Source organism: Eubalaena glacialis, chromosome 5, assembly GCF_028564815.1.
Source record: "Eubalaena glacialis isolate mEubGla1 chromosome 5, mEubGla1.1.hap2.+ XY, whole genome shotgun sequence".
NCBI lineage: Eukaryota > Metazoa > Chordata > Mammalia > Artiodactyla > Balaenidae > Eubalaena > Eubalaena glacialis.
This window is the reverse complement of record NC_083720.1, coordinates 41,757,874-41,902,052: the sequence shown is the minus strand read 5'-3', so window position 1 is coordinate 41,902,052 and position 144,179 is coordinate 41,757,874. Positions and strand designations below refer to the sequence as shown.

Here is a 144,179-nt window from a genome sequence, read left to right as displayed (position 1 = left end):
GGTGCCATCAAATATATTTCTTACTTATTTTTCGCCATATTTTGTGGCATAAACACACTTATAAGATGAACATCATCTTTTTGTTCCACATATGGGGAAACTGAGGCTTAGGGAAAAACCATCCTGATTCTTTGCATTCACCACCAGCTTGATACTTGGATATCCTGTGAATGATAGGATTTTAGGTACAAGAGGAAAAGGCTTCTGGATTCCTCTAACTGGAAAGTGTATTCCTTCACTATGCCTAAAGTTTCTTAAAGAAAGAAAGCTTCTTTTATTTTCATTGAAGAATGAGATTTAAACTATAAGTGGTGTTTTTACAATACCCTTCCTTATACTTATTCAGAGGAGCACACAAATGACAGTTTTTTCCATGATAAGAGCAGTGAAGCATTTGAAGACCAAAAGATAACTTTAGCATAAGAAAGGTGAATTTGGTCCACTCAAAGTTACACCTAATACAAAAGCTATTTACATTATATGAAACTTAACAAGCTCTGTGATCTCATGAAGTCATTTCACTTCTCTGAACCTCTGTCTCTTCATCTTCCAAAGCAAGATGTTGAATTAGATGATCTCTAGGCTCCCTTCCAGCTCTACTATTTTATCACAAATGAAAAGAAGCCCTTGAAAATTTCATTTGTCAATGTTTGTTAAACGTTCTCCTTTCTCCCCAAATCTTCCTGGGATCCACATATAAAAATACTTTCTACAAAAGTTAAAAGAAAAGAGACTTCTTACTTTCTGGCATCACAACTCTGAATTCTTTATACTGCTTTGGCCTTGGCAACACAGGAAAATTTTAAGCTCTAGATTTCCAAGGCAAAAATGATTGGCAGTGAATAAGACAATCAGTGATGAGTGAGATGAGGTTAGAGGGAGACAGGCAAAGGTCAGATCATGTAGAACCTTACAGATTGTCATAAAAATGTTGGATATCCTAGTAAGCACCATTGGAAGCCCCATTAAAGGATTTTAATTGGAGAATGGCATAAAAACTTTGCTTTTTTGGAATATCATTTTTTTTTTAATATCTCCACTCATTGCTGTGTGAAGAATAGAATCAAGGACAACAGAAAAAGTGGGGAAAACTGTGTGGAAATCAGCACCCTAGTGCAGGTGAGAAACGACGGTGACTTGAACTAGAGTGACATCAGTAGGCCAACACAAAAGTGTTTTGAAAGATGAATTAACAGGACTAGGTATTGAATTTAATGTGAGCAGTGAAGGAGAGGAGGTATCAAGAATAACTCCCAGGTTTCAGACATGAGCAACTGGTCATTTATGGAGCTGGAGAAGCTTGAGAGAAAAGTATATCTGGAAGAAAACCACAGGTTCCACTTTGAACATGTTCATTTTAAGATGTCTGGGTGATATTCAAGTAGAATTGCTGAGATGGCATGGAAATGTGATCCTGGATGAGAGAGAGGCTGGAAGAGGGATGAACTGGAAAGCGTTTGGTACATAGAAGGTTTCTGATGCCTGGAGGGGAGTGTGGACAGAGAAGAGTCCCAGCACTGTTACCAAAGATATTCCAACATACAGAGTTTGGGAGGAAGAGAATAAGCCATAAAAGGAGCTTCTAGAGAGCTAGCAAAAACACCTGGAGAGTTTGAAATCACAGAAGCCCCAACAAAAGAGTATTTCAAGAAGGAAGGGGTGACCAATAGTGTGGAATGCAAAAAAGTCACGTTAGATGACATCAAAAACTGTCCATTGGACTCTGACCTATGGAGATCATTTGGCGAACTTGGGAAAGACAATTTTTAGGGGGGTGGTAGAGGAGTGGGAAGTGGTAGTAGCCATGTTAGAATTGGTTGAGAAGAGTTTTAGAGGTGAATACATGAAGGCAGTTTGTGTATATGTATTTTTCAAGCATCCTACATATGGAATGGTGCCCAGAGACAACTAGAAGATCAAAGGATATTTAAAGTCTCCTAAAAAGGATCTAAAAATGAACAACCAATTGAAAGCATAGAGAAGAGCAGAAATAAACAATAGAGTGAAAATCAACAGAAGGAGATGGAATCTAGGCATGAGATCTAGAGCAACGTGGAAAGATTTGCCTGTGGTCAGAGGAGCAACACAGGCCAATTAAGGGAAAGGACGGGTAACAAGCAGATAAGGATTGTGCGTCACGATTAGGGCAGTAGGGGTTAACAATCTTCACATTTGCTTCACCCTTTACAGCTTCAGAATTGTTCACATTCACCACCTTAATTAATCCTACCCTGTGAGAATTCAGGAATCCTTATTCCTGTTATACATATGAGGAAACTGAGGTTCAGACTGGTTCAAGTGATCTGCTAGAAATTTTATAAGATGTTAATAGCAGAACCAGAATTCAAACCCAAGTCTTTAATTTTTAAATACAGCCCTCACTCCCCTCTACCCCTCTCCTCTCCTCTTTTCCCTCCCTCTCTCTCCCTCCTTCTCTCTCTCCCTCCCTTCCTTCATCTCTGTAACTCTCTCAATCTCTATCCTTCTGACTCTCTCTCTCTCTCTCTCTCTCTCTCTCGCTCATTCTCCCTCCTGCCTTACTTTTCGTCTTTGAATGCCAGTCAGTTCCTTTAGCAAAATCAGTCTTGGAATTAGTGCCCTGAAACCCTTAGGCACACTTTTCTCAGCCTGGGTTTTACATACTATCAGAAGATAGATTCATCAGCAGAGTAAAGCTGTTTGAAGCCTTCTTGAGTTTTATGCCTCAGTTGTTTAGAGCTATGGATCTCTCAAGTTCTGGATTTTAAGATACACTTTCTTTTTTTTCTTTTCAATTTTGTTGACAACTTCCATTAGAGCTGTGTTATCCCTCTGGATTGCTCCAATATAACTGCTTTAGAGGTTAAAGAATGCATTTGCCAAGGTTGGAAGCCGACTAGAGCCTCCCGAGTTCAATGCTTCACCCTAAATTCCAAACTTCTTTATGGTTCAAATTCATTTACACTTGGCATCAAAATCAACACATTCTGTTTTAAAAAGACAATTCAAATGGCCTTTAAAGAAGAACATAAGCAGTGGACATTAAATAATTCATCCAGACAGCTTTTATGAGAGCAAATGTGTAAATGAATAAGAATCATATAGGTTACATTTTATTTGAAACCCACCAGAAAATAAATAAAATGTTTGGAAGCTCGTCTGAAATTTCATAAACCTTAAATACATCGAGTTCCAACCACCTCATTAGTATAAAATAATACATTAGCCCAAGTCACTTCATGTGCTCAAGTGGAAAACTTTGGTACAAATAAATTATTTGTATGAAAAGATATCTGCTTCATTGTGCTAAATGGTACTCTTGTGGCCCAAAGTGTTAATGATGCTTCCAGTTGCCTCTAATGACATGCACTAAAATCACACTGTTGTTTAAATAAAGATAGAGGGCTATTACCAGTGCTGGGAATCACACAGCAGAAGGGAAAGAGAGTGCATAAATTTAGAGTTAGATGTGGGCTCCAATCCTGGATCTGCCATATTTTAGCTGTGTGTTTTGTGCACATTGTTTGACCTCAATGAATCCCTGTTTCCTTGTTTTATAAATAAGGATGGCAAAAATAGTTTAAAACTCTCTCTTAGGCTTGTTGTAAGCATTACTTACGTGAAAGTGGCCAGCATGGTGATTGGCATCTGGTAAGCACAAGATGTTATTTTCTGAAACCCTTAACTTCTCAGCACCCCTATGTCGCTACTCAGTCAACATTGGACTCCTAACTGGTTTTCAGAGTGAAGCAGCTGGCTCAGTAAGGCAGCTATTCCATTGTCAACCCTTTGCCAGTTCCCCATTTCCTTCTCCAAGTACCTACATCCTACATCTGAAGTAAGAGTCTTATACTGCATGGATAGAAATCAGAGATAACACTGTCTTCCCTCTTTTCTTTACAGATGAGCAAACTTGTTTCCAAATAAAGGAAGTAACTAGCGCCATGTCCCATGGCTAATTAACATAATTTCTTAACACTATATTTCCCTGACCAAATATGAGGTGAAGGGGACATGTGAAATGCATAGGACGTCCTCTCCAATTTAGACAAGTTCTCAGGGACAGACCAGGGAATGGTTAGAGAGCTCATTTTGTGGAAATCAACCAATACCTGATCATCATTCAATGCTTATTAAATTTCCCTCCAGCACAAACCACTGCTGGAGTTGCTGAACAGAGGGGCTTAAAATAAACACAGGCATATAGTCTGGGAGATCTGACAAATATCTAATTACTAAAATGCCAACGATGATATATGACACAGCAAAGTCAACATGACCTACCTGAAGAACAAAATTAGAATGTTACTATAAATTGCATGTACTTGTTTTCTCCTAAAAAGGGAGAAGTCATTTTAATAATCAGCAAAACAAGTATTTATGTATACCTAATTGTATATGGGGTATTGTAGGAAAATAAAAGAAAAATATAGTTATATAACACTACAGGTGACTTCAGGGACTTTATGACTAACTGAAAAGATAAAACGCAGGCTTGAAATCTGGTTAACAATACGAAGTAGATTACTGAAGCGAACTGAAGGGGATGCTGCATGGGTTATTCCGTCAACAAAAAATATATTTTTTAGCAGCTATAGTATGCAAGTAACTGTATTAAGCCCTGGAAAAATAAAGAATTAAAAAGCATTACCTTTGTCTTTAAGATGATCATACTTTGTTTGGGAGATGGCAAATAAATGGACAATTGTAATAGAACACAGGGCTACAAATAGGACTGTTGGCAAGGCATTGTGAGAGTACAGAAGAAGAGAGATAAGCGAAGGCTTCATGGTAGAGGTGACATACTAAATGCTGAGCATTAATATTTTGAGAGATGTCGGCCAGGAGCAAAAGTCTTCTATATTGCATGAGCCTCATGGGGAGGGGACAGAGCTGAAAACACAGAGTCAAATTCTTAGATTTGAAAAGTCACCCTTCCAGGGAGAAAACTTTGAGGATTTGGTTGGCTGATTGTGTTCGAGGGAATTTCAAAAACTTGCCTGTTCATTTCTAGAGAATAACTGAATGATGCAAAGCAGACATTATACCATAATCCAGAGAGCAGGAAAGAACGAATAATGACAGGACAGCTTTTCACCCCAAAGAAGATAAAAGTCTAACCAGCTGGGGAGAGAGGAAAGGTGTGTCATGTGTAGACCCTGGAATCAAGAACAGGATCACAGACAGCAACAGATGCAGCCTCAAAAGAAGGAAGCAGCCACCAAAAGAAATGAGGCACAGGGTCCAGCAAATGCTCTCCTATGATGCCGAGGAGATACATCATCCCCTTGGCAACTCCAATCACCCTGGAGGACAGGGCATGAGGAAGAGTCTTAAACTGACCACACTGGCATTCTGAGTTAACCATGTTTAAATCCAGAAATGACTGAGTTGCTATAAAGTGGCAGGAGAAATTTTTCCACCATGAGCAGAAATGGCAATTTCTGAGTAAACTAGAAATAAGGAACCGGGGTTCATAAAGAACATAGAAAAAGGAGGAGAGTTGCATCCTTGCACATCTGAGTGGTGCAAGTTGAAATCACACCCCAATCAGAGTTATCCAGGTGATTAAGAACCCAGGGCATGAGTACGATGTATGCCAAAAGCACTTTGGTGTTACTAGGACAGCAGGTCTTAGTTGAGGAGAATCAAGGAGGGCAGTCAGAGCTTGCAAGCTTTACTGTGTTGGGTGAGAAGCTCAGATTTTATCTTACAGATAATGGGAAGCTGCTGGAGAGTGCCAATCAGGGAAAGTCATGTCAGACTTGCTTTTGGAACACCTCTTAGCTTGCTGCGTATGGCGGGTGGAGTTCAGGGGGATTAAAACCAGGCAGAGAGGTCCTTTGGGGAGGAAGTGAAACGTGCAAGGGGTATGAGAAAGGAGCATAGGCAATGATGAAGGTGACTGGGAGAACGTAAGTAAAGGCACAGAGTGGGACTTCACACACAATATCCCAGAGGGAAGGCAGACAGAGGATGACCACAGTTATGAACTCAAAGAAGGAAGTAAAGGACTCAGGGATGCAGTGTTTGCCACAGGTTTCCCTTTCCCCAGAACCCTGAACGCCAGAAAATTCAAATACCGTATCTTCAGAGTCTTGCTTTGTTAAGATTCAGAACTGGAAAACTTCTGTTTCTGTAAATGAAGTTTTGTTAACAGAGCCACGTTCATCCTTTTCTGTGCCATCTGTGGCTGATCTCTCTACAGGGGCAGAGTTGAGCAGCTACAACAGAGACTCAATAGCCTGCAAAGCTGAAAATACTTACAATCCATCCCTTTATAGAAAAAGTTGGCAAACTCCTGCTTTAGATCCGCAATTTTGATTATCACATGTCAACTTTGTTACCAGATCATCAGGTCGCTAAAGCATGTGGTATCTTTCAACCATGAAATGGAAACCCAGCATTGGGAGACTAGAATCCTGGGAACCTACGTATACAGGTGAGCAGATTTGGGCTAGAGTTCCACATCACTTATTAGCTGTGTGATATTGGGCACCTCTCTGAACCTCAGTCTTCTCATCTGTACAATGGGTAAAATAATAGTATTTACCATATAGGCTGTTGTGAGGAGGAAATGAGGTAACATATGAGGTTACATAACCTCTTTAGCGAAGTGTGTGACACATGGTGATTGTTCTTCTTCTCTCTATCTATCTCTATCTGGACATGATCATGGAAGAATGTAATGACCTTAAAGGGAGCCAGCTATGAAAAAAACAAAAAAGAAACAAATGAAAAACACCATCACACACAAGGAGGGAAAATCTAAGAGAATCACAGAGAAGAGACAGATGCCTCACATTCCATACCCAGGACCCACCTTAACCCTGACCTTCCTGTCTAAATGATATAATCTTTTGTTGTTTAAGCCATGTTGAGTTGGAGTTTCTGTAATAAGAGCCATCAGCACTCAACTTGGCACACAGATTTCCAATACACCTCTGTCATGTAAACAAATGTCATTAGATGTTGCTAAAATCTGTCCTCAGACAGAGATCTTCTGAGGATCCCCTGGGACAGAGGTTCATATGGAATGTGCTTTCATCATAACCAATTCCTCATTCCTGTCCAGAGCTCATTTGAACCATTTTCTGAAGTTCTAAGAGGAGCTATGTTGGTAGATTAAGTGCATACTTGGTATGAGCCAAAAGGAGCCAAAATCATCTTTTCTCCCAACTGAAAATACCTCCTTTATTGACCTGGATGTGGTGCTAAAAATTCCCACATGACACACACTCTTCAATCAAACTAAAGAATGTTTCTGTGAAAAGAGCAATGCAAGCACTCACCAGTCAGTGAAGAGGCACCACGACCTGGGGTATTTCCAACCCCCTCATAGAGGGTTGGGCTGACCTGCTACTGTTCCCCACCTCAATCCACACTAGCTCCAAGATGAAGTGAGAGCCAGGATGCCAGGAGACGGGGTGGGCCTTGTGGACTAAAATGATAGAGGAAAGGGGCAAAAATCCAGACTACTTCCATTTGAAAGATAATCCATGTTTCAGGGTCAGAGTGGCAGTGTGGCAAAATCTGTGCTCACACAACCAGACAGACCTTTTTGTCCTGGGTCTCAGCTGGGGGCTTTGCATTGGCTGGATCTCTGCTGAGGGAGGAAAAGGAGGAGAAAAGCAAGTCTAGAGGAGCCACTCTGACAAGGAGCCTTTGGAAGTCTTGGGAATGGAGTCCCCCAAATCAGGGGCAAAGACCCAGGAAAGGAGAGAATTACCATAAAAGGCAGCCCTGTTGTAGGGGGAAGAGAACTGTCCTTAGGTTCAGAATATTTAACTCTAAATTCTGGACCTGCCATTTAGTAGCCTTGTGATCTTGGACAAGTGTCCTTAACCACTTCTCTAAGCCTCAGTTTCCTCATCTGTAAAAACCATAGGGTTATTCTTGGGATTTAATGATGCATGTGATCTTTCTTAGTGATTTAAGGCATGCTATGTAAATATTGCAGATTCAATGCAAAACCAGCCATCTGCCCAATCTTTCCTGGGCCTGAGGGCAGACAGGTAAAATGTAACACCTGGGATCTTTATTTTTTTCAAGTTTTAAAGGCCCTTCTCCAGCTTTCAGATGAGATATAGAGCTAGGAAACACTGCTTTCCAAGAAGCACTGCACCTATTCCAGCAGGCCCCGAGCCCCATGAATTGTCTGAACCAATAAATACAGCAGGTGTCCTCTCTAGTGTGTAGGTCAGGTAGTAAATTCACTTCCTTGTACTAGAGACACTTGGCTGCATGGTAAAATAATGCAATGCTGTGATTCCCACACCTGCACATGAGGTTGGTCCAGTAAATTCTGCTCAATTCCAGGTGGCTTGTGCTCAGTGGTAGTGCTGTCTGTTCAGGCTCCCCAGCTGACTGTTTGGATGGCTGGAGCCACCTAGATCTGGACAGAAGGAGGTGTAATGGTGAGGGGCATGGACTCTGGAGCCAAATTCTGCCCTGATCTAGGTGAGTCTAGGCAATGCATTTTAAGTTGTCTGTGCTTCTGTCCCTGTATTACTTTCCTACAACTCCCATAAACTGGGTGATTTAAAACAAAAATAATAATAATTTTCTCACAGTTCTAGAAGCTAGAGGTCTGAAATCAAGGTGTCAGAGAGGCTGCCTTCCCTCCCAAGACTGGTAATGAATCCTTACTTGCCCCTTCCAGCTTCTAGTAGCTCCTGGTGTTCCTTGGCTGCATAGCTATAATCTTGGCTTCCATATTTTCACACAGCCTTTTTCCTGTGTGTCTCTCTGTGTCTTCTCTTCTTTTCATAAGGATACCAGTCATTGGATTTAGGGTCTACCCAAAATCAAGTATGATTTCATCTCCAGATCCTTAACTAAATACATCTACAAAAACCCCTATTTTCAAGTAAAGTCACATTCTGAAGTCCTGGATGGACATGAATTTAGAGAGCCCACTATGATCCCCTCATTTGTAAAATGGAAAAAAACTCTAGGCACCTACCTTACCAGATGTTGTAATACATGAGACAATACACATAAGAGAGTGTTTACTGTAGTGCCCAGCATACAGAAAGCACTCAATCAACATGACCTATTGACAGTATTAGGGCTAGATCCTCCAATAACTGACTTTCTCACCTTGGTTAAGTCATGTCACCTCTCATTTTTCCATTTCCTCATTAGTTAAAAGGGAATGCTGATGCTTCAACATTCCTGGGGTCCAGAGTTCTAGTCCAAGACTTAGACAACATTTTTTGTAGATGGCCAAGTAGTAAATATTTTAGGTTTCATGGACCATATATGGTCTTGAAGGCAACTGTCAACCAAGTCCAAGCTCGCTCTGCTCGCCACACGACAGGCCAGTGAATCGGAGACAAGGTGTTGAGGCAAGAAATACGACTTTATTCGGAAAGCCGGCAAACCGAGAAGATGGCAGACTGAAGTCTCAAAATAACCATCTTATCGGGATTTGGATGCCAGTTTCTTTTATAGCATAGAGAGGGGGAGGAGATGAGAAGTAAAGTACAAAGGCCATAATTTTTGCAAATATCCCCTGGAATAGCCAGACTCGGGGAGGGGATGTGTTAATTACTTCTTTCTTGCAGCCATCCACAGGTGGAACAGAGTCCGGATGTGTCCCTGAACGAATGCACTTCGGTTTAACATTCAGGCAGAGGGGCAGGGTTCCCCAAGGCAGGCCTTTATGTATAGACAGTATCCTTTTAGTGAACAAAAGCAGCAGAAAGCAACAGTTAAAGTAAAAGAAACAGATCCAACATGTAGTCGGATTTGGCTCTTCCCTGTTACACAACCACTTAATTCTTCCATCACAGTGAGAAAGCAGCCATGGACAATACATAAGCAAAAGGGCATGACAGTAACATTTTATTTACAAAAACAAATGGTGAGCTGGATTTGGCCCCTCTTCCAGTCTCTCTCCCCTCCAGCTAGCCCTCCCAGACCTTCACAGAACATCATCTCTCAGTGTTTTTTGCCTCTCCTTTGCATCTGAACTTGTCACACTTAAGTTAGCCCCTTTATTAGGACACCAACCACTTTCTAACTTACTATTTATGAATACATGTTATCTCCTATCCTAGACTGTGAGCTCCCTGAGGGAGGCCCATGTGTGATCTGCCCTGCATCATCCACATGCTTTGCACACAGTGGGTTCTTGTTAATGAACTTGGACAATGGTAAGGCTCCAAGGGCTGCCTTTCCTCTGTTGGCTTCCAGAACTTACCCTGAGAGAATATTGAACTTCAACTTTATTTAAGGAGTTTGACTATTATTCCAGGAGCAATAAGGAGCAATGGCAGGTATCAGAAATGAGAAGAACTCATCCATGTTGGGAGTCCTAATGAGTAAATACCCAGAAGATTAAACTTAGCCTAAGGAAACTCAGAGTTGCTTTAGTTACCAAATGGTCATATTTCCAGCAATCAATAACTGTCCAAAAAGTCACTGTTTTATTTCCCACTGAGATGAAAAAGTCTTAGGGAAGCAGTTAATCAAGTGGTTTGGGTTCTAATATCAGAGCTGATCTAATATCTAATATCTAATATCTAATATCCATGTCAGGTAGTATCATTATTAGCAGTATCACTTCTATAACTATTAATAATGCCAGGCAGCAGGCTTTCTACAGAGCCTTTAATGTTTAATTAGCAGTTTTACCTTTCTCCCCCAGTTTCCTACCTGCAGGATAATCCCAGGAATCACTGTGTGCGCATCATCACCTCTGCTAATGATACTGAATCTACACATACTTTCCCAGCCTCCTAGAACACTGAGGTCAGCTGTGGAATTCATTAATGTCTCAGGCAGACGTTTTCTCCTCAACCCATAGTAACTTCCTGAATCAAAATTTGAATAAGCCTGAGGTCTTCTGACCCAGAGTTGATGGCCACTGCCCCCTTTTCAGATTTCATTTTATTAGGGTCAGTTCTGCATAGTTTTTGCTTTTTTTATCAAATTATGAGCACAAGGACAATAACACTCACCCAACATCTTTATCCCAAAGCGATGTAAAGGCCTTCAAGTCCATCTGCCTATTCAGTGAATTTTCCATCCTTAATAAAAACAAGTTTCAGGCGCCAACTTCAAACCCTGATGCAGGTGAACCTGCCTCTCGGGGAGCAGGTGCCCTACATGCATATTAATGTGCAAAAATCAGAACGGGGAGGCAGGGCGGAAACTTCAAAGGCACGGGATGTGGAGTAGGAAGATAAGGATTCTCTTTAGAGATTTCCGACTTTGGGCAAGTCATTTAACCTCAGAGTCTCAGTTGCCTTGTACGTAAAAATGGGGATAATACTTATGCCTCACCCATATCACGGTTTGTTGCAAGAAATATGTGAGACTATCACCGCGGAAATGATGGGTGGATGGTATGCTTTCATCATTACTTCTCAAAGGGGTCATTCTATCCAAATGTTGGGCCCCTCTAAATAAAGCTAGACGTTTGCCTCAAAATGTTTCAAAGGTCCCTTCTACTCTAACGAAAAAGCAGAAGGAAAAACTGTTTGTTGTATTCACTAGGGAGTAATATTAACTGACATTGAGTACTTGCTAAGTTCCACATGTTATTCTAAGAGAACTTATATAACCTCAGAGCAGTCCTATGAAATAGGCAGTATTATTAACTTTATTTTACAGATAACATAACTGAGGCACAAACTCCTCAGTTAATACCTTTGCCCATGTTTACTCAGGAGAGGAAAAGCCTATTTTCCTTTTTTTTTTTTATATTTTTATTGGAGTATAGTTGATTTACAATGTTATGTTAGTTTCAGGTGACAACAAAGTGAATCAGATATATATATATATATTTCTCTATTCTTTTTCAGACTATTTTCCCATACAGATTATTACAGAATTTTGAGTAGAGTTCCCTGTGCTCTACAGTAAATCCTTGTTAGTTATCCATTTTATATATAGTAGTGTGTATATGTTAATCCCAATCTCCTATTTTATCACTTCCCCCCCTAGATTGCCCTTTGATCAATAGTTTTCAATATTTGTCCAGTGACCACCCCCCAGAGATACTTTCAAGGGAGTCTGTGAGATCAAAACTATTTTCATAATAATACTAAAACATTATTTGACATTTTCACTCTCATTCTCTCACAAGTGTAAAATGGAGTTTTCCACCAGACCCTACATGTCACGTGATATGACAACAGATTGAATGAAGAAATGAATAGGAAAATTCTGTTGTCTTCTAGTAAACCAGATTTGCAAAAATGTAATACAATGTCAGTCTTTTCACTTTTATTTTAGTTTTGGAAAATATAGTTATTTTTCATTTAAAATGTTATTTATTTTAACATGCAATGCATTTTATTGTTATGTTTAATGAATTAATAAATGCATATTTTTAAGTTCTGTTTTAATTTTTAATGTGGTAAAGATCAATAGCTATAACAAATATAAACAAAAGCTCTTTGAAGTCCTCAATAGTTTTTAAGGGTGTAAATTGGCCCTGACACCTAAGTCTTTGAGAACTGCTACTTTTAGCTAGATAAGTATCTCTCCTAATCCCCCACAAAAGCTGTATTTCTAGTTTTTGATGAAGAAATTGAAACATAGAGAGGTTAAGTTATTCAATAAAATAAATAACAGCTCACAATAAAAACTTTCGAGAAACAGGATTTTGCCAGTCTCATTTTGTTTTTCAGTTTACTGTGACTCTCCATACCCTGTGTGCCACCAGACACTTCAGCTAGTACACAACTCTGCCATTCAATTGCCTCTATGTGCATAAAAGACCCCAGAATCTAAACAGTTCCAAAAAGTCTTATAATTTCCTTCTGAATCTCTACTTGTTTGAATCTTGATAACATTAGAGACTACACACATTACTCTTGCCTCTCTTCTCTCCCACCAAATTTCCTACCAGATCAGATCAAATGCCATTCTGATAGTGAACTTGACATTTTGCCACCACAGAGCATGGGCAACACTGTCTTTTCCCCACATTTCATCTCCCTGCTATCAGAGCCTCAATTAGTTTAGTCCAATTAGTTAGGAGTCCAAGAAGAAGATTTATCATTGGCTTGAACCAGTTGTGGTAATTTTGTTTGAGTTGACAAGTGGTTAGTCTAGAAGAGGTCATGTGACTCAGTCCTGGCCAATAATGTGGAAAATCACTTGGTTGAATTTCTAGAAAACCACTACTTTCAGGAAAAAAATATAGATTTGAAGCATGATGTTTTTCCTACTTGGAATACAACTGTGATGTCTGGAGGTTTTTAGTTTTCTTGGAACAATGAGATTACCAACATAAGTAAAACAACTAAAAGAATAACAATAATCCTTACATTATTGAGCTGTTGAATTAGTACCAGATATCTTATGAGACAAATAAGCCTCTATTTATTTAAGTTGCACTTAGTCCATTTTTCAGTTACTTGAAGCTAAATGCATTTCTAACTGATACAAAGAGCAAACTGCAGAGATATTTCTATGCACAAGAATTTCTTTGCCAATAAAATTAGATCCAGAAATGACATAGATAATGAAGGCATTTTAAAGTTATATTTATATATGAGAATTTACAAGAAAACATGAAAATGATGAGAAGAGAAATAGGAGAAATATAAAAGAACCAGTGGGGCCTTCTAGACCTGAAAAAATACAATATCTGAAATGGAAAACTCACTTCATGGTATTAACAACTGATTAGACATCAACAGGGGAAAAAAATCAGTATGATCTGAAAACATAGCGATAGGAACTATTCAAACTTAAGCACAAAGAGAAAAAAAAGGCAGAAAATATTAACAGAGCCCCAATAACAATAAGGGGTGATATAAAGAAGTCTAATATAAATGCACCTGTAGTCTGAAAAAAAAGAAAAAGGAAAAAAAAATATTTACAAAAATAATGGCTGGAATTTTATGCAAATTTGATGAAAACTATAAACACACACAGCTGAAAAGTTCAACAAGCTCCAAGCAAAATAAAAACAAAGAAATCCACACCAAGGTTCCTCATAATCAAATTGCTATACACCAGTGATAAAGAAAAAAATCTTCAAAGAATCCATAAGTAAGAATGACACATTACATTCAGAAAAACAAAGATAAGAATGACTACAGATTTCATAGCACAAACAATAAAAGACAGAGGACAATAAAACATTTTTAATGTGCTGAAAGGGAGAAAAATGTCATTCTAAATCCAGTGAAACATCTTTCAAAAGTGAAGAGTGATTTTAAATATTTTCAGATAAGTTAAAACTAGAAGAATTTACTGAGGACATCTCCACTACAAGTAATGTTAAAGAAATTTCTTGGGGCAAAAAGAAAATCATACCATATAGAAATGTGGATCTATTCAAAGGAATTCAGAACAGTTTAAATGATAACTATCTGTATAAAATAAAAATTTCCCTCATGTTTTAATTCTTTAAAAGGAAATTGCTTAAAGAAAAAAGTAAAAACAATGCATATCATAGAATTTATAACATGTAGAAGTAAATTGTATCATAATAATAGTAGAGTACCTGGGGAGAACAGAAGTAGACTGTTACAAGGGTCTTATATTATAAAATTAAAAGGATACAAAATGATATACACTGGAAACACTGATAATAAGAAAACTGTCTATGTTAACATCAGACAAAGTAGGCTTTAGGACAAAAAACAGTGATAAAGAGGGGCAATTCAATATAATGAAAAGTTTAATTTATCAAGAAGACTTCACAATCCTAAATGTGTGGGTACGTAAGTAACACAGTTTCAAAATACATGAAGTAAAAACTGATATAACCAAAGGAGAAATGAATAGATTTCAATTATATTTTGAGATTTCAACACTCTTCTTCCAGTAGTTGATAGATAAATTAAATTGAATAGCCTCTAATAGAAGACAAACAACATTTACCTCCAACTTGATCTAATTGACATTTATAGCACAAGTAACCAAACAACAGATTACAGATACTTTTCAAGTGTGCATGGAAAATTCACTGAGATTATATCACATGCAGGGCCATTAAAAAGTCTCAATACATTTTAAAGGATGGAAATCATAAAATCTATCTTCTCTGACTACAGGAGAATTAAACTAAAATTTAAAAATGAAAAAATATCAGGAAAATCCCAAATATCTGGGAAAACAATCACTTCAAAATAAACAATTTTTCAAAGAAAAACTGAAGCAAGGAATATTAGAAAATATTACAAAATGAATGAAACATACTATATCAAAATTTGTGAGATGGGGACTTCTCTGGTGGCACAGTGGTTAAGAATCCCCCTGCCAATCAAGGGACACAGGTTCGAGCCCTGGTCTGGGAAGATCCCACATGCCACGAAGCAACTAAGCCTGTGCGCCACAACTACTGAGCCTGCGCTCTAGAGCCCACGAGCCACAACTACTGAGCCCGCATGCCACAACTACTGAAGCCCACACGCCAAGAGCCCGTGCTCCGCAACAAGAGAAGCCACTGCAATGAGAAGCCCATGCACCGCAACAAAGAGTAGCACCTGCTCTCCACAACTAGAGAAAGCTTGCACACAGCAACAAAGACCCAATGCAGCCAAAAATAAATAAATAAATATATTTATTAAAAAAATTTTTGTGAGATGCAAACAAAGCAGCGCTTACACAAAAGTGTATAGCTTCAAATTCTTATATTGTCAAATTTTTTACATGTCCAAGATCAGTTATCTTAACTAATAAATAAAAAATAAGAACTGAAATCCAAAGTACAAGAAAGGAAGTAATAAAAAGTTTAAATCAATGAAACTAAAAAACAAAAAATAGAGAAAAATCAAGGAAACCATGGGTTGCTTGTTTAAAAAGATCAATATAAATGATAAACCTCTAGCTAAACTGATCAAGAAAAAAAGACAAAAACATTTATATCAAAAATATAATAGGCTGTCAACATCCTATTGACATTCCAAGAGCATTCTCTCGAAATTAAACAAACGATAATAGAATGTTACGAGCAACTCTATGCCAACAAATTTGACAACTTGAGTGAAATGGACAAATTTATTGAAAGACACAAATTACCAAACCTGACACAAGAAGAAGAGAAAATTAAAACAGCTGTATAGCTCTTAAAGGCATTAAATTTTTAATTAAAAACCTTTACAGGAAAGAAAAATCTCCAAATTCAGATGACTGCTTTCACAAATAGAGATGCAACAGTCCTTTATAAAACAGGAACATATTAAGTCTAACAATAATCAGAAAGGATAATTCAACATGAACAAGTGGGATTTATCTTATGAATGAAAGATTGGTATAACACTCAAAAATCAATAAGTGTAATTCCCCATATACACAGAATAAAGACAGAAAATGATCAACTCAATACCTATAGAAAACATACAAATATGTTGAATGTTTAAAAAGTGGGGGAAAAAAGATATACCATGAATGCAGTAACCAAAAGAGCATTGTAGTGACTATGCTGAGATCACACAAAATAGACCATAAGACAAATATTTTTATTAGAGATAAAAAAGAACATAAAAGAACATTTTATAATAATAAAAATGGTCAACTCATAAGGAAGCCAAACAATTTGTCATCATATATGCACCTAACAAGAGAATTACAAAACTAATGAAGGAAAACTGACAGAATTAAGTAGAGAATAGACCATTCAAAAACAATAGGTAATGGTGGCATAGTGGTTAAGAATCCGCCTGCCAATGCAGGGGACACTGTTTCGAGCCTTGGTCCGGGAAGATCCCACATGCCGTGGAGCAACTAAGCCCGTGCACCACAACTACTGAGCCTGCATTCCAGAGCCCATGAGCCACAACTACTGAGCCCACGTGCCACAACTACTGAAACCCGTGTGCCTACAGCCCATGCTCCACAACAAGAGAAGCCACCACAATGAGAAGCCCACGCACCGCAACGAAGAGTAGCCCCTGCTCACCGCAACTAGAGAAAGCCCACATGCAGCAACAAAGACCCAAGGCAGCCAAAAATAAATGAATAAATTAATTAATTAAAAAAAAAACAAACAGGTAAGGCCTTTAATACCTCAGTTTCAATAATGGATAGAACAAATAGGCAGAAGATCAGGGAAATAGAAAACTTGAACAGCTCTAACTACACCTAACAGACATCTAAAGAGTGCTCCACCCAACAATATCAGAATACACATTCTTGTCAAGCATACAGTGAAACATTTTCCAGAATAGACCATAAGCCAATCTACAAAACAAGCCTCAATAAATTTGAAATTATAAATAGTATGATTCCTGAACACAATGAAGTGAAACTAGAAATCAATCACAAAAACACTCCTGATGAATTCACAAATATGTGGAAATTAATCAACACATTCCAAATAACCAATGGGTCAAAGAAGAAATCACAAGGGATACTAGAAAGTACTTTAAGATGAAAGTAAACAAAAACACAACATATCAAAATTTATTTTTCTAAATGCTTAGAGAAAGATTAATAGCTGTGAATACCTATACTTTTAAAAAATATATATTTCAAATAGGTAAACCAACTTTCCATCATAAGAAACAAAAAAGAAGAGCAAACTGAAACCAAAGCAAACAGGGGAAGGAAATAATAAAGACTAGAGAGAAAATAAAGGAAATAGAGAATGGGAAAACAGTAGAGAAAATCAACAAAAGCAAAAATTGTTTCTTTAAAAAGACCAACAAAATTGACAAACCTTTAGTTAGACTGACAAAAAGAGACAGGGGAGACTCAAATTACTAATATCAGGAATGGAAGATGGGACATCACTACCTACCTTACAAAAATAAAAAAGATCATAAGGGAATATACTATGAACAACTATGCCAACAAAGTAGAAAATCAAGAAGAATTGGACAAAATCCTAAAAATATACAAACTACTAAAGCTGATTCAAGAAGAAAATAGAAAATAATAATAGATTTATAACAAATTAAGAGATTAAATTAGTTATTTTAAACCTTCCTACAAAAAAAATTCTGCACCCAGAAGTCTTCTTGATCAATTTGACAAATGCTTAAATATGAATTAATATCAACCCTCAATCTTTCACAAACTCTTTCAAAACATAGAAGATAAAACATTCCCCAACTTACTCTGTGAAGCCAATTTTATCCTATATTAGGATAAAATAACACACAAAACCAAAGGTATATCACAAGGTTATATCATAAAACTATGGACCAATGTCTCTTATGGATATAGATGCAAAAATACTCAACAAAGTACTAGCAAACTGAATCCAGCAACATATAAAAAGGATTATACATCATGACTTATCCCAGAAATGCAAAGTTTGTTCAATATAACACACCATATTAACAGAATAAGGACATAACCACATGACCAGCTCAAAAGATAGGAAAAAATTATGACAAAATTTAAATATTTTCATGATTTTAAAAAACTCAACAAACTAGAAATAGAAGGAAATGTCCTCAACCTGATAAAGGCATCTATAAAAAACCTACAGCTAACATGACACTTAATGGTGAAAGACAAAGCTTTTTCCCTAAAAGGAGGAACAACACAAGGATGTCCACTCTTGCCACTTACATTTCAATATTGTACCAAAGGTTCTAGCCAGAGCAGTTGGGCAAAGAAAAGAAATAAAGGCATCCAGATTGGAAAAGAAGTAGTAAATCTATGTCTACTCACAAATAATTTAGTTGTGTGTATAGAAAATCCTAAGGAATCCACTAAAAACTATTTGAACTAATAAATGAGTTCCGCAACATTGCATGACATAAAGACATTCATTAACAAGGCCTATGATACATAGAAATATCATCTAACCTTAGTTAAATTATCCAATGTAAATTATCCTCATGGTGCCTTTGCATCTTCATAGCAAAGTGGAAATAACCTTACCCACTTCCCTGATTTAGATGGATTCAACAATGCATCTATGGATTGCATAGTCCCTAATATATACAGTGCCTGATACGATATATGCAGAAGTCCCTGATACTTAATACATGCTCAGAAATGCGAGTTTCTTGTTTCCTTCATCATTTAACTCACTATTTTGCCAGTTAAAGATGGTGGTTAATAGCAATACTTTTTTAACATCCTAGCGTAGTTGCATTACCTGACATTTATACATCAGAATAAAATAAGCTAACTCTAAAAGAGTTTGCCTCCTCATATCTAGCTGAGCTCAGCCAGGATTGGCATGGATATTATATTACCAGTTCTATCTTCTTTCCCCTACTCCTTCCTCCATGTGGTCCTTGTCACATTCTATTTCCAGAATCAATCATACCTGAGGACTAAACACCCTCAGTCCCTCCAGTTGAGGAGAACAAGGTGAAAGAAAAGGGATAAACATTAGAGTAAGAAGGAAAATTTAGACTTCTCTCCTGCTCCCCATTAAATTACACTCACCACACTCTATTCCCTAAGAGAAGAATATGACTTCTTCCTTCCACTATACCTCCTCTTCCCCCACCAAAAAACAAAAAGAAAGAAGGAAGGAAGGAAAGGAGGGAGGGAGGAAGGAAGGAAGGAAGGAAGGAAAGAAAGAAGAGAGAGGGAGGGAGGGAGGGAAGGAGGAAGGAGGGAAAGACCTAATTTTTAAAGAGAAAGCGCTATGATATGGACCAAAAAGAATAAGGAGTTTCAAGCTCACACAAAGGGGACAGAAGACTAGAAGACGACATTGATGAGGAAAGATAGAAAAATTATACATAAAACTATCTCTGATCTTTTCCCTATGTTTTCTCCCAGTGCTGCCAGATCCTAGTGGTCTTATGTTTTTTTCACTCACTAATACCCAAAGGGTAACACAGGACAAGAGGAAGGGACAAAGGGAACTGTTCAAGCTAGCCTCCCAAGTCTTACATTCAAGGGATACAGCAACCCATTGATCTCACATGGTCCAGCCCAACCTACAAAGGAGTTTGGGACCAAAGGCCCAGCTAATAATGATTTTGTCTTTTGCTGGGATGCCCCCTGTGAATGTGACCTTATGTGGAAATAGGGTTTTGCAGATGATAAGGATAAAATGAGGTCATTAGGTTAGGCCTTAATCCAAAATGCTTGGTGTCCTTATAAAAAGGGAAAATTTGAACACAGAGACAGACATGCCCAAAGGGAGACCATCATGTGAAGATGAAGTCGGAGATCAGGGTTATTACATAAGCCAAAGGACACCTAAGATTGCCAGCAAAGCACCAGTAGCTAGGGGAAAGGCCTGGAACAGGTTCTCTCTTCTGACACTTTGATCTTGAACTTCCAGCCTCTACAACTGTGAAACAATAAATTTCTGCTGTTTAAGTCACCCAGTGTATGGTACTTTGTTACAGCAGCCGTAGCAAACTAATACACCCTATGCTGTAGGAAATGGGACAGGATTCAGGGACTCAGGATCTTAGCCATGTCTTCCTTGGAAGGTATATAAACCAGAAATCCCTTGCTCAGCTTCAGCATATGTAACCAAAGACCTCTTCCTCTCCTTTCTGGCTCCACCCCTGGGAGAATGAGTAATTTTCTGATTCACTTTGTCCTGGTCTTTTAATATAGGCCAGCCCTCCCAGATCCCAACCCCAGAAGCATGTTCTGTTCCAACAGAAGTACAGACCTCAGCAGTTCGTATCTGAGCTCTGCGGTCAGACAGACTGAGTTCTCATCCTTGCTCTTCTGCATTCAAGCTGTGTGACTTTGAACAAGTACCTCAACCACTCTCTGCCTCCATTTCTGGGATGGTAGAGCGTGCCACCTGGGGTTGTTCTGAGAAGCACAGTGTCTGGTACATACCTAATGCCCATTAAATGTAGTTTTACAAATAATACCTCAAAGGACAGCTACTGTTATGCACAATCACCCCGAGATTCCTCCCCCTATCCAAGAGTATAGCTCAACATCTCAGTTTTGGAAAAACCTTTGGCCTGCTCTTCTGATTTTGAGTTCTGGCCGTCCACACTATTCCTCCCTGAGGAATTGCTCCTATTCCTCCTGTTGCTTCTTCTGAGGTTTTGGTTTCTCCTATAGTCCAGACCCAACTTCAAAACTCCTCCTCCTGGGTCCTGCTTCAAAGGGAGAGATACTGATAATATAGATAAACCACCAAAACCTACTCTGGAAAGCCCTAGTCACCATGCAAAATGCCTTGAAGAGGGTTATATAAGTAAGTGTTGTCTGTGGAGGTGGGACCAGGAACTAAAAAGATGAATAGACGTATATGCTGGTAGGCTTGTAGCAAATGGAATATGTAATCAATTTTACTATTCAGTCTAGGGTTCAGAACTTGTGATGCTGGTCAGAGCAAAACAGGCCTTGGATCAAAGTGTTCCAATTGTTATGCTTTGGCAAGCACAACGCAGAGATGTAATTGTGCATCAGGGAGGCTTTGATGAGTCTGATGCCACACCTCCCTCAAACACAGGAAGGGCCTCGTCAGAACATATGACCAACTAACTCCCACAGACAGGGGCTGTGCGAGTCACCCTGGGGAAATCAAGAACTCAGCTGCTGAGATGAACAATTTCAAAGCTGAGAGTTTGCCAGAGACAATTTTGTGCAGAGCAGAAGAATTTCTGCTGGCTTCCGCTCTGCTTGTTCTGAGCAGCAAACCAGTGCCTTGTGTGAGCTTGCTTACAACAGTGGTCCCCACCTAGAGGAGATTTTGCCTCTCTGGGGATGTTTAGAAACGTCAGGAGGCATTTTTGGTTTTCACAACTGGAGGAGAGAGTACCACTAGCATCTAGTACATAGAGACTAGTGATGCTTCTGAATGTCCCATAGTGCACAGGATAGCCCTACACAATGAAGAATTATTCAGGCTAAAATATCAATAGTGCCTCTCAGTTGAGAAGCTCTGTCCTACAAGGAAGGACCAGGATTATTTCCATGACTTTCACAGAGCATTGTGCCATAATCAGGCCCTGATCTGGTTGACCAGCCTTATGATGGCCATTGGTGAAGAGCATAAACATCTGAGTTCAAATTCAAACTACCACACTTACCAGCTTGAGCAAGATACTTCACTCTAAGTGTTCTGTTTCCTCATCTATAAAATAGGGATTTAAGTAAAATTTGTCTCACAGGGTTGTTTAAGGACTAAATAAACTCTGTGAAATAATTCATGTAAAGTGCTTCATTAAGTACATAGCACTGAAGAAGCAGTATTAACTATGATTTTTCTTTACTACTGCTTTATTTTACTTATTGTTATTTTTGAGGACACTATGTTTTTGCCATGCCACCAGCTGAGAAGCACTTTGTCCTTCTACCATCCCACCTGTGATCATTCTTGTCCTTCCTCAAAGATAAGTTCAAATGTTTCCTCCCAGAAACCTTCTCAGACCTGCACTAGGGATCAATCAGTTCCTGCTCTGAGCTCCCTGGCATGTTGTTTACTCCTGTGTCCACCCTGATTACCTACCATTTGCCAGCTCCTAAATGGCAGGGAACACATGTCACCACCCTGTGTATCCTGGTTCAGGCTACAATAAATATCCATTAAATTGAACCTCAATTTTCCTTTATCACAGTTGTCCGCATTTCTTTTGACCCTTACCATCCTGAAAGTGCTTCCTTACTCATTTTGCTGCATGAATAATGATATCTCCAGTCTCCACTGTCTCTTGGGAGCTGACTATGGGTCTGAGGATTTGCAAGACTTTCTCTGAGATGTGATTGGGGGCAGAGAGGGTAGAGCTCTAACATAGACATTGATGGGGGGGAATGAAGGTGGAATGAAGACTCTCTCCCCTCTTAGTAACCAGGGGACAGAAATAGTAGTCATTGCTCATGGTCAAGGATCTCTATTGGTTAAGCATTGTGTGAGTCTTTTCTATGAACTATCTTCTTAATAGTTCCCATGAGGGAGATATCAAAATTATCCTTATTGTTATAATTACTTGACCAATGTCACATGGCAAGGATGACTCCCAGGTAGGTCTAGGTGACCCAATGTTTGTGTTTCTAATCACTCTGATTTACTTATTTTTTTAATTGGAGTATAATTGCTTTACAATGTTGTGTTAGTTTCTGCTGAAGCTAATTAATGAAGTGAATCAGCTATATGTATACATATATCCCCTCCCTCTTGGACCTCCCTCCCACCCCACCCCCATCACACCCATCTAGGTCATCACAGAGCACTGAGCTGAGCTCCGTGTGCTATACAGCAGGCTCCCACTAGCTATCTATTTTACACATGGTAGTGTACTTATGTGAATCCTAATCTCCCGATTCATCCCACTCTTCCCTTCCCGCACTGTGTCCACAAGTCCACTCTCTATGTCTGTATCTCTATTCCTGCCCTGGAAATAGGTTCATCTGTACCATTAACTCAATTGGCATCATTCCAAGGAGAGTACAAAAATCTGGTGACAAATTCATAAAACTCTTTAGACCCACAACAGCAGTTATAAATGACAGTTGGATGGTTTTTCAATCTTTTGTTTCCCTAATAGCAGAAAACATTCTTCAAAAGAAAACCTAAAAACAAGTCTGTTTTGACTCACAGATATAGAAAACAAACTTGTGGTTACCAAAGGGGACAGGAAAGGGGGAAGGAACAAATTAGAGATATGGGATTAACAGATACAAACTACCCTATATAAAATAGATAAGCAACAATGATATACTGTATAGCACAGGGAATTATACCAATTATCTTGTAATAACCTATAATGGAATATAATCTGCAAAAATACTGAATCACTGTGTTGAACACCTGAAATTAACACAATATATTAAATCAACTATACCTCAATTTTTTAAAAACAAATGAAAAAACAAGTCTGTTGTGTAGAAGATAAAACACTGAACTGTTCTCGGTTGAAGGAGGTGGGGAGACCTCTCAAGCCACAACCACCTGTCACCCCCTCCCAGTTTAGGCGCTCTTAAAGGGGTTCTAAGGAACCAACTGATCTCACCTTTATATTTTGAATTTGAGTTTATATATCGAGAGAATGTTTGGTTTTCTGAATTTTGATAGAAGACACGTCTATCAGTTTCTCCTTTTGTCCTTCAACACTCTACTTTCTAAGATACTAGTTCTAATCTGTTTTTTGGATTAAAGTCTCTTTGGAATCTGATTAAAGTTACAGAAACTCTAGCTAGAAAAATGTGCATATGCACTGGCACAGTTTGAGACACAGTGTGATGGTCCCCTGAAGTCATTGCATGGAAACCATACATTTTACTCTGTATTAATAACTCCCATTTCTGGACCTCATATATTCCCTATTTATTCTGTCCCTATGGAAAGGAAGAAGGAGTCTGCTATCCAATCTTACAAACACAGAATTAGCTTCTGTGCCAAAGGATGGGAGTTTTTTTTAACAGATTTACTGAGGTATAATTTATATTAAAAAAACAGTGTAGGGAATTCCCTGGCGGTCCAGTGGTTAGGACTTCGTGCTCTCACTGCCGAGGGTGCAGGATCAATCCCTGTTTGGGGAACTAAGATCCTGCAAGCCGCGTGGCACGGCCAAAATAAATTATTTTTAATTAAAAAGAAACTGTGCATAATTAATGTATATAATTTGATGAGTTTGGACATAGGCAACCATCCATGAAACCATCACCACAACCAAGGTAACAGACATATCCATCACCTCCAAAAGTTTATGTGTATCTTTTTGTGTTTGTTTTGGTAGTAAGAACATTTAACATGAGATCTGCCCTCTTAATAAACTTTAAGTGTACAATACAGTATTATTTACGATACAGTATTATTATCTATAAACACAATGTTGTACAGCAGATCTGCAGCACTTATTCATCTTGAATAACTGAATTGTTATCCCTGTTAATTAGCAACTCCTCATTTTCCTCTCCCCCCAGTCCCTAGTAAACACTATTCTATTCTTTGCTTCTATTTGTTTGACTACTTTAAATACCTCATATGAGTGGAATCATGCAATATTTATCCTCTGGATATTTCACTTCTCATTATACCTTCAAATTCCATCCATGTTGTCACAAATGGCAGGATTTCTGTCCTTTTTAAGGATGAATAATATTATATTGTATGTATATACCACATTTTCATTATCCATTTATCTGTTGATGGACATTGTGTTGTTTCCATATCTCGGCTATTGTAAATAGTGCTGCAATGAAAGTGAGAGTAGAGATATCTCTTAAAGATCCTGATTTCAATTCTTTTGGAGAATTGAAATATATAAATCTATATAGATATAGATACAAATAAATAAATATCTCTAGAAGTGGAATTGCTGGATCATGTGGTATTTCTTTTTTTAACTTTTTGAGGTACTTCCATATTCTTTTCCATAGTGGCTGCACCATTTTTTATTCCCACTAAAGGATGGCACCTTTGGATGGAGGGGCAAAGGAATCAAAGTTCCATTCTGGCCAAGCTAACTGTTTCCCAGCCACCATTGTCATAACTAAACGTTCTTAAATTTAAAAAATGAGAAATCCTAAAAATCAAAAAGCAAAATAAAGCAAGTAAAGCTAATTATGCTTAGAGTTAGTGGTTTAACCACTCAGAAAATAATTTCAACTGACTTTTAGAATACAGTAATTTGTACATCCATCTAAAGACAAAAACAACTATAAAGGAATATTAAACTCTTTTCAGTAATTATATTGTTAGTGGTAATACTGATATTGTTATTTTGAAACTGTAAGACCTCAGTCAAGTTATTGGAGATTTTATTTGCCTGGGTTTCTGTTAGTTTTAAAGTAGAAAACCATAGAAGATGGTCTCATGAGTTGGAAACACAGTGGGGAAAGACAGTGGGTATTCTGAATCTAGGCCAATCTTCCCATCAGCTTTGGCTCTGGCAAACATATTATCACTGCAACAATTATTAATTTTCTCCTGAAGAAAACAGACATCTCCAATGATAAAAAAAAATTTCTCCACCCACATGACTTGACCTGTACTCCTTTTAAGAAATGAAATCTGGATCTTACTATCAGTTGACTAACTTGTCCTGATTTGTCTGATATTTTCCTGTTTTTAGCTGGAAATTCAGTGTCCTGGGAGACCCCTCAGTCCTGGGCAAACTGGGACAGTCTGTCACCCTACTGTACAAATGATTCATTCACCTTTTCACTGGGCTGGCTTTCTTTTTAAAGCCCTCTGTATCAGCTGAGAATGATTCTGGCCAACCCCCCTAGAAAAGATGACACCATGCCAAATACCTCTTTTCCAACCCCCATATTTCTCTTTTGACAGAAGAGGGGACAGAGAGTTGGGGATGGGGTAGGATGGAGATGCTACCCCATGTGTGTATTATTCCCCCATGTGTTTCTTCCCTAGCACCTTATGTTCTTCACTGCTCTTAAAAGTTCTACTTGCCTTCCCAAACATGTCATACCTCCACAGCTCCATTTTACTGGCTACATGGAAGGGAAGGAAAGGAAAGAAACAATTTCCAAACCCAGCTGAGTGGATACCTGGGGCAAAGGAGACAGTTGGGAACATGTTACTGGAAGTGTGGGATCTATATGTGTGTGAATGTATTTTGAGGCAAGGCAAGGCCTGGGATGAGGGTGGAGGCTGGCTTCCAAAAAAGACAGAGAGACACCTTTCAGTGGCAAAAGGGAAATTAAAGTCAGCTTGTCCAATAGATAACTAATAAGAACCTACTGTATAGCACAGGGAACTCTACTCAATACTCTGTAATGACCTATATGGGAAAACAATCTAAAAAAGAGTGGCTATAAGTACACGTATAATTGATTCACTTTGCTGTATAGCAGAAAGTAACACAACATTGTAAATCAACTATACTTCAATACAAATTAATTGTTTTAAAAAAGTCAGTTTGTCCAAGTCATCTACCTTTAGGGCATGAATAGAGAGGACATGACCAGTAAATGGCAGGAAGGAGTAAAAGGGTTTAAGGAGGAGCTTGGGAAGCAGACTGTGGAGAAATTCAATGAAAAGAGAATATGCTCACCACTGCTTTTTTGTCTGGTTTTAAAATATTTATTAGGAAAAATTACAAACATACAAGAGTAGAGAGAAGAATATAATGACACCCCATGTATCCATTTCAAGCTTTCAACATTTATCAATTCATGGTAAATCTTATTTCATTTATATCTACCCCACTCTCTAACACCTGATAATTTCAAAGCATTTTTCAGATAGTGTATTATTTCATCTAGAAATATTTTAGTATGTATCTCTCAAAAACAAGGCCTCTTTTTCAATGTATGTTCACAATTCCATTATCATGTCTAAAAAATTAACACTAATGCCATAGTATCATCAGATTTCCAATCTGTTCACAATTCCTCCATTTCCTGATTACATTGATTAATATGTACCTATGGGCTGTTTCTACCTCTTTTTTTTTTGCTTACAATTTATTTGTTGAAGTAAGGTATAATTTTGCCAGTAGAGTTTCCCACATTCTAGATTTTGTCAAGTGCATGCCTGTGGTGGTGCTTAATATGTTCCCCTATCCCCTGTTTTTCCTGAAAACTATCAGTTACATTTAGAGGTTTGACCGCATTCAGGTTCAATTTTATCACTTTTTATGGCATGATGAGGCTCCATCAGGGGGCATCTAACGTCTCATTACCTCTTTTCACATGATGTTAAGATTGATCAGTGGGTTTCAGTGTTATCCTCCTGATCCATCTTCCATAATGTTTTACCTAATGATTTTAGTAGCCATTGATAATCATTATCTGTATTTATTATTTCATTAGGAGTTGCAAAATAGTGATGCTCTAATTCTAATTTTCCTTCTTAATTTATTAACAGGAATAGTTTTATAAAGAATAATCTTTCCCATACCAACTATTTAATTACATTGAGGTAAAGGAAATACAGAATAAATACTTCATATTTTCCTTCACTTTCCCTTATTTACCAATTTTCTCAATAGTTATTTGGGTCCCTAGAATCCTCCAAAAGTAACCAGTGACTTTTTTGTGTTTGTTTAAAATATCATTATAAGTTCACAGATTTCTAACATATTTGATGTATTTCAATATATTGCAGCTATTATTCTTTTCAATGTTTAAAGTTTCCATCTTTAGCCATTGGAACTACTTAGGAGCAACCTCACATTTCTCCTAAGTCATTTTAACATGGCCTCAAGGGCCTTTGATTGCTTCCATGCTTTCTGTCATGACAAGATATTCCAGACTCATCTAATGCATTTCCTGTCTCAAACCTGTAATCATCCATTTCTCCAAGAATTCCCAGTTCTTTAGTGATAAATCTTATTTGGAGACCTCAATTTGGATGTGAAGGATCCTTATTGCTACTGGGTTGATCATTCTTTCTAGACTTTTTCAGTAGACAGATCTAACAATTTTTTTAATAGAAAATATATCAGGATTCATTTTACTTATATCTTTTCTCTCTAATGAGGAGACCAGTTCCTAATGACACTGGAATTATTACTTATAGTACATAATTGTGTATGTGTGTGTCTATGTCTTTATATGACAAAGAAGGGATCTGAGCAGAGTCTCCATTCTCACAACAGAGGGAGTGTGGTGGGACACCAGCAGGAGGGGTACTTAAAGTGGAGCTGCTGGAAGAGGATGAGGAAAGATGGAGAAAGAAAGAGCATCAAGGAGTGAGGGAGCCTTCATACAGAATATTCTCTGAAGGCAAAATTGCAAGGTCTTATGCATCAGGTAAAGATGTTTATATATCAGCAGACAACCCCTAAGAGTAAGACACTATGAAATCACATTCCTTGACCACCCCTACAATAATACCAAAACTTACATAGCATACCATGTGCTAAACACTGTTCTAAGTAATCACTATATAAACTCATTGAATCCCACAACAACATCAAGAGGTAGACATCATTGATATTATTACCATCTTATAAAAGAGTAAATTGAAGTACAGAGAGGTTAAACCACTTGTCGTAGGTAAAATTACTAGTGAGTAGCAGAGCCAAGATCCAACCCAGGCATTTTGACCTTAAGTACCATCATGATGCTATATGCCTCTCAAGATAGGGTATTAAGGACAAACATACAAACACATGCTAATACTCACAGACACATACACACATATATACATGACTTTGGAAGAGGAACACTAGCAAACCCAAGTTATAAACGTCTCATTGTAAAATAGGATTTGGAAAACCGTGAGAGTTCTACACAATTCCGCACCACTTACAGGGGTAGGAGACCATAAGGGGATTGGAATTAAAATTCTCGATAGATAATAAACAGATTTATTCATCCATTTATTCATTCATTCTTCATTCACTAAATGAGGACACTAAGATTTAGGGAGATTAAATAAGAAACTTCCCAAAGTCCCTCATCTAGAACTCTATGAATTCAGAATCATGTATTCCAAAGATTTTGTAATGCCTCTAGCTTTGAGAAACCCAGTGTGACAGAGGTGATGGGTGAATGGTCTTAAATACAGGACCTAGCCTGCCTCCTCTCAAGATACAGCACTAACAGCATCCATAAGGCTTCCCTTCTGAAGAGAATTCAATCCAACTCTTCCTTGCAATGAGCTAGAAATAGCCCATTTGTACCAAGTTGTCTCAACCTAATGGATGAGAGGGGAAAATCCCTAATGAAAGCCAGAGCAGATGCAGGAAGACATCCACCTCCTCTCTACATCCCAGAGGGCCAATCATCACAGCCTCACTGCCAAGGGGACTGAGAAGCAGGGCCTACAGCTGGGCTGCCCTCATGCCAAGAGTGTGTAAACCCAAAATGGAAGCTGGAAGGAGAATGAAATCAGGCTTAGCCCATCATTTCTCTGGCTTGCTCTGAGTTGGAGTTGGAGCTTGGGGCACCAGACGTAAAAACATCACCAGCTGATGTGTTTCAAGGCAGGGACACCAGCCGCAGCCTTGCCTACCCCCAGACATACACATGCAGCAAACAACTTCCATCTGTAGCCCCATTCCCTTTGTTTACCAGGCCTACAAGGCAGGAAAAGAGAACAAGCCAATGTTTCGGACGCCCAACAGGACATGGGCTCTGCCTCCAGTGGAACACGGTTGATGGATGATAGGCTCGCAGTCAACAGATGAAGCCTCATTATACTTGTAAATCTAAGTACAAAATAAATGAGCACTCCTGGCACCACTGCTGCAGCGCCTGTCCTCAGCAGCTGCCTTGCCTGCCTGCCCTGCTCAAACTTTCTGTCTCTCAGCAGTCCTGGCAGTTCCACTGGGCTGGGAGGAGGAGGAGAAAGCCTTTGGCCAGGGAACTCCAGGACAAGCCAGGGCCCACCTGGCAGGGTTGAGGGCAGAGTGGGAAAAGCCCACCCTTCTGTGCTTTGTCTTGTATACTTGTCTGTCCAGTTGACGTTTTGGCCCCTTGTCTCTCATTGTAGAAACTGCAGCCTCTTACTTGTTATTTCCTGGAAGACCCAGAAATGGGCAACAAGGAAGAAAGAATGAGGGAGAGTGGGTTTCCATGCCTGACTTCCAACATGATTTTTATGTAGAAAACAAACTTATGGTTACCAAGGGGGAAAGTGGGGGACAGCGATAAATTGGGAGATTGGGATTGACATATACACACTATTATATATAAAATAGATAACTACTAAGAACCCACTGTATAGCACAGGGAACTCTACTCAATGCTCTGTAATGACCTATATAGGAATAGAATCTAAAATAAAGAGTGGATATATGTATATGTAACTGGTTCACTTTGCCATGCAGAAGAAACTGACACAGCATTGTAAATCAACTATACTCCAATAAAAATTAATTTTAAAAAAATTCACTTATGCGTCCTCTCTTTGCTTCTCTCCCTTCATTTACCCACACACTGTCTGCAATTGTGACAGCTGAACTAACCTTTTGGCAAGTTCTCTAAGAAGATTCCAAATAGACAGGTAAAAGCAGAATCGCCAGGCTTATTCAATTCAGCAAGACTTTTCCAGCACCAGCCTCACGTGCAAGGCACAAGATACAAGATGAAGAACAAGGAGCTCCCCGTCCTCATGGGAACAACTTAAATCCAGCACAAACACAAACGAGAAGTCAATGTGTTCATCATCCATCCATTGCATAAACACTTACTGAGCACCTCTTATTAAAAAGAGAAATGCTGGGACTTCCCTGGCAGTCCAGTGGTTAAGGTTCCATGCTTCCAATGCGGGGGCACGGGGTTCGATCCCTGGTTGGGGAACTAAGTTCCCGCGTGCGGCACAGTGCGACATAAATAAATAAATAAATAAATAAATAAATAAAGTAAAAAAAGAAATGCTTTTTTAAGTAAACTGGACTGTCAATTATGACACCAGTGAAGGTAGGCAAAGTGCTTTCCTAGCATGAAGACTTGAATTGAAAGAATTTCGGACTGATGTGTAGCACAGTTGAACATTTGTCCAGTAGCTATTGTATGGGTGGTGCTGAGTGTTAGACCTTGTGAGGGATACAAAGATAATTAAGTCATGGATCCAGGTCTTTAGATATAGAGAACCAAGTGAATCCAGAATTTAAAATGTATAAAACCAAGTGGAGAGATTAGCAGACCCAGACCTGGTAGAGTATCACTCACAGAATGCTTTGCAGTGGTCCACCATCTCAGCCCACCCTTCTTTCTTTTCTTCTTTGCTTCCTTCCTTTGTTCCTTCTTCCCTTCCTCCCTTCAAAAGCAGATTTAAGTCTATTTTTTCTTGAGAAAAACAAATCCAGTTGAATAATAGAGAGATTTTACAACAAACTCATCAAAAAAATATATTGCTTCAGAACTCGATTTGATAGACTATCTTAGCATGTGTTGAATTTGTTAACGATTGTGTCTAGCTACCAAACATATAATAAATTAATTTAAAAGTTAAAATTCATTCCTTCAAATTCAGGTTTTAACAGCAAATTAATAACTAGCGGCTTCATATGACAAAAAGGAAGGGGTTTTGGTTTTGGTTTATGCTTACCCTTATCATTTGTTTGTTGTCTTGTTTTGGTAATCTCTAGCAAAATAGAAGTTCTTGTGAGAGAAAAGAAAAGGTGCAAATAGCCCAAATATTACTGAAAAGAGGCAGAGTCTGAGTGGTCAGTGCAGAGCATGACTTGCTGGCAGTTACCAGTGAAGCCCCCTAGTAGGCAGGATAATGAAAAAGTGCATGGACTTTGAAGCCAGCAGGCCCATGAACTCCACCAAATTCTCTGATGCTGGAAAGTCACTTCTTTCTTGGTCTTATTGGGAAGGTGGGGACATTGCTCCACATCCTTCTTGCAGGATTTTTTAAATACTGAATAAGATTATTCATATAAATCCCTAGCACAGGGCTCAGAATATGATAGGTATTCAAAAATAGATCCCTCCTCCACAGTCTCCCTCCCACATTCACTTGCCCTCTCCCCATAGGACTTTGTACACATCTCTGTTATAACACTCATATCACTGCATTTTAATTTTCTGGTTACTGGTCTATCTCTCCCATTAGATATGAGCCATTTAAAGAATACAAGCCATGTCTTACACATTTATCTCAGGTAACCAATAGAGTGAATAGTAGTTGCTCAGTTAACCATTTCTCACATGACTGAGTTTGAAAGCTCTCAACTCAGAAACTTTAAAAAAAATGACTGCAAGTCAGTGTGTAATATGTTGCTGAACCCTGTGGTGAAGGCTTGTCACGGGTGTTGAAGTTCAGGGCAGAGGAGCCAGCATGAAATAGGAGCCACCAGGATGAGTTTGATGAAGGAGGTGGGACTTGAGAGGATTGGGCAGCCCTAAGTAGAATGAAGGAAACCACTTTAGAAAGGATGAAAATGAGCAAAAGTACAGAGGCAAAATGAGCATGTCACATTCAAGCGATAAGAAGAAGATGGATGTGATGTGCTCAGAGCCAGGCAAGGGCATTTGCACTTGATGTGGTGAGAACAGGGAACTCTTGGGGGCATCTGAGGAGGCGTGTGACATGGTGTTACTGATGTGTAAGCAAGGCCAATGAACACAAAATCCAAAAACTTCCCCATATCCAAAGGAGGAACATTCTTTGAAAAGATTCAAGCCTTGCCTAGGATTGTTGGGGAAGAAAGTTCATGGAAAAGGAGTGAGAACCCAGAGCTTCCTGCATGAGACATCAGTAGTGGTAGGTCCAGTCCTATCATACTGGTGCTCTGTTGACAGCAAGAGACAAACCTGTGGGTCATCAAGTGCCAGCCTCCCAGCCCAGCATCTCACGCACAACTCAGCTACAAGGTTCTGATGAGGAGCCATCACTTCTCAGCTCCGTGGCGACCTCAGAAGGACACTATCACAAACCAGCTTGTATTAGTCAGGATTCTCTGGAGAAGCAGAATAACTTGTGTATATATGTAGAAAGAGATTTATTCTAAGGAACTGGCCCACATGGGTAAGTCCAAAATCTACAGTGTGGCACAGCAGGCTAGAAACTCAGGAAAGAGCCAGTGCTGCAGTTCAAGTCTGAAGGCCTCTGATTAAGAATTCCCTCATGCTCACGGGATGGCAGTCTTTTGTTCTATTCAGGACTTCAAACTGATTACATGAGGCTCACCCACATTATGAAGGACAGTCTGCTTTACTCAAAGTCCACAGATTCAAATATTAATCACATCCAGAAACACCTTTTAGAAACATCCAGTATAATGTTTGACCAAATATCTGGGCATCATGGCCCAGACAAGTTGACGCATAAAATTAACCATCAAACAGTCCCAGGACTTTCAAAAAATTATGACAAAGAACAAGTTGAAATAAGTTTGGGGAAGGAACATCTTATTGGAAATGGATGATAAGTTTCAAAAAAAGAGAGAGAGCCATAAATGTGAAAAGACAATAACTAAGACAGTAAGGATCAATTTTGTGTGTAAAGTACTTTTCACATACAGTTATATGTGTCATTCACTCAACAACTTTGTGAGGCAGGCCTTATTCCCATTTCACAGATGAAGAAAGTGAGGCTTATGAAATGACTCTCCCAAGATCACAAAACCTCTAAATGGTGGAGCTGGCAGCGAACCACAGATGCTGCATTTCCTAAATCCACTGTGTGCTTCTTAGAAACAAAACTGCCTGTCTCTAGAGGAACCGAGATGCTCTGAGCACAGAGCATAACTCAGAGAAGTAAAGGGGACAGAAAAGCAAACACTGCCACTCAAACTCACAGAAGCACCAGCATGTAAATCTCGGTGAATGGCCAGCTCAGAGTAAGCTGCGTCTTAGTTCCTTTGGGCAAAAAAAGCAAGATGTGCTTTCCAGTGCCCTTGCTGGCTGCAGCTTTACACGGGATACATTAGAAGGTCAAGAAAGATTTTGGATAGGTAGCTCCTTTAAGAATAGGTAAAAGTATCATAACTTCTCAGGTTTCTTGCAAATTGCCTGACCTAGAGTCTTGTTTATTACCATTTCCAAATGACTAAAAAGCTTTTCCTTCCTTTGTGATGGTCTGAAAATTGAACAAAATAAGAGGACCCCCCATTCTCCACTTCTGATTGCAACCCACAAGTGGGTTTTCTTACAAAGCACAAAGGAAGAAAGAAGAAAGGGCATCTTTTCTTTCCAAAAGAAAATAAACTGTGAGCTGCTATGAAATTATGTTGTTACTATTTTAAGCCTAGGTATAAATCTCTGTATCTGCTGGGTTATCTTATAACTGGCATACACATAGTCAGTCTAAACTGAGAGCATCTTTCATTATTCTGTGTATCGCTGGATGAGGAGCAAAAAGACCAGACTCAGCCAAGCCATAAATGAGCAGGGCAAGCTCGAGAGAGGGAATGTAAGCTTGCTTATCCCTGCCTTGTCTACTTCCCAGGAGTGTTGACACATGGTCAAGTGTTTTACAATCCATTAGGCATCATATCAGTGTAAGCCATTATTATCACCATGGTTAAAACAACAACAGCACTTATTTTATCTCTAATTTGTAATTTTGTGCCATCATCCATCTGGGGTCTGTTGTGGTCTGCAGCCTCTGGGACCTCCATAGTCAGTGACAGTGAAGCTGGAGAAAGTCTGACACAGGCAGAGAGGACCTGGAGGGCTCCAAATTATTGTGGAGCTTTTACTTATGTAATAGCACTGGTCAGGGTTTTTGCATCTGACGACAACAGTAATTCCTGCAATGGTGGAAAACACATAGAAATAAAACAAGAATAATCTTTAGAGTCAGACAGACCATGATTTAAAGCATGTCTCTGCTACGTAATAGCCAAGTAACATGGCTGGCTACATATCTTTTCTGGACCTCAGTTTTTTCATCTTAAGAAACAGGCAACTCAGCCATAAAAAGAAATGAAATGGAGTTATTTGTAGTGAGGTGGATGGAGTTAGAGTCTGTCATACAGAGTGAAGTAAGTCAGAAAGAGAAAAACAAATACAGTACGCTAACACATATATATGGAATCTAAGGAAAAAAAAAAAAAGAAAAAGGTCATGAAGAACCTAGTGGCAAGATGGGAATAAAGACACAGACCTACTAGAGAATGGACTTGAGGATATGGGGAAGGGGAAGGGTAAGCTGTGACAAAGTGAGAGAGTGGCATGGACATATATACACTACCAAACGTAAAATAGATAGCTAGTGGGAAGCAACCGCATAGCACAGGGAGATCAGCTCTGTGCTTTGTGACCACCTAGAGGTGTGGGATAGGGAGGGTGGGAGGGAGATGGAAGAGGGAAGAGATATGGGAACATATGTATATGTATAACTGATTCACTTTGTTATAAAGCAGAAACTAACACACCATTGTAAAGCAATTATACTTCAATAAAGATGTTTAAATAAATAAATCAATAAATAAATAAATAAATAAATAAATAAATAAAAGTCATCTTGCTATGAAAAAAAAAAAAACGAGAAGGCAATCTGCAACCCTGAAGAGGGCCTTCATCAGAACTTGACCATGCTGGCACCCTGATCTTGGACTTCCCAGCTTCCAGAACTGTAAGAAATAAATTTCTGTTGTTTATTAAAAAAAAAAAAAGGAAACAGGCAATTAAAAGAATCATATTAACATACGTATTTAAAGTATCTGCACAATGTTGCATGATAAGTTCTAAACAAATGTTAATTTCCTAACATAATATGCTCTTTTCTTCATAATGCACCAAAATAAAAATTACATTGTTGTAATTGTGACCTATCGAAAAGGTCATACCTTCTCAAATTACCAGGGACTGTTTCTTTCAGATATTATTGCATACCTCGTATGTGCCAGAAATGATGCCGGACACCAGACATAAAAATGTGAAAAGAAATTATCTTCAGAATACATGATATTTGATGAATGGAATGAAGCTGAGTCCAAAATATTAAGTGAAGTATCAAGACATAGTCTATTGGAAAATGAAGGCCCTTTGGGGGCTTTTTGGTAAAACCAAGGTTATTATGTCCGTGAAGACAGAGCTAGGTCTCTCTTGGTGGCTATCACAGTTTCAGCACCTAGAAGAGAGGACCTTCAACAAATGTTTTCTTGAGCAAATCTATCTGTAAACAGGAAACAGCAGTGAGTAATTAACATAGTACCCGAGTGGCTACTTATAATGTGTTGGGAGACATACTCCTGCTGAGAGAATCTCCTTCCATACACCTTCAAGATAGAAGAAAGAATCATCTCTCAGGCAAGAACTGCTTAGTGAGATTCTTGTGTTGCAGGTGGTTGGAGAACTACATGGGAATCATCACCTGTTCAGCCCAAACCCCTTCTTCTCTAGATGCTGACAAAAACCACACAGTCAGGTGGTAAAGGAGCCAGGATGAAGCCCAGATATTCCAATGCCCACCAGAACTCTTTTTGTTGTCTTTAGAACTGCATTTGTCTAAATGTCTATATAATCTTGAGGAGCTGAAATCTCCCCTCCCACAACCATAAACACCCTGAAATAAAAAGCCAGTTGAACTGCAAACAAATTGTATGTAAAAAAACACACAGTGTTCCAGGTTTCAAAGAAGCACTCTGCCACTCAGGCAGCTCTGTTCACAGATCTGGCAGAAGGGAAAATGTGGTTTTGTTTCTAGTTTAGTAAAAGCCTCCATAATGTTTTGTGGCCAGTTCCAAGAATGAGTGTCTCACTCACTTGTGTTAACCAGTCTGAACTATTTACCATTCATTCCCACTTTAAACCAGTTTTACCTGCTATACAAATGCTAGTAGGAGGAAAATCTTAAAAAAAAAAATGATACAAATGAACTTATTAATAAAAAGAAATAGACTCAAAGACATAGAAAACAAAGTTATGGTTACCAAAGGGTAAAGTTGGGGGGGGATTATAAATCAGGAGTTTGGGATTAAAATATATACACTACTATATGTACAATAGATAATCTACAAGGACCTACTGTATAGCACAGGGAACTATACTCAATATCTTGTAATAAACTATAATGGAAAAGAATCTAAAAAAGAATAGATTTTCATATATGTATAACTGAACTACTTTGCTGTACACCTGAAACTAACACAACATTGTAAATCAACTATATTTCAATAAAAAAATTTAAAAAAAAGAAAGTGGGAAGTTCTGGTGATCAATTCCATCTCCCATTATCTAGAATAGCTTTTGCAAACTAAGTGTCTTCATGAGAAAATTGAGGAACTCAATGTGATTATCTCTGACTTCCCACCTATACAGGCAAACCTATATTTATTAATACAATCTGACCTCATGTTTATTGAGCTCTGTGCTAAGTGCTATCTGTATATCATCTAGTCCTCATAACAATCCTAAACATGGGTATTCATATCATCATTCCCATGTTATCAACGACAAAACTAAGGTTTAAGGGGCTCCATCACTTGTAAACAGCAGAGCCTAATGTAAACCCAGACCATCTGGCTCTGAAGCCTGGCACTTAGACATCACATTATAATGTCCCCTTCTTTTGCCACTCTCAGGAAATGGTATGCTTCTTCTCCACCCTCCCAGCAAAGAGCATCCCCTGAACCCCTGTTTCCTCATTGACCCTGCCTCCTCAGTTGTATTTTTTTTTTATTTTTCCCTCCTCTTTCCTATATTTTCTACCACTATTTCTCTATTAATTCCTTCCTCTAAGTATGGATCTCTCCCACTGGAAAAAAAAAGAAGTTGCTCAATCCTTTATCTACTCCTAGTTCTGTGTCTTCTGTGTTTGATCTTATTTCCTTCAGAGCTGAGCTTTTTGAAAAATTTGTTTGCACTGTCTCCAATATCACTTCTCATTTGCTGTTCAACTCTATAAAATCAGGAGTCCTTATAATACCACCCCTGTGTAGATCTTCCAGTCAATGTCACAAATAAATCCGAGTATATATCTATGGACCACTCCACCCCAGTTCCAAACTTGTATATCCAAGTGCCTATTGACATCTCTGTTTGCATATTTCATAGGAAACACCAACTTGATCTGTCCCCCTGACTCCCCTCATTACACTCTAGCCTTCCCTATCTCAACTGGCACCACTACCACTCAGCTGTTCACTCTAAATGTCCTCCTTGATTTGTCCCTTTCTCTCAGCCTCCAATTAAATCCAGCTGAACAGCAAGTTCTGATGCATTTATCTCTAAAATATATTTCAAACCCATTCACTTATGTCCATCTCCACTGAATTCTCCAAGGTCCACGTGGCACCACCCCACATCTGGACCACTGTAACAGCTATCTAACTGGTGTCTGCCATACATGTTTGCCTTCTTACAACCTCCGTTTTATCCAACTGCTAGAGAATCATTTTAAAATGTAAATTAAGGTATGTCACTCCCCTGCTGAAAGCCTTTTGATGGTTTTAATGGTTTCTGGAATAAAATCCTAGGTCCCCAAAATCCCTGCATGATTTGGCTCTTTTCTCACCTCTCCAAGTGATAAGAACATGGACACTGTTGTCAAAAGAATCTGTATAATTTTCCATGTAATGCTGGTCAAGTTATATGTAAAGATACTAATGTCTACTTCATGAAGTTTCATAAAGACTTTATAAATTAATCTTTTGTGAATTGAAATAATGGATTTCTAGAATTGTGATATATTCCAAAGTTAGTATTTCAGACTGCATGATATAATATGGACCATTCAAAAAATGGTGCTGGGACAATCAGTTATATGTTTTGAAAATAAAATATAACGGATGTCTACATCACATGATACACAAAAAATTATTCTAAATAGTTTACATATTTAAATATGAAAGGCATTTAAACTTTTTTCATATCTTCATTACTAGATTTTGTTTATTAAAGATAGCTAAAATATTCAAAAGGTAAAGCTAAAATATAACTAAAATATTCAAATACCCCTGGGTATTATTAGAGTATAATTGCTTTACAATGGTGTGTTAGTTTCTGCTTTATAACAAAGTGAATCAGCTATACATATACATATATCCCCATATCTCTTCGCTCTCGTGCCTCCCTCCCATCCTCCCAATCCCACCCCTCAAGGTGGTTACAAAGCACCGAGCTGATCTCCCTGTGCTACGCGGCTGCTTCCAACTAGCTATCTATTTTACATTTGGTAGTGTATATGTGTCTATGCCACTCTCTCACTTCGTCCCAGCTTACCATTCCCCCCACTGTAACCTCAAGTCCATTCTCTACATCTGCGTCTTTACTCCCGTCCTGCCCCTAGGTTCTTCAGAACCTTTTTTTTTTTTTTTTTTAGATTCCATATATGTGTGTTAGCATATGCTATTTGTTTTTCTCTTTCTGACTTACTTCACTCTGTATGACAGACTCTAGGTCCATCCACCTCACTACAAATAACTCAACTTCATTTCTTTTTATGGCTGAGTAATATTCCATTGTATATATGTGCCACATCTTCTTTATCCATTCATCTGTTGATGGACACTTAGGTTGCTTCCATGTCCTGGCTATTGTAAATAGAGCTGCAATGAACATTGTGGTACATGACTCCTTTTAAATAATGATTTTCTCAGGGTATATGCCCAGTAGTGGGTTTGCTGGATCATATGGTAGTTCCAGATTTAGTTTTTTACGGAAACTCCATACTGTTCTCCATAGTGGCTGTAACAATTTACATTCTCACCAACAGTGCAAGAGGGTTCCCTTTTCTCCACACTCTCTCCAGCATTTATTGTTTGTAGATTTTTTGAAGACGTCCATTCTGATTGGTGTGAGGTGATACCTCATTGCAGGTTGGATTTGCATTTCTCTAATGATTAGTGATGTTGAGCATCCTTTCATGTGTTTGTTGGCAATCTGTATATCTTCTTTGGAGAAATGTCTATTTAGGTCTTCTGCCCATTTGGGGATTGGATGGTTTGTTTTTTTGATATTGAGTTGTATGAGCTGTTTGTAAATTTTGGAGATTAATCCTTTGTCAGTTGCTTCATTTGCAAATATTTTCTCCCATTCTGAGGGTTGTCTTTTCATCTTGTTTATGGTTTCTTTTGCTGTGCAAAAGATTGTAAGTTTCATTAGGTCCAATTTGTTTATTTTTGTTTTTATTTCCATTTCTCTAGGAGGTGGGTCAAAAAGGAGCTTGCTGTGATTTATGTCATAGAGTGTTCTGCTTATGTTTTCCTCTAAGAGTTTTATCGTATCTGGCCTTACACTTAGGTTTTTAATCCATTTTGAGTTTATTTTTGTGTATCGTGTTAGGGAGTGTTCTAATTTCATTCTTTTACATGTAGCTGTCCAGTTTTCCCAGCACCACTTGTTGAAGAGGCTGTCTTTTTGCCACTGTATATTCTTGCCTACTTTACCAAAAATAAGGTGACCGTATGTGCATGGGATTGTCTCTGGGCTTTCTATCCTGTTCCATTGATCTATATTTCTGTTTTTGTGCCAGTACCATACTGTCTTGATTACTGTAGCTTTGTAGTATAGTCTGAAGTCAAGGAGCCTGATTCCTCCAGCTCTGTTTTTTTCCCTCAAGACTGCTTTGGCTATTCGGGGTCTTTTGTGTCTCCATACAAATTTTAAGATCTTTTGTTCTTGTTTTGTAAAAAATGCCATTGTTAATTTGATAGGGATTGCATTGAATCTGTAGATTGCTTTGGGTAGTATAGTCATCACTATTCACAATATTGATTTTTCCAAACCAAGAACATGGTATATCTCTCCATCTGTTTGTATCTTCCTTAATTGCTTTCATCAATGTCTTATAGTTTTCTGCACACAGGTCTTTTGTCTCCCTAAGTAGGTTTATTCCTAGATATTTTATTCTTTTTGTTCCAATGGTAAATGGGAGTGTTTCCTTACTCTCTCTTTCAGATTTTTCATCATTAGTGTAGAGGAATGCAAGAGATTTCTCTGCATTAATTTTGTATCCTGCAACTTTACCAAATTCATTGATTAGCTCTAGTAGTTTTCTGGTGGCATCTTTAGGATTCTCTATATATAGTATCATGTCATCTGCAAACAGTGACAGTTTTACTTCTTCTTTTCCAATTTGGATTCCTTTTATTTCTTTTTCTTCTCTGATTCCCATGGCTAACACTTCCAAAACTATGTTGAATAATAGTGGTGAGAGTGGATATCCTTGTCTTGTTCCTGATCTTAGAGGAAATGTTTTCAGTTTTTCACCATTGAGAATGATGTTTGTTGTGGGTTTGTTTTATATGGCCTTTATTATGTTGAGGTAGGTTCCCTCTGTGACCACTTTCTGGGGAGTTTTTATCATAAATAGGTGTTAAATTTTGTCAAAAGCTTATTCTGCATGTATTGAGATGATCCTATAGTTTTTATTGTTCAATGTTAATATGGTGTATCACATGGATTGATTTGCATATATTGAAGAATCCTTGCAGAACTGGGATAAATCCCACTTGTCATGGTGTATGATCCTTTTAATGTGTTGTTGGATTCTGTTTGCTAGTATTTTGTTGAGGATTTTTGCATCTATGTTCATCAGTGATATTGGCCTGTAATTTTCTTTTTTTAATGTGGTATCTTTGTCTGGTTTGGGTAGCAGGGTGATGGTGGCATCGTAGAATGAGCTTGGGAGTGTTCTTTCTTCTGCAATTTTTTTGGAAGAGTTTCAGAAGGCTAGGTGTTATCTCTTCTCTCAATGTTTGATAGAATTCAACTGTGAAGCCATCTGGACCTGAGCTTTTGTTGGAAGATTTTTAATCACAGTTTCAATTTCAGTACTTGTGATTGGTCTGTTCATATTTGTTATTTCTTCCTGGTTCAGTCTTGGAAGGTTGTATCTTTCTAATAATTTGTCCATTTCTTCTAGGTTGTCCATTTTATTGGTGTATGGTTGCTTGTAGTAATCTCTTATGATCCTTTGTATTTCTGTGGTGTCTGTTGTAACTTCTGCATTTTCTCCTTTTTCATTTCTAATTTTATTGACTTGAGTCCTCTCCCTCTTTTTCATGATGAGTCTGGCTAATGGTTTATCAATTTCATTTATCTTCTCAAAGAATCAGCTTTAGTTTCCTTGAGCTATGCTATTGTTTTCTTTGTTTCTATTTCATTTATTTCTGCTCTGATCTTTATGACTTCTTTACTTCTGCTAAGTTTGGGTTTTGTTTGTTCTTCTTTCTCTAGTTCCTTTAGGTGTAAGGTTAGATTGTTTGTTTGAGATTTTTCTTGTTTCTTGAGGTAGGCTTGTATTGCTATAAACTTCCCTTTAAAACTGCTTTTGCTTCATCCCATAGGTTTTGGATCATTGTGTTTTCATTGTAATTTGTCTCTAGTTTTTTTTTTTATATCCTCTTTGATTTCTTCAGTGATCTCTTGGTTATTTAGTAACGTATTGTTTAGCCTCCATGTGTTTGTGTTTTTTACGTTTTTTCCCTATAATTTATTTCTAATCTTATAACGTTGTGGTCAGAAAAGTTGCTTGATATGATTTCAGTTTTCTTAAATTTACTGAGGCTTGATTTGTGACCCAAGATGTGCTCTACCCTGGAGAATATTCCATGTGCACTTGAGAAGAAAGTGTAATCTGCTGTTTTTGGATGCAATGTCCTATAAATATCAATTAAATCTACCTGGTCTATTGTGTCATTTAAAGCTTTTGTTTCCTTATTAATTTTCTGTTTGGATGATCTGTCCTTTGGTGTAAGTGAGGTGTTAAAGTCCCCCACTATTATTGTGTTACTGTCGATTTCCTCTTTTATAGCTGTTAACCGTTTCCTTATGTATTGAGGTGCTCCTATGTTGGGTGCATATATAATTGTTATATCTTCTTCTTGGATTGATCCCTTGATCATTATGTAGTGCCCTTCCTTCTCTCTTGTAACATTCTTTATTTTAAAGTCTATTTTATCTGATATGAGTATTGCTACTCCAGCTTTCTTTTGATTTCCATTTGCATGGAATATCTTTTTCCATCCCCTACCTTTCAGTCTGTATGTGTCTCTAGGTCTGAAGTGGATCTCTTGTAGACAGCATATATATGGGTCTTGTTTTTGTATCCATTCAGCAAGCCTGTGTCTTTTGGTTGGAGCATTTAATCCATTCACGTTTAAGGTAATTATCGATATGCATGTCCCTATTATCATTTACTTAATTGTTGTGGGTTTGTTTTTGCAGGTCCTTTTCTTCTCTTGTGTTTCCTACTTAGACAAGTTCCTTTAGCATTTGTTGTAGAGCTGGTTTGGTGGTGCTGAATTCTCTTAGCTTTTGCTTGTCTGTAAAGCTTTTGATTTCTCTGTCGAATCTGAATGAGATCCTTGCAAGGTAGGTTGGTTGTAGGTTCTTCCCTTTCATCACTTTAAATATATCATGCCACTCCCTTCTGGCTTGTAGTGTTTCTGCTGAGAAATCAGCTCTTAACCTTATGGGAGTTCCCTTGTATGTTATTTGTCATTTTTCCCTTGTTGCTTTCAGTAATTTTTCTTTGTCTTAGTTTTTGTCAATTTGATTACTATGTGTCTCAGCGTGTTTCTCCTTGGGTTTATCTGCCTGGGACTCTCTGAGCTTCCTGGACTTGGGTGACTATTTCTTTTCCAATGTTAAGTAAGTTTTCAACTATAATCTCTTCAAATTTTTTCTCAGGTCCTTTCTCTATCTCTTCTCCTTCTGGGACCCCTATAATGTGAATGTTGTTGCGTTTAATGTTGTCCCAGTGGTCTCTTAGGCTGTCTTCATTTCTTTTCATTCTTTTTTCTTTATTCTGTTCCACGGTGGTGAGTTCCACCATTCTGTCTTCCAGGTCACTTATCTGTTCTTCTGCTTCATTTATTCTGCTATTGTTTCCTTGTAGTGTATTTTTCATTTCAGTTTTTGTACTGTTCATCTCTGTTTGTTTGTTTTTTAATTCTTCTAGGTGTTTGTTCTTTAATTCTTCTAGGTCTTTGTTAAAAATTTCTTGCATCTTCTCGATCTTTTCCTCCATTCTTTTTCCGAGGTCCTGGATCATCTTCACTATCATTATTCTGAATTCTTTTTCTGGAAGGTTACCTATCTCCACTTCATTTAGTTGTTTTTCTGGGGTTTTATCTTGTTCCTTCATCTGGTACATAGCCCTGTGTCTTTTAATCTTGTCTCTTTTTCTGTGAATGTGTTTTTTTTTTTCCCACAGGCTGCAGGATTATAGTTCTTCTTGCTTCTGCTGTCTGCCCTCTGGTGGATGAGGCTATCTAAGAGGCTTTTGTAAGTTTCCTGATGGGAGGGACTGGTGGTGGGTAGAGCTGGGTGTGCTCTGGTGGCAGAGCTCAGTAAAACTTTAATCCCCTTGTCTGCTGATGGGTGGGGCTGGGTTCCCTCCCTGTTGGTTTTTTGGCTTGAGGCAACCAAACACTGGAGCCTATCCAGCTCTTTGCTGGGGCTAATGGAGGTCTCTGGGAGGGCTCACACAAGGAGTACTTCCCAGAACTTCAGCTGCCAGTGTCCTTGTCCTCACAGTGAGCCACAGCCACACCCCACCTCTGCAGGAGACCCTCCAACACTAGCAGGTAGGTCTGGTTCACTCTCCTATGGGGTCACTGCTCCTTCCCCTGGTTCCTGATGTGCACACTACTTTGTTTTTGCCCTCCAACAGTGGAGTCTCTGTTTCCCCCAGTCCTGTCGAAGTCCTGCTGTTGATCTGATTTTGAATCCTAAGGTTGAGGTCAAGTGGTGGTCACAGACATGATCATGGCATGGTCACAGAGAGAGGAAGGAGTCTCCGCTTCCCAAACCCATTAGCAATCACTGCATGTTCTTCACTCACTGCGCCAAGGAGCAATCTTCCACTGCAAGGGATGGTGGGACATCCATGTCAGTCAGGAAGCATCTGGGAGAAATCCAGCACACACACCTACAATGTCTGGCTGCACGAGACTCTCCTCCAGTTGGACCCACAGGTCACTGAACTGCCAGATCTGCTGCCTCCACTGTGGCTGCCTCTGCTTATTCTAGAACTTTTGTCCTGCCTCCCCCAGTAGGTCAGCACTTCTGGGCAGAGACATGTGGAGCGGCGACAGTCCATCCCCTCACTTTCAGTCTGTATGTGTCCCTAGGTCTGAAGTGGGTCTCTTGTAGACAGCATATATATGGGTCTTGTTTTTATATCCATTCAGTGAACCTGTGTCTTTTGGTTGGAGCATTTAATCCATTCACGTTTAAGGTAAGTATCAATATGTATGTTCCTATGACCATTTTCTTAATTGTTATGGGTTTGTTTTTGTAGGTCCTTTTCTTCTCTTGTGTTTCCCACTTAGAGAAGTTCCTTTAGCATTTGTTGTAGAGCTGGTTTGGTGGTGCTGAATTATCTTAGCACTTGCTTGTCTGGAAACATTTTAATTTCTCTGTCGAATCTGAATGAGCTCCTTGCTGGGTAGAGTAATCTTGGTTGTAGGTTTTTCCCTTTCATCACTTTAAATATGTCCTGCCACTCCCTTCTGGCTTGCAGAGTTTCTGCTGAAAGATCAGCTGTTAACCTTATGGGGATTCCCTTGTATGTTATTTGTTTTTTATCCCTTGCTGCTTTTAATATTTTTCTTTGTATTTAATTTTTGATAGTTTGATTAATATGTGTCTTGGTGTGTTTCTCCTTGGATTTATCCTGTATGGGACTCTCTGTCCTTCCTGGACTTGATTGACTATTTCCTTTCCCATATTAGGGAAGTTTTCAACTATAATCTCTTCAAATATTTTCTCAGTCCCTTTCTTTTTCTCTTCTTCTTCTGGGACCCCTATAATTCGAATGTTGGTGCATTTAATGTTGTTCCAGAGGTCTCTGAGACTGTCCCCAATTCTTTTCATTCTTTTTTCTTTATTCTGCTCTGTGGTAGTTATTTCCACTCTTTTATCTTCCAGGTCACTTATCCGTTCTTCTGCCTCAGTTATTCTTCTATTGATTCCTTCTAGAGAATTTTTAATTTCATTTATTGTGTTGTTCAACATTTTTTTTTTCCTCTTTAGTTCTTCTATGTCCTTGTTACAGGTTTCTTGTATTTTCTCCATTCTATTTCCAAGATTTTGGATCATCTTTACTATCATTACTCTGAATTCTTTTTCAGGTAGACTGCCTATTTCCTCTTCATTTGTTTGGTCTGGTAGGTTTTTGTCTTGCTCCTTCATCTGCTGTGTGTTTCTCTTTCTCATTTTGCTTAACTTACTGTGCTTGGGGTCTCCTTTTAGCAGGCTGCATGTCTGTAGTTCCCGTTGTTTTTGGTGTCGGCCCCCAGTGGCTAAGGTTGGTTCAGTAGGTTGTGTAGGCTTCCTGGTGGAAGGGACTGGTGCCTGTGTTCTGGTGGATGAGGCTGGATCTTGTCTTTCTGGTGGGCAGGACCACGTCCAGTGGTGTATTTTGGGGTGTCTATGAACTTATCATGATTTTAGGCAGCTTCTCTGCTAATGGGTGGGGTTGTGTTCCTGTTATGCTAGTTGTTTGGCATAGGGTGTCCAGCACTGTAGCTTGCTGGTTGTTGAGTGGAGCTGGGTCTTAGCATTGAGATGGAGATCTCTGGGAGAGCTCTTGCCATTTGATATTACGTGGAGCCAGGAGGTCTCTGGTGGACCAATGTCCTGAACTCTGCTCTCCCACCTCAGAGGCACAGGCCTGACACCCGCCTGGAGCCCCAAGACCCTGTCAGCCACACAGTCAGAAGAAAAGTGAGAAAGAAGAAAGAAAGAAAAGAAAGAAAGAAAGAAAGAAGAAAGAAAGAAAGAAAGAAAGAAAGAAAGAAAGAAAGAAAGAAAGAAAGAAAGAAAGAAGAGAGAAAGGAAGGAAGGAAGGAAGGAAGAAAGAAAGAAAGAAAGAAAGAAAGAAAGAAAGAGTAAAAATAATAAAATAAAGTTATTAAAATAAAAAATTTAAAAAATAATTAAAAGTAAAAAAATTTAAAAGTAATAAAAAAAAAAAGAAAGAAAGAAGAGAGCAACTGAACCAAAAGGAAATCCACCAATGCTATCAAGTGCTAAAAACTATTAAAAAAAAAAAAATCAAAAAACAGACAGAACCCTAGGACAAATGGTAAAAGCAAAACTATAAGACAAAATCACACAAAGAAGCATACACATACACACTCACAAAAAGAGAAAAAGGAAAAAAATATATATATATATTTTTAAAAAAGGAAGAGAGCAACCAAATCAACAAACAAATCCACCAATGATAATAAACTCTAAATAGTAAACTAAGATAAATGTAAAACCAGAAACAAATTAGATGCAGAAAGCAAACCCCAAGTCTACAGTTGCTCCCAAAGTTCACTGCCTCAATTTTGGGACGATTCGTTGTCGATTCAGGTATTCCACTGATGCAGGATACATCAAGTTGATTGTGGAGATTTAATCTGCTGCTCCTGAGGCTGCTGGGAGAAATTTCCCTTTCTCCTCTTTGTTCACACAGCTCCTGGGGTTCAGCTTTGGATTGGCCCTGCCTCTGCGTGTAGGTCACCTGAGGGCGTCTGTTCTTCGCTCAGACAGGATGGGGTTAAAGTAGCAGCTGATTAGGGGGCTCTGGCTCACTCACGCCAGGGGAGAGGGAGGTGTACAGAACGCAGGGCAAGCCTACGGCGGCAGAGGCCAACATGAGGTTGCAACAGCCTGAGGCGCGCCATGTGTTCTCCCGGGGAAGTTGTCCCTGGATCACAGGACCCTGGCAGTGGTGGACTGCACAGGCTCGTGGGAGAGGAGGTGTGGATAGTGACCTGTGTTTGCACACAGGCTTCTTGATGGCTGCATCAGCAGCCTTAGCATTTCATACCCGTCTCTAGGGTCTGCAGTGATAGCCGCGGCTCGTGCCCATCTCTGGAGCTCGTTTAGGCAGTGCTCTGAATCTGCTCTCCTTGCGCACCCCGAAAAAATGGTCTCTTGCCTCTTAGGCAGTTCCAGACTTTTTCCTGGACTCCTTCCCAGCTAGCTGTGGCGCACTAGCCCTCTTCAGGCTGTGTTCATGCAGCCAACCCCAGTCCTCTCCCTGGGATCTGACCTCCGAAGCCCAAGCCTCAGATCCCACCCCCCACCTGCCCCAGTGGGTGAGCAGACAAGCCTCTCAGGCTGGTGAGTGCTGGTTGGCACCGATCCTCTGTGCAGGAACCTCTCCGCTTTGCCCTCTGCACCCCTGTTGCTGTGCTCTCCTCCGTGGCTCCAAAGCTTCCCCCCGCCACCCCCGTCTCCACCAGTGAAGGGGCTTCCTAGTGTGTGGAAACTTTTCCTCCTTCACAGCTCCCTCCCAGAGGTGCAGGTCCTATCCCTATTCTTTTGTCTCTGTTTTTTTTTTCTTTCTTTTCTCTTACCCAAGTACGTGGGGAATTTCTTGCCTTTTGGGATGTCTGAGGTATTCTGCCAGCATCCAGTAGGTGTTCTGTAGGAGTTGTTCCACATGTAGATGTATTTCTGATGTATTTGTGGGGAGGAAGGTGATCTCCACGTCTTACTCCTCCACCATCTTGAAGGTCTCCCCTAAACTTTTTAAATATATATAAAAGAGCATATCCTTATGACTCAGGGCAAATAACATTTCTTAAACAAGATATGTAAATAAATTATATAAAATGAAAAGATGAGCCACAGGAGACATATCAATCTATATAAATAGATATGTAGATATATATTATATTTATGAGAATATATGGATGATTTTATATATTTTTTAATGGGACTAATTTAATACATAATATATATACAATAATTACATACAAATTATATATGTAATAATATATAATTTGCATATATACATATAGAACATAGGAGTTGTATAATATATGTGTATGGGAATAAATACATAGAATACATTTGCAAAACAAAACCAATAAAGATTAGTGTTTAGAATATATGAAAACTTCTACAAGTCAATAAGAAAAATACAAACATCCCAAATAGATAAATGGGCAGAAGTCATGAACAAGTATTGCACCTAAATCATAAACTGTCAAAAAACATATGAAAAGATACGGAACCTCATTAGTAATTAAGAAAATTCAAATTAAACCACAATGAGATACTATTTGACACCCACTAGCTTGGCAAAAATTAAAAAGATAATACCAAGTGTTGGTAATTAATACAACTGTTTAAGAGTTGTATCATTTGGGTTAAGAGGAACATGTACATGATTCTAGGTCTTTATATATGCTATGGCCTGTACTTAGAATGCACTGCTTCAAATTAGGTCTAGAAAACTCTTACCCATGCCTTAAAACCCTGTTTAGTTGGCATTTACTTATAGAAACCTCAGGTTCCCTGGTGCAGAGTGAATCACTTCCTCTTCTGTGCTACCTGTACAAAGTTGTATCATCTCATATACGTGTAATATAAGTATGTGTTTCCACTTCTCCCCAAGTAGCCAGGAACTCCTAGAAGGCAATGGCTATTTCATTTCACTGCCCCAGGCTCAGAACATGGCATTCAAGGAATTAACTTAAGTGAATGGGACTCCATGTCTTCCACGTCCCGTTTCATAATCATCACACCTCCCCTAACTCTGTGGCAGCTGCAGGTGTGATCTGTGTCTCCCCTCTTGGGAAACACTGGACTCTTACACCATTTTCTGCTTCTCTCTCAGCTTCACAAATCTCAGCATTAGAGTTCTGATGCATTTTCACAGGATCAGATCCCAAAGCCAAAGGAAACAATCAAGGAAACCTAACCACATTTTGAATGGAGTATCAATCAAAAATATCTCACTCTTGAGTGATTTCAAACTCCAAAGCTAGTTTTGATTTTAAAGGACATTGAACTCCTAATTCTATGGACCCCTGTGGGAGCCATTTTCCCATCAAGGACTTGGATGGAGGTGACTGCCTGCAACCAATTAAGATGGATATTTGGTGTTTGGCAGCTCCTTGACCCACGCCTTCCATCCCTTGATCACCAGGGAACATGTATTGAGTGACAGATGCAGACAAAGCAGCAGTGACTTGGTTATGCTGCAGCCTGTGTCATTTGGCTATGTTTGTAGGCAGCCCAGCTGCAGCTGGTCAGTAGATATGACACTTGGGAACAACAGTTGCTTTTCCAAGTCAATATAGGATGTTTCATGGCATAAGAGAAAGAATATTATAGAAGAAGAACTGAGATAGATTTCCAGCTCCACTGCTCTGCAGTTCTGCGACATTCCCCAAAAACATAACCTCCCTGGATGTCACTGTCCCATTTGGAAAGCAATAAATACCCTGTCTATTACCCCAGGGCAGGGAAAGGTTTTAAGAATTAAATGCAATGATGAATTTAAACTCTAAGGTACTATACAAATATTAATATTAGCCAACATTTTTAATGCTTTCCATGTACTAGACATGATTCTAAGTACTTTATTTAATCCTACAGCAATCTTATGAGCTAAGTACCATTAAATATGGAGAAATAAATTTTTAAATATGAAGAAATAAAAGCACAAAAAACATTTAAGGAACTTGTTAAGATGACAGTAGATATATTTATACGTATAACTGAATCACTTTGTTGTACACCTGAAACTAACACAACATTGTTAATCAACTATACTCCGATATAAAACAAAAAAGTTTAAAAAAAAAGTAATGGCAAGATCCAGGATCTGAGCCAGGCTCTTCACCAGGTTAAGGTGCTACACTGAACATCCCAGGAACCTTTTGTTTTAGATTTATATTTAACAATATCCATCATACCAAAAAAAATTGGTACTTTATTTGTATTTCTATAAAAGCATTTACCGTTTTGTTATAATTTGGTTTTTATATCCTTGTCTCCCCTATTAGACTGTGAGCTCTTTGAGGGCAGGAACTTTATGGTAAACATCTGTAATTGTTTCAGCACTGAGTACTCAGTCTGACATATTGTAGGTAGGAACATCACTGTCTAGAATTTGTGAGTTGGATAGATGGAAGGAAGGGAAGGAATAAAGGGAGGATGAATAAAATGGATGGATGGATGGATGGATGGGTAGATGGATGAATGGATGGTTTCCTCCACACTCTCAGGATTAGACTCCATCAGAAACACTGATGCAGGCTGACTAGTGTCCCCTCCCCAGTGGCCTTGGTCCCAATCCTCTCCTTCAAGTTCTGATGATGCTACCTCTTTCCATCATTCCTCCATTTACCACCTCTTGCTGCCTCAGTGGGTTTGGGTTTTTTTCTCCTGTTTAATCTTCCAATCCCTATTTAATCAATTTTCTATATTAAATTATCTCTGTTAAAATTATCAGTTAAAATTCCTGCTTTCCTGAATGAACCCTGACTGATTCAACTTACTATGTAGTCTCAGGTACTATGCTAAGTCCTTTACAAATATAATTGCCTTTGCCCTTTACCAAAGCCCTGTGGGAGCATATCGTCCTCTTTTTTGGATGCAAAAACTGAGACACAGAGTTATTAAGTTCATGTCCAAGCTCAACACAAGCTTGAATTGTGGTGCTAGAAGCTTCTAACTCCACTGCAGTCCTGTCTAAAAATATCTATTTCCATGAGACTTATGGCTCCTAGAGTGAATTCATGTCCTTAGTGCCAGGGTCCTTCTTAGAACGAAAAAATATATGCACAGTTCCCTGAATAAACTGTGCCATTCTCCCTCTCCGCCCACAGATGGCAATCACACAGAGATTTATTACCAACAGATGGCTGCAATATGGGAGCGAGACACGAGTATACCTGGTACACTTAAGATCAACACAGCAATCCGAAGTTATTTCCCACCTACACAGCTAAAAAGGAATCAAATTCCAATTGAGACATGATTACACCTTTCCCCAGAGTTTCTGATGAAAAAAGCAAATAAAGTTCATCAAATCAGCTGGAAGCCACCCCAGATTATAAAGTTTTCTTTTCCCCCGTCATAGCACCTATTCTTTCTACTGCTGTCAATCTCTCGTCTCCTTTTGTGCATCTTTCTATCTCACAATCTCCTTCAGCAGGTTCCATTCTTTTTATTATTTTGTCTCCCCATCTCTCTCTCCTATAAGTAAAATAAATTCTTGAAAGACAGCTTAAGTCTTTGAGGGAGAGATTGGGTTAACTTTTTGAACTTTACACAGAAAAATACTCCCAATACTTATTTTCTTATCAGTAAGTCACCTGTAACCCAAAACCTTCTAAAGACCTAGTAATTCCTCCTATTGTGTGTGTGTGTGTGTGTGTGATTGAAAGTTGTGTGCTGAGTGTGTGATGACAAAGTTACACTTGCTCAGATCAATGGGCCTCAGGAGAGTCACTGTGTTTTTCTTCTACACAAGAAACCATGATCAGCCTTTAAGTTCTATCTATCTCATTTCCAATTATTAAAAAACCAAAAATGACATGTCTCACATATCTCTCTCCATTTGCTTACTATTATACTGATTTTTTATTCTGACATCCATTTCTTATCAAGTTGAGATTCTGGCATTTGGCATTCCACCTAGTATGGCTTTTTCTAATCATCTGAAAAATAGCCATTTTAAATGGGGTTCACTGGTATCTCAGGAAGGAAGAAAATGGCATAGTTTCTTATGGGAAACTTTACCACCAAAAGTCAAAATTATTCTTGAGAAGAACCTGGGATAGATTAGCCTAGAATAGATTCACCATACCTTTAACAGACACCTTCTTTCTGTCTGACAGGGACATTGCGGGAGGGCACTGTAGATGGGACCAGCAGCAATCTTAATTAACATGTCCATCATTGCAGATGACAGGAGGAGATAGAGACAGTAATGTAATGGGAGCAAGACGAGGCTGGGTGTGAATCTTAGCTCTGCAATTAACCAGTCAGAGCCTTGGCTCTCTCATTTTACAAAATGCAGATCATTCTTATCCCCTAAAGTTAGTAAGAAAGAGGCAACATCCATGCTAATAAACCTAATGGTGCCATACACAGCATTAGATACTTATGATAAGCACATTTAATCCATACAGGAGTCCTTCAGCTTGGCATCTTTCATTTTTCACATGAGGAAACTGAGTCTCAGGTAGCTAATTAAGTTTCCCAAGGTTCCAAAACCAGTAGATATTCAACCCAAGCTTAATCAATGGTCTACCCCAGAGTTATCATCTTTCCCAGCAAAGAATGGTTGGATGCACAGCAGACAGGCTGAATGGTAACAAGAGGGGAAGTTTCCAGAGCTCATTAAATTACATTATATCTCCCCTTCAAGGGCATGACAGTCATAGCAGGAGAAGGATGTGGATGAGAAGCAGAGTGGGGCAGAGTGTAAACAGCAGGGAGAAACTCTCAAACAGTGAGGGCAGGTGGAGGCATCAGATGAATTTGGTGGGAAAATCTGCCTTCACTTCCTTCACTGAAGTGTTATCAGCCAAGTGCATCTTGGTGGAGTGCTATATAATATTGTTGAGGTTTGAGAATGACGATATGTCACTTTCTTCTCACGTAAAGATTCTGACCTGATAGGTAAGTAGACCCAGAAGATAGACGGGAATTAAAATACAGTGTCTGCTTTATTACTGGTAAAGCTGACTTGTAGAATGATGCTTGGACTCATATCCAAAATGGGCTTCTTGAATGACTTACCCCTCTTCTTCCCCAGCATTCTCCCAGAGGGATCTAAGATGTTAGGCCATACGTAAGACTCACTTTCAACACTTCAACCTGCACCCTAACTCCTCCTTAAAATGGAAGAAATATTGGTGAAATAGCCTATTAAATGAGGTAAGAATTCTCCAAAGGAAGGGGAGACTATCCCCCCTCCAATTTTATTAACATAGTATTATAAAATGTTATAGTCTTACTTATTAAGACAAAACAAAATAATACTCTTTACTTTGGGAACTTGATGATTAAATAGACTTGCCTAGGAACCTAACTTTTATATGTAACATTGTTTCTATGGGGAAATACATTCCAGCTTCCAAACAAGCCAACCCCTAAAGGTTGGGGATTCAATCCATTTATAAATACAAATATAACACGCTATTCTCACAGTACTCACTATTTCTTAAGAGAGGGTCAGTTCTCATTTTTAATTGGAACAAAAAAAAAATTGCTAAACTCTAGAGACAATAAGGATGAGGAAAAATACAAATTCCATTGATTCCTTTCCCTTTTGTCTCCTCTGTACATAATACCCTCAGCTTATGTTTGTCTTCTTTCCAAAGACCTAATATATAAAAATAGAAATATTTTTTAGAGAAAAATGCTTGTCGATGTGATGTGAATTCATTTTGTTGGGGCTTTGGGAGGCTCAGTGCTTGTGGGGTCCAGGGAGAGAGAATTTACCAAGTAATTTCCCCAAAGACCTATTTTGCTACATTCTATTTTTACAGGTTAGTATCCTCATTTTGGCTCACTGTGGAATAGGATCCATTTATTTCTACCTCACCTGTGCACGTGAGAAACTAGTCTCAGACTGTAATTTGACTGTCATTGTGGAACAACTCTTCATTCAACAAATATTCCCTGAGAATTTAGTGTTCCAGGAATCAATAAGTTCCTGGTAAATGACAATATAGAGAATTTCAGGTTGGTAATTTCAGTATCAATATAGATGATCCAGCCAACACTCTAGCTTCTCAATTCTTTGACTTCCTCTCCTACAACAACTGTGTCATCCATCCTCCACTGTCATATTCCAGTGCTATCTCTCAAGAATATCATCTTTAAGAATCCCACACTTACTACCAACTCCATATCCATTATCAGTCCCCTTCATATTCTCTCAGCTTTTCTTTCCCTCACTCTTGGGGGAAAAAATTCTAAACCATGTTTAAAGTCTATCAAGACAGAGGAATGGATAAAGAAGATGTGGTACATATATGCAGTGGAATATTACTCAGCCATAAAAAAGAATGAAATAATGTCATTTGCAGCAACATGGATGGACCTAGAGATTATCATACTAAGTGAAGTAAGTCAGACAAAGACAAATATCATATGATATCACTTATATGTGGAATCTAAAAAAATAATACAAATGAACTTATTTACAAAACAGAAACAAATTCATGGACTTAGAAAACAAACTTATGGTTACCAAAGGGGAAAGGTTGCGGGGGATAAATAAGGAGTTTGGGATTAACATATACACACTACTATATATAAAATAGAAGGCAAACAATGACCTACTGTATACCACAGGGAACTCTACTCAATATCCTGTAATAATCTATACAGGAAAAGAATCTGAAAAATAATGGATATATGTATAACTGAATCACTTTGCTGTGAACCTGAAAATAACACAACATTGTAAATCAACTATACTCCAATATAAAATAAAAATTAAATTTAAAAAAGCCAATCAATTCTCCACCCATTCTGTGCTTGAAAACATGTCTGGAGGAAAACACACAAGCACACGAGTGGTTCCATTTTGAATTCATAAGCACTACCCCCAGAGAGTCCTCACTGCTGACCATGAAATACACTACATTTTCCTTCCTAGTCAACCATCTCTCCCACTTTCCTGGCTGGCTGCTTCTCACCTTCTTATGTCTCTCTAAAGTTCTGTCATCTGTTTCAACTTCCTTACTCTTAGCTAATGACTTTGTATCTTATTTAATTGAGACAGTAGAGCAATCAGAAGATAATTTCTACATGTTCCTTCTAAGCATACAGAAATAATTCAATAAATAGGTTAATTCCTTTTATTTAGACTTTTCAGGGCTCTTCTCCTTCTACAGTAGGTGTTCCCACAAATGACGACAATAATCTTTCATCCCTCATGTCCACTTGCAATATGAATTGATCACTCCTTCCATAAAGAAGTAGGGCCTATTTCCCACTCGCTCCCTCTCTCGAATATTCTAGGGTAGCTCTATGACTTGTTGTGATGGATAGAATGTAGCAGAAGTGCTGCTATGTGACTTCAAAGCCTTGGGCTTCTGTTTCACACTCTTGAAAGCCAGCTGCCTTGTGAAGAAGCTCAGGCTAAACCACTGAATGGTGAGATACCACCTGCAGAGAAAAGCCACATGGAGGAAACTTGAGGTGCTCCAGCCAACAGCCAGCACCAAGACACCAGATGTGTCCATGAAGCCATCTTGGGTACAAGCACTTGATGAGTCCACTGTCTCTCTAGTATAGTCCGAGCATTTACTTACTAAAATTTTGTACATACTATAGTAGACCCTTGAACAACTTGGGTTTGGACTGCGAGGGTCCACTTACAAACAGATTTTTTTCAATAAACGTGTACTACAGTACTACATGATCTGAGGTTGGATGAATCCACAGATGTGGAACTGCAGATATAGAGGTCCAACTGTAAAGTCATACGGGGATTTTCCACCACATGGAGGGTCAGCACCCCAACTCTCATGTTGCTCAAGAGTGAACTGTATGTTATCTTAAAGTGCTTTCCTTTAATTTCTATTTTTGCTATTTTGGGGCATTATATCGATTTGCTTTTGGAATTATATTGTAGATGGGTTATATTACCTTTTCAATAAAATGAAGAATATGTTTTAAAATATTTGTTATAAAAAGGAAGCATAGATAGTAAATCACTGTCTTTGGGCAGCTTAACATTGATCCAGGAGCACCCTGACTAGCGTTTGGTTATACATATATTATCTATAAAAACAAGTTATAGTTTCCCACTAACTCACTGATTCATGTTTTCTCTCATGGATATCTCTGTGGAGACCAGGGTTTCTCAACATTTTCAATCCAACTAACATGAAAACAATCTCTCTCTTTCTCTCTCTCTCTCTCTCACACACACACACACACACACACACACACACACACACACCATTTTGCTGTGAGACATCCTCTTCCCCCACAGAAGGCCCCCCTCTAGTCATTGCCCTGGATGGTAGACAGCAAGCTCCTTGAGGGAATCAATCAATCATCTGGTGCATCTCCATACCCCACTCCTTCTGCCAAAGTACCTAGAATATGGCTGAGCACGTAGTAAATATTTGGTTTACTTCTTCACAGTTGACTTCATAAAGCCAAAGGAAATATTGCCTGAAATTAATATCAACTTGTTCAAATTTCTGACTCGCCGTTTTCTAATCACCAGAGGAAATATCTACCTCGACACCTCCCTCCACGCATGTACAGAAATCCAAGAACCCTAAGAATTCTTTCATGCTACAAGTATCTCCACATTAAATGCTACTTTTGTACAAAACCAAGTCAATTGCCTAGAAATACTCAGGGGGGTTGTATTATTATTTTTTTTTATAACTGTGGTTTACAAAGCACCTTTATGCTTTGTAACTAGGAGAGGACTAACATTTACTGCACCAGGTTCTTTACACAATTTATCTCAATGCTCACAACAGCTCCCTGAGGTAGTTATTATGATCCCCATTTCACAGATGAGGAAATCAAGGAAGCATGACTATTAGGTGATTTGGAAGCCAAGGTCATACCCTGCCCAGTTGCAGAGCCCAGTCCCTGAAGGTTGAGTTCAGGGTGCTTTCTGCTACTGTGCAACTGACAGCAGCTGTAGAAAGGCTACGAGGCATCAAGCAATTACTTACCTTGTTGGTCCTCCCTTTTCCCATCTCTAAAATGGGGGGAATAATATCATCAACATCATAGACCTGTGCACATCACATGAGATGTTACAAATGAACTGCTTGGACCTCATTTGGCATATAGTAAGCAATATTATTGTCAAGCCGTCTCTTAAAACAAAAACATAAATTGGTAATCATTATGTCTTGGCCTCTGCTGTTGTCTACAGAAGGAATTTCTGTGTTCAGGGCAGTGAGGAGAGTCAGCTCTGACAAGGACGGGGAAACCACAAGTAAAGAGCCTATGACAGGACTCTCTTGTAACAACCTACTTTGTATTGCCCAGGAAAGGGGTTTTCAACACTTGGTGACATCCAATGCCTCTTTTCATCATTCATTTACTATTCTGACTTCGAAAAGCATGTTCCCAGCACCCTGGGCCATGAAAATCCACATTGTGAAGCCCCAGCGTTGCCAGTGCCACAGACACAAGACATTTCAATCAGGTTGCCCATGCTGGGCTGTGGGGAATAACAGAGTGGAAGGGATCTTAGTGTTTGTACTGTGACGAGACACTCCATTTTACTGAGGAGAAAACCAAGGCACAGAGAAAGTGGCTTGTGTTCTCAAGCTATCCCCTCAATAGCTCTATGAAGTAGAGATAGCCCTCCCTATTTTATCTTTTCCTGCTACCCAATGCACACCAAATACTGCAGCCACTGCAAACCATGTATGAGCCCCCATACACCACAGTCTCTCCCCAATGCCTCTCTGCCTTGTAGATGCTACCATTCTTCAGCCAGAAACCCCTCTCTCCATATTGCCCACCTGGCTATTTCCAGTGTGTCCATCCAGCTCAGCTCAAGTCCCCACCAGCTCTCACCCGGACTCTGGCAACAGCCTCAACTTGTCTCCCTGCTTCCACACTTGCTTTCCTGAAGAGCAATTTTGGTTTTTTTATATAAATCAAGTTGTGACACTCCTGCTTAAAAGCTTTCAATGCCTTTCTGACACCCTTAAGATAAAACCCAAACTCCTTCATCTGCCTACAGATGTCCTGCAGAATCTGGACCTGCCTACTTCTCATCTCACTTCCTGACATTCCCCCAGACTATGCTCCATCCACACTGGCCTTTCTTCTGCTCCTCAAACACTCCGGGTCTTGTTGAAGGCACCTGCTCCTCCTCTTCCCTGGAACTCTTGCCTGCAGATTTTCACAGGGATAACTCCTCCTTATCGTTCAGATCTCAAGTCAATTTCACTGCCTCAGAGTGAGTCCCCCCGTGACCACATAATTGTGCCGCTTCCCATACCCTTGGTATTTCTCTAATAACATTTCCACCTATCTGGAACTATTGTGTTTGTACATTTACTGCCTGTCTTCCACTAGACGCTCTACTCTATAACGAAGGAATAGGGTCTTTTTTTGCCGATAATCTTCAAAGCCTACCCTGGTGCCTGGCGCAGAGTTGGTGCTCAATAAATATTTACTAAGTGGATAAGTGAATCAATATTCAATTCTGCATTATAACCTCTCAAGGCCAGTGTTTTCAAAAAACTATAAAATGGCAATTAACATGTATATCAGTTCCCCTCCAGTTCTCTGCTGTCTACTATCTGTCAGTTGAGGTTTCCCATGATAGTCCCAAAATATTGGTCTCATCATATTAGGTTTCATGCATTGCTTTCTCCAAATGACTCATTGTTCTACCCACTCATTCTTGTTTGGGAATTTGTTTTTAATATACTCACCACAATGATGTTTAAGTTCAAAAAATGGCTAAGTTTAGTCTTCCGTTTGGTCAAAGATGCTAGAGATTCCAGTATTAATGTATCTACTTTCTCTTGGGTAAGCAAAGCAGAGCCCTCATCTCAGAGTGGCCCCAGATGGGAGGAAGATAGATCCCTGTGCAGGAAGTCAGCAGTCTCAGGGTCTCATTCTCTCTGAGAAGTGACTTAACAATTATTCAATGGCTCATTATCTTCTAAAGTACATTGGATGTTCTCTGAGGTCCCTTCCAAGGCTAGAGTTACATTTATTCCTTCAACAAAGACAGGTAATTACACCATGCCTCTGTGCCAAGCACTGTCAAGGTGCTGGGAAAACAGTCTTGAAAAAAGTAGCCAAGAACATCTCTACCTTCAGGAAGCTTATGTGATTCTCTAGAGCATAATCTGCTATTTAATTATCAAAAGATTTGATTTTACATATGGTATATTCTAATTATGACAGAGTGAATGTCTTACCCATTTCCACCCTGGGATGAGACGTCTATTCTTCATCTTCCAGCCTTATGCTCTGCTTTCTACCGTGAGTAAAAGAAACCGCACCCCTGTCTCTTCTCATGTCCCTGTCATGTTTTTTGCTGACCCAGTGTTTCAACTTTTCTGTTCTCTTCTCTCCCAAACACTCCCAGTCAGATGGGGCAGGGGGTCAGCAGTAAAAATGAAGCCGCAGTTATGTCTGTGAAAAAAAAAACATGGGTTAGGGTTCAGGAACCTGGCATTGATCTTCACTCTGCCACTCATGAGACCTTGAGAATGTCTCTTAATCTCTCCAAGTCTCAGTTTCCTTATCTATTAAATAGAATGTGGTGGCCATAAAAATGTACCTCTCAGATTTCCCATTGCATAGAATGTAATTGACCAAAAGTCCCAGGCATGCTGTCTGAAATCCATCACCACACTGGCACCACCAGCCAAAGTCTGAGTATAGCAGGGTCACTTCTGGGAGAAGCAGGTGCATTTCTGGGAGATGTAGGACTCCTCTGACCAGTGACTTTGGCCCAAAGACTATCAGCTTTGTCAAAACTTTCTTTGAACTGCACATCGGTCAAAGACTTCTGCTACTCAAAATTCCTTCCTCTCTCCTCCAAGGGGGTAAAACCTGCATCATGGTTTGATGGTTCCCCCATTCTCTACTGTTCCTTCACCTTTTTCCCTCAAGGCCAATTTCCACAATCAATCTCTTACATATTTAATGGCATCTTAGCATCTGCCTCTTAAAGGACTTGAAGTAACACATTGAGACGACATCCACATATGTGGTTGTGAAGATGGTATCAGTGAAAATATTTTACAAAGTACACAAGGTTTTATAAGGTATAAAGCATCACATGAAAGATAAAGCATCATTCATTCATTTATTCATCACTTAGGTACTGAATACCCACCATGAGCTGGGCTCCAGGCAAAGGATCAGGAGATACAAAGGAATAATGTTCTTTCTTGAGATCACAGGCTGGAGGAGCTGTCCAGATCCCTCATGACTTTGCATACATTAAGTAATAATATATTTTGGTAGGGAAATGGAAAAAAAAGAGTAAAGAATAAAGATGAAGGAAGGAGGGAGAAAGAGCAGCTATTACACCAAAGCAGTGCAAGTGTCAGATTGTGGCTATTCAAGTGTATGTGAAAGTTTTTTAAACTGTGCTCTGCTAAACACAATTTGACGCTCCACTCCTGCCAGAGCCTTGCAGCACGGGGGTAGCTTTTGGGGATGCAACGGTTGCAATGCTTTTGCAGGGAAATTCTTCACTGTTGTCACCATTTCATGGCCCAGAATATTCAGCTCAACAACAGACCTCGAAAGAATATGCTCTGTGTTGTAATTTTCCAAAGGCAACATGATTATAAAACCCAAACAGATGGAGAGACGATTGCACTGAATGAAGAAAGCTGTTAGCAGTTTCCATTTGTAGACAAAACCATTGTTTTTGAACAGATCGCTGCCAGAATTTGATGAATCTGGTACTCTTTGCACCCTCTGCTTTGCAGAAAGCCCTGAAACTCTGGCAGACTTTGCAAACAGTTGCAGGATGCTATTTTTGTACATTTGTTTATGTCGAAGGCATTGACTCACAGAGTTTCACATTTAGCTTGCTGCTAATCTTGAAACTGCCATTAATGTACAGTTCCCAACCCTGAAAATTGGACTACAAAATAAATGGCTGTGCGATCATCTTTTATTTAAAATATTACTGCACCCCATCACTCTATGTCAAGGCCTGGCTTGTTTATGAGCATGCTTGATTATATAATTACATATTAGAAATCATTTGTAAGGAAAATTGATTGGTGTACTTTACAGCAAGGATTTCACCAGAAATAACCCTGTCTTTAGCTGCAGGAGTGGAAGACCAGGTTAGAAATGACAAAACAACTTCAGGAGCCTGTCACCATCTTGTTTATTCCTCATCACAGAAGAAGTAATTGCCCAAGGAACAATGAGGGACAGAAGTGTTGACTTTGAATAACTATGATCCACAAATCAGATTTTAGGCAATATTATGGGGTACTGGAAATAGTTTTCAACAGGGATTCATGAGGCTTAAGTTCTAGCTTCAACCCTGCTGGTAATTTCTAGGCAATGCTCAGCCTCCTGAAATCTCCATTCCTCTGTCAATAAAATGGGAATTCAACAGTGGGTTGCTGAGGCTAAGAGGAAGGCAGTGTCCACACAGATTCAGGGGAGATGAACAGAATCTCAGGCTTAGGTGAGCATCACTCAAGACTAGAAGATCGATGGATGATGAGTGGATGGCTAGCACTTGGTGGTCCCTCCTTGCAGGTCCAGGGTCCCAGATGGAGGCTTTCCATTCCTCTCTCTCATGCTTTCCTGTCTCTTCCCCAGCCTGGGACCACTTTTTTTTCCATGATCTCTGCCAATAGGAAAATTTGTCCTGTAAAAAAGTGCCTCTACATCTTTTCTGTGGCAAGAGTTTGTAGCCTTTGTTTCTAGTTCTGCAGATTATTTGTGTCTAGTGATCTGGGAATGAAGAAAGTACACCAGTTAAAACCTCAAAATATTACCAGTCCAAGGAAATAGAATAACAATAACAACAATAATACTAATGATACCTGTCCTTCCGAAAGTATTGGCTTCTCCTGAGGAACAAATGCCATGAAACGAGAATTGTCAGAACTGTTGAAGTGATTCTTTGGCTTAAAGGAGTTTTTTTTTTTTTTCTTTAATTACTTTTTCTTGGATTTTTTTTTTTATTTCCTGAAGTAATTTAGATTAGTTGCAGAAAACAAATGGGAATACACATGAGGAAAATAGAGGAAGAAGAAGAAGGAGAAGGAGAAGGAGGAGGAGGGGGAGGAGAAGAAGAAGAAGAAAAAGAAGAAGGAGGAGGAGGAGGAGAAGGAGAAAGAGAAGGAGGAGGAGGAGAAGAAGAAGGGGAAGGAGGAGGAGGAGGGAGAGGAGACGGGGAGGGGGGAGGGGAGAGGGGAGGGGGAGGAGCAGGAGAAGGAGAAGAAGGGGAAGGAGAAGAAAAAGAAGAAGAAGAAGGTGGTGGAGGAGAAGGAGGTAAAGAAGGAGGAGAAGGAGGAGGAGAATAAAGGGGGGAGGAGGGGAAAATGAAAGAGGGATGAAGAGGGAGAGAGAGAGAAAAAGAGAAGAGAAGAGAAGAGGGGAAGAGAGGAGAGGAGAGGAGAGAAGAGAAGGGAACAATTTATAATCCCTCTTCATAATTCCTCCATTGAAAGTGAACCACCATTAACATTTTAAGGCATCTTCTCATATTTTTTCCTATGAATGCAAAATAAAAATTTACAAGAGTGGAATCACATTGTAATATTGTACTATTACCTGCATTTTTAACTCCACTATATATCAAAAATAACTTCCCATTTTATAACATATTTCTTTGCACCATTTTGAACAGTTGTGTTGTATTCCATTGTGTATATGCATTCTAATTCATAAACATGCTGGAAACTTCTTGGTCACCATATCTTTGCACATGTTCTTACTTGTTTCCAGTTTCCTGGCATTTTTCTAAGAATGTTACTGCTGTTATGCAAAACATAACAACTGTAACCAGACCAAAGATTCTCTTGGAAAGCAGATATGTTGAAAAGTTTGCAAATGAGCCCTTTCCTTATAAACTCATTCGTCTCTTCTACCAGGTTACAAGTTCTTTCAGACAATTGCCTCCACTTGCTGTAACACGTTTGTGATCTTCCTGAGAGCAGCTATGATACTTTACTTGCCTCCCCAATACCAGTGCCCATGCTAGGGTCCAGCACATAGTTTACACTTCAATAAATAATTGTCAAAATGAACTAAACTAAATCCTTCCCCCTCATCCTGCAAGTCTCAACTCAGAAATCACCTGATTTTTCTATGAATGCATAGCTCATGTTTTCCACTACAGTATTTTATTCATATCCTCTAGCGTTTATCACAATAGATTTGCTGTGTCTGCATAGATTTCTTTCTCTACATGCTTATTCCCAGCACCTAGAAGATTCTGACATAAAATAACAGAATTAACAGCCAGAGATTTTTTGTTTTTTTGGTTTTTGGGGGGGTTTTTTTTTTGCAGCTAGCATAAAATCATACACAATGTTGATACTTAATGAATGCTTGCTGAACTGAATTGAATTGAACTGAACTGAGCTGAATTGGTGCTAGGATTTCCAACAGCAGAACTGAATAAATTGCTACCTCTTTATCTCTAGTTTGAACCTTAATGATCTTACTGAAGTCCAATGATGGATGAGTACAACATGAACTGTTCCCCCTTTATCACCTTTCAAAACCAAAAATGCTGACACTTTTCATGCCCTCTTGATTTTTTTCCTTCTTACAAAGGATAAGGTCAGACATGGTTTAGTTGCAGTGATTGTATTGATTTCATTCTGGAGATGCAATTGGATCTTCCCCTTGCAGAAGATTGTCATTGCCTTTTACTTGGAGAGACAGATACTGACCATGGGATGTTTTAGGGAAAGTCAAGACTCAGTATTCAGATGACCAAACCAGTGAGCTGAAATTTTTACCCCAGCATAGCTAACCCTCATCATCTTGTGGGATGGGCTCTTTCATGTCATTTCCAAAAAGCAAAGAAATAGTAAATTATTTAACCTTTTAACTCAAATCAAATCTGTATCCTTTTCAAGCTCATCATTGTTATCACAAGTCATGTATGTAGGACACCAAAGAATAATGAGGATAAGAACTAACTGAGTGAGCAAATCTGGGATGAATAAGAGTATAAGTCTTTACCTTCGAACAGGGCTGCCAAGTGTATAAAACACTGTTGTAACCAATGGCCCAATTGTCTTTGAAAACATTCCTACAAGAAAGAGTATATTTATCCCCATTTTACAAAAGGGAAAACCAAGGCTCAGAAAGCATAAAGAACAAACTGAAAATAACAGAGTTGGTCTAATGTCAAAACCCTTGCTCTTTCTACAATATCTTTCTACTATATGATTTAGCTTTTGTGAAATGAAACTGTTCATAAACACTTTTATTTTTAACATCTTTATTGGAGTATAATCACGTTACAATGTTGTTTTAGCCTCTGCTGTACAACAAACTGAATCAGCTATATGTATACATATATCCCCATATCTCCTCCCTCTTGCACCTCCCTTCCCCCCTCCCTATCCCACCCCTCTAGGTGGTCACAAAACACCAAGCTGATCTCCCTGTGCTATGCAGCTGCTTCCAACTTAGCTATCTATTTTACATTTGGTAGTGTATATATATGAATGCTACCCTCTCACTTCGTCCCAGCTTACCCTTCCCCTTCCCCGTGTCCTCAAGTTCATTCTCTACCTCTGCGTCTTTATTCCTGTCCTACCCCTAGGGTCATCAGAATAATTTTTTTTTTTTTTTTTTTTAGATTCCATATATATGTGTTAGCATACGGTATTTGTTTTTCTCTTTCTGACTTACTTCACTCTGTATGAAAGACTTGAGGTCCATCCACCTCACTACAAATAACTCAATTTTGTTTCTTTTTATGGCTGAGTAATACACCATTGTATATATGTGCCACATCTTCTTTATCCATTCATCTGTCGATGGACACTTAGGTTGCTTCCATGTCCTGGCTGTTGTAATAGTGCTGCAATGAACACTGTGGTACAAGACCCTTTTTGAATTATGGTTTTTTCAGGGTATATGTCCAGTAGTGGGATTGCTGGGTCATAGGGTAGCTCTATTTTTAGTTTTTTAACGAACCTCCATACTGTTCTCCATAGTGCCTGTATCAATTTACATTCCCATCAACACTGCAAAAGGGTTCCCTTTTCTCCACACTCTCTCCAACATTTATTGTTTGTAGATTTTTTGATGATAGCCATTCTGACTGGTGTGAGGTGATACCTCACTGTGGTTTTGATTTGCATTTCTCTAATGATTAGTGATGTTGAGCATCCTTTCATGTGTTTGTTGGCAATCTGTATATCTTCTTTGGAGAAATGTCTATTTAGGTCTTCTGTCCATTTTTGGATTGGGTTGTTTGTATTTTTGATACTGAGCTGCATGGGCTGCTTGTATATTTTGCAGATTAATCCTTTGTCAGTTGCTTCATTTGCAAATATTTTCTCCCATTCTGAGCATTTTCTTTTCATCTTGTTTATGGTTTCCTTTGCTGTACAAAAGCTTTTAAGTTTCATTAGGTCTCAGTTGTTTATTTTTGGTTTTATTTCCATTTTGCTAGGGGGTGGGTCATAAAGGATCTTGCTGTGATTTATGTCATAGAGTGTTCTGCCTATCTTTTCCTCTAAGAGTTTAATAGTGTCTGGCCTTACATTTAGGTCTTTAATCCATTTTGAGTTTATTTTTGTGTATGGTGTTAGGGAGTGTTCTAATTTCATTCTTTTACATGTAGCTGTCCAGTTTTCCCTGCACCACTTATTGAAAAGGCTGTCTTTTCTCCAGTGTATATTCTTGCCTCCTTTATCCAAGATAAGGTGACCATAGGTGCGTGGGTTTATCTCTGGGCTTTCTATCCTGTTCCATTGATCTATATTTCTGTTTTTGTGCCAGTACCATGCTGTCTGATTACTGTAGCTTTGTAGTATAGTTTGAAGTCAGGGAGCCTGATTCCTCCAGCTCCGTTTTTCTTTCTCAATATTGCTTTGGCTACTCGGGGTCTTTTGTGTTTCCATACAAATTGTGAAATTTTTTGCGCTAGTTCTGTGAAAAATGCCATTGGTAGTTTGATAGGGATTGCATTGAATCTGTAGATTGCTTTGGATAGTATAGTCATTTTCACAATGTTGATTCTTCCAATCCAAGAACATGGTATATCTCTCTATCCATTTGTATCATCTTTAATTTCTTTCATCAGTGTCTTGTAGTTTTCTGCATACAGGTTTTTTGTCTCCTTAGGTAGGTTTATTCCTAGGTATTTTATTCTTTTTGTTGCAATGGCAAATGGGAGTGTTTCTTACATTCTCGTTCAGATTCTTCATCATTAGTGTATAAGAATGCAAGAAATTTCTGTGCATTAATTTTGTATCCTGCTACTTTACCAAATTCATTGATTAATTCTAGTAGTTTTCTGGTAGCATCGTTTGGATTCTCTATGTATAGTATCATGTCATCTGCAAACAGTGAGAGTTTTATTTATTTTCTGATTTGGATTTCTTTTATTGCTTTTTCCTCTCTGATTGCTGTGGCTAAAACTTCCAAAACTATGTTGAATAATAGTGGTGAGAGTGGACAATCTTGTCTTGTTCCTGATCTTAGAGGAAATGGTTTCAGTTTTTCAGCTTTGAGAATGATGCTTGCTGTGGGTTTGTCATACGAGGCCTTTATTATGTTGAGGTAGGTTCCCTATGCCCACTTTCTGGAGAGTTTTTTCATAAATGGATGTTGAATTTTGTTGAAAGATTTTTCTGCATCCATTGAGATTATCACATGGTTTTTACACCTCAGTTTGTTAATATGGTTTATCACATTGATTGATTTGCATATTGAAGCATCCTTTCATTCCTGGGATAAACCTCACTTGATCATGGCGAATGATCCTTTTAATGTGCTGTTGTGTTCTGTTCGCTAGCATTTTGTTGAGGATTTTTGCATCTATGTTCATCAGTGATATTGGTCTGTAGTTTTCTTTTTTTGTGACATCTTTGTCTGGTTTTGGTATCAGGATGATGGTGGCCTTGTAGAATGAGTTTGGGAGTATTCCTCCCTCTGCTATATTTTGGAAGAGTTTGAGAAGGTTAGGTGTTAGCTCTTCTCTAAATGTTTGATAGAATTCACCTGTGAAGCCATCTGGTCCTGGGCTTTTGTTTGTTGGAACACTTTTAATCACAGTTTCGATTTCAGTGCTTGTGATTAGTCTGTTCATATTTTCTATTTCTTCCTGCTTCAGTTTCGGAAGACTGTGGTTTTCTAAGAATTTGTCCATTTCTTCCAGCTTGTCCATTTTATTGGCATATAGTTGCTTGTTGTAATCTCTCATGATCCTTTGTATTTCTTCACTGTCAGTTGTTACTCTCCTTTTTCATTTCTAATTCTGTTGATTTGAATTCTCCCTTTTTTTCTTGATGAGTCTGGCTAATGGTTTATCAATTTTGTTTATCTTTTCAAAGAACCAGCTTTTAGTTTTATTGATCTTTGCTATGGTTTCCTTCATTTCTTTTTCATTTCTTTCTGATCTGATCTTTATGATTTCTTTCCTTCTGCTAACTTTTGGGGTTTTTTGTTCTTCTTTCTCTAATTGCTTTAGGTGTAAGGTTAGGTTGTTTATTTGAGATGTTTCTTGTTTCTTGAGGTAGGATTGTATTGCTATAAACTTCCCTCTTAGAACTGCTTTTGTTGCATCCCATAGGTTTTGGGTTGCTATGTTTTCATTGCCATTTGTTTCTAGGTATTTTTTTTATTTCTTCTTTGATTTCTTCAGTGATCTCTTGGTTATTTAGTAGTGTATTGTTTAGTCTCCATGTATTTGTATTTTTTACAGATTTTTTTCCTGTAATTGATATCTAGTCTCATAGCATTGTGGTCAGAAATGATACTTGATACGATTTCAACTTTCTTAAATTTACCAAGGCTTGATTTGTGACCCAACATATGATCTATCCTGGAGAATGTTCCATGAACACTTTAGAAAGTGTATTCTGTTGTTTTTGATGGAATGTCCTATAAATATCAATTAAGTCCATCTTGTTTAATTTGTCATTTAAAGCCTGTGTTTCCGTATTTATTTTCATTTTAGATGACCTGTCCATTGGTGAAAGTGGGGTGTTAAAGTCCCCTACTATTATTGTGTTACTGTTGATTTCCCCTTTTATAGCTGTTAGCATTTGCCATAAACACTTTTCTATGTAGCATCTCATCCGATACAACTCTCCAACTATTGGGAGTACTAGCTGCTGATGGTTCACAGCTGATTTCTTCCCCATGACCTTTGGCATAGGTGAGCTGCCTCGTGCCATGTTACACTTCTTCCTCAGGTATAGCCTACATCCAGTGACTAGGAGATATGGAGGATACAGACCCAGCTGCCACCTAGATTTGTAACAATTCTGAAGGGCCATCCCAGATCCAAAACTCCCTATGAAATCATCTGAGACCTCTACTGCAAATGCACTACCTTTCCCCTCTGACCTCACTCCCTCTCTGTTGTTGTTGCAAAAGTACTCCTCAATAAACTCCCTATACATAAATCTTTATCTCAGGATGTTTCTCAGGGAACACAAACTGGGACAGTGCTAGGAGTGGTCTAAGGAACAGATTTTAAAGTGGGACTTTGGAGCTGGATCACCTGCCTGCTGGTGAGGTGATGAGGGCTCCATCGCAAGTGGTAGATGAAATACTAATAGCCCTAGACAGTTGTTACAATTTTCACCTGTAGAGAACAGAGACAGAATATTCGTGAATGTTGGTGGAACTAGCAGGGGTAATATGTCAAGTGTTGCAAATGTTTGAGAAAAGCAATATTTACAAGGACTGTGGAAGTGGATGACTTTTGCTGGGGGATGCATTAGAGAAGGGTTGAAGATGCTCAATCACAAATTTAAGGAGTTCCACATCAAGATGATGACTATGTGAGGATTCCAGCCAATAGTGACTTAAAACAAGGAGCTATCCTGCCCCTGGGGCCCCTAGATCAGGAATGGAGCGATTTTTACTTCCTGACAGGCAGGGTCAATGCCCCTACCTAGCCTTGAAGTAGTTACAGAAGGTGGACCATCTCCCCTCTGCTTCCCATAAGAATATGGGAGTAAAATCTCTGTGGGGGAATGAAGCACAAGGGAAGGAGGCAGAGCACAACCTTTAAAAGAATGACATAACCATAGGACATGACAAAAACTGGTTAGAACCAACTAGGTCCAAGATGACCGAAGATTCAACTTCCAGTGGACCTTGAGCCTTATTATATGCACACTGTAATACATTAGCATCTAAATGACACACCCACAGGTGCCATGATAGTCCTGAGGCTAACCATAAAAGGCTAAAGAGTGGGCAGTGACCCAATTCCTGGAAATCTCTGCCCCTTCCCCAAATAGTTGGAATAATCCTCCCACTCATTAGCGTATGAAATTACCCAGCCCACAAAAACTAACCACACCATATTTTGGGGCCTCTCGCCTTCTGAGATGGCCCACACTCTGTCTGTGGCATGTGTTTCTCTCTAAATAAATCCACTTCTTACCTATCAAAACAAGAACAAAAACAAACAAACAAACAAAAACAAATTTAAGGCAATGTGCAAAACCCAGAGAGCCTCCTTGGCAGCATACAGATTCTTCATCTTCTGCAGCCAAAGGACAGAAAAAACTAAGGCTCAGACCCAGGATGTAAGTAGAGGGGAAATGGAGCTCAGAGAAGTTTGAATTCTCAACCCTGGCACATCTGCTCTGCTATGTCAGAGCTCTGATTAGAAAGGAGTGGGACTCCGACATGCAGGACGGAGACCTTGGTGTCAATGCCCTCAGAAATCTTCAATCTGCAGATTCTCCTGACACCTGTGGACTTGGAGAAGTGGCCCATTCCTCCATGTTAAACCCTAGTTCTCCTCCCCTTGCTTAAATATGATGCAGAGGTCTCTGCATTGCAAGATAACTTGAGCCCACTCCCCAATCCCAGGTGTGCCTCCATCTCCCCACCCAGCCACCAGACCAATAACTAAGGTCAAATCACAATATCATTCAGCCAGGAAAGTGCTTAGCCTGCTAAGCGAGGAAAGAAATTATACTCTGAAGGAGCTGCAGGACCTGGTCAACATGTACTGGCAGCTTCTGGGTGAGTATGTACAGGACTGGATCAGAGGGTACGGGATCCGGGTGGGTGTGGGTGAAATATAAAGACAGATAAAGGAGATTTTGTTGATATTGTCACCTACTCTGTAACATTGGATTTGCCAGGATTAAGACAAATCTCGGGACCCAGGGTAGATCCTCAACTTCATATATAAGAACATGGGATGCTACATGTAACTGAGGAGGACATGAAAGTTATTGTAGCTTTTCAAAGTGTTGATCAAATAATGGGTTTGTACTATAACACAAGATGCTACATGTCTATATATAAAGAGAAAATCTAAGTGGCTGCAAGGTAGGAAGGCCAAGTATGGACCAAGAAATCAACCAAGAGAAAATTTAAGGCAACCCATGGGCACAGAGTACTCAAAGGGGACAGAAATTTTCAAAAAGCAATCTGATTCTTACACTCTTATCAGTCAAATTCAGATTAGAGCAGACAATAACAATCCAGATGCAACAAAAACTCCTGGAAGAGTTTCAGAGGTGAAAGAAAATTTTCTTCATGTGGTATTTAAAAGCAGTCAATTTAATGACTAGGGTATTTTAATTGTTTTGGGGTTTTTTTTGTTTTGTTTCTGCTTTTAACCTTAACAAAATATGTATACTCATAGCTATGTCTAAAAAAATTTTAAACAGTTAATTATACTATTGGGTAAACATAGAAATAAGTATTGTGAAATGAAGCAATGTGTACAGATACTTTGACCCAGCGACTCCACTTCTGGAAATATAACATACAGATAGATATCTTACCGATATCCATGCCCCTGTGTGTGAGAATATATGTAGAAGGACATTCACTGTAGCATGGTTTGCATTGGCCAAGGAAGAAAAAGAGTAAAACAACTAAATCTGTGAGGCTAATTAAAGTATGCCACACTAATATGATAGAATACCAGCCAGCTCTCCCTTTAAAAATGTAAGTTAGATCATTGTGCTGATAGCTCCAAGATACAGTTTTAACTGAAAAACAAAAAAAAAAAGTACAGAACCATTCTGCCTCAAGTTTGTTTCAAGTTGTATGTATGTGTTTTTGTATGAATTCACACAAGAAGTTTCTGGATAAATACAAAATCAATATTAGTGCTGACCTCTCTTCAGTTTATTTAAACCACTGTTTAAATGTCTCATCCTGTTCATTTATCAAATTATTTTTAAATAATAGAAAGGTAATGTTTTAGGTGAAAAAAAGAGAACCAAGAAATCCAAACTAATTTTAAATGGTAACATAGTATGTTGACTAGCATTGGAAAGTAATTCTCATGGCTGAGCAAGGTGAGCAAAGCTGAGAAAATTGGTTCGAAGTTCAAACTCATAACAAGGAATCAAGTAACCAGCAGTCACTGGCCTTGACAGATAAACATCATGTACAAGAAGCGTTGATCCTCAGCCTGATCACAGAACAAAACAAGACAAAGTTTTGGCTATATTCCCATGACACTGAAGTGTCTAATGAAAACAAAAGCACACAGCTCAAGACCTAGTTACTCTGCCCTCATGATACGATGTCTCAATCTGGAGACATAATATGGACTACAGACTGGTTTTTAAATTTCCATGTGGGCATCTAGAATGGGGAAAAAAAGAGAGACATTGGCCATTATTAAGAATTCCAGTAGGTGACACTTAGGAGAGAATGTCTTCTTCTTTCAAGCTCTTGATTATAACAAAAAGGGAATTCAGAAAGGGTTAATATTCTCCAGAACCAACTGAATTTACCTGTGCCATGTTGAATGCTTAAGTTCCCAAACAGGATCAGCATAACTTAGCAGAAACGCCAAAAAATTCGAGGTCAGAAAAGCTGGTTTCAAGCCTCAGGCATAATAATAATGCTAAGTCACTTAAACTTTAGACCTCAATTCTTTAATGAAAGAGGACTATAAAATTTCACAGGTAACTTAGGTATTAAATAGAAAGCAAAGGAGTCTAATATTCATGTCCACTTGCAGAATGAGACAGATCATGGACACACACATGTGGGCACACACATGAACACACACACACACTTTCGACAAAATTTTAGAATGTTCTTAAACTCCATAAAACCTATTCATAGACTCTCGATAAGAATCTCTACAAACATCATATCATCTACTCATTCTTATGAAAGATACAATGTCAATGTTTAATCAAAACAACATATATATATGTGTATATGTGCTCCATGTAGCAAAGATATATTTCATAAACTCTTATTTCTTTCTCCAAAGGATTGACAATCACCTCATTTCAGACACCCACATAACAGCTAGTGATAATGGCAACTTCTACTTTTGAGGGATTACCCAGCACCTATCAAATGTTTGCACACAGATCCCAAGAATCCTAACCGCATAGTTAATAACATTTTCATATGTTGCTTCTCTTTTGAATCCAACTGCTAAAGAAAAAAATCCTAAAAAAGCCTATCCAAGGAATGTAAAAGGAATGTATATGCTTTTCAACAAATTCATTTAAATATCCATATTATGGGATACTTATCCCTCTATCCATCTTTTACTTAGTGTTCCTATCAGCCACAGGGCAATTACCAATGCATACATTTCTTATTATTTTCTCTTACATTTCTTTCAGTTGAAATTAAGCTTCACAGACTAACATCTTCTATCATAGTCACATTGCCTTTTCACATGTCAGACTTGATCTTTTTCCCTGAATTTTACGAAGTGATATTTATGTTCAATTTCAATTTTAAAGAAAAAATAATTTATAAAGTCTCTTCTAAGCTTTAACATATCATAGTGCCACACTTTTCTTCATGCCATGTCCTCTTCTTTCTCTCTCCACTTCACCCCACATACACTCTGCTGTCTATCAAACTCCTATGTAATTAAAATGAGCCTTAGTGAAAAAAATCCCATGAGGACTGCTCCTTTTGGACTCTTCTACGTACAACAAAAAATGCTTTTCCCCTTTTTTCATTGAGTGGAGGAAATGATTTTGACTAACCATAGAGGATGCTCTTAGACAGGGAAAGAGGGATGAAGAGTTGGTTTTGTTTCATGCATGCCAAAGGCAGCTATGGAATTTGAGCTGTCATCACAGCCCTCAGGCTATTGGTCTACCTTGGGATGTTAAAGGTGAAATGTCTGCTCTTCCCTCATGGAGGGCCATCCACCCCTCTCTCCATGAAGAAGGGGATAAAGGCTGCTTATCAAAACCTGTTTATTCTATTTATCAAGAGTAGGAGAGAGATTGAGAGGCTTCCCTGGGATGCTTCCATGCTCTGGCTTATCTGCTCTTCCATCAGGAAGAAAGCTTTTGCTGCCTGATCCATCTTCCTCCCAAGTTTCTTCTGCATGTGAGAAAGGGGCAAGGTACCTGGAGTGCAGCTGGTCTACTGCATACAAAAGCAACCAAAAATACTCATGTCCAGGACACTCACTTTTGGGTAGTTGATTCTCACCCTGACATAGCTGCATGTGGCCAGATAAGGTCCATGAGCCCCAGTTCCACACATCACTGCATCCCCATCACTGTGCCACACTTCTCACCCACCCTTTAGAACACAGCTCAAGCATCCCCTCCTCTCAGAAGTATTTCCTCAGACATCCCATCCCCCAGCTGGGTCTGGTGCTCTCTTTCTGGGCTTTCACTTTGTGCTGTCTTTGCATCCGCTTCACACCATGAGTACAATCCTTATTACACTACATTGCAATCTTGTCTGTTTCCCTCAATAGACTGTGAGCTTGGTTCTGAATCCCAGTTAAGAAAGTAGATCAATTTAACTGAATGGTCACAATGTGCCAGGTATGATGCAAAATACTTCATATAGATTAGCTCATTGATTTCTCCCACCAAACACATTACTACCCCCACATTTTACAGATAAGAAAACTCACATTGGGAGAATTTAAGTAACTTGCACAAGGTCACACAACTAGAGTCAGGATTTGAACCCAAGCAGCCCAATGCCTAACCTACATTTTTAACCACTATACTACCATCACCTCCCTTTAAGACATGGAATTCTAAAGGCTGAAGAGCAGTCCACTGGGTGGGCAATGGAGAGCAGGTATTCTGGACTCAATAACCTACAGATGTAAAGGCTCAAAAGTACAAAGTCAGATGATGTTTATGAGACAGCAGTGGCTGGTGAGTCAGCAAACTAGGTGAGAAAAATGTCTTGAAAAATTTGTTTTTCCAAAATAAAGGATTTAGAACTTAAACTTCATCCTTTAACCACCTGGGAGTCATTGAGGGTTTTAAGTAGAAATGGGACAAGATTATATTTATATTTTAGAAAGATATTTTTGTTGGCAGTGTGGATGATTTAAGAGAATAGAATTTAAAAGTTGCACTGAGCAATAAAACAATGACTATTATGTGTCAGGCATTGTACCAGGTTCTGGACTGGGAGACACGAGGTGGAGGATAGTATAAGAATGAGGAATAATGATCCCTAACCTCAAGACATTTGCAGAGTGGAAATGAAAGGAGACATACACAATGACAAAAGACAATTCATGACTACACATTAAGTGAGGGCACTAGTTAAAATACGAACAGGGGCTTCCCTGGTGGCGCAGTGGTTGAGAGTCTGCCTGCTAGTGCAGGGGACACGGGTTCGCGCCCTGGTCTGGGAGGATCCCACATGCCGCGGAGCAACTAGGCCCGTAAGCCACAGCTACTGAGCCTGCGCGTCTGGAGCCTGTGCTCCGCAACAAGAGAGGCCGCGACAGTGAGAGGCCCGCGCACCGCGATGAAGAGTGGCCTCTGCTTGCCACAACTAGAGAAAGCCCTAGCACAGAAACGAAGACCCAACATAGCAATCAATCAATCAATCAATAAATAAATCTTTAAAAAAAAAAAAATACGAACAAAATGCTGACAGTATGCAAAGATGAGAATGGTTATCATATGGCACCATTTCCTGCATTTCCTTCCCATGTTCTGCCAATATCCTATAAGAAGGCAAAAGGTGGAGAGAGGAACTAGGCACCATGATAAAAGCTACAGGGTGGATAAGATATGGGAAACATGTGACACAACTCCTCCATCCAGGCCCACAGAAGATATCATCCCTGAATCATGGCTCTTTCTGCAGAGTGCAGAGGTGAGCTCAGGCACCTTCTCAAATCATCATAGGCACCCACATCCAGCGGATCAGGTTGGCTTCCAAGGTAAAACTATTTGCCCCCGGAGAGAGCTAGAACTTCTAATGTGGGATGAATGGTTATAGTAAAGGGTGGCTACCTTAGAAGGAGAAAGAAGACAGGTTTCCCTCTTCAGTTTATCCTGCTGTTATTACAGGTGACCACAAGCTAGAAAGTGCTTGAAAAATGCTATTTCAATCAGGAGTTAGAAAAATAAATATCCTTTCTCTATCCCAGGCAGGACAGCCAGGCAGATGTCCATGTATAACTTTGCGGTCACTGATAGTGACTTTCCACTATGAATTGAGCCCAAGGTCTAACAGCCTATAAAGCTGCACAATTATCTGAGGGCGATTGTGTATGAGAAAAGGCAGGAAAATGACCTTTTAATTAAAGAGTGCTCAAATAAAGCCACTTTCAAAGTCCTTTCTACCCTCATGTGACTTCTATGGGTGTAATACACAGGGTGACTCCACTCTCCTCTAGAAACCTCCAGGAACATCCTCCCACTGTAACTGACCAGAGAAGAGGAAGAAGCTCCCTTTTTAACCCTTCAGGAGCTGCCTATGTAATCCTCCCAACAACCTTATGAACTTGGCAGGAACATCCGCATTTCACAGATGAGAAGAACAAGGGGCAGGTTAGTTTGGTAACTATCCCAGCGATGTCCAGCTCTGTAGCAAGACCAGGATGTGAACTCAGGTCTGCCCACCCCGAAGATGCTCCAGTCACTGCACCTTGAACTCCTTCTGTGGCTGCAGCCGTACGTTAACAGGTTCTGTCCAGGAGGCCTGTCTGGAACGCTGGGCCCACTGACTTTCACTTAAACCCGTCCTAGGCAGTAGAAATGAGATCAGCAGGAAAAATTCCCACAGTTAACCACTCTGTGAAGGAAAGAAGAGGGAAAATCCAGACTTAGCCCTTGGGAGCAAGAAAAGGAGGCTAAGGTATCTTTTTATCAATAATCCCATTCAGCTTCACCTCAAAAAACCCACATTCTGGTTTGTGTGATTCTGGCCAGTTGAGACTAACATTGGATTTTTTTTTATATCACAGGCCCAAATAACACTTTGTGGCAGAACTAAAGTCAGCCAGTATAATCCTATTTGGCTAATGCCCTTATCTAGGTGGACTGGGTTAGCACGGCCTGCCAAGAAGACTGATGAGAGTTCTGCCAATGTAAGGGGGGACGATCACATCCTTTCACTTACAGTCGTGTTTAGCAGAAAGAAAGTGAAACTTTAAAAAGCGAGATTTCCTTATTTACCTTATCATCCTTCCCTCCTGTCAAAAACAGACTTTCGTCCAGATAAAGATGGCCCAGTTGGAAAAGCAAGAGAAATAACTATTTGTTCTATGGTTTTGAGTTATAATGGGCCCAGGTCAGATGATTTAAGCATAACTGAAGGGTTCCTTCTCTATTTTTTTCTCCCAAGTTGACTTTAACTGTAACTGATGTTCACTTTATATGGTAATTCCAGAATCTTTAACTTCCCCCCATCCCTACCCCAATTCCCATGAGGATTAGACTCCACTCTTAGCTTGGAGAGAAGTGAATGGATTTGAGAGCTCTGCCGAAGTAGATTCCAGGACTTGGTAATTGATGAGATGTTAGAAGGAAGAGGAAAGAATCTAGGATGACTCCCAGGTTTCTCCACAGAGTTCCTCATCTTCTTGTTGGCATATCAAGAACAAGCAATAGCTCTGGTTCTGCACAGCAAATTGGCCTCAAAAAATGCCATTTCCCCTTGATGGTCCAGAAACTAAAACTGCACACACCTTTACATAATCAACTAAAAGAAGAGTAATATGAACATGAGTTTGTGGCAGAAAAAATATATAGATAGGCTCCTGACTTGCAGCAGGAGGGCTCAACAAAAGATAGCCCATTGTACTTTCAGGTCATTTCAATCCCAAGTATTTCTTAGTTAGAAAGACTTGTGCAGATAAAGATAAAAATTGTGGATTAGCACTTGGTTTAACTACTTTTTGCTTTGATGTGCCCAGTGTGTTTGCAAGTTTGAGAATCCTCAAGCATTCCTTACTATGTACACCTCCGTACCCCTCCTAAAACTACCCTCCCTATATATGCTTTTCTGTTTTGTTTATAAAAGCATGCACCAAAGCACAGTTCAAAATTAGTGCAAAAAAATGCATCTCTGTTTTTTTTTCCGACTTTGGTTATTATAAAAGAGTTAACAAATGTTTAATGTGTGCCTATAATATGAAGACCTGATGTAAGAAGATAGGTTAGGGTGTCCCCAGAGAAAGAGAACGAAGAATAGCTTTCTTGACATAAAAGAACCCATTTTGGCCTAAACCATTTTGTGATCTAAGTCTGGCCACAATGCTTGCCCTTGAACAGGTCTCAGTAATCAACGATCTTAAGGGAACAAAGGAATGCAGGAACAGAGAAAAGGCAGTCAAACTAACACACCACTGTAAAGCAATTATACTCCAATAAAGATGTTAAAAATAAATAAATACATAACAATGAAGTGATAAAAACAGAGTCCTAGTTCCTCTTCAAGGGATATACATAATAATATATCTCTGAGTTCTGCAGGAACTAAGGACCCCACCCAGGTGGAGGACATGGTGATGTTGACCCTCCAGACTTTAATCAACTAGAGCTTGGACTCTCTCCATCTCTGCCCCAGTTTTATGCTGAATTCTCCTCTGCTCAAGCCTCTTCATGAATATGCATGTACCCTTAGCTTAAAACTTCCCCAATTTTGGGCTTCCCTGGTAGCGCAGCAGTTAAGAATCAGCCTGCCAATGCAGGGGACACTGGTTCAAGCCGTGGTCCGGGAAGATCCCACATGCCACGGAGCAACTAAGCCCGTGCGCCACAACTACTGAAGCCCGCACGCCTAGAGCCCGTGCTCCACAACAAGAGAAGCCACCGCGATAAGCCCGCGCACAGCACCAAAGAGTAGCCCCCGTTTGCCGCAACTAGAGAAAGCCCACGTGCAGCAATGAAGACCCAAAGCAGCCAAAAATTAATTAGTTAATTAATTAAAAAAAAAAAAAAACTTCCCCAATTTTGCTGCTGAGGAGACACTGCTTTGGGAAAGATTCCCCGATGTTCTCCTTACTTGCTGCCAACTAATAATAAGTCTTTCCTTCTCCCTATCTTTGGCTTGGTTGTGTCTATTGGTTTGACACCAACCAAGAAGTGAACCCAGTTTTTGGGTAACATTTCTGAAAGGAATATATATCTATCTCAACTTTCCAGCTGTGGAGGTGCTTATAGCAGCACACAGAAGTGGTTGTGTATAGCTGGGGAGCTCTAAAGATAGCCTGAAGTTATTACCATACACACAAAAAAAGCTTCCAAGTCTCATATTTTAGGTTATACATTCATAGAAATTTTACGTTATACTCCTAAACACATGTTTGCTTTTATATTACAATTATAGAAAGAGATGCCCCATGCTTGTTCTGCAGTTTTACATAACTCCTGTCACATCCCCATGTGTCCAGGTGTAGCCATATCTCAGTGGAAGGAATGCTGACTTCAAGTTTCTGTCTTAAAGACCATAGCCCTGCCACACCCTTGGCCCAACACAGAAATGGGGCTCTGCCCCCTTACTGATGTAAGTGATGTCAGCCTTTTTCCTAAGTTCCCTATCCTGACCCATCTTACTCTCTGCTTGCCACTGTTTAATCAGTTTTTGATCCATTTCTCTTCACTTTATATTGATCCTTGGCACTGTTTTCTGGCTTTGACATTTAGCTTGCCCCTTCCTCCTCATTCTGGAAACTCCCTACATTGTTTTGATACACCTTTGTCTCTCCCAGCACCAGTCTCTACTTTTGCTCAGACTGTCAGCATGATACACCCCCATCAGCTTCTCCCAGGGCCCAGGAGTGAGTCCTCCAAAAAATGCTAATATGTCTTACAAAGTGTTAAGAAGACCAAGCCTGGCTCAAGTAGTATTCAGTGTATTAGCTTCTTAGAGCAGTCATAACAAATTACCACAAACAAACAGGTGGCTTATAACAACAGAAGTTTATTCTCTCACAGCTCTAGAGGCCAGAAGTCTGAAATCAAGGTGTGAGCAGGGCCATGCTACTTCCAAATGCTCTAGGGGAGAATCCTTCCTTGCTTCTTCCAGCTTCTGTTGGTTGTCAGTAAGCTTTGGCCTTCCTTGGCTTGCAGCTGCATGACTCCAATCTCTGCCTCCATCTTCACTTGTATTCTCCCTGTTTTTTGTCTATGTCTCTGTTTTCTCTTCTTGCAAGGACACCTGTCATTGTCTTAGAGCCCATGTTAATCCAATGTGACCTCATGTTAAATTATTACATCTGCAAAGACCCTATTTCCAAATAAAGCCATATTCTAAGGTTCCAGGTAGATATGAATTGGGGCAGGGAGGAATACCATTAGTACCATTACCCCAATAAGCATTGATTCTTTTCTTTGTAATGTGAGGAAAGGGAGAGGAATGATGGGCTACATGATGTGTATTAAAATCAAGTTTCTTTAAATAGTTTGACAGGGCTATGAAGTTCTTCAATCCTAGCATCCTCTCTGAGACACTTTCTTGTCATTAAACAGTGTATATACTTTGGGGTATCTGAGGCAATCACCACAATTCGTGAGGTCCCAGGAATGATTCTGCATCTCATCTTGCATTGATTGGACTATATCACACACACCCCAGAGTCCTAGGAGGAATCAAGTCCCACACACTCCTGATTATTTTGTTTGCCTTAACTAGACGCTATGCACTCCATCTGGTCAATGATTGATGTTCGTATCTCTCACAGCAAGTGTTCAGTAGCTGCTTTTGAATTAAATAAATAAAACAATAACAATTATACAATTAACATTCACTGAGTTTACTGTGTTCTAGGCCAACACTGTTAAACAGAAATATAATGTAAGCCATACATGTTATTTTTAAATATTTTGGTAGCTACATTTTAAAAAGTAAAAAGAGATGGGTAAAACTATTTCAATAATATATTTTTTAACCCGATATGTCTAAAATATTATCATTTCAACCCAACATATCCAAAATATTATAATTTCAGTATTTTAAAATTCTTAATAAGAATTTTTAATTCTCTCTTTTTTTTTTTTTTCATTCTAAGTCTTCAAAATCCAATGTGTGTTTTCTATCTACAGAACATCTCAATTCAGACTAGCCACATTTAGGAGCTCAGTAGCCACACTTGGATAGTGACTACCATATCAGACAGGGCAGTTCTAGGCACCATGGTAAATACTTTACAAATACTATTTATTTAAATGTGATGACAAACTGCAAGAAGATGATAGTATTTGTGTTTCCATTTTTTAGATGAAGAAACTGAGGCTGTGAGAGGTTACATAATTTGCCCAAGGAAACAGAACTAAGGATTGGCATAGCCAGGATTCAGGTGTTTTTGATAAGATCCTATGCTCTTAACTGTTGCACTACATTGCCACTCAACCTGGATAGATGGATTGGTGGATGAATATACAGTTCTTTTGAGGTTATTCTTTGGATTCTTGGTTCTTTGTTTTCTTTTTTCCTGCTCACTTCCTTCCAACAAGCAAGTACATATACATACATACACACAGACACACGCACACACAAACACAAGTGTAAATATACATACACACATACACATGCACTCATCTGCTGGACCAATTTTTTCAACCATTCCCAAAGTAGTTACCACCTACATCAGAACCACCTGGACTCACATTCCCAGTATCCACCCCTATATGATTCTCTTCCAGTAGGTTAAGGAGAGCTCATGAACCTATGCTATTAATTTCTCCGATTAATGATTTGGATGTCTATAAAAGCAGTGTTCATAACCTTGGCTAATATTAGAATCACCTGGAGCTTTAAAAATACCATGCTTTGGCTCCATTTACAAACATTCTGATATAACCCGTTTCGGATAGGACCTGAGCATCAGTATTTTAAAATGAACAGCTGGGGTTGAAAATTCTGCATTGAAGTTTGAGATCTAGTCTCATCATGCTTCTATGTTCCTGGCCAGTCTGGATAATTATGCATAATAATGTTTAGAAGAATCCAGAGAAATGAATTTAAAGCTTTGTGCTTCCAGGTGTCCAGGTGGTCAATTAGGACTAGGAGCCAAACTGAAAGCAGCAATCAAGCCTTTATTCACTCACTGCAACAATGCAAGCAAGAGGCAAAAAAGAAAAGCTGGCTCCCCAGTGCTCCATTTTTCCCCACAGAATGGTACCAGGCGAGGGCCGGTGGATGCAGCACAGATGGAAAGGATGCCCTGAATAAAAGGCTCCTACGTCTTTATGGACATGTGGGCCAGAGGGATGGGGGGAGGGGGGGTAGAGATAGAAAGGTACTGAGTCAAAGTGGACAAAAGTGCCTTGGAATGGAAGTGCCTGCCTAGGAATACAGACACGCATTTATGAGAATAACTGGTCTGGGGGTGGACGGCGGGGAGGTCCTGATCCTTGACTGCATCTCCCTCCAGAAAACAGCAATGCTAGTCTGGTGTAAGGAGGGCAGCTTCCCCCATTCTGAGTTAGGCAAAGCTAGTCATGTACCTTCACTGCATTCCACAGAGACCCCTACACTACATGATGCCTTAGACACCCAATTCTCAGCTCCTCTGGCCATTCCAAGTACCCGTTAGGAATTTTTGTCAGTTAAAAATGACAGAAAACCAGGCTTCCCTGGTGGCACAGTGGTTGAGAATCTGCCTGCCAATGCAGGGGACACGGGTTCGAGCCCTGGTCTGGGAGGATCCCACATGCCGCGGAGCAACTAGGCCCGTGAGCCACAACTACTGAGCCTGCGCATCTGGAGCCTGTGCTCTGCAACAACAGAGGCCGCGACAGTGAGAGGCCCGCGCACCGCGATGAAGAGTGGCCCCCGCTTGCCGCAACTAGAGAGGGCCCTTGCACAGAAACGAAGACCCAACACAGCCAAAAATAAATTAATTAATTTTAAAAAAAATGGCAGAAAACCAATTTAAACTAGCTTGAACCATAAAGTTCTCGTTCCAAGCTGCTAAGCAGTCAGACCAAAGGAAGGGCTGATTTTAAGTGTGGTGAGATATGGAGATTCAAATATCTCAGGAGGATTACATAGGTTATATGCAAGTGCAATTTTTTTCTAAGGGACTTGAGCATCGGCTGGTTTTGATATCTGCAGGGGGTCCTGGAACCAATCCCCCAGATACCAAGGGAAGACTGTACCTCTGAACATGACACCAGCCATTTAGGAGAGAGGGCAGTGACATTCCTGGCTTCTCACATCTTCTAGTGTGATCTCCCACGTAGAAATAACACGTTCTCTGTACAGCTTCCCTCACTCCCTGCTCAACTCCCATAGAATCTCCCTGGAGGAAACCAAGGAAACTGAACCCAGCCCAGGGCTATTTGCATCCCTAAGCACACTAGCCCATCACAATCAGGAGAGTTCAAGCTGCTTATAAAACCAAACTAATTTGATCTACTTCATATAATGGCACTTGGTACTTAAGTTTTGTTTCCAGTCGTCAAGGAAGAAATATTAGGTAATGGAAAGAATTTAGTCTTTGAAATCACATAGATGGTGGTTTGAGTCCAGTCTAACGTAGTTTCCAGCACATAGTAGGTGTAGATGTTAAGGTCTTTCTCTTCCCCACCTGGACAGTTCAGTTCAAATGTAATGGAGTGGAAGAAAACTTGAACTAAAAGCCAGAAAATTTGTATTCCAGTCCTCCCTCTGCCACTCATTTCTTCTGTGACCTTGTTAAAGTGATGTAGGCTCAATGTTCCTTGGATCCCTCATTCCTCAAATGAGAATAATAATGCCAGTCTAGCTTGCCTCCAGACTATTGTGGGGATTAAATAAATGAATGTTCATGAATTCATTGCGAAAAGTATAAAGAGCTATCCAGATATTAGGGATCACATTGGGCCATAGCCCTCATCAATAATCTCTGGGACAGCCTTTAGGGAGCAAGAATGCCAGCAGAAAGAATGCAGAGTGGCTGTTTCCTTTTGCAAGGTCACTGCTGTGCTACGGACATTGACAAGCCTGAAGAAAATGGACGCCAGCTACTAGAAAAATCCTTCATGCAACAGAAGATTTTTGTCAGCAAAGCTGAGCAGAATGCCAACTCACAGACGTTTCCCTAAAAGCATGGTTAACTTCCTGATCAACCTTTTGAAGCAATTTAGAAAAGTCATCACAAACCATAGACTCCTGGAAGTTTAGACTCGGAAGACTACCTCAGAGAAGTCACAAGTCAAAATGCTTCATTTTCCAGTTGAGGAAACTCAGGCCCAGATTCACACAGCTACTTTCAAATCCACATTTCTTTCCACTGTGCTAAATATTTCCTTGTGATATAAATTAGGAAGGAGAAATTCTCAAAATCCTCAAACACCTCATTTAACTAGATTCTGTACTGCACAGAGCCCTTCAACCTGGACCCCAGAGGGGGCTGAACCTCCATAAGATTCAGAAATTGGGAAGAAATATGGGCAGGATACGGAAGCCCCAGTGACAGCATAATTTATAAAAGTAGCATGGCATTTGAGGCACTTCAGATGAAAGTCACCACAGAAATGCCTGACTTTTCATGAAATTACTAAAAGGAAAAAGGTGTTTCACATTATATTACAGCTTGCAAGGTTTCCATTAAATTTCAAAGCTGCCCTGTTTAATTAAAAGACTTTTCTGAAATGACTAACTTTAGAGTTTTAACTTTTCTGTGGTAATTTTACCATGACCCTGTAAATGTTTCCCTTCAGGCTGGAAGCAGGGTTTCGTCATGGAAGAGGTGCCACCAGAGCAAGGGAGCCCATAGCCTAGGAGTCTTGTGACTGCATTAGGAAGTGGGAAGCCTCTATTTCTTTATTTGTTGGAACACTATAATCCTGTTAGGATACTCAGAGAGCTGTGTTCAGCCAAACAAAAGTTGCTCACAGAGGATGTGCTTGTAAACACATGTACGCACACAACGAATTTAAGCTTGGAGCTGGGCCTCCTCTTCCCACCTGCAAAGTAAACACTTAAAGCAGCTCCTAACCAGGACTACTTATTTCCTTGATAAATAGTTAGAAATAAGGCCCCAAGCTTTCATAAATGAAGTACCCTTTGTTACCGTCTGTTATAATTTTAACTGTGGCCACCCCAAAATAATATGTTGGAATCCTACCCCCAGTACCTTACATTGTGACCTTATTTGGAAACAGTGTCCTAATAAGAAGAGGAGACAGACACACACAAAGAAAACACCATGTGACAATGGAGGCAGAGGTTGGAGTAGTGCATCCACAAGCCAGTGAAGGTCAAGGATTGCCAGCAACCACAGAAGCTAAGAGAGAGGCCTGGAACAGGGTGTCCCCTGGAGACTTCAGAGAGAGCACAGCCCTGCGGACACCTTAATCTTGAACTTCCAGCCTCCAGAACTGTGAAGCAATAAATTTCTGTTGTTTTAAGCCATCTAGTTTGATCTAGTTTGTGGTGCTTTGTTACGACAGCCCTAGGAAACCAGAAAACACCTTCCAACTCCATGGAGGATGAACACCCAGACATGGGACAAGAAAATGCAAAGAGAAAGGAACAAGAAGCAACTGGGCCTGTATTCAGGGTCTCCCAAGCCTGGCAGGCTGGGCGCTTCAACTCATTTGAAAAATGGTCTGTCCTGTCTTACAGTTGTGGAGAAAGAGCAGAGCAGAAAGTCCACCTTTATTGCTGACCTAGCATCATAAAAATAATTAGCAAATTGCCACAAGGTGCTCCTGGAAGGTGATTCACACCTCGCTGCCGTTCAGCCTGAAAGAGCAGCAGAGCGGCCGGCCAGCATGCTAATGCATCACTTTCAGAGGAAATGGTTGTGTTTATGAACAGATATTACTCTAAATTGTTCTCCACAGCACAGAACATATTTTCTGCACCAGGGACCTCCATACTTGGCTCACAGAGAACACTCTCAGGTGTGGGATGAAGGTCACATCCATCCTCTTAAGTGGATGTGACAGTTCCAACCAGGTTCCAAAGCCAAAGGGCAGCCGGTCAGCTCGCATGGGAACAGGAAGCTTGGTCAGGCAGCTTCCCAGAAACGGGCTCAGAAACAGGAAGGTCAGTGTGCAGGATGCAGGCCTCAAAGTCAGAAACTGTAGAGCTTCGTAGGCGTATAAGCATCTAGGAAAGAAAAACTTACGTGCCTTGCTCAAAATACCTTTAGTAAGATGTTCTCAAACTTGATCTCCAGCTCCTCATCAAGTTCTAATAATGAGGCTCTCATTCTGCAATTTAAACCAAAGTATGCTTTATTTTATGTATATATGCAAGAGATCATCTCAGGGCTATCACTTTAATTTTCATTTTCTATTATTCATTGAGAAGATAAACGATGGCCTTGCATATGGAAAAAACCGAGCCAGGCGGGCAGGGTAAGTGATGGTCTTTGCCACCATTTGTTACCCCCTTGACATTCCAGACACTGCGCTGAACTCTTCAGTTGCATGATGTCTTTTTTCATCCTTGCCCAAGCCTATGAGTCAGGACCTATGATTATTCCTGAGTTGCAGATGAGAAAACTGAGGCACAAGTAATTTCCATGAATTTCAGTGTCCTACAACAAGTTAGAGCAAAGGTGTGATTCAAGCAGAGGTCTGTTTGCCATCAAAGCCTGTGCTATATATACTGTCATCTTTGCAATGGAAAACAATTCCAAAAACTTGTTGATTCCAACATTGTGAGTGAGTCTCCCTTGACCTCTGAGACATTCTCTCTCTACCTTTCCCAGGGCAGGTAAGGATTGGTAAACTGTAAAGTGCCGTCCTCAAGCAATGAACAAGCTTTTCTTTGCCCTTTCTGGCAATGCTTGGCAAGTGCCCAGCAGGTAATTTTTCTGCTTCGGAAGGATTTTGAACAAAGCCAGCATGGGGAGGACAAGTGGGGAGTGCTCCACATAAGGCAGGCAACAGGAGCTAGCAACTGGATTTTATTATGACATTGGTAGCAAGGGAAAAAGGCACAGAATGAAATGGATTCTCCACTGGTGTGGGAACAAGAGAGCGAAGGAAGTCTCTAGACAAAGATGGTAATTAAATCAACACGATCAGGGTACAGAACCATCTTTTTCTCCCTTGTGAGAGTCTCTGACCCACAGAGGGAGAAATCAATTGAGAGCTTTGAACAAAAAGCAACTCATTTAGGATTGTTGATCTCGCCCCTCCCATTTGGGACCTATAAAATGTCTCACTCATCTGCTTTTAAATCAAAAACAGGGAATTTCATTCAATAAGTTCCACATATGGTTATACAAACTATGGTACAGCACAGATTGGAGTAGCATGCTCTCATTAGAAGTCATATTTTCAATGCAAATCAAAACTACTATGAGGCATCACCTCATACTGGTCGGAATGGCTGTCACTAAAAAGTCCACAAATGATAAATGTTGGAGAGGGTGTGGAGAAAAGGGAACTTTCCTACACTGTTGGTGGGAATGTAAATTGGTATAGCCACTATGGAGAACAGTATGGAGGTTCCTTAAAAAACTAAAAATAAAATTACCATATGATCCAGCAATTCCACTTCTGGGTATATATCTGGAGAAAACTATAATTCGAAAAGATACATGCACCCCAATGTTCATAGCAGCAGTAGCCAAGACATGGAAGCAACCTAAATGTCCATTGACAGATGAATGGATAAAGAAGATGTGGTACATATGTACAATAGAATAGTACTCAACCATAAAAAAGAATGAAATAATGCCATTTGCAGCAACATGGATGGACCTAGAGATTATCATACTAAGTGAAGTAAGTCAGAGAAAGACAAATACCATATGATATCACTTATATGTGGAATCTAAAATATGATACAAATGAACTTATTTACAAAACAGAGACTCACAGACATAGGAAACAAACTTACAGGGTTTCCCTGGCACTCCAGTGGTTAGGACTCCGAGCTTTCACTGCTGGGGGCATGGGTTCAATCCCTGGTTGGGGAACTAAAGTCCCTCACACCTCCTGGCGTGGCCAAAAAAAAAAAGAAAATAAATTTACAGTTACCAAAGGGGAAAGGGGGAAGGGGAGGGATAAATTAGGAGTTTGGGATTAGCAGATACAAACTATTATATATAAAATAGATAAACAACAAGGTCCTACTAGAGCACAGAGAACTATATTCAATATCTTATAATAAACTACAAAGGAAAAGAATATGAAAAATAATATGTATACAAATACATATATTCTTTTTCATATTGTATATATGTGTGTATATATGTGTGTGTGTGTGTGTGTGTGTATTCCTGAATGATTTTGCTGTACACCAGAAACTAATGCAACACTGTAAGTTAACTATACTTCAATTTTGAAAAGTGATATTTTCAAGAATATCTAATGCTATGAGACAATGCTAACAAGAGGTTAAGCATAAAAGTCAGGAGTCCAATGTGCCTCTATAACAGTATCCTATTTCTTTAAAATATATGTACATTCTGTTGATTTGAGCGGAAAAAAGACTGGAAGGAAATATACCCAAATTGTTACTGATGGTTATCTCTGGGTGAAGGGATAGTAGTTGATCTTTATTTTTTTCTTTACAGTTTTCTGTAGTTTAAAACATATTTTGCAAGGGCCATATACTATTTTATTGTGAGATAAAATAATCAATATTTTAAATACTTTTGGCAAATACTGAATAAGAATATTGATCAGTGAATCACAAAAGTCAAGTCTCCATACTGACTCTTCTAATCCCTTCCCTAGCCTATGCTCCAGTGTCCTCAACTACAAAACACAAAGGTTGCCCTCAATATCTTGGGTTCAATGCTTTTGTTATACAATGTTGCCAATTTGTGAATTTAGGAGAGAGCCAGAGAAGTGTAGAAGAAATTGAAGGGAATAGGAAGTACAGAGGAGTCAGACAGAGAAGAAAGAAAGAGAAAGCTAAGAAGAGAGGGAAACAGACAAAGCAGGTATGAACTCAGAAGATTTTTGAGATGAACGTTGATTTTTAAGTCACAGCCTACTGTTCATCAGGCTTTTGTTTAACAGTCACAGTCCTGGGACTTCCCTGGTGGTCCAGTGGTTAAGACTCTGTGCTCTGGGCTTCCCTGGTGGCGCAGTGGTTGAGAATCTGCCTACCAATGCAGGGGACACGGGTTCGAGCCCTGGTCTGGGAAGATCCCACATGCCGTGGAGCAACTAGGCCCGTGAGCCACAACTACTGAGCCTGCGCGTCTGGAGCCTGTGCTCCGCAACTAAAGAGGCCGCGATAGTGAGAGGCCCGCGCACCGCGATGAAGAGTGGACCCCGCTCGCCGCAACTAGAGAAAGCCCTCGCACAGAAACGAAGACCCAACACAGCCATAAATAAATAAATAAATAAAATTAAAAAAAAAAAAAAGACTCTCTGCTCCGAGTGCAGGGGGTGTGGGTTCAATCCCTGGTTGCTTCATGGTGCAGCCAAAAAATAAATAAATAAATTTTTTAAAGTCACAGTCCTTTGAAACTTTGATTATTCACAGATCATCATCTGCTTTAATTATTAAACCTCTAAACATCTCACAGAACTATTTCAGCACGCAAGCCCACCAGGATAGAAATTAATCTCTATGCTAAACAAGAATGTGATGCAGTCAAACTGAAATCTGGCTCTAGTGCCTCAGGCTAGAAATGACTCACCCTTGAAATAAAGCTATTATTCCTGTTATCTGCCCACTTCACCTTTAGCATTTGGCTTAGGTGGAAAACAACTCAGTTAAAGATGGTGCTGATTAACTCCATTCCACAAAATACTCACACCTCCTTTCTCTCCAGACTCCCAGGGACTAGTGACCTGGGGACAAAACTTCCTCCTGTCTGTGGGCTACCAGGGTTCTGAGGAGCATGATGAAGGAGACAGTAGTTTTCATTCTGCTAAGAAAATCGGGATCTCCATTTCCTGTAATTGTCTTGCCCTTCAGAGCATCCCACTGTTTGAAACACAGAACACACTCCATAACGCCTTAACTCTAGGACAGTCATAATGTTTCAAGTACAGAGAACTTCAGGGAACATCAGAGAGCCATAAAAACAGGGGAAAAAGTGAGGCAAATCTTTAGTTTAAAAGTGTAAAATTGAAACAGGAGGAAAGGGGGCAGGGCACAACCTTTAGAAGAATGACGTAGCCCAAGGACATGACATAAACTGATTAGAAACAAATAGGTCCAAGATGATCTAGAAAAATGGTACAGATGAACCAGTTTGCAAGGCAGAAATAGAGACACAGATGTAGAGAACAAACGTATGGACACCAAGGGGGGAAAGGGGGGCGTGGGATGAATTGGGAGATTGGGATTGACATATATGCACTAAATAATACGTATAAAATAGATAACTAATGAGAACCTGCTGTATAGCACAGGGAACTCAACTTCCCTTTGCTGTACAGTAGAAACTAACACAACATTGTAAAACAACTATACCCCAATTAAAACAAACAAACAAACAAATAGGTCCAAGATGGAGGACGAGTCCACTTCCACTAGACCTTGAGCCTCAGTATACACTCACTATAACACATCAGCAAGGTAAATGACACACCCTCTGGCACCATGACAGTTCCAAGGCCTACCATAAAGGTCAAAAATGGGCAGTGGCCCAATTCCTGGAAATCCCAATCCCTTCCCCAAAACAGCTGGAATACTCCTCCCACTCATTAGCCTATGAAATTACCCACCCCTATAAAAACTGACAACCCCATACCCTGAGGCTGCTCTCGCCTTCTGAGGTGGCCCACTTTCTGTCTGTGGAGCGTGTTTCTCCCAAGGCCTCTCGCCTTCTAAGATGACCCACATTCTGTGGAGTGTGTTTCTCTCTAAATAAATCCACTTCTCACCTATCACTCTATCTCTCACTGAATTCTTTCTGCGATGAGACATCAAGAACCTGAGCTTCATAAAGTCCTGAGACCAGATGTGTGATCTCAGTTAAAAGAATGTGGGTTCAAGTCCCAATCTGAGTTGCACGGTTTCAGAATGGCTGGACCATTGTACCATTGGAAGAAATTTTTCAATTCCTTATGAGTATCCATCACTTTAGAGTCTACAATCAGTTATAATCCTGGGGTAGGCAGGAAAGCATCAATTTTCCAAATTTATGGAGATCATGCAGATTGCATTATAATATTCAGGGAGACCTGAAGCTGAATCCTAGTAAGATTTTGCTCATTTCTGCAAGAAACGTTGAGCGAAGTGTTGAGAAATCAGGCACAGGGGCCAGATGGCTTGGGTTCAAATTCTAACTCTGGCACATACTGGTTATTTAACCACTCAGTGCCTCAATTTTCTCAGCTGTTAAATGGGGCTTTATTATGGTACGAGGTAGGGTCGTCATGGAAATCAAATAATTAATCTCTTTACCTAGTGCCTGGCACAGTCCCTGAAATTGTGTTGAGGAAATGGAATAATCACCAACCCTTATTTGATTATAGATGTACATGTAATTTATCCTTCCTCATAATTCCTACAAACTAGAGGAAACTCACAATAAAAGCAGGCTAGGCAGTGTGTTTATTATTCTCATCAGAAAGTAGCTGAACCCAAATGCCTTTCAACAGGAAAATGGACAAACTGCAATATATTCATACCATGGACACTAATCAGCAATAAAAATTTTAAAAAGAACTGCTACCTGCCATAATAAGAGTGAACTCACACAGATACGGTGTTGCATGAAGGAAGCCAGATGCAAACAAGTACATATGTCTGACTCCATTGAATGAAGTTAGAAACCAGGCAAAATTAATCAATAATGACCGAAGACAGAATTGTGTGACCAACCATCCTGGTTTGCCTGAGGCTTTCCCAGTTCTAACACTGACAGTTCCACATCCCAGGAAACCCCTCAGTTCCAGGCAAAGGATGACAACTGGTCACCTTGGTGATCACCCCAAAAGAAGCACCAAAGATTGAGCACTTGCACTTTACAGTATGTATCCTCAATCTGTTTTTTTTTTTTAAATCATTGTTTTTGTTTTTTTTTTTAATTAATTTATTTCTTTATTTTTGGCTGTGTTGGGTCTTCATTTCTGTGCGAGGGCTTTCTCTAGTTGCGGCAAGCGGGGGCCACTCTTCATCGCGGTGCGCGGGCTTCTCACTATCGTGGCCTCTCTTGTTGCGTAGCACAGGCTCCAGACGCGCAGGCTCAGTAGTTGTGGTTCACGGGCCTAGTTGCTCCGCGGCATGTGGGATCTTCCCAGACCAGGGCTCGAACCCGTGTCCCCTGCATTGGTAGGCAGATTCTCAACCACTGCACCACCAGGGAAGCCCTTTTTATTTTTGTTTTTAAGGATCTGGACTAGAAAGGGTGAAGTGTTGAAGAAGTGAGATGGCCAACAGTGCAGTTTTGCCAGTTTTGCCAATGTATTCACCACCCAAAACAAGGCACTGAAATTTTTCATCCCCTCCGAAGTTCCCTTACTAGTGGGACACTTTTCATCATGGTGAAGAGCCAGCAAAAAGTTATCCGTTTCCTTTAGGCGGATGGGGTCAGATTCCCAGCTGGCTTGTTAAATTGCACTCCAGCAAGGGACTACTCCAACTCCAGCTATAACCTCAAACAGCGCCTTGTAATTTTCTATCTAAAACAAAGAAAACTCCATTTCATTTCTGTCCCTGAACTATTGAGTTTTATCTCGCTAGGCTTCGTTGACCTTCTAAAGGTTTTTTATATGTTTTCTTATATCCTGGTTCCTCCACTTATCTTAATTATTGAAGTACCAGTTTTTCAGAATAGACTATATAAGTCCTTTTATAGCATTGGACTGCAATCTTATATATTAGGTGTCTGGTGGGAGGGCTGTAAACTCAGGAGATTGTGGTAGGTATGGTGCTTTGGACTTGCCGTAATATTTTTTCTGTCTCGCTCCCTATAATATCACACATTATTAGAGTCTATGCCTTAAAATCCATCTGGTTCTCAACTTGTGGGATATGCTCCACATAACCTTTCCACACTACTCCAAATTTTTATCCAATTTATCAACCCCAGAGAAAGGAAAATTGTTTGTTAGAAATGCAGTAAAGGCTTATGAACTGGCTCCCGCTATTAATAAGGCAGTCATTTTGCCAGATGATGAAGGACATGCCAGGTTCTGTTGTTCTAGATATTTGTCAGCCTCTGTGCCCAAGCAAGTTAAAAATAAAACATTTCCAGGTATTTCCATGTACTAGCCAGCAGTGACCTCGACAGCATAAATGTGAAAGACATCCAACCTGATTCATCAGAAAAGAAGCAGACATAGGCAAAAGTATGAGGGAAAGAGCCATGAGGTCTTGTCCCTGCTGCTTCTTCCTCCCACTACAGTGACATTGTTCAGACCCTCATTGCTTCTTGCCTGGACTATTTCAACAGTCTCTTAACTGGTCCCCCACTGTTGGTCTCACCTCACCTCCACCCTCTATACCTTGGACAGTACGAGCTTTCTCAATCATTCTCTGATCAAATAGCTTCCTATTTGTAATTCTGCAATGACTTCCCCATGCCTGGGGAATGATGTCTGCACTCCAACATGCTGTTCGAGGATCTCCATAGAGTAATTTACCTCTCCGCTGCCTTCTCTGTACCACTCCTACTTATACACCCAAGTGTTCCCTTCTGCAGTCCTACAGACTATGCTCAGGACAATGCATGCTCTCCCAGACCCCCTTACATTTGCAGCTGCTTTGTCCTGTGTCTGAAATTTGTTTCACTCTCTCTTCTCCTAGTTAATTCATCATGAATTAGCTTAGATGCCATGTCCTCCAAGACTCTTCCCAAACACTTCTGAAAAAATCACGTCTCCTCCTCTGCACCCCTGTAACTCTCTGTCATAATGTCTTCAGTGTTTCTGTTTTCCCCAACTCCAGAGACACCATTCACATCAAACACTGTAAGAAGGGGACTCCCCCCCATTGTGTGAGATGGCAGCTCTGAGCCTTTGCTCCTAAATCAATTGTTTACCTGTCTGTCCCCCACCCCCTTGCATCCCCCTTAGCAACCTTCCACTTATCACTATGACCACAGCTCTGTTTCAGAGACTCCCTCCTCTGCCTGTAAGTCCTCAGGTTCCCTTCTGGATCCACACATCTTTTGAACCTGTTTACTCCATCAAACTAACCCTTTTTGCAGACCCTATGCTTTGGGATTTGAAAGTGTTCATTTTTCCAGTGGTTCTTAAGTTCAACTTCTCCTGGGTCGGTATCATTGATTTCCACTTGGCTATATCTGGCAAAAATAGGCAGGACAATTCCCCACACAGGCCCAATTCCCAAAACTTCACCCTGGCCAGAGTCCCAGGCCTCAGTCACCAACGAGAAGAATTCAGTCCCACAGAAGGCACTCAGGAAGAGTTTGGGACTCCTTGCCCCTTTAGTCTCTAAATTAGTTCCTTGCAGACAGGGGTCATGCCTTTAATTTCTTCAAAACATTTCTCTCTCCCCAAGTTGGCTGAATCATAAACTGTGCATAGTAAATACTCATTTAATGCTTTTTAGGTGAACACATTTATAAATTAATGAATAATTTGAAGCTAAGAAACGTTATTTATCTTTAGTTGAGAGAAATGCATTCTTAAAATAATAAATTAAGCAAAAGTTAGTTTTGAAACATAAAGAATCCATGAGCTATTTTGTTGATTTTATTAGTACACATTTTCTACAAACCTGAGAATAGTTGCTTGCCAAAAACCTGGAAGAAGTCATCACATAAATGTCCTTTTTTGTACCTATAATCAATAAACAATCTTTTTGATGGGGAGCATCCTCCACAGAAGATCATATTGTAATTTTCCTTAGGTTGAGTGTTGCGTATTCTCAGTTTATTCCCAGAGACACAAAGATAGTAAAGTCTTCCAAAATCATATGCGAAAACCAATGGACCGTGGGAGAGAAGAGGATGGGAGCAGTGGGATAGAAGGAGGCTTTGGTTTTATGCGTGACAGAAGAAGAGAGTCATTCTCTGCTCTCAACCTTGGTCCTGCAGCAACCTTGAGTCTGCAGCTTTCTGGGACAGGCCATAGCTGTTAAAGAATCAATCTGCTTAAATTTTTCTTCGTTTAAAAAAAAAATCAGCTTTCTCTTTTGAAACCCTTAACGGCAGAATGAAATAATTCGTCTCTCGCTTTGGAGATCATACTCCGCCGGGTAACTATAGGCGGCTGAGATGTCTGCCCGTGGATCTTTATTTGGTCAAGTTTCAGATCATATTCAATTCTTAATCTTTCATCATAAATCAGTTCTTCTGGTCTTTTAATCACTCTTGTTGCTGTGTTCTGAACTGGTTCCAGGGCAATAAATCAATTAAGAAGTGTTTGTAAAGTGCTTTAAAAGATAAAAAATGTGGCTACGTGCAGCATGTTACAGAAACCGGGCAGTTGAATCTGGTGTTCTAGGTGTGGTCTTTGTATGGGGAGGGGCTTGTTTCTAATAAATTTCACAGTAATTACTGAGATGGATTGATTCATTCCCCCTTTGATATTTCTCTTATTTCCTAGAAGCAAAGCCAAATCACATTTCTTTGAGATATTTGTTTGGGTTGAAGGATAAGGACAGCTATTTTTTTCTGGCTGTGCCATGCCGCCTACGGGTTCTTAGTTCCCCTACCTGTGATCGAACATGAATCCGTGTCCCCATGGAATTCCCAGGACAGCTTTATTTTTATAGCAGGAGAGACTGTATTTGGATATGAGAACTTTCTGATGGCAAAAGAAGAAAACAAATAAATGGTCGACAAAAGGAGATGGTGGAGATTCTGTCAATGGAGATCTTCAGGAAAATAAACAAGCAAAAAGAGAGTTCTCTTCAATTAAGACCAGGGATAGCAGATAGACTTCAAGTTAAGTTGACTTCTGATCAATTCTGATCAGTTGGTAGCAGCTGCCTGTAAAAATAGTTTTAAAAGAATGTGGAAGCTACATCCAGACTCAGAGGGAAAGCATCATGATCAATTAGCAATGTCCTCCCTGAGTGCAAAGGAGGCAGGTAAGAGGCATGCATGTTACCTACCTGCATTAGACATTAGACAACTTGAAGGCAAGATTTAGAGGTATGGTCTGACACAGGACAGGTGTTCTCCCACTCTAAAAGATTCCAAATTTTTATTTAAACAGCCTCACAGTATGCTCTACATTGCATAGAGGATGTATGGCCTATCAGCCAACACAAACTGCATACCTACTGGGCATAGAGATGGATGCTAATATTGGCGGTGGTGAGAACAAAATGTATTCCATTTGTGTCATACCTTAAGTTTACAGACATTAACATCTATGCTGTCTTATTTTATACTCATTTTAGTTTTCAAAAAGTATGTATTGTGCCTACTGGGTGCCAGGTAATATACTATGAGCTGGATGTAATAGGTAAGTTGAAAATAAATACAGTCCCTGCCTCTTGGAGTTAATATTCTCATGGAGGATAAGAGGGATGAAAAGGTAGGTATGGACTTCATTTTGAAGATGAGAAAACTTATGCTCAAATAACATACATAATGCATCCATTAAAAAAAAAAAATGACATGTGGAAGGACCAGGACTCCAACTAAAGGTTCCCAGTATAATTTTTCTCTCTGTTTATCCCTGGAGTCCTACTCCATTGTTTTACGTAGCCCCTGATCCCAGACCTGGCAGCCACATGGTTCTACTTTCTGATACTCCTGAGGACCACTTATCCCCTGGACAATGCTGACCTTCTGGAGCTCCCTCATCTGATCCTCTGAGGGCTTTCCCAGTGATGCCCTCAATCCCACAGGCCTCTGATGGCTCCTTCAGAGAACGGTGCCCTGTGTCTGGAATGGAGAAGAGGGCTTCACAAGCAAGATGGAGTCAAGCCAGATTTCAGACAGCAGGTAAGATCCAAGGTGGAGAAGAAAGGGAAAGGCATTGTAATGGGGGAGGGTGGGGGGATAAAGAAGAAATGGCATGTGAAGTTAGAATATTATAAAACAAACATGTGGCTTCAGGGAACAATGAGCAAATGAGTTTGATTAATCCAAAGAAAAAACAAAATATTTAATTAGAACCTATGCACCATAGGCACCGGAAAATAATTTCATTTAGTCCTCACAACAACTGCATGAGTAAGAAAGGATGCCATCTTCCCACATTACAGACAGGGTAACTGATATTCATCACATTAAGTAACTCACCCGAGGTCACAGACTATGAAGTGGCAGAGCCAGTTTCATGCCCAGGTCTTTCCATCTCCATATACAGAGTTCCTTCTCCTCAAGTGTGCAAGGTACTCAATGCACAAGAGGGTGAGATTTATAGAAAGAGTGAAAGCACACATCAAAATTGGGCTGGAGAGAAGAAAGACTACCTTTGCCAATTTGACACTGTTGTTGTTACCTGCTCTTGCCTGATATATGATGTGTTCAGGGGAAGATGGCAGACAACTCTGTCAATTAATCCAAGCCTTCTGTCTGCCACGAAGAGGAAGGCTTGACTGTTACTACTTTGGGGGATGCTAAAAACTTAGAGATGGACTCCTCACAGATCCTCTCTTTTCTCCTGCTGCCTTTTCTCTGCAACAGTTGTTCTCTCTCTTTGCCTCTTGCTGAAGATGCAGCTTGTTGGCTTCTCAATATTGACCCCCTCTCCCTCATCCTTCCTACAGAACCTCAACTGCACTCATTCATCCACCCTTCTCTGAAGGCCATGTACGACAGAGGAGGCAGGATGTACCCCCAACCTCAGCAGGTAACTACTGCTTAATCGAAGATGGTCCTGGTGGTCCCATTTTCCTTACCAATGGGGACTTAGGCATGAGCTTGTGATGCAATTGGGTGAATGAGACATGAGGATGAGTTTGCCAGGAAGCTTGTGGGAGAGGGTTTTTATTAATAAAGGGATGCAGAAAGAAATGGCTGCTACTTCCTCTGGATATTTTTCTATTTGTGATGCCTGGAACTGTGGCAGCCATATTGCAAACATGAGGGGGCCAGACTAAGGACAGACCATCTTTGCCAATTTAACAATGTTCCCTCACCTAATTTTGTCTGTCATGTGACATATACAGAAAAAGATGGTTCACTGTGCTGATTCACTGTGCTTGACAGAGGGTTTCTTTGTGGGTTTTGACAAATAAGAGCTTCTGAAAATGGAGTTTGGGCCATGGAAGAATGAGACAGAAGGAAAATAACATTGTAAGAAGGATCACTTTAGTTATTAAATGGGTACCATATAATGTCCTTTGACAAGAAGGAAAAAATAACGGAATTTAAAAAAAATTTTTGGTTGTTGAACTATGCTTCTTGATTATGACATCACTCAGAAACTAGACCACAATGATCATAATTTCAATAGTATGAAAACCAGCCTAAAGGAAATGAGTCACGACACAAGAGACAGCTCTTATTTGCACATTTGTTGATTTTATGCAAACTCTTCACTGTAGAACAGGGATTGGCAAACTACAGCCCTAGGGCCAAATCAAGCATACTGTCTGTTTTTGTAAATAAAGTTTTGTTGGAACACAGTCAAATCCATTTGTTTACGTATTGTCTGTGTCTGCTTTTGTGCTAAAATGTCAGAGTTGAGTAATTTCAACAGAGACTGCAGGGCTCATAGAACTGAAAATACTTTCTGTCTGGCCCTTAACAGAAAGTCTGCTACCCCTAATTTAGAAGGAAGAGAACTGAACTGACAGACTGAGTATACAAGTAAATACTGGCCAGACCACATAAAAAAATGACCACACGAACGCATATGAATTCTGACCCACAGTCTACAGCAACCAGCCCAAGAAACCAATCCATTACCAACAGTAACCAGCTCAGGAAGTCAACCTGCTACCTGTAAGTCAGGCTTGTAGGAAGTCAGACCACTACCTCTGGCAACTCGTCCAGCAAGCCAAACAACAAGTCCTATAATAATCAACCCAAAACAGCTAGGACTTGATTAATAACTGACAGCTTTCCTAACTTTTGTCCCCGTTTCTGACTTAGGACGAACCAGAGACAGTTAAATCTGCATCCCTAACCAATCACATAGGATGTCCTTCTTCTAGTTACCCGGACAATTTCCTCATGCTGCAGCCTCCAATCGGGACACATATGAAGCCTTCCCTTTTTTCCACAATAAAGTTTTTCTATTCTTCTGCCTGTCTTTAAGTCTCTGCCTAAATGTAAGTCATAGTGGCTGACTCCTTTGCTAGAGCAAGTTCAGAAAAAAATAGTCTTTGTTTTTCTCATTTGTTTGATCCCCGTTTATTTCCACAGAATTTGGAGTCACAAGAGCTGAGTCCTAATCCTGAATCTGCCAATCATTCCATATGTGACACTGAATAACCCAACTTTTCTGTTTAAAAGATAGAGAGAAAGAGGCAGGGTCCCTGCCCATTGTAGCTCACAAGCTACTTACTCTTTCAGGGTGAGACTATTGCCATACTAGAAACATCTGGAAAGGACAGAGGTAGTTCTGAGGAAAGAGCAACAGAGTGTGTCTGGGTCATTTATCGAGTAATTGTCTGGCATCAATTAATTGATAATCATTATCTTTGACCACTATTAATATAGTTGATAGGAAAATATCTTTCCCCTAAATTCACGAATTTCTTCCTTTTCAAGCTAAACTGTAAGCCACTCATTTCAAAATATGGATAAGTCATTTGTTTGAAAATCCAATTTCACAAATGGCTTATCTGTTAAAGTAATATTTTAATGGATCTTGATTCAAACCTTGATTCAAACCGTTTTTCTAAGGTTTCCATTAGTAGAATCATTTGAGTCTGTCTAGTTTGTTTCATGGATACTTAAAAATTTCCACAAATGATACACTTCAGAATGTTTTGGATGTCTTTAATATTTTGTAGAAATTTACTTGATTTATGGTATGCAAAACAAAATACTAATTGTACAGAACATTCACTAAGATCTCATTGAGTGCCTTAAGTAATACTTCCACAGTTTTATTGTCCATGAGCAAATGTCTTCATGTAAGTTCAAAAAAGTTCATTGTTTAAAAAAGCCTTTTAAAGCTACAGTTGCCATTTCTTAAAAAAGCAATATATGAATACTTGTTTGAATTTTTCAGCTTTAATCCAAATGTTATGGGACATATAAGCAAAGCCCATATTGTAAAATCTGTAATACTCCAAATTCTCCTTCTATATGCAAGTTGAAAGGTACCCTGGACAGTGTGAGAGTCTTGGTTTACAGTCTGGAATCTACCCTCTACTGTCTGAGTAACCTCCAGAAAATAACATCACATCTTTGGACCCGTTTCCTCTCTTGTAGGCTATCACTAAGTTTCATTTCAAGACTAAAAAGCTACCATGAGTCAGCTCCAGGAATTTTAACTACTAATAGAAAATGACATTTTCCAGATGCTCAACTGGGTGGCTTCCATCCTGAAGGAGGCCTAAGCTCGTGAAATTTCTACAAGTTTTACACAAGGAGCACTGAATTCAAAGCTTAATCTACAAAAACTTCTATCCAGGTGTTGTTCCCAAGCATAACAATACTTTGTTAGCATCATCAGCAAAGACTAGGGTAACTGACAAGGTCACTGAGGGGGATCCATTCATAGATCAAGGGCTGAGCTAGATTCTGGGGATTTGGGGGTAAGTAAGACACAGCCCCTCCAGATGCCCACAGCAAGTGAGGAAAGAAATGGATTGCACACACACAGCAATGAAGACCCAAAGCAGCCATAAATAAATAAATATTTTTTTAAATGGATTGCATATGAATAGAGACCATTCACTTGGCCTTGATCTCATTGTATGACCCATTGGAAAATATATGTGTGTATTCTTGTTATTATCAGAGGTGATGTGGTAGTTACCAGCAATAAGTCTAGAACAAGGCTTCCCAGGTTCGAATCCCCACTTTGTCACTTTGTGTGATCTTGAACATGACCTAAATGCCGTGTGACTTAGGTTTCTCCTATCTATAAAGCAGGGATAATAGTAATACACACCTGGAGACCTTCAAGATGGCAGAGGAGTAAGATGTGGAGATCACCTTCCTCCCCACAAATACATCAGAAATACATCTACACGTGGAACAACTACACAACACCTACTGAACATGGGCAGAAGACCTCAGAATTCCCAAAAGGCAAGAAACTCCCCATGTACCTGGTAGGGCAAAAGAAAAAAGAAAAAACAGAGACAAAAGAATAGGGACAGGACCTGCACATCTGGGAGGGAGCTGTGAAGGAGGAAAAGTTTCCACACACTAGGAAGCCCCTTCACTGGTGGAGATGGGGGTGGTGGGGGGGGGGGAAGCTTTGGAGCCACGGAGGAGAGCGCAGCAACAGAGGTGCAGAGGGCAAAGCAGAGAGATTCCCGCACAGAGGATTGGTGCCAGTCAGCACTCACCAGCCTGAGAGGCTTGTCTGCTCACCCACCAGGGCAGGTGGGGGCTGGGAGCTGAGGCTTGGGCTTCAGAGGTCAGATCCCAGGGAGAGGACTGGGGTTGGCTGCGTGAACACAGCCTGAAGAGGGCTAGTGCGCCACAGCTGGCTGGGAGGGAGTCTGGGAAAAAGTCTGGAGCTGCCTAAGAGGCAAGAAACCATTTTTTCCAGGTGCACAAAGGAGAGCGGATTCAGAGCACCGCCTAAATGAGCTCCAGAATGGGTGCAAACCACGGCTATCACCGCGGACCCCAGAGACGGGCATGAAATGCTAAGGCTGCTGTTGCAGCCACCAAGAAGCCTGTGTGCAAACACAGGTCACTATCCACACCTCCCCTCCCAGGAGCCTGTGCAGTCCGCCACTGCCAGGGTCCCGTGATCCAGAGAAAAATTCCCTGGGAGAACACACGGCGCGCCTCAGGCTGTTGCAACCTCATGCTGGCCTCTGCCACCGCAGGCTTGCCCCGCATTATGTAGCCCTCCCTCTCCCCTGGACTGAGTGATCCAGAGCCCCCTAATCAGCTGCTACTTTAACCCCGTCCTGTCTGAGCAAAGAACAGACACCCACAGGCAACCTACATGCAGAGGAGGGACCAAATCTAAAGATGAACCCCAGAAGCTGTGCGAACAAAGTAGAGAAAGGGAAATTTCTCCCAGCAACCTCAGGAGAGGTGGATTAAACCTCGACAATCAACTTGATGTACCCTGCATCTCTGGAATACCTGAATAGAAAACAAGTCATCCCAAAATTGAGGTGGTGGACTTTGGGAGCAACTGTAGACTTGGGGTTTGCCTTCTGCATCTAATTTGTTTCTGGTTTTATGTTTGTCTTAGTTTAGTATTAGGAGTTTATTATCATTGGTAGATTTCTTTATTGATTTGGTGGCTCTCTTCCTATTTTTTTCTTATATATACATACTTTTTTTTCCTTTTTCTCTTTTTGTGAGTGTTTATGTGTATGCTTCTTTGTGTGATTTTTTTCTGTATAGCTTTGCTATTCCCATTTGTCCTAGGGTTCTCTCTGTCCGTTCTTTTTTGTTTGCTTTTTGTTTTAGTATAGTTTCTAGCACTTGTTATCATTCGTGGATTTGTTTTTTTGGTTTGCTTGCCCTCTTCTTTCTTTCTTTCTTTTTTCTATTTTTTATTACTTTAAAATTTTTTAATTTTTAATAATTCTTTTATTTCTTATTTTAATAACTTTATTTATTTTGTTTTATTTTATTTTTTTCTTTCTATCTTTCTTTCTTTTTTTCTCCCTTTTCTTCTGAGCCGCATGGCTGACAGGGTCTTGGCACTCCAGCCGGGTGTCAGGCCTGTGCCTCTGAGATGGGAGAGCCAAGTTCAGGACATTGGTCCACCAAAGACCTCTTGGCTCCACGTAATATCAAATGGCAAGAGCTCTCCCAGAGATCTCCATCTCAAAGCTAATACCTAGCTCCACTCAACAACCAGTAAGCTACAGTGCTGGACACCCTATGCCAAACAACTAGCAAGACAGGAATACAACCCCAGCCATTAGCAGAGAGGCTGCCTAAAACCATAATAAGGTCATAGACACCCCAAAACACACCACCGGACGTGGTCCTCCCCATCAGAAAGACAAGATCCAGCCTCAGCCACCAGAACTCAGGCACCAGTCCCCTCCACCAGGAAGCCTACACAACCCACTGAACCAAACTAACCACTGGGGTCAGACACCAAAAACAATGGGAACTACTAACCTGCAGCCTGTGAAAATGAGACCCCAAACACAGTAAGTTAAGCAAAATGAGAAGACAGAGAAACACACAGCAGATGAAGGAGCAAGGTAAGAACCCACCAGACCAAACAAATGAAGAGGAAATAGGCAGTCTACTTGAAAAACAATTCAGACTAATGATAGTAAAGATGATCCACAATCTTGGAAATAGAATGGAGAAAATACAAGAACCGTTTAACGAGGATCTAGAAGAGGTAAAGAGCAAAGAAACAATGATGAACAACACAATAAATGAAATTAGAAATTCTCTAGAAGGAATTAATAGCAGAATAACTGAGGCAGAAGAATGGATAAGTGACCTGGAAGATAAAATAGTGAAAATAATTACTGCAGAGCAGAATAAAGAAAAAAGAATAAAAAGAATTGAGGACAGTCTCAGAGACCTCTGGGACAACATTAAACGCACCAACATTCGAATTATAGGGGTCCCAGAGGAAGAAGAGAAAAAGAAAGGGACTGAGAAAATACTGGCAGAGATTACAGTTGAAAACTTCCCTAATATGGGAAAGGAAATAGTCAGTCAAGTCCAGGAAGTGCAGAGAGTCCCATACAGGATAAATCCAAGGAGAAACACACCAATACACATATGAATCAAACTATCAAAAATTAAATACAAAGAAAAAATATTAAAAGCAGCAAGGGAAAAACAACAAATAACATACAAGGGAATCCCCATGAGGTTAACATCTGATCTTTCAGCGGAAACTCTGCAAGCCAGAAGGGAGTGGCAGGACATATTTAAAATGATGAAAGGGAAAAACCTACAACCAAGATTACTCTACCCAGCAAGGATCTCATTCAGATTTGATGGAGAAATTAAAACCTTTACAGACAAGCAAAGCTGAGAGAGTTCAGCACCACCAAACCAGCTTTACAACAAATGCTAAAGGAACATCTCTAGGCAGGAAACACAAGAGAAGGAAAAGACTTACCATAACAAACCCAAAACAATTAAGAAAATGATAATAGGAACATACATATCGATAATGACCTTAAACGTAAATGGTTTAAATGTTCCAAACAAAAGGCATAGACTGGCTGAATGGAAAAAAAAACAAGACCCATATATATGCTGTCTACAGGAGACACACTTCACACCTAGAGAAACATACAGACTGAAAGTGAGGGGATGGAAAAACATATTCCATGAAAATGGAAATCAAAAGAAAGCTGAAGTAGCAATTCTCATATCAAACAAAATAGACTTTAAAATAAAGACTATTACAAGAGACAAACAAGGACACTACATAATGATCGAGGGTTCAATCCAAGAAGAAGATATAACAATTGTAAATATTTATGCACCCAACATAGGAGCATCTCAATAAATAAGGCAAATGCTAAGAAGCATAAAAGGGGAAATTGACAGTAACACAATCATAGTAGGGGACTTTAGCATCCCACTTTCACCAATAGATAGGTCATCCAAACAGAAAATTAATAAGGAAACACAAGCTTTAAATGATACATTAAACACGATGGACTTAATTGATATTTATAGGATTTTCCATCCAAAAACAACAGAATACAATTTCTTCTCAAGCGCTCATGGAACATTCTCCAGGATAGATCATATCTTGGGTCACAAATCAAGCCTCGGTAAATTTGAGAAAATTGAAATCATATCAAGTATCTTTTCTGACCACAACCCTATGAGACTAGATATCAATTACAGGAAAAAATCTGTAAAAAATACAAACACATGGAGGCTAAACAATACACTACTAAATAACCAAGAGATCACTGAAGAAATCAAACAGGAAATGAAAATACACCTAGAAACAAATGACAATGAAAACCCGACAACCCAAAACCTATGGGATTCAGTAAAAGCAGTTCTAAGAGGGAAGTATAGAGCAAAACAATCCTACCTCAAGAAACATGAAACATCTCAAATAAACAACCTAACCTTACACCTAAAGCAATTAGAGAAAGAAGAACAAAAAACCCCAAAGTTAGTAGAAGGAATGAAATCAAAAAGATCAGATCAGAAATAAATGAAAAAGAAATGAAGGAAATGATAGCAAAGATCAATAAAATTTAAGTTGGTTCTTTGAGAAGATAATCAAAATTGATAAGCCATTAGCCAGACTCATCAAGAAAAAAAGGGAGAAGACTCAAATCAACAGAATTAGAAAAGAAAAAGAAGTAACAACTGACACTGCAGAAATACAAAAGACCATGAGAGAATACTACAGGCAATTATATGCGAATAAAATGGACAATCTGAAAGAAATGGACAAATTCTTAGAAAACCACAACTTTCCGAGACTGAACCAGGAAGAAATAAAAACTATGAACAGAGTAATCACAAGCACTGAAATTGAAACTGTGATTAAAAACCTTCCAACAAACAAAAGCTCAGGACCAGATGGCTTCACAGGTGAATTCTATCAAACATTTAGAGAAGAGCTAACACCTATCCTTCTCAAACTCTTCCAAAATATAGCAGAGGGAGGAATACTCCCAAACTCATTCTATGAGGCCACCATCACCCTGATACCAAAACCAGACAAAGATGTCACAAAAAAAGAAAACTACAGACCAATATCACTGATGAACATAGATGCAAAAATCCTCAACAAAATGCTAGCAAACAGAACACAACAGCACATTAAAAGGATCATTCACCATGATCAAGTGAGGTTTATCCCAGGAATGAAATGATGCTTCAATATGCAAATCAATCAATGTTATAAACCATATTAACAAACTGAAGTGTAAAAACCATATGATAATCTCAATGGATGCAGAAAAATCTTTCAACAAAATTCAACATCCATTTATGATAAAAACTCTCCAGAAAGTGGGCATAGGGAACCTACCTCAACATAATAAAGGCCTCATATGACAAACCCACAGCCAGCATCATTCTCAATGCTGCAAAATTGAAACAATTTCCCCTACGATCAGGAACAAGATAAGGTTGTCCACTCTCGCCACTATTATTCAACATAGTTTTGGAAGTGTTAGCCACAGCAATCAGAGAACAAAAAGAAATAAAAGGAATCCAAATCGGAAAAGAAGAAGTAAGGCTGTCACTGTTTGCAGATGACATGATACTATACATAGAGAATCCTAAAGATGCTACCAGAAAACTACTAGAGCTAATCAATGAATTTGGTAAAGTAGCAGTATACAAAATTAATGCACAGAAATCTCTTGCATTCCTATACACAAATGATGAAAAATCTGAAAGTGAAATTAAGAAAACACTCCCATTTACCATTGCAACAAAAAGAATAAAATACCTAGGAATAAACCTACCTAAGGAGACAAAAGAGCTGTATGCAAAAAATTATAAGACACTGATGAAAGAAATTAAAGGTGATACAAAGAGATGGAGATATATACCATGTTCTTGGATTGGAAGAATCAACATTGTGAAAATGACTATACTACCCAAAGCAATCTACAGATTCAATGCAATCCCTATCGAACTACCACTGGCATTTTTCACAGAACTAGAACAAAAAATCTCACAATTTGTATAGAAACACAAAAGACCCTGAAGAGCCAAAGCAATCTTGAGAAAGAAAAATGGAGCTGGAGGAATCAGGCTCCCTGACTTCAGACTATACTACAAAGCTACAGTAATCAAGACAGTATGGTACTGGCGCAAAAACAGAAATATAGATCAATGGAACAGGATAGAAAGCCCAGAGATAAACCCATGCACTTATGGCACCTTATTTTTGATAAAGGAGGCAAGAATATACAATGGAGAAAAGACAGCCTCTTCAATAAGTGGTGCTGGGAAAACTGGACAGCTACATGTAAAAGAATGAAATTAGAACACTCCTTAACACCATACACAAAAATAAACTCAAAATGGATTAAAGACCTAAATGTAAAGCCAGACACTATTAAACTCTTAGAGGAAAACATAGGCAGAACACTCCATGACATAAATCACAGCAAGATCCTTTTTTGACCCACCTCCTAGAGAAATGGAAATAAAAACAAAAATAAACAAATGGGACCTAATGAAACTTAAAAGCTTTTGCTCAGCAAAGGAAACCATAAACAAGACGAAAAGACAACCCTCAGAGTGGGAGAAAATATTTGCAAATGAAGCAACTGACAAAAGGTTAATCTCCAAAATTTACAAGCAGCTCATGCAGCTCAATATCAAAAAAATAAACAACCCAATCCAAAAATGGGCAGAAGACCTAAATAGACATTTCTCCAAAGAAGATATACACATTGCCAACAAACACATGAAAGAATGCTCAACATCATTAATCATTAGAGAAATGCAAATCAAAACTACAATTAGATATCATCTCACACCGGTCAGAATGGCAATCATCAAAAAATCTACAAACAATAAATGCTGGAGGGGGTGTGAAGAAAAGGGAACCCTCTTGCACTGTTGTTGGGAATGTAAATTGATACAGCCACTATGGAGAACAGTATGGAGGTTCCTTAAAAAACTAAAAATAGAACTACCATACGGCCCAGCAGTCCCACTACTGGGCATATACCCTGCGAAAACCATAATTCAAAAAAAGTCATATACCACAATGTTCATTGCAGCTGTATTTACAATAACCAGGACATGGAAGCAACCTAAGTGTCCATCAACAGATGAATGGATAAAGAAGATGTGGCACATATATACAATGGAATATTACTCAGCCATAAAAAGAAATGAAATTGACTTATTTGTGGTGAGGTGGATGGCCCTAGAGTCTGTCATACAGAGTGAAGTAAGTCAGAAAGAGAAAAACAAATACCATATGCTAACACATATATATGGAATCTAAAAAAAAAAAAAGGCCATGAAGAACCTAGGGGCAAGACAGGAATAAAGATGTAGACCTACTAGAGAATGGACTTGAGGATATGGGGAGGGGGAAGGGTAAGCTGGGACGAAGTGAGAGAGTGGCATGGACATATATACACTACCAAATGTAAACCAGATAGCTAGTGGGAAGCAGCCGCATAGCACAGGAAGATCAGCTCCGTGCTTTGTGACCACCTAGAGGGGTGGGATAGGGAGGGGGGGGAGGGAGACGCAAGAGGGAGGAGATATGGGGATATAGTATATGTATAGCTGATTCACTTTGTTATAAAGCAGAAACTAACACACCATTGTAAAGCAATTATACTCCAATAAAGATGTGAAGAGAAAAAAAAAAAAAATAAGAGACATGTACCACAGTGTTCATTGCAGCACTATATACAATAGCCAGGACATGGAAGCAACCTAAGTGTCCATCGACAGATGAATGGATAAAGATGTGGCACATATATACAATGGAATATTACTCAGCCATAAAAAGAAACAAAATTGAGTTATTTGTAGTGAGGTGGATGGACCTAGAGTCTGTCATACAGAGTGAAGTAAGTCAGAAAGAGAAAAACAAACACTGTACGCTAACACATATATATGGAATCTGAAAAAAAAAAAAAGGTTCTGAAGAACCTAGGGGCAGGACAGGAATAAAGACTCAGAGGTAGAGAATGGACTTGAGGACACGGGGAGGGGGAAGAGTAAGCTGGGACAAAGTGAGAGAGTAGCATGGACATTTATACACTACCAAACGTAAAATAGATAGCTAGTGGGAAGCAGCTGCATAGCACAGGGAGATCAGCTCGGTGCTTTGTGACCACCTAGAGGGGTGGGATAGGGAACGGGGGAGGGAGACGCAAGAGGGAGGAGATATGGGGATATAGTATATGTATAGCTGATTCACTTTGTTATAAAGCAGAAACTAACACACCATTGTGAAGCATTTTTACTCCAATAAAGATGTTAAAAACAAAAATTCTAAAAAAAAAAAAAAAAGAATAGTAATACCCACCTCATTCTGAGCATCAATTACTCAGCATATGAAACATTCATATGGTGCCTAGCAAATTGTAAGCATCCTTTACATATTGGTAATAATTCGTTCCCATTTTATTGAGCATTGTGTAAACAGTGTACACGCATGATGTCATTTAATCCTCACTACGGCAGGTCCTATTATTCCCATTTTATAGATAAAGAGAGTGAAGCTGAAACAGCTTAGGTGAGACCATGACTGTATACTGTACAATATTTAGAGATAATGAAGGTAATGTATACCCCTGCATTAACAATAACTGTTTGTTTCACATTAAAATCCACAGTAATATATATCTTAACCTATAGCTATTAGAGAACTATAGTTTTAAAACACAAGTGATGCAAATATTTTCATTTCCCACAGGAAGGCCAACAGAGCAGTGTAACGTTCATCTAATAATGTACAACAATCTAAATTAATAATGATGAAACAAAACAAGCTGCCATTTATATTTATCAAGTATAAATAGCGGCATGTGAAAAGCATAAGCTACAGACTGCCCTGATGATACATGATGACTAATCGTCCTTCCAGAATATAGTGGGAGTGCTGGCCACCTGGATGCAGCCATGCATGGGAGCTTTGTGATGATGCTGCTTGACTTCCTCCTGAACACCAGTTCCAGCCTTCCCCATACTCCAGTACTGGCTAGTTTCAACTTCTAAAGGCTAAAACGTAATGTCCCTTAATGACTCACTTAAAAGATAGAAGTACATGGCACTAACTGTGGAAAGGAAAGGAGGGATGAGGGAAGAAAAACCTATGGAGTTTTGCATTGTCCACCAACAAGAAGAGAAGAAAGGATATTCTCTGAATTTTTAAAAATCTTTCCTCCCGAAGTCTAGGGTACAGTTCTGATCAAGTTTGTTTTTTTCTTCTCACTGGAGCTCATAAACTCTATGAGGCCATGGTCACCCCAAAAAGAGAAATTCCATCAGGCCCTATCTTAAGATTCTGTCACTTCTACTTTACTAACCAAGTAGCAATTCATTATTAAATTCAGAGTGGAAATTCTTTAGTCACTGCCCCTGTGAGATGAAATTATCAGTAAAGCAAGACAAAAATGCAGCAAGTTTTCCCACTTTCAGCCAGATAAAGCTTGTAGTAGATATCTGGGGAGGTAATGGAAGTTCCAGTTACTACCATATCCTACCTCTTAGCAAGTTTATGACCTGGGCAAGAAAGACATCCAGCCACTTTATTTGAAAATTCACATGGCTCTTATTATACCTTTAAAGACAGAACTTCCATGCATCTTTACTTATATCCTTATCCTATGCTCTGCTGGCCTGTTTCCCCTCTCAAGCCCTCTAATTTCCATTTTTCTAATACAAATTATGTCCCGACATAATAGGTATACCCTTCATTTCAGCATATACCAATGTTGAATCCCATCCCAAGTCCTGGTGACTCTAAAATGTCACATCTACCACCTTTTGTCATTAGTTTCTTTTACTTGTCATAGTCTGCCCATTTGTATGGAGATCCTGAAACCATAATTTTCATCCTCCTTGAAAACTGTTCTTTCCTATAAGTCCCCAGACACATTCTACACCTCCATTCTTCTCCCTGAGTCATAATTATTATCACTCTAAGCAATTGTTTTCATGAGTGTTTCTCCCTTCCCATCTATATTAATTTCCTAAGGTTGCCTTAACAAAGTTCCACAAACCTGGTGGCTTTAAATGACAGAAATGTATTGTCTCACAGTTCTGGAGGCTAGAAGTACCAAGTCAAGATGTCCGCAAGATTGGTTCCTTCTGCAGGCTCTGAAGGACAGTCTGTCCCATGCCTCTCTCCTAGCTTCTGGCAGTTGCCAGCAATCCTTGGCATTCCTTGGCTTGCAGAAGCATGGCTCCAATCTCGGCCTCTGTCTACACATAGCTGTCTTTTCCCTCTGTGTCTCTCTGTGTCTTCATACAGCCTTCTTATGACACCAGTCATTGGATGTAGGGGTACCCTAACTCAATATGGCCTCATCTTAACTAATTACATCTGCAACAATCCTATTTCCAAGTAAAGTCACATTCACAGGTACCAGGGTTAAGACTTCATACCTTTTTAAGGAGACACAATTCAACCCAACACTACTGATATTTACTTCGCATCCCTGCGTTTCAGTCAACTACACTTCAGAACAAATAACCTGTTCTTCATGCTCAGAATGGAGCTAGCCCAAGAAGCCATCCTCATCTCCTCCTTAGCTCAGGATGTCAAGCCCATTATTCAACCCAATCTATACAGTGGCCTTGCCTTTCCCAAATCTACCTCTCCATCCCAAGATCAAAATGTCTACCTGGAAACAATGAAAACTTACTTGCACTCTCAAGTTCTCCATCTTTCTGGAGACATTTCCCTGATGCCCTGACAATGCTGTTCTTCCACACATGATTAGGAAGAACTGATAATAAGGTGCAGCATGCCCTTGATCACACCCCAGATATACCCATCATGACAACAGCCCGCTTTCATGCGGCCAGACCCGGAGGTAAGAGTGAAGACGCTTCTAAGATAGACCTGGCTATGGATAAATCCTGGCTCTGCCACTTACCAGCTGTGTGACCGTGAACAAGATGCTTGACCTCTTTTTGCCTCAGAAAACTGAAGTTACTAACAGTACTAGTCATGGGATTATTATGAACATTAAAAATAATTATGTAAAATGTTTAGCTTGATGTCTGTGATGGACTGAATCGTGTCTCTTGAAAATTCATATGTTGAAGCACTAACCTGCCCCCCAGTACTTCAGTACATGACTATATTTGGAAAAAGGGTCTTTAAAGATTAAGTTAAAACAAGGCTGTTGGGTGGGCCTTCATCCAATCTGACTGGTGTCCTTATAAGAAGAGGAAATTTGGAGGCACAGAGAGACACCAGGATGCAGACACACAGAGAAAAGACCACATGAAAACACAGAGAGAAGACAGGCAACTGCAAACCAGGACCAAACCGGACCACACCTTGATCTTGAATATCCAGCCTCCAGAACAGTAAGAAAATAAATTTCTATTGTTTAAGCCACTCAGTCTAAGGTATTTTGGGGCTTTTTTCCTTCCAGCTTTATTGAGGTAAAATTAACAAAAATTGTATATATTTAAAGTGTGTAACGTGATGTTTTTACATACGTATACTTTGTGAAATGATTATCACAATCAAGCTAATTAACCTCACATAGTTACCACTTTTTTGTGTGTGGTGAGAATACTTAAGATCTATTCTCTTAGCAAATTTCATGTATACAAAACCGTATCATTAACTATAGTCACCATACTGTACATTAGGTTTCCAGAATTTATTTATCCTGTGTTACTGAAACTTTATACCCTTTGAGCAACACCTCCCTTCTTCCCCCATACCCCAGCCCCTGGCAACAAACCATTCTACTCTCTGCCTCTATAAATTTTACAGTTTTAGACTCCACATATCAGTGAGATCATGTAGTATGTCTTTCTGTGACTGGCTTATTTCACTTAGCATAATGCCCACCAGGTTCATCCATATTATCACTAATGGCAAGATTTCTTTCTTTTTTAAAGCTGAATAATATTCCATTGTATATATGTACCACATTTTCTGTATCCATTCATCCATCAACAGACACTTAGATTGCTTCCATATGTTGGCTATTGTAAATAACGTTGCGATGAACATGGAGGTGCAGCTATTTCCTCAAGATCCTGATTTCATTTTCTTTGAGTATATATACCTGGAAATGAGATTGCTGGATTATATATGGTAGCTCTATTTTTAATTTTTTGAGAAACCTCCATACTGTTTTCCATAGTGGCTGCACCAATATGCATCCCCACCAACATTGCATTAGGATTCCCTTTTCTCCACATCCTCACCAGCACTTGTTATCTCTTGTCTTTTTGATAATAGCCATTGTAACAGGTGTGAGGTGATACCTCACTGTGGTTTTGATTTGCATTTCCCTGATGACTAGTGATGCTGAGCACCTTTTCATATACATGTTGGTCATTCGTACACATTGTCTTTTGAGAAATGTCTATTCAGATCCTTCATCCATTTAGTAATCAGGTTTTTTGCTCTTTTGCTATTGAATTGTTTGAGTTCCTTATATGTTTTGGATATTAACTCCTTATCAGATGTATGTTTTGCTGCACTTGCCTTTCTCCTCCACCTATCAAAATCCAAATGTCTTTCAAAGCTTGGCTAAAATTCTACATCCCGGATGAAAGGTTCCACTGAGAATCATCTGTCCTTTCTCTGCCACATCCCAGCAACATGGAAACAGAACCCGAAATCCCTCTCAATTTGCCTTCTCTGTGTCACTGAGCCCAGGGCCCCACAGATAAATTCTTTTTTGTTTTTTTAACATGTTTATTGGGTATAATTGCTTTACAATGGTGTGTTCATTTCTGCTTTATAACAAAGTGAATCAGTTATACATATACATATGTTCCCATCTCTCTTCCCTCTTGCATCTCCCTCCCTCCCACCCTCCCTATCCCACCCCTGTAGGTGGTCACAAAGCACAGAGCTGATCTCCCTGTGCTATGTGGCTGCTTCCCACTAGCTATCTATTTTACGTTTGGTAGTGTATATATGTCCATGCCACTCTCTCTCTTTGTCTTTTTGGAATTAAGCAAAGTGAATGTAAAGCTGCAGCCTGGAGCAGAGAGATTGGGGAGTGCCAAGACATTGTCTACTTAGGAAATAGCTTTATGTTTGAAAATTTGGCAAAGTACAAAACAGGAAACCCTTACAACTTGAATTCCAAATCCAATTGCATTCATAGGGATGAGATTCTACCAACCCCTCCAAGAAATATGCATCCCTCAGGCACAATGAGGAAAAACCTCCTCTTCCAGTACCTCGAATTCTCAGCCTCTCTTGAGTGAAGAGAGGGGCAAATGGGTTCTAGAGGGGAACCACAGAGGGGGCCACAGCCTCACTCATCTCTGCAGGGCTGAAGGCCCAAAGCCGAAATGGCTTTGAACGGTAATTCAAATGAAAAATGGAATAAACTGTAAATGTTGCCAGAGACAAGCTGCAGAAGTCTAAAGTTCAGTTTGCACCGCCCATAACACACATTGAGGCACTGCGGACCCAACCGTGAGGCAGGTAGGCAGCCTGCCTCATGGATGAGACATAAACCCCATGACCACAAGGCCTGCATTCAAACTGCAGCCCCATTGTTTACTGACAGATGACTTGGGACAAATTACTTAATCTTTCTGGGCCTCAGTTTCCCTTTATTCAAAAATACAACCATATAAGTTAACATTAACTGAGTTCTTACCATGTGCCAGGCACTGTGCCAACTGCTCTCCGAGCAGTGTGCAACAGGATTCAAGGAGTTAATGTACACAATGCTCTTGGTTCAGAACCCAGCACAAGGTAGGCATTCATAACAATAAATGTTGGTTATTTCTAAGCAAGGCATTATCCCTATGGCCTATAGTCAGATGGATTAACAGATTTTTCATTTATCAGAAAGTTCAAGCACTAGTTCTGTCCCCCACCAGCTGCATGACCTTGGCTAAAGTTCTGAAGTATATCAGCCTTCATTTTCTCTGATCACCCAAAAATGCATGACAATCTCTGTTCCACAAGGTTGTTGGGAGACCCAGGTGGAATCTTGGAATGAAAGGCTGTAGAACTTATTGTACTATGCATGTGGATAATTTTATTCTGATTACTGCCCTGTCCCCCCACCACTGGGTTATTTTCTACCCCCATTCCCACAGTAAATGGCCATGACTCAATGTTTAAGGGAAGAGGAGAAATACACCCAGCCGCCCCATGCGTAAGTGCACGTGGCAAGCTGTTACTCCCTGCTGTCACTTCAGAGATCTAAGCCTTAAATTCTCAAATTCAGAGGACACCAATAAGCCACACCCTAGACAGATCAACAGACCAATAAGAGGGTCAAATGTATTTAGTCCATCCGTCTGTCCCCTCCAGTTGCTGTCACACCACTCAGGCTGCAAGGAGGGTCGGTCTAGTCATAATGTAGTTGCAAGGACTACTTGAGTGATGTGGTAGGCTTTACCAAACAACTGTGGGGTGGGGCTGGGTGGGAATGAGTAGAAAGGGAATCATAAATTTTAAAGATACATAGACAATGTACACTCCTGGCCCTTGTTTAAATGTCACTTCCCAATGAGTTCTTTTTTTTTTAATTTTTATTTTATATTGGAGTATAGTTGATAAACAATGTTGTGTTAGTTTCAGGTGTACAGCAAAGTGATTCAGTTATACATATACATGTACTGTATTTATTCTTTTTCAAGTTCTTTCCCTGTTTAGGTTATTACAGAATATTGAGCAGAGCTCCCTGTGCTATACAGTAGGTCCTTCTTGGTTATCTATTTTAAATATAGCCATGTGTACATGCCAATCCCAAACTCCCAGTCTATCCCTCTGCCCACCCTTCTCCCCTGGTAACCATAAGTTCGTTCTCTAAGTCTGTGAGTCTGTTTCTGTTTTGTAAATAAGTTCATTTGTATCTTTTTTTTTTATATTCCGTATATAAACGATATCATATGATATTGGTCTTTCTCTGTCTGAATTACTCCAGTGAAGTCTGCTGTCTAAAATATCCCACCTCTTCCCATTACTATCCAACTCTTTGCCTCAGCTTCCCTTAATAAATTGAAAGATAATCATTATACCTCTTTTAGTACAGTGGTAAGGATTAAATGTATCATACAGGTAATTGTTTACAACAGGGGTGGCACGTAGTAAGTATTTAATACATTATCAATTTTATTACTATTACTTTTTAATCTAAGCACTATTTCATTCTAGCATATTTGATATTCTAGAAAGCATTATTTTGGTAATCTTCTTATTTACAAAGTTGTTATCTGACTTCCTAACTAGATCTTAATCTATAAGGAGGGGCCTAGGTTATCTCCCCACTAAGTGCTTAATGAATAAATAATTTAATGAGTGAAAAGGCGACCACTACTTTCATTACACTCATCCCTCATATCCCAACCACATACTTGTAGGACAGAGTTTTCTTATCGAAATATTAGTCATGAAATAAACAGTGACAGAGAAAAAAACTGAGTGATTTGTTCACACAGGAATGTGAGTGAGCAGCGATCTGGCTCAATGCCAAACACCATGCAAAGCCTGTTGATTGATTTACCCGGCCTTCTGGTCATTCAATCCAAGAACATATGCTAAACTCCTGCCCTGGACCATGCCGTGGGCTCCCCAGCCCATCCACAAGGGGGAGCTGTCTTTAATCCTTGACTACATCCCATCGCTATGATCTCAGTACCCCCAGAGGAAAGCAAGACTCACAGTGAAGAGGAGGCAGGGGACCGCGACTCCCCCACCTCCCCACCTCCCCAGCAGGTCCTGAGTGCCTGCGGCTCGGCTGAGTCTTCTCCCTGCGACATCTGATCTCCTCACAGATGACTGTCACAGCCAGAACTGAAGTGTCCCCAGAGCAACAAGGACATCTGGGTTTGGTTTCGTCAGTCTGCAAGTGCAGCTTTGTTGGCTCGGGCGGGGTGAAGTGGGGGGAGGGTGTTGATAAGCATCTCCATAATCGGGACTTGCCGTCCATGACTTACCATTCATTTCCTAACCAGTCATCACATTTTGTTCAAGCTTAGCGCTGACCTACTGCATTTAACGCCGCATTCTGCAGCAAAGAGCTACTGCTGCGTTTACTGGGGGGAAACCAGCCAGCTCCTGTCGCTGCTGCTGCAGCAAGCAGAAGAAACTGAGATTTTAAGGATTCTTCCCAGCTTTATCTAGGAGTTTTCATTTTGTTCAAAGATCGTCTCCCCCTCCTCTTCCCTCTTTCCCTCCCTGGTGCCAAGATGACCTGAATTACTTCAAGCAGCCCTTTGTCTAGACTATCATCCTGCCCTGCTATCCTCACTCTGTCTCTGCAGTCAGTACACACTCCCAACGCAGATTATCAGCCAGCAGGACACTGTGTGACCTTGGGCCAGCCATGTCCCTCTAAGCCTCCTTTTCATTAACTATCAAACAAGAAGGTTGGGCTAGATTATCCCTTTCTGCTCTGAAATTGCACAATTCTAATTTTCCCATGATTCCCAAATGATGGAGGTAAAGTCACAAGCTGTCTGAGATGGAAGACACTTTAGAAATAATCTGCTACAACAACTCCATATTTCATTTTGGAGCCATTTCATCACTTTTGCTACATGTATATACCACCTACCCTATTATTTGCGCAACTATTTTTAGGTTAACCTTTTTATCAAAATGCATGTGTTGAAAAGGCTACTTTTCACTACCATGAGCAGAAAATCATAATCATTTGCCATAAATAGAATTATAACTAAAGGAAAACAACCTAAAAAATTTCTAGCTGTGTGCTATTGTCCACCCAAAGACCCCGGTCTGCTGCTTGGCCCTCTCTGTTGAAATGGCAGCACAACAAGTGTTAAAGCATGCGAAAGTCATGCTGGCCTCCAAGGAGACTTTCTCCTTGTCCTATTCAGCACTGGCAAGGGCCACAGCTCTCTCTCCAGAGGGGTTGGTGTTATTCAATACAGAGGATGTACGCCACCCAAGATCACTCCCAAGACCTTAACTTTGGGTAAAATGTCTTCACCACTGTTCTTTGTTCACTATTAAAATTAGTCCATCCAACACTCCACATTGTCTATTTCTGCATATTCACTGTCACCTTCATCTGCAGGCATTGCCAGGAAGCTGGAATGAGAAAACAGGAACACTCAGAAACACAGACACAGACACACACACACACACACACACACACAAATACACAAGCACAAAATACTCCAAAACAATTTGGAAACAGTGCAGTGCCTCCCTTGGCACTCCCCCAAGTCTACAGCTTGAGGAATGTCTGACCTTGGGCAGTTCAATGTTGCTGCCTTTTCTAAAGGAATCTCTGCCTGAGTATAACAAAGACCAGCTTCCACTGAACATTGGTGAGCTCTTGAGGCTGCTGCCTTGTCTCCGTTTTCTCTCTTTACAGATACCATGTGGCGTAGGAAGAGGCTGGTGCACACTTGTGTTAGAGCAGGTACAGAGACCGGGGGAGGATGGGGGACAAGAGAGAGAGTTGAAAGGGAGGCACTGCCTTCTGTTTCTTTAGGATGGTGTAGGGAAAAAACACGTAAATGGTCCAGCTTTGGATGCAATCTGCCTCCCAATTCCAATTCTATCTATTTGCAGCAACATAAATTTAGGCTAGTTGTTCATTGCCTACGAGCTTTCATCTCCTCCTTCTCAAAATGGCTCTAATGACACATCCTTGTTGTAGTGAAGATGTAAAAGGAGTTATGGCAGGTGCGGTGCCAGCCAGGCACACAGATAAACACTCAGCCAAAGCTTATTCTCTTTCCCTTTTAGCTTTTTTTTTTCACATTAGCACTATTCATGGAGGTCCAAAATTCTCCCTTTTTATTTGTTCGTTTGTTTTGCCTCCCAAATCCTGAGTCTCATCTGCAAAGTAAAAGAGAGAGAGAATGAGAGAGAGGGCTGTGAATTTTCATAATTTAAGGGCCTTTTTCTTTGACTTGATCATGGAAAGTGATGTATGGGAGCTGAGTGGAATGACAAAAGGGGAGAGAGAGAAGAGAGAAGAAAGACTTCACAAGAGCAAACCCAAAAATCAGCCCCTTTTGAATAATCATTAAGCAGCCTGTTGGAAGTTTCAAGTCCTCAAAAGATTTTTGGGATGAGAGAGTAACAACATGAATCTAGAAAATGTGGTACATTTTATCATAGATTTGAATTAGAGAAATCTTGGTTGGTTTTGCCTATTGTGTTGAGGAGATAGGGAAAGGCACAAAGAAAAACAGAGAAACACTGCCCCCTGCTGCCTGTGTGGTAAATAGCAGCATCGATGTAAAAAATTTCCGTGATCAAATAAAAACACTCACTCCCTAAATGTTTGCAAAGGAATCACTATGTGCAGATATTTGATTTTGTGGAATGCATTTTCCCATCCAAAGCTACCTTCAAAGGTTGTAAAAATGATCAAAGAACAGAGGCATGGTCTCCAATGATTATGTTGTTCACTGGGCTTTGTTGTTTTTTTTTTTTTAATTTATTTATTATTTATTTTTGGCTGCGTTGGGTCTTCGTTGCTGCTCGCGGGCTTTCTCTAGTTGAGGCGAGTGAGGGCTACTCTTTGTTGAGATGCGTGGGCTTCTCATTGCGGTGGCTTCTCTTGTTGCAGAGCACAGGCTCTAGGCGCCTGGGCTTCAGTAGTTGTGGCACGCAGGCTCAGTAGTTGTGGCTTGCGAGCTCTAGAGCGCAGGCTCAGTAGTTGTGGCACACGGGCTTAGTTGCTCCGCGGCATGTGGGATCTTCCCATACCAGGGCTCGAACCCGTGTCCCCTGCATTGGCAGGCGGATTCTTAACCACTGCGCCACCAGGGAAGTCCTGGTTATTTATTTCTTTATCTGAACAGGAAATACATTGATGTGATTTTAAAATCAAAATGATATAAAAGTTATAAATTGAAAAAAATCTCACCCCTTGTTTTTGCCCTCCTAAACCATACCTATTTTTATTAGATTTTCATGTAAATACAAGCAATAGTGACTATATAATTTTTTCCTTCTTTCTCGTACAATAGTCAGCTACTCAATATTGTTCTACGTACTGCTTTTATCATGTAACACCATGTCTTGGAGATCTTTCCATTTCAGGACAGAGTAAAGCTTCCTTGCCCTCTCTTCACAGAATATTTTAAATGTGGAAAGAACACATTGCCTGTTGCAAAACCCTATAAATTGGTTACATTATTGCAAAATGTGAATGATTTAAATTTTCTAATATAAAAATAAACTCCTTCAGCCCACACTTTCCCACAGACAAACACTGTCCATGGTCCTTTGTAATAACCTTGTCTCCTGGTTGTTATTTTTATTCTGGTGCTCCTGGTGATGACAATCTCTCGCCTTGGTACCCACTGTGTTCCATGGCAGAACAGAGCTTTGCGTCACTGAACTTTAGAAGCTAGTGCTCAGAATTAAAAGAGCTTAATGTCACCAAGATTTCTATTAAAACACCCAAGGTGAAGGAAAAAGGCTTCCGCTTCAGCTGAAATATTCTTGTAAAGGGCAAAGTGGAAAATACAAACACCACTGCCTTTTTGCTGGTTGGATACCACAGCCATTGGCGCCTCCTGAAAATGGTAGGGCTGCCAGCTCTTGATGGAAACCAGGTTTGGCTTTTTGTATTTGAAATGGCTAGAAAACAGTGTCTTCTAGTATAGATAGCAAGCCAGTGAGACTGTCAAGGTCAAAGAAAAACCCAATTATCCATAGCAAACACTGACCATACAATTAAATTATACCAGTCAGGAAAACATTTGATCCCTGCAACTGGGCTTTTCCAGAAAACTCACCCTGAATCAATCTGAGCCATTCATCAGCTTCTAGCTGAGCAATTTCCTTCTGCCACCCAGCATCCTACAACATGTCTGTAGTAGATACTTCATGCTGACCCATATCCCCTTGGTCCACCCTAGAGGTCACCTGCAGCATCACAGGAAGTTCCCATGCACATAGATATCTTACCATCAAGGATTTGTTTCTACCTGAGGGCTTTTTCTGGCTACATAAGTATGCCCTGGAAAGTCTAGGCATGCAGGGCAGGACAAAAGTACCAGGGAGTTAAAATTCCCAAGCAACCCTCAATCAATGAGGGACAGGAGTTGGTAGATAAATATCCAGCCCTCTTGCCTCTTGCTGGGGCAATGCTGAAGTGTGTGGCACCGAGACTCTCAAAGGGACACCAGTGTGATTGAGTCCCAGGTACTGACAATAGTGACCCACTCAGTACATCCCTTATTGGCTTTTGTCCCTTCCCACTCTTTCACCTTCCTCCTGTGATCACTTCCTATGACAGTCTGGATCCAATCAGGAGACAGAGCACACAGTAACTTAAACAGAGGAAGTGTAATACAAAGAACCATTAACTATGATAAAGAGTAACTGTAAGAGACAAGTAAACTCTTTAAGGCACCCTATGGCTTAGGCTGAACACCCACGGAAGGACAAAGTTGGGAGGAATCCAGACATCTTTGGAGAAGGTGTGGCTCAGTCCACAGTATAGTAGAGAAGTCTGCTGCTTTGGCTAGGCTAGAGCTGGTCTGGAGGTGCTGCAAGCAAGAAGCCACCCTCCAGAGTGCACATGGGGGAGCAGTCAATCAGCACCTGATTATGGGGATGTGGAGCCTGGGAGTCAGGGGGGATAGGAGTCCTTCAGAGCATGTAAGCTGTGCTCCTGGCTCTGGTTTCCATACCAAGGGGGTTGCATGAAGGTTTTCACCACACCATGGCTCCAGGACCTTCCCCAAGTTCCAATGGGCAGGTTCAAACAGATGCTAATTAGGGAAGGGAGGGGATGAGGAGACAAGGGAGGAACAGTCAAGAAACAATAGTGCAGCCTTGGGGTAAGGTCATGATTCCCCCTCAAGGGATATAAAACAATATCTTTGAGCTGTTTTGCAGATACTGAAACCCCCACCAGGTGGAGAAATTAATAGTATGCTGCCCACAAGCACTTAGACCCCAGACAGGTTGGAACCAGAAGGTTGCTGTCATTGACTCACACTTACCTCACCACCAACCAATAAGAAGAATGTCCACAAGCTGATCAAGTCTTCTTTGAACCACTACTAAAAAACTTCTCCCTACCCCCTCGGGGTGGGGAGGGAACACACAGTTTTGAGGGCATTAGCCCCCTGTGGCCCCCTTTGCCTGGCAAAGTAATAGAGCTATTTTTTTTCTACTTCACCCAAAACTCTGTCTCCGAGATTTAATTCAGTGTCGAGGTACAGAGTCTGGATTCGGCTTCAGGACCATATTTTGGCTTGTGGGCAGGTTCCACAGAATGTCCCCACACCCATAATTGAGCCTCATCTGGCACAGAAATGGCAGGAGACCCTCCTTCTCCAGCAATATCCTTCCAGCATCCTTTACTGAGAAAGCTTAGCATCATGCTCATGTTAAAGGAGAAATACTTAAAGGAATTCCTTTATCATACACCACATATTCAAGGGTGCATCAGATCTAAGAGGCAATAAATTGATAACAAAAACACCTCCCAAATAAACCATTTGCACCCAAATCCTTTTCTCAGGGTCTGATTTTGAAAGAACTCACATTAACAGAATGTCCATCAAACCTGATTTCAGTCTTGTTTCTGTGTGACTTAGATGAAGGGCCATAACAGCTCAGAGTCCCCGTTTTCTCATATGTAAAATGGAGGCGATAATAAACAATTCCCACTTCACAGGGTGTTGGTAGAATGAAAAATCTAGACCATTCACCATGCATCTGGTACCAAATTTCATCCTCTTTCATCCTTATATTCAAATCAGTTGCAGCCTCCAAATTTCTTCTTCCATCCTTTAAGTAAGAGGCTAAGTGTCAGGGTGCTCTGAGCTACCTAGCTCAAGACATTTTGTCCTTGACTGTGGCTTAGGACAGCTTTGGTGGGGAGGAGGTTAGAAGGACACTTTGCCCTGGAAAGGGACTCTTTGAAGCTTCGGAAACAACGGATAAAGACAAGTGCTTCTCTGTAGAGAAAACTTCAAATGGAGAAGTTCTCCCAGAAGAGGATACACCAATTTCTGTGGGCACTTAAATAAATGAGCTTTAAAGGGGTAATATAATAGCTACCTTGTGTTGAGATCTCACGATGTGTCAGGTATTCATAGTCATAATCCTGCTTAATCCTCACAACAAGTCTCTAAGGGAAATACTATTTTTAATTCCAATTTTGCAAATGATAAAACAGAGGCTCAGAAAAATGAAGCCATTTGCCTACGATCAGAGTCAGGATTTGAACCCGAATCTGACTCAAAGCCCCAGCTCCAACTGCTGTGGTGGATGGAGTCCTGATTTAGACTAAAGGGTCAGAAGATTGTGATCCATGATTAACCTCTAAGTCCCTGTGAGATCTGGGAGGAAGTTCTTCCTTTTTCAAGGGAGAGATTCCCTCATCAGTAAAATGAGGGAGTTGAGTTAGAACCATGATTCTTGTGGGGGTGATACCATCCCAAAGGATATTTTGTAAATTTATAGGAATAGTTGGCACTATGATGAGAAGATGCTCAAAGGCATTTCATGGTTGAGTACCAAGAAGAGTAGACACCCTATACGATGCTTGGAATAATCCTATCCAATGAAGAATATGCTTCATGCCATGTATATCCCACAAAACATTCTTCTTGCTGAAAAGTTTATCTAAACCTAGACCACAGCACCATTTTACATAAAAAATAAAGCATTCTTATACAGTTTTAATATATAATGAATTTTTCAGAGCCAATTGGGGGAAGATTGTGCTTTTTTTATTAAAAATTTTAGCAAGCATTGGTCACCATTTGGAGAATCGTATCACTGACACCAATGCAACTCATGATAGGAGTTAGCAGAACATTGCCCCTCTCTCACTTTGCATTTGTACTGATCATATGTATAGTATCTGTTGCAAGTATCTGTGTATTTCATTATGTCTTCCGATATAGAAGTCCCCAGACATTTGTATATTGAAATACTCATTACCCTACTAGAAATTACTTTCCTTTTATATTTCCTTCACAGAAAAGTTAGGACACCAAATTGATTAAAAAGAAAATATATGTGTAGACAGGTTGTATTATCTGTGAACTTTGTTTTGAGATATTTAAGGAAGCATTATAAAAGACTTGTTTTGAAAGGGGAACTCCGGGCACAGGGAGAGAGGTTCTGACCTCTCTGTTCAGTGAAACATGGCAGCCCCCAATACAAAGCCAAGAATCAAGATGCACAATATGCATATATTTTCATTTACTCAAAAATAACTCATTAGCACCGACTGTGAGCCAGGAATTGCTGTGGGTTCTGGGATGCCATAGAGATCAAAAAGACTCAAGCCCCTGATATTGTAGAACTCTCACTGGAAAAGGCAAAGGTTCATATCTACCAAAGCTAAATATTCTCCTAACCTATAGCCCAGTAATCCCACTACTAGGTATGTACTCTGGAGAGATAAGGGTACATGCCCACCCAAAGGCATTACAAGAATGTTTATAGCAGCTTTATTCATAACAACCAAAAACTGCAAACAACTCAAATGTCCCCCAAGAAGAGAATGGATAAATAAATCGTGGTGTATTCATACAGTGGAGTAGTACACAGCGATTTAAAAAAAAAAAAGACAAACTACTAATACCACAACATAGATGAATCTCACAGACATTTCGTTGAAGAAGCAAGACACAAATGTGAAATTACTATATAATTTCACTTATATGAAGTTGAAGAACAGTCAAAATTAGTCAATGTTGATAAGTATCAGAATAGTGGTTGTCTTTTGGTGGAGAGGTTATTGACTAGGAAAGCACACAGGGAACTTTCCAGAAAGGTGAGAAAATTCTGTAACTTGGTCTGCTTGATGGTTTTACAGGTGTATCTAAATTACCCAGGTGTAATCAAAAGTTCATCAAGCTGGACACTTAAGATTAATGCACTTTGACAAACCTTAAAATATCCAAATTTCACCTCATTTTAAAAAAAGACTATTTGAACACCCCAATTTAAAAAGTTAGTAACTGCAAACAAAACATCTCTGAGGTCAGACAGATTTGGGTTCAGATCTCATTGCCAGTATTTTCTACATGGTGAGACATTGAGAAAATTACTTATCCTGTCTGAGCCTCCATTTCCTCATGTATAAAATGAGAATAATAATTCATCCCTTTCCAGTTGGCTGAGAGGATTCCAGACGTATCATATGTAGAAGTGCTACCACTGTCCTTATGCTTCTCCAGGAATTTCACACTCCATTAGCTTTGACTTCCCCAAAGCAGGGCTTGTGTCAGTGATGGCAAATGTAGGACACTCGTGTCCCCCATTGCCCACTCCTGAGCCCTAGGACATGGCTTATCAACTATGACACTCTTCCCCGCTGACCCTTAAAATCCATCTCCACACAGTTCTCCCTGAAGCAGCACACTCCGTGAGAGCTGACATATGAAATAAAACCTATTTGCTATCCTGACCTACATCACATTCATCTTTGCCTTGTCTGCAGCATCTAGCACAAAGACCTGTCGAGCTTGTAAAAAAATGGAAAAAGAACTGATATTTACTTAGCACCTAAAACGCAACATACTCAAGCCAGGTGTTTTTTATGTTTTTAATGGTACCACTTAAATCCTCACAAAAATTCTATGAAAGAAGCATAATTCTTGTTGAGTAACCAGAGAAAGTAAGACCCAAGCTTATTTAAGTGACACCAGTCCACAGGTCAGAGGCAGCTAAACCAGGTTCAAATCCAGAGTCTAACGCCCAAAGTCTGTCTGCCATGGCATGCCATGCTTCATTAACTTGAACATGCAGTGCATGTCTAACATTAGAAAATAGACAATTGTGGATGAATCATCCAGAATCCAGAACAAGGAAATAGACATGTATTATACCATTAGGAGTGAGTTAAAAAGAGAAGATAGAAAATGATTTCATGCCAAGGAGTAAATAAAAATAAGCGAGGTCTGATAATTTAAAAGAAGCAAGACATAATCAACAGTCTGCAAGATTAACAATTTATTGGCTGCTAATTTTGCAGATTGGCTTTTTCAAGCACGAGCCCATTGGGTATTCTGCTAATGGAGCAGAGAGCACCCTGGCTAATCCCGTGAAGTGCAGCTGCCCACACTCTGCAGAGCTCTGCCTGATTTTCTTGCTTTCAGTTTGGTCTGCTTTCCTGCCAGTTTCATGTTTCTCATCAGAGACCAGAGGTGGGAAAGCAGAGCTGCTCCCTGACAAAGCAGAAGTCTTTGCAGTGGAGGACCAAGAGGACCAGTGAGCCCAGACCCCAGGCATGTCAGGACCACTGTTTTGAGTCTAAAAATACACATTGCAATGCCTTCTCTCCTGGGGAGACAGAGGGAACAAAAGAAAAGACTGGGAGGGAGAAGAATGCTAGAATGTCAAAGCCAGGAGAGCCTGCAGAAGCCATTTTTCCTGTCTTCCCAAATGTCAACAGGTTTGCCATATGCCGTATGATCTGTACTATTATTGACGTATTCTCTTTTTTTAAATAAGCCCGCTTATTTGACTACATTTAGCCTCATCCTAAGCTATAGATCAATAAAATCATACACTTGATGTGCTGGTTATATTTTCCTTATAGATATTAAAATAAACATGGTAATTATGATAATTTTAAATGTTTATCCAAAACCACAATGAGATACCACCTTACACCTGTCAGGATGGCTATTATCAAAAAGACAACAAATAACAAACGTTGGCAAGGATGTGAAGAAATGGACCCCCTGTGCACTGTTGGTAGCAATATAAACGGTGCGGCCACTATGGAAAAAAAGTATGGAGAGTCCTCAAAAAATTAAAAATGGAACTACCATATGATCCAGGAACTCCACTTCTGGATACTTATCCAAAGGAAACAAAAATACTAACTCATAAGATATATGCACCTCCATGCTCATTGCAGCATTATTTAGGATGGCCAAGCCATGGAAACTACCTAAGTGTCCCTCAGTGGATGAATGGATAAAGAAAATGTGGTATATGTACACAATGGAATACTATTTAGAGAAAAAAAGAGTGAAATCCTGCCATTTGCAGGGCCTTGAGAGCATTATGCTAAGTGAAATAAGTCAGACAAAGACAAATATCATATGATCTCACTTATAAGTGGAATCTTAAAAATAAAACAAAACACGATACCAGACTCATACAGAGAACAGATTAGTGGTTGCCAGAGGTAAGGTGGGGTGAGAAAAATGGGTCAAGGGAGCCAAAAGGTACAAACTTCCAGTCATAAAATAAATAAATCTTGGATTTGTAATCTACAGCATGGTGACTAGAGTTAATAATACTGTATTGTATATTTGAAAGTTGCTAAGAGAGTAGATCTTAAATGTTCTCACCACAAGAAAAATTGTAAATATTTGTGGTGGTGAATGTCAACTAGACTTATTGTGGTGATCACTTTGAAATATATACATATATCAAATCATTATGTTGTAAACCTGAAACTAATATAATATTATGTCAAGCATATCTCAATTAAAAAAAAATGTTCATCCACATATCACATAAAACCAGCTTGAATCCCTCTCATGGGACAAGTACCACAGCATTGAGAAATACTGATAAAGTTCATCGGATTCTAGCCTTTCTTTTCTTTAGCAGCAGAGATTAAGTGGTAATAGAGGATTCTGAGGAACCCCAATCTATCCAGTAGATAGCACAGAGAAGCTTTGATGAAAGTTGAGTAAGAAGGCCAGGAAACCCAGCTCCTTAGCATCCTTATTGCCGCCCATCTTGCCCCAAGCCCCCAAGTACCCTTGTAGAACACCCAAAGCTCAACAGCAGTATTTGAACACTGCCCTAGCTCCAGCCTTTTGTTGTACAGAGGAGGAAACTAAGGCACAAAAAAGAGAACTAATGACAAAATATTGCATACAAAATTATTGCAGAAATAGATCTTGAACACAGGGCCTCTGACATACCTCTGGAGATCTGTGCACTGTCCTGTGCCCTGGAAAACCTTAACCCTGGGCCAAAGAGATGACACATGGCCTCCCTCCACCTCTATCTCCTTCCACGCCTTCTGGTTTGAAGCAACCTTTGAGGTGAGAGAAAAGGAAATCTGTGACTAGGAGAGAAGGCAGTGAGGTGGGATTTGGACCATTATGGCTATGGTGCTGCGTGGTCTGAAAGCTCTTTGGACTGAGAATATAAGACTGATGCATGAGAACCTCAGGGAAACTGACACAGCTCAATACATCTGTACCATTTGGGCCCCCTTTTTCTCCCTTGAAGAACATTTCAACTAGTTGAAGCATCTAGAAGCATGTCACAAACTCAAATCCTATTCCAGAAGCCCTGAAGAATAATTTGAGATAGCTTCCATACTTCTGTCTCCTTCCTCACCTGCAGCTCCTCTCTGACCCACCCCTGTCCAGCCATGTCCCTCCAGCCTCCCTTCTCTGGATCTTTCTCTCTAGAGGCATCCAGCATCTTCTCCCTCGCAGAGCACCCCAGCTTCTGCACATCTCCTCCCCACCCATTGTGCTACTCCACACAAGACAGACAGCACAGCCCACCTTGCTGATGATGGAGCCTTCCTCCTCCGAAGGCTGGAGATGGCATCATAAAATAATAAAACTTGAACAATTTTTCTTTCTACCAGATTTTAGCTCAATATAAGGAATCATTTTCCAACAGCCAGAACTTCCCAAAAAAGGTGAGTTGGCCCCTTCAGGCAATGGTGTGCCTTCACTTCCAGGGGATCACTTGAGAAGGCATCCTTGGAAGATTCTGGTCTCAGATGGGAAATTTCACTGGATATCCACTAATACCTCCTTCCAACTCTAGAGTTTTCTGATTCAACAGGGGTCTGTGGCCTTTGGGTTGCAGCAAGGGGGAAATCTGAGGCAGTTTTGGGAAGCATATGTGAGAAGCATCTTTGACTCTAGCACAGAGTTCATCAAACTTTTTCTGCAAACAGCCAGATGGCACAAACTTTAGGCTTTGCAGGTCATACGTTGTTGTTCATTGCAATTACTCAATTCTGCTATTGGATCCGGAAAGCAGCCATAGGCAATCTGTAAACAAATAAGTGTGGTAATGTTCCATTAAAACTTTACTTACAAAATAGGTGGCAAATGAGTCTTAACTTATTTCAAAATAAAAAGGTAAAAACAAAAATTGGCAGCAGGCTAGATTTGACCTGCTGGCTATAGTTGGCCAATGCTTGCTCTAGAGGAAACTTATCCATCTGAATACCTCCCTCTCCCCTCTTGCTTCATCCACTCAACCACTGAGCCAAGTCAGCACTACCTCCAGAATATGTCTCATGGCCATCTATAAGAGAGACAAGCCGGCACCTTAAGTAATCAAACCCACATATTCCATAGTTAGCAACTGCAGGAAGACCCCCAAATTGACCCTCCTTTGAGAGACATGCACGCATTTCTTAAAATGTCAGTGGTCACTAAAACCCCAGGGTAGAAGTGTTTAGCCCTTCAACCAGGAGAACTGTTGTAGGTTTAGGGGTGTTAATTATAAGCTCCTCCCTTCCAGATTCCTGAGAAATAGACAGCAGACCCAAGGAATCACATGAGAATCAAGATCCAGCACTGCACTTTCCTAAAAGGCCAGGCAAGTACCAATAGCTTCAATATTTAGGGCTTTGGGTTTACCATGTTGGAGAACATGGCTCAAACCAGACCTTCCCCAATTTTACTCCTAACCCCTTGAAGATATTTGGGTCTATTCAGAGGAGAACCGAAGTTCCAGAACCAACTCAAACCCATCTAACCAAAAGTTGCTTTCTTGAATTGTTATAACCAGAACAGGAGGGAAAGACAGCAAGTAATACTTGGGCCCACAGCTCTGCATTTAAGTGAAGAGGCTCCATTACTCTAATTAATGTGACTACCCTTATTGGTGAAAGGGCAAGAACCTGGGACCACTGAGTTGTATTGGTCAGGGGTCTGGATCCCTATACTGACTACCGTACAGAGGCAGGAAGAGGAGGGGAGATAACTTGGTCCTGAGGTACCCACTTTTCAAAGGGACAACTCTGATTAGATGCTGATGAGCATTCATAATTAGTAACAGTGACAATAAGACATTACAAATTGCTCTTTCTGCATCTTTTCTCACTTATTTTCAGCCACCTTGTGAGGTTGCCATTCATATCAACCCCCTTTATATATAATGGGCTGTCCAGAGGAGTTTAAATCCTAGAATTAATTGAAACTAAGAACACTGCCATCTTGGCTATTTTATGTGATTTCTGTGCTCAGGGTAAAAACTTGAACTTACTTTTGGGGCAAGTTGTCTTTTATCTTGGAAACAATCATTTCAGCAGTCCCTTTGAGTTACAGGTTTGCAAAGTAAGTGCATTCCTACCTATTGATTTTGGGAAAGGGACTTCTTCGGTGGAGATGGCTTTCGGAAAGGGTCTGGGTTTAGAAGAGGCTGATATGTAAATTCAGAATGAATCCTCTCTCATACAACAGTTTACATACGTGAAACTACATGGTGGGTCAAGGAGCCTTCTGCGAGAAAATAGTTTGGTATTTATCTACTTATTATATTCTTTAGAACACATCTGAGAAGGGTGGGCCTACTTGAGGCCAGATGGTGGGAAGAAAGAGAAGGGTCTCCAAGAGGAAATTCATCAAGAGGGAGGAGTGTGGACTGGGCAACCCAGGCAAAGGCTGTTGAAGCAGCTGGTTCTGGGCAGTGAGTGCTTTAGCTCACGATACTGCTCTCTGGGGGATGGGCTGGGCCTTAGGAAATATGGTTGCTTCTGTGTGAAATGAAAGAGCTGACCTCTGATGGGCCGCATCCCTGGCAACCCAGGCCAATTGGAGAGAAGAGTATCCTTGACCAAGGGTAACCCAGGAGAAGGAGCATCGTCCACTGTTCTCTGTGGAACTGCGGCAAGAGCTGACATTTCTCCTGACCACAGGGACTGCCCAGCTTCAGCAAGGGCCAGGCATCCCAGGTTTTGTTCTTCTCACCTGCAGAGCAGCAATAGGGGTTCTTGGGCTTCCCAGGAAAGGTCTCTGAAGACAAGGTGTGGGTGTGGGAGAGACTGCACTGCCTGCTGATCTGAACAGGTGAAGGATTGCAGTCACAAAGTGGCTGTTAGCAAAAGAGATTCATTTTGCATTTGTATGAGCTGCTGAGGTCTAGGGACTTCCAGCTTCTGAGCATGTGAGCCAACTGAGGCTTAGAGAGGCTTGCTTAATAATAGGATCTCAGCCATTCTTAACTCTCACTGAACACATAATTACTGGGGAAGTCCTGAAACAGACTGATACTTGGGCTGAACCCAGCCGAATTGAATCAGTCTTTTGGACTAGAGCCAAGGAATCAACTATATTTGAAAAGTTCCATAGGTGAATCTAATGTGTAGGAGGTTGTGAAGTACAGGACTAACCTAAGGCAGATAGATAGATAGATGATAGGTAGATAGATAGATAGATAGATAGATAGATAGATAGATAGATAGATAGATAGATATAGATAGCCCCATTTTATGGAAGCTGAAGGTTAGAAAGTCAGATAAGTAGCCCAAGGTAATTCAGCTGATAAGCTTCAGAATCATATGTCAAATCTAGGTCTGACTGATTGCTGACCCCATATTGATTTTACTCTATCATGTTGCCTTGAAGATTCTGGAGAATGAGGAAAAAGGAACCAAGATAGAAGAGAACAGAAAGAACCCCCCAAAGACTCCAGCTTCCTACCAGTTAAAAACATCCTTGCAACGAATAAAAGGAAGATGTTGCAGAGAGACACAAAAATCTTCCTTCTTCATGTCAGTGAAAAGCCATCCAGGCCAAATCAACATACTTCAAGAAAGGTTTCTTTCTCCCACTTCTTTCTAGCCAAAAAGCTTGTCAAGCTCCTTGCACTTGTAGTTACATCACTGGGAGGCAGGCCTTGAATGAAAGGGAGAAAGTGTGGTTGTTGTGCCTTGGATTACAAAGGAATCCCACCTGGGCCAGGGTTCCCAGCCTCATTGAGCACAGGCAGAAACAGAGCGCCATCTTGTGGGAAAATGGTGCAAGCCAGGCTGGTTCAGGGCTTTGGACCAGAAATGTGAAGCCTCTAGACCCTAGCACATTACAAGTGCCTCAAGGGCAGGAGTCCTCTGAGTGTCTGTGAACACCTAGTAAATAATAATATCATTTTAATTAGAGCCATCGCTTATTGAAACTTACAATGCGCCAAGTTCTAAGCAGAGCCTTTCCTGAGTACCCTCCCCATCCCATATACACTTGCAAACTCCGATGTTGGCAATATTATCCTCACTATAGTGATACGGGTCTAGAGATGTGGATAACTGACCAGCCCAAGTCACAGAGCTAGTAATGGATCTGGGATTCAACTGAGGGGAAAATAATACTGAACTTCATTTCCGCTAGGAATGTGGGGTCTGTTTGACTACAGAACTCTTGGCAGTGTACGTGACGCGGGAAAAATGCAGGCAGGAAACCAAATGCCAGCAAAAACCTGTCCTGGAAACCATCCCACTGTTTTTTCATGTCCTCTTGTTCTATAACTAGGCAGAAAAACATGAACCAGAAGGGCACTTGCAGTTGTGTACTGCTGAGTGTTTAAAAACTGGCTCTATGGGGTATGAAAGCCCTGATTTGTGGCATTTGCCAATTTCTGTGGTATAAAAACTCCCACGGTGGCCAGTTTCAAGCTACCAACTTGGCATCAACTACTTCACAAATTTCCTGAAAATTTAACATGAGCTTATTTAAATTGGTTCCAGTGCATCCATGGAATCGATTTCATTCTAAGAGAATGATGCTTGTTAGCTAGAAGTAGGGACTTCCCCCATCCTCCAGTCCAAAATAACCCAGAGTATTTTGCTGGGTTTTTTTGTTTTGTTTTGTTTCGTTTTTGGCTGCGTTGGGTCTTCGTTGCTGTGCGCAGGCTTTCTCTAGTTGCAGTGAGCGGGGGCTACTCTTCGTTGCTGTGCGCGGGCTTCTCATTGCAGCGGCTTCTCCCGTTGTGGAGCACGGGCTCTAGGCGCGAGCTTAGTTTCTCCGCGGCATGTGGGATCTTCCCGGACCAGAGATCGAACCTGTGTCCCCTGCATTGGCAGGCGGATTCTTAACCACTGCGCCACCAGGGAAGTCCCAATCCAGACTGTTTTAGCATCCTTCAATGATCTCATTCAGGATTTTTCTCACAAGGGCTAATACATTGTTTACTTCAGCTTGGCAGACTCATACAATCCGGTTGTATGTTTGGCATTAATCATAGACACTAATGATTTAAATCTCTGGGCTTGGATGCACAGAAGATTCAAGTAAGTGATGTCCTAGACCAGAAGAAAAGATTTTGTGAACCTTGACAAATAGGAGAAAAGGTCCGTTCTAGTTAGGATTGGGTTCAGTTAGTGAAAGAACAAATTAAAACCCTTAAAAATCAGAAAGCAGAGTAAAGTGGAGATGAACTACACATACATCTTGGGTGGAATAAAGCGAGGTTACAATGAATTATATAATACCAGCCTTTAAAAATCAATATAAAATAAAACAGATAACAATGGAATTGTAATAAAAGAAAGTATGATTACTGGGGACTGTGCCATCTCTCAGGTTCAGAATTGCTATGCTTCTTCTTGGAAAACTAGCTTAAGTTGAGTTTGGTCTTTCCGGGGGGAGCACAGTAGAGTGCTTAAATGCATAGGCTTTGGGTGGAAATCTGTGGCGTTGACCAAGTTACTTAACATTTCTAAGGCTCAGTCTCCTTGTCTGTAGAATGGTGATATTAATGATTTATAAACATTTATAAACATTTATCCACATTTCATTTCAAGCTTGTCGGCAAAGGGAAAGACTTATTTAAAAAAAAAAGGTAGTTCAAATATTTTCTTTGGGTAAGACACCAAAAGTGACTTAAACACCACTCAACTAAAGTTTTAAAAGAGAAATGTCTGGTTTGAAGGTTATTAGGAAAGCATGTGGCTTAAAGAGTGTTGTACCTTTGCATATCTGGTTAAGGGTTACTGGGCACATCTAAACAAGAGCAGAGTGGAGTCAATCTAACTTCCCAGAAGGAATCTAAATTGCTTTAAAGTCCATCAGAAAAATACTCCGGAGCTTTATTAGGAATGCTAGATCCTTCCCAAAGAGGCTGAAAATCACGTCAACCCACAAAGTTGTGCCCCAGATCAGGTTTGGAATGATTTTCTTTCACAGTAACCAGCACATAGGGCTGGTGTGAGGATTATACGAAATGGTAACAGCAGCTAACACATACAGAGTGTTTTTCCTGTGCCAGAACCAGTGGTGAACACGTTACATCCATTATGAAATCATGTCATTCGCCAGTTCCCAATTCTCTAGGGGTTTTTCATTGCACTTAAGACAAAACATGTTTCTTATCCTTGTGGTCAAAGCCCTTCGTGATCTGATTCCACCTGCTACTACTCTACTCCAATATCCTCCGGCTGCAATGACCATATTTCTGCTCCTCAAACACATCAAGCTGATTCCTGCCCCAGGACCTTGGCATTAGCAGTTCTTCCTGCACCAGCTACTCCTCATTTCCTCATGGCTGACTTCACTGCGACATTCAGATCTGAGAATGACCTTCTCTAAGCTGTGAGCTGCTGTCCAGTCAACCTCCGCTGTATCTCTCTACTTCATCTTAGGCAGAGTACTTATCTCTTCTTGATATTTTATTCATGCGTTTGTTTGTCGACCAGCTAATTCCACTAGAATGGAAGCACTGGTAGGGCAAGTGTTTGTCTGCCTAGCTTACCTGCTTTCTCTCCCATGCCTAGAATATTTCCTGGCACATAGAAGGACCCCAAACATATTTGCAGAATGAATGAATGATCTCAGTCAGTCTTCCGCAAACCCTATGGTAGGTCCACTTGTGTATTTCACAAATAAGAAAACAAGACACGGAGAGGTTGAGTGATTTGTCCACAGTCATAAAGCTAGAAAACAGCAAAGCAAACCCAGTTGTGGTTCCAAAGGCCTCAGGCTCCACCTCTTCATCATCATGCCTGTAAAAATAAGCTTCCTCACTCACCCTTCCTGTTTTATATATTACACATTTAGTCTAGGAAATGGAAGTAAATCTGCCTTTGCTTTAGACTTACTTTAAATTAGCTCCTCTGCCATTCGTTAGTCAAAATGCTATCTACTGTTTTATGTAAATCTAAATTAAGGAAAATGCCCACTTCAGGAGTGAATATGCCTTTAATTGTATGAATATATATTTTCTAGTACTGCCCTTGAAGATTAAGGTACTTAACTTGTTCAGGCCTTCCATCCCCTCTGCCCATCCAGCATCCATCATTTCTTTCAAAACCAAGTTCCAGGCTGCCTTCCTGTAGATGGCTTCATTGATTAATTCAGTCCATTCCAGCCACCCTCCTGCAAATGTACACATTCATTTTCTTCCACTTTGCCCTCATTTTGTTACCGAATGCAAGTTCGTGTACTGGACGCACAGTGAGGCTGAACAAACCGAAACGTCGGAGTTTGGAGCAAAGAAAGGTTTATTGCAGGGCCAAGCAAGGAAAATGAGTGGATTGTGCTCAAAAACCTGAACTCCCCAATGGTTTTCAGGGGTAAGTTTTTATAGGCAAAAGTTGGGGTGAGGGCTGCAGGGTGTGTGACTTTCTTATGATTGGTTGGTGGTGAGGTAAGTGGGGGGTTCCAGGATTGTGAATCATCAGCCTCCTGATTTCAACCAGTCTGGGGTTTCAGCATGTAGTTACCATCTTCTGAAACAGGAGGGGAGCGGGCAGGGCACAACTTTTAAAAGAATGACATAGCCATAGGACATGACAAAAACTGGTTAGAACTAACTAGATCCAAGATGGTGGAAGATTTGACTTCCAGTAGACCTTAAGCCTCATTATATGCTCATTGTAATTCATTAGCTAAATGACACAACCATCAGCAGCCTGACAGTTCAGAGCTAACCATAAAAGGCCAAAAAGTGGGTGGTGGCCCAATTCCTGGAAATCCCCACTCTTTCCCCTGAAGTAGTTGGAATAATCCTCCCACTCATTAGCCTATGAAATTACCCAGCCCATAAAAACTAACCACGCCATATTTTGGGGCCTCTCGCCTTCCCAGATGGCCCACACTCTGTCTGTGGAGTGTGGTTCTCTCTAAATAAATCCACTTCTTACCGATCACTTTGTCTCTCACTGAATTTTTTCTGCCATGAGACTTCAAGAACCTGAGTTTCATTAAGTCCTGAGACCAGGTGTGTGATCTCAATTAAAAGACCGTCGGTTCAAGTCCCAATCTTACTTGCACGGTTTCACTTCTACCTGGGTGGGGGCCTTAGTTTCTGTAGAAGAACTCAAAGATATTGTTATGTATCTCCCTTGAGGAGGAACCAGGATCCTGCTTCAATAGCCCGCCTATCCTTTTTCGATTGCTCCTCCTTCGTTTCTTCATTCCCTTACTTCCCTGATTAACAACTCTTTGAATCTGCTCTTTGGTATTCAGGAAGGTCTAGGAGGCTGAAGCCTTCATCCTGCAAATAAGAAACTGGGGACATGAAAAGGCTTTTGTACCTGGGAGGGCCCTACGGGGTCCTGTTTAATTTCAACTTCTACATTACCCAGCTCCTCTTATTTTATTTCATACATGTATTGTGTGTGCATAACAAGCATGTTTTGTCTTTATAATCAGCGTGTTAGCTCCCTGAGACTGTGACCCATGCCCATTAGGCTTCCTATTTTAGGGAAATCTACTTAGAACCAACAAGATGGTATAGAATTCCTATACAGTTGCCTAATAACAGAAAACATGTGCATATAAATGAAAGTACACTTTCTTCCCTCTCCCTTCCTTGTTCTGAAAGTTCTGAATTTTGGGAACAACACAAATGCTTTCTTTATTGCAAAACTCACTGTTTAACCACCATTGTAACTTGTTCAACATATTTACCACACCAAAGTATGTGTTTCTAATAACCTAAAATAGTAAAAATTCAAATTTATGTTTAATCTAAAAGAATCTTAGCCGTTACTCAGCCTTTTATTATGTTTTTAATGGTTACCTGAATCTCACCTGTTAATTATGGTCTCTTCTTATCACAGAAAAAGAGTGGTGCAAAACATTTCAACACAAACTCCTTACTTAAATCCAGAAGAGTACAATTGTCAGTTTAGTATTCATTGTCTAAAAGAATTACTTGATGAGTATTTTTATTCAATTTTCTTTCAAGAAGTAAGCATAACTTCTCTTTTTCCAAGTAACTCATATCTCTTGAGACACATGATTCAACTCTATGAAAATCATTCTTGAGTCAAATCTTTCTAGCAAGAAAGTTCTTGCTTTTGAAATGAAGGAGGACCCTGCGAGGCTCTCCCAGTTACAAACGTCGTTCCATGACCCCTGTTTCTTGTTTGTAGGGAAAAGGTGTCAGCCTCCTAGACCTTCCCTGAGTTCCAAAGGGCAGATTCAAACAGTTACTAATTAGAGAAGGGAGGGAAGGTAGAAACAAATGAGGAGCAGTCAAGAAACAATGGTGAAGCAATAAAGCAGCGTCCTGGTTCCTCCCCAAGGAATATACAAAACAATATTATCTTTGACTTCTTTTGCAAGAACTAAGGCCCCCGCCCAGGTGGAGGATGGTGACTTCAGGCTGAGCACAAGATTCCCAGAACACCACCCTGTTACCTCACCACCAACCAGTCAGAAGAAAGTCACACACTCTGCAGCCCTCACCCCAAATTTTGCCTATAAAAACTCTTCTCTCAAAACCATCAGGGAGTTTGTTTTTTTTGAGCACAAGCCACTCATTCTCCTTGCTTGGCCCTTGCAATAAACCTTTCTCAGCTCCAAACTCCAATGTTTCAGTTTGTTTGGCCTCACTGTGCATGGGGCACGTGAACTTGCATTTGGCAACACTTTTAAAGAGTTGTCCCCACCCAATCCATGGCCTCGCTGGAGTAACAGAGGCACTAATATTAAAAAGCAAGCCATGTGGCTTAAAGAATATCAGATTTGTATTGATGTTTTGAAGTATGCCAGCATGGATTAGTAGGAAGTGTCAAGCCAAGGCTCAGTTTACAAAGGGGGCAAACGGTGACAAATGCTGATATTCACTAGGTTCCTGTGCACATGGCACCATTTTTCCACAGTCCCTTCCCTTTTGGGTCCCTCCCCATCACCTTAACAAGGCATCTTCCATATTAAACAATAGAACCTTTATTAGTTTGAATGTTTTTCGGTATTTGTTTTACATAATGAAACGATGGGTAAGAACAAATATAACTAGGCCTCAGAAACAAGTGGAGGACAGGCAGGGCCTTCACTATCCATCCCTTATCTGTGCTTCAGTCTGCCGGTTGTCAGATGTTTTTTCTTCTGCAGACTGGCTCTATCCATATGGCAGAGGAGGACCTGGTGGTTGACTACTCCAGACATCTGCTCACAGTGTGGCCACCAGAGAGGGATACCAATTATCTTCAAAAACCCCAAGGATAGTTCTAATTGGTACAGCTTGTATGGGGGCTTATCTCTAAATGATTAGCTGTTGTCAATAAACTTCTGTGTTTTCCTCATTTTCCACAAGAAACTTGTGGAATTTAAATTTAAATTTAAAACACGGCCAAGAAAATTTGATGTTACCTGAGATAGACCATCCGGAATGGTCCCACAGCAATATCTCAATTTGTTCACCACAGTGTGGGGCCCAGCCTTCCGTTTTGCAAGGTCAGAGGGTGAATATCAGTACACAAAGAATGGATCTGAATCCCACATGGTTTCACCATTAACCAAGTTCTTACAGCCTTATGCATAAAAATCATCCATGGGGAAAGATCTAACCACCAAGTGGAGAGCTTCCTATATTTGCTGAACAGCACTTTTTCTTCCTAGATGCAAAGCCAAATGTGAAGCCAAATATGACCCCAAGGTTGTCCAATGATCACAGAGTCAGAAGAGGAATGAATTAGATGATCTTAATGGCTGGCACCTATTAGCAAATGCATGTTTTCTGTAGAAACAATGCCAGTTCTAGACACTTTAGATCCCTGCCTTTCATAGATGCTATGCCAGCCATTTCCCTCTGAAGAGATTCTTCATTCAGAGGTAGAATACTTTCATTACTTAGGTATAAGATTTCCTGGTTATAATCTACCTTTTTATCCCTTTCAGAATTTCTACACAGATGACCTGGATTAGATTTGGGTGATTCAGATAATATTACATCATTTCTACAAATCTGCTTTCATTTCCACTTTTCCTAATTTCATTCCTGGAGGTGTGGCTTTCAGTTTGCAGGGAACGATTTATCATCTAGAATATTCAGGAAACACACATACACACACACACACGCTATTTTTAAAATAAAAACAATCTTCTTAAAGACTAACTCTTCTAAATGCAAAATTCCTTTCCATTTTTATAAGCATATTAAGGAATATCTTTTATTTCAAGCCATCTGATATACTGCCATCCCAATTGTCAAAATAGCCCGCAACTCAGTAAGATTAATTGACACTGGCTGCTTAACTTCATAATAAATCTTACTTCTTTAAATCTTATTGTTATCAATACCAGAAGTTTAAATCTTAAAGGCAAAGAAATATGAAAAAAGTAATGTTACCTGCATAAAAGGAGTATCCTCTTCTGAAAACAAAAACATGTTGAAACTAGGAAGCATGGAATAAAAACCTGACTAAAAGGCAACCAATCACTTAAGGGAACCACAAATGGCCATCAGAGTTCCCCAAACATTGATGAGAAAATTCATATTTTAGAATTCTGTCTCAGCATACCCACTATACCTCCCCCAATGCCAAAAGCAATCTCTTTACAAAGTAGCACATCTGCATGTGTATTAATGGACAGCTTAATTAACTGATGGGGTACGTCACAGAACATTTCTAACAGAAATGAAATAAATATATGATACTAAATGAGCATTTATTGAACACGTCGTGTGCATCCAGTACCCGTACCAGAGACCCAATGTCCTGCCTTGATTCTATTCTCATTCACGGTACGACTAGAAACTACAATAAAGGAAAACTTGGACCCTTTTCCTGTAATCTGCTCTTTCCTCAGCATGCAGAGTTTCCCCTCTCTCTTTGTCCAAATTCCACCCATTCTTAATAATTCATTTCATATAACAAATTGTCAGGTGACAAAATGATATATGTCACATTGTCATTTATGTGGGCTGGCTTGGTCATTACAACAAGCCTGTGAATTAGGCATTATCTTCACTGTTCAGAGAAGCAACTTCTTATCTAGTGAAAGGCAGACATTCTTGAATACAAGCTTCTCACCTCCAAAGTCTCACAACCACACCATTGCTGCCTCCTTTTAGTCCAGGCTTTCGTAAACTTTTTCTATAAAGGCCCAAATGGTAAATCTTCTCAGTTCTGCAAGCCATGCAGTCTCTGTCTCAACTCTGGCCTTGCAGCAAAAGCAGCCTTAGACAATGCAAACAAAGCAAACCCAATGGGTTTGGCTATGTTCCAATAAAACTTTATTTACAAATATACATCAACCAGATTAGGCCTGTGGGGCACAGTTAGTCTAGTCCAATGTTTTTCAAATGGAGAACCATCAGCATTTGTTAAAAATTTCAACTCTCAGGCCCTGCCCCAGGGCTACCAAAAGTGAGATTCTGAGGATGGGGCCAGCACTGTTTTAACAAGTCCTACAGGAGTTTCTAATGCACACTAAAGTTTGAGAGCCACTGCTAATCTTCCTTTTTACCCACACAGGACCCTCCCACATAAAGTATGAATAACTAAGGTGATGGTTATGCCCCACTTCACCAGAAAGCCTCTCTCCACCTCTTTCCACTCACATCTTCTGCTCCAAATCATGATTTTTCTCCTCCTCTGGAGTTCCTGCCCCAATATCCCAGGGGCTTATGCAATCCAATCCTAGTATTCTGTTGCCATTATTTCCATCTTGCTGTCCCAGACCCATCTTCCATCTCTCACCTGCTAGAACTCAGCTGCCTTCTTTAATTCTGCAGCTTGTCCAGGTAGCATATGCTCACACAGCCACAATTCCCAAAACACCCCTACTCTTGGGCATTGCTAGCCTGGCAGGGAATAAGGAGGTTTCCAATCTCTGCCAGAACTGACCCTCCTCCTCTCCACCTGACCATCCCCTTGTGCCACCCTCACCTCCAAGTCCTGACAAGCCCTTCAACTTGTTTCAGGAGAAAAAGCAATTCCCCTTCTCACATTAACACTTTATAAAATGTTCTGCCCAACTACCATCTCCACCTTCATTGACTATCGTACACCGCAGCAGAAATATAGAGACTAGCTGTGACCACCGAGTTTGATTTGGAATGACAAATAATACATCTTATCCTCTTCCCCACCTCTTACAAAAACTGTTAATGGGGGTGTTTTGAACCCCACCATAAAATGTGTTATCACTAAAAAAGTGAACTTTCAAGATTTCAACTGAACTTTGAGTTGATGGAGAGTCATTTAGGAAATAATATTAATCAGCCTTTTGATTATGAAAGGCAAGGCCTGGGGCCTGGTTTGGAATGGGGCTGCCCTGCGGATATGAGGGAAAGGGAACAAATGACTCTGCCTAATAAGCAGATGGGCTCCCTGGGGTTAGGAGATCATCACTGTAAACTGATGTTTGACTTTCACAGGACTAGCCCCCAGAAACAGGGTTTGGAGGATTGGGTAGGGGTGGCGATGGGGCAGGCTGGGCTGTAGAAAAGAGAGGAAATCACAGGGGCCAGATATTTGGCAGGTATCTGGTGCCCAAGGACACAAATGGCTACCAGTAATGGCTGCCATAATAACCCACCATTGTTCCCCTCCTTCCCAAAGTGTTTGTAAAGTTTGTTGAAAGTCACTGGAGCATCAGACTTGGGAAACCGAATGAAAGCTCGATCATATTCAAGGAGAAAGTATTTGATTCTTGTTGAGATGCTGTGAATTCAGACATACATACAGTGGGGTAGGGGAGCAATGGCAAATTTTTTTGAAGACCTCACCAAGAGGTCCCCCACTATTATCAAAAATTATATTACTGATTCTAAAGAAATTGTAAGAGAAGAGAACAAAGCAACAAGGCCATTGGTAAGAAATGATGACTGCTTAAAACAGCATTTTTCCCCTCTTTTTTTAGATTTAAATGTACACCATTTTCCCCCTAGGTATTCACGATACTCATCCCTAGGACCTGCCTTCAAGTGGAAAGAAAAGCACCTTGGAACAGACAAAGCAGTACAGATCAGTGACCCTGATTCTTTTCAATGTAACTAGAATGCTTTCCAAGGCTAAAAAATTGTTCAAAGTTACACTGTACCCAGTATGTGTGTAACCAGTGTAACAAATCCATGGATACAAATATTCCCATTTCTTTTAGATTAAGTGTGTGTTATTCAATAAGACAGTTAACATACATTTTATAAAATCAATTGTGAATTATCTATTTAAATTATAATTTTCTACTTTGTCTGCCAAAAGGAACAGAATTTAAAATGCCTTCTCCAATCCCTATAGAGGTCTAAATTAGAGCACTCAGAGCAAGTTTAAGGGAACCATGAAAGGTAAAACTTTTCTTTGTGTAACTACTAGAGACATTTTATAGAGCATATTGTAGAAGTACATTTTCTTAGGAATACTGTTTATAAAAACTCAATACTTCAAGTGAATTTGGAACATACACAGAGACTGATAATTCTGCAAAATAATAGGCAAAGAATAGGATTAATAGAAGTGGGACAAACAAAAAGAAAAAGAAACCATATTGGACCAGAAAAGGGACCCATCATCTTAAACCACCCATGATTTATAATTTTCACCAATAAATACTATAAAGAGGAATTTAAAACACGTGTGTGTGTGTGTGTGTGTGTGTGTGTGTAACATCTCTGGAAGATTATACCAGACACTGGTAATAGAGGTTGCTTCTGGGTCGGGAAACTGGGGCACAGGGGAGAGACTTAACATTCCACTGTGTTCCATGTGAATGTATTACCTAGTTTTTTAAAAAATTAAATAATTGTATATGCATATATATCAATATAATATCCAAAAGGATTCATATCAACATGTTAATAGTGGTTATCTGAAAAAGAGACTGATTTTCTTTTCTCTTTTGTATTTTATAGTTCTCAAATTTTCTACAATGAGTATTAACCTTATAATCACAAAAATATGTACTTTTAAATGTCTCTAAAAATATGGAATAGTGAGTAACCAATGAATCAAAATAAATAAAATAATATCAATAAAAAAGTAAAAACAAAATATAGTTAATTCTCACCTTATGACGTTTTAGAAAATATTTAGGATTTTCTATATGTTGTTTACAAAACATAAAATTATTTACTAGCCACTGAACCAATTCATTTTTAGCAGCAAATATCTTATTGTTTCATTATTTTTTTTTAAATTTGATCATTTGCCTAATTAAATTTATGGAATTTTGCTGAATTCTTATGGATGACTCTTTAGTTATTCCCAAATAGTTGAGTAAATTTGATACACACATCTATATACACCAAAGAAATACCATGCCTTTTACCATACTACACACAATAAGTACTATAAACATTTAACAATATATTGTATTGCATTGTTGGTAATTAACTAAAGGGCAACATGTCATATTCTCATCTTGTTTTCATAACTAATTTTGAAAATAGATAAAACAATGATATCTTATACCATTTTGATCTTGATTTGCTTTTAGTGATAAAGCTTTTATTGCACGACTTCTGTTCTCTGCAGTCTTCATTATACTCCTCAAAATGCAGGACACTTTATTTGAATTGAAACAATGAAGTCAAACTGTTTCTGATAGAAAGTAAATCCAATCAGGCTGATCTGGCTAGTTTGACAATGAAAATGGCTGTTAATTAGGTTATATGACAAATATTTCCTATATTTGACAGTTTTAACTTTAATGAGCCGTTTCATTAGCTGCAAAGTTTTGACAAAAACAAAACTGAACCACCTGTAACCAAAAAAAAAAAAAAAAAAAAGCATTTTATCCAAAACTATATATGCAAATGAACAATGTTTTTCCCAAACTTTGAGTATATCGGGTTAAACAAGGTACATCTCATTTTTAAAAAAGTCTAATTCATAGTCACTTGATGTCTTCTTTTTTAACACCCTACTCTAATCATTTGATGTCTTGATAAAGCCTACCTGGTATATTTTCTAGAAACCGAAAAAGTGGAAGAATAAGGACTAGGTAAACAAACCCTTTGGCAAGTCGGGTGGTTTTCAATTCTTTGTTTTCAAGAAAATTGAAGGAGGACTAATTGAACAGCCAGCTCAAAGATCATCAAATCTAATTTTTTGAGATCAAGAATTGAGCGATATTGCTACAATAAAACTCCGTTCCCAGGTACAGTACTTGTTTATATGAACACAATTTCTCAGGTCATGCAGCTATAAAAACTAGAAATACGAATAGAATTGTTGCTCAATCCTTCCCGTTCTAGCAATAAGACATATTCATCCACAGATCTATGAATTTTAAAAAGCAACAATATCCATTTCACCAAGAGATGTATTTTCCCATAACTTTTACATTCTATTGAATAATTATGAAAATTTGTAATATTTATTTTGCTTTGATCGTGTACTAAGAATAATTTTAAAGATAACTCCGTCAAGAATCAGGCGGTTTGCTCTCTGTGTAACCTCGGACACTTAATCTCTCTCGGATCTCAATTTCCTGATTTGCAAATTAGTGATAGTAAGACCTAGTTTAGCGCTGTTCCAAAGACTGGGTGAACTAATGCACATATAAAGCTCTAAACGCCACGCCTGGCCCTTAGTGCGTGCTATATAAGCATTACCTATTGATCAAACTAATCAATAGCAACACCCTAAAAACTAAAAGCCTGGGGGTTTGTCTTCACGGGTAGGAAGGAGGTGCTGGAGGGATCGGGTTCTAGACCACAGGCACACTCGGAGAGTAACGGGACGCTCAAGAGAAAACGGGATGGGGCGGGGAGGAGAGACAGGAGGCCCCTGGAGCTACCTGCCTCGAAGAAAAATGGGCAGGATCACAGATTGAGAACGAAGAGGGCTGGGAGAGTTTAGAATAGCAGTTCTACCAACGGTTCGCGTGTCTACGGATGCGAACGTCTACGGATCTCGACTGCTCCGTG

General features: G+C 39.9%; 1 long non-coding RNA gene across 1 annotated transcript; it reads right to left on the bottom strand.

Moving 5' to 3' along the window:
* Positions 1–61,779: 61,779 nt before the first annotated feature.
* Positions 61,780–115,946, bottom strand: LOC133092028 (uncharacterized). Its single transcript, XR_009701011.1, has 3 exons — positions 115,833–115,946; positions 87,499–87,596; positions 61,780–62,262 (listed from the first exon to the last, which is right to left on the bottom strand). It is a non-coding gene; the product is annotated as an uncharacterized LOC133092028 (long non-coding RNA).
* Between the last annotated feature and the right edge of the window lie 28,233 nt (positions 115,947–144,179).